Source organism: Triturus cristatus, chromosome 1_1 (assembly GCF_964204655.1).
Source record: "Triturus cristatus chromosome 1_1, aTriCri1.1, whole genome shotgun sequence".
Lineage (NCBI taxonomy): Eukaryota > Metazoa > Chordata > Amphibia > Caudata > Salamandridae > Triturus > Triturus cristatus.
Window position 1 is genome coordinate 124023790 of NC_140579.1, and position 144179 is coordinate 124167968.

General features: G+C 49.3%; 1 protein-coding gene across 4 annotated transcripts; it reads right to left on the bottom strand.

The window, feature by feature from the left end:
- Positions 1 to 5183: 5183 nt before the first annotated feature.
- PTGES3L (prostaglandin E synthase 3 like) lies at positions 5184 to 105155 on the bottom strand. 4 transcript variants are annotated; one of them, XM_085614034.1, is made up of 9 exons: positions 104909 to 105123; positions 57361 to 57474; positions 40121 to 40187; positions 38888 to 38989; positions 36092 to 36190; positions 26327 to 26416; positions 16541 to 16603; positions 10104 to 10129; positions 5806 to 6779 (listed from the first exon to the last, which is right to left on the bottom strand). In XM_085614034.1, exons 1-8 carry the CDS (start codon positions 104911 to 104913, stop codon positions 10118 to 10120), a joined length of 552 nt encoding a protein of 183 aa, XP_085470160.1. In that variant the 5' UTR covers positions 104914 to 105123; the 3' UTR covers positions 5806 to 6779; positions 10104 to 10117. The 4 variants fall into 4 exon arrangements, with proteins under 4 accessions (XP_085470178.1, XP_085470160.1, XP_085470169.1 ...); XM_085614043.1 differs by having other exon boundaries at positions 5840 to 6779; positions 16537 to 16603; positions 104909 to 105080; XM_085614052.1 differs by lacking the exon at positions 38888 to 38989 and having other exon boundaries at positions 5184 to 6779; positions 104909 to 105155.
- Between the last annotated feature and the right edge of the window lie 39024 nt (positions 105156 to 144179).

Below are 144179 nucleotides of genomic sequence, written 5' to 3' on the forward strand. Positions count from 1 at the left end.
CTTTTTTGGATCAATTTCACAGGGGAGCAAATAAAGAAAAGGATAGGCAAGAGAGAGTACCTTAAGAGCTGCCTCTTGAAATCAGCACGTAAGCAGGAGCGAGACAGAGACAGAAAGAGATGTTCTCCGTTCTCTGCCCTTCCCAGAACGGCTGAGCCTTCCTGCAGCATAACAAAAGGCAGAGGGCGGGTGGCCTCTGACTCCAGGCAGGTCAAGTGCAGGGCCATTAGGTAGCGCTTACGCGTGCTAATGGCCCTGCGATAACAGAAGGGAGAGGGGAAATTCCTTTGTCCCCTCGTCCCCCCCACCCTTGTCCCCCGTGTCCCCCCCACTCCAAAATCTGGGGGGGATATATCCCCCGCGTCCCCCACACTTCCTACGCCCATGGGGACTGGGACAGATGGGCAGAGTAGCCATGAAGGCTCGAGGGAGGTGTGGCACATATCAGTGTGTGTGGCAACGGGCCCAAGTCATTATGCACAGACATGCGAGCTAACCAAGCAGCTGGCAGGCACTGTTCTTCAGCCTTGACCTCTGTGCCCAGTTTCTGCATGTGGTTGCAGATGGTGGTCACCACCAATCATTTTTGGGGACCCGGGCTTAGTTTCCATCTTATTTTGGGCCACCGACTGAAAATGGGAAAGGAGGAGGAAGTGAGCATGACAAAGAGGGAAAGCGGGGATGAAAAAGGGCCAGAAAGATGAGGCAAATATACAGGAAGTGCAGGGCAGAGGAAGATAGACATGAGGTGGAATCAAAACTAGTCAGTTTTCGAATTCTTGTGTGCCAGCAGCTTCTTTCTAAGAAACATTTTGGAGCCTACACTTACGTTTCTTACAAATCAAGCACTGGCTGCACCAAGCAGCTGTCAGTGACTGGTGGGGATGCAATTTGGTCCTGGACTCTCACTTTGCACTGCTCGCCTTCTCCTTCTCTGGCAGCCGCACACTGTTTCCAAATCGAATGGGCAGGCAGCGCAATGTACATGATGCAGACGGCTCAACCGACCAAGGAAAGAAAAGCCCCGCCTCTCCTCTACATGCAGAAGGCCTGACCAGGGGGCATAACGACACTTGAACGCCCCCCCACCCCCACCCCTCTGCAAACTACATAGAGGGCCCCCCCCACGCTCCGGACCCAGTCAGGAGCGCTCAGCCGCCGCACGAGCCCAGTGTTGGAGGGAGATTGCCCCCCTGCACTGTAGGGGGTGGTCGGTACCTCCTTTCTTCCCTGTGACAGCAGAACACATGTGGCCTTCTCCCAGTCCTGAAAGCTGTAAAGGTGCATTCTAGGAATCCACAGTGGCTAATACATGGTTGGGATTATTAGGGCAGGGCTGTGGGGTCATAGAGTATGGTTGCTGATAGGCTGCCTTATTATTTTAAGACTAAAGATTATGGGGTATTGCTGATGTTCAGCATTTGCCAACATTATTCCCTTCTTGGTGCTGAGGAGTGTTCAAAACACATTGTTTTTTAGTTGTGACCACACGCGTGCTTGTTGTTGAGTCCATGCTCTGAGTGTTTATAGTCTCTCGCTCTGGGTCCCTTACCTAGTCTTTCTGTTCATGCATTAGTGTTTCTGTGTCCTCTTTTTCCAGTGCCAGTGGATTTATGTAAGTTTCACTGTACATGTCTGTGACCTGTGTCTCTGTATCCCCATGTCCCAGTATCGGTGTCGCAGTGGCTGCCTACCAATGCAGGTGTCGGTCACAATGTACATCTGTCAGTGTTCACATGTCAGTGTCCAAATGCAATGTTCTAGTATCAGTGCCCTTTGTCAGTTTATTTATTTAGTTATGCGTTTTTATATATCGCGTACTTTATCCGAAGGTGTCGGAGTGCTTTACAATAGACCAGTTACATTACATAGGGACTTCAGAGTACATGAATTACATATAAGATATGAAACAGATACATGTCTAAACACAAAAAGAAAATGTTACAATAGTGTGTACGAAAGATGGGCAATTCAAGCTAACAGCGTAAATATAATCTGCCAATATTGGCGGGAAGTGGGCAGCTGCCTTCCCCTGACTGCGAACCCGGCTGCCAGAGGCCTGCTGGCAGTGTCAGGGGTCTAACATAAGCTGATCCGCCCAACTCGTAAGATGACAGTCAGACCACTTAGCTCGCCACGCTAGGACCACCACCACCAATATGAAGGTCTACGGGACTGCCAAACTCGTAATAAGGCCTTAAGACTCATTGATAAAAAAGAGTGCACAAGGGCTCGTTCAGGCATCGATTCGTCAGTCTCTTTGAGTGAGGTTGCTTGACGTGGGATTTGGTGTGGTTGGAGATATTTAGCTATGCTCCAGGGTTAGGCTGCAGGACCCTCACAATCATGTTAGGGATTCACAATGAATCCCTTGGATCTAGACAGCAGGGGTGACAGTCTCTGAGTTCAGGCCTCAACAAACCATATGCGTGGGCCACAGAGGTTCGCTGCCACATTGAAAGCCTGGTGCATTTCCAGATGAACGTTCTTCCATATCTCACATTAGCAATGTCTTCCGCCAAGGTAAAGGTTATTCTGGCTCCCAAAAGGAGGGTAGACCTCCAGCATGTGCTCAAGTGTCACTGTGATGGTCAGCAGGGAGCAATCGGATGATCTGCCCCCCAGCTGGGTTCATTGCGCTCTTCCTGTGCAGATTCTTTAAGTTTTAAATGTATGCTTTTCACTTTCCTAGTCTTTCTTCCTGTGATCTCATGCTTTGTTAAATAGGTTTGGTCCTGATGCCCCTGCTCTGGCAATAACTCCATATTGGTGGTCGTCAGTCCAGCCCCTCAAAGGACACGTAAGTGGGCAATGCCCGATGGCTCTGAAATTGCTGTTAATGCACCCGAGCTAGGCTGTGGCAAGGTGAGTGTGGCTGATTTCAGCTCCTTTGAGTCATCCTCTTTGTTGGGTTCTTGCACCTGGTGGTCAACGGCCACATGTAGGTGGTCTGGGACCATGAACTGTCAGTCCCACATTGGGCACGTCAACCGTCCGGCAATCATCAGGTGCATGTGGTGACATAACGCACACAGAGGCAGCACACCCCGTCTTGATATGGTTCCCATGTATAAGATCCCTTGTAGTATACGGCAATGATTCAACAAATTCTATACGTCCACTTTGTAAATTCCCCTCCTTAATGATGGCCAAATGTTAGTACAACAGAAAATATGTTGGTAAGCAAGACTAACAACACCAAGGACAAAGCATAAGAGCAACTAACAGCACGTGACCATGGAACTTCCCTACAGCTTCAACTCCATACATTCAAAATGACATATAAGCATTCCATACCATGCTGCATTGCTTACCTACTGTTTTGAAGGATTTACATATTGCCCCTTTTGAACTTTGCTCATCTTTTCCATTGTCTTGGCTTACAGCTCAAGATTCATTTCTGTAGCCATAGCAACTGCACCAAGACTGGGAGAGATGGAGCACTGATACTTACTTTTCCCTATCTCCACTTTTGCTCCTGCTAGGGTAGGGTGGAAAATGAGTTCCACCCAGTTAATCCCCCTGGGGCTGGTTACTCATGAATATGTGCGCACACACATGTCGGACCACTATCTAACCAAGCCCAGTATCGACATACAGACAGTCTGTCGCAGAGCGGAACCGTCATAGATTGGTTCTGACCTGTGTTGGTCCTACAATGTGAGTAGCCATTCCTAGTGGAAGTCTGATGTGCTTAGCTGGAAAGAATGTGTGCATACTGTATTCTACATTATCGACAAAATCTGCACCAACCTACAGTATTGCTTAGGCCTAGAGACTCGGCTGACGCACCAATATTACGGTAAATCAGAATGCAGATTTTACATTCGTTTTCATCTCTCTGCCCTCCTTGTGGCCCTTGAAGATTTATAATTTTTCTCTGAATCAGCTTCTAATTAGATTCTGGTGTTTAATCACTCTGCTGGACTAAAGTGATTACTCTGCTAGCCAACGGGGGGCTCAAAGGCCTCCGCTCATAATAAGGCCATTTGCCACAAATAATGCCTCCTCCTGGGATAGGAGAGGGTGGAAACAGAATCTGTATGTACTAATTCATTTTCACACTGCACCTGGCTTGGAAAAGCTCAGTCCCAGAGGAAGCAAAGGAGTGTAGCCAGATCTTGGGTGCAGGTCTCAGCGGGGGCGACCCACTATAGTTTTGGAAGGCAGCAGGATGAGGCTTTGGCTCTTACAGGTCTTTCAAGGGACTACTTGATGACGCCATCTTGGAAATTCCCAAAATGCTGTGAAGGAGGTTGAGACAGGAGTGAAATGATAACACATCACATTAGGATTGGGCAGAGGTGTCTGTCTTCTGGAACTTTCCACCCCGCTTAAAAAGCCCTTAACAAAAGAGAGTCATTGGAGAACAGTCTGGAGCTGGGAAGCAATGCTGGAGGAATGCATAACTGGAGGAAAGAAGACACATGACCCCACTGTAAAGATGAACGCAACGACTTCTGATTTCAGTTTGCACCCGGGGCTAGGACTTATCTCTACAGTGCTAGTGGCACTGCCCCCACACATCCAGGGGCCACCATTGAGATGGACCTGCTGGGGAGATCCTGGAAGTGCGAAATTGAAACAACCACTGCAGCTGTGAGTAGATAGGCAAGTCTCTCTATTTCCCAAGCACATAAATCTATTGGTCTTTTTGTTCCTGGATGAATTCGTTGTAGATCCACCAAGGAAATAATTACCTCATAAGCAGAATTGTGCGGTGTGCCTTTTACTGAGATCTGTAGAGCGACCGAGAGGACACATTCACAGACTTTTGTTGAACACTAGTGTTTTAATATTTTAGAACCTAATAGGGTTCCTATTTTTTGAGAGTGTCAAAATCAATTTCTGTTTGAAATCTGTTTTTCTCATATAATGATTTGTTTGTTCTGTATCATTTCATGGGTCCTGAGTATGTGTGGGATGTTTTGTAATATCATCACATAAGACAGACACAGAGGTGGTATTTAGATAACTTGTTTTCATGTAAGCCAAAGCTAAACAAGCACTGGCAAAGCCACTACTTCTGGCCTTGGCAAGCTGCTGGTTGGTTAATTGCATATCTTATTTGTATTGCAAGCACGTGCCACAAAGATAAAAAAGAAAACCAAAAAGAAAACATGCCATTGCCTACTTTGCAGTCCTATGATTGCAATAAAATCTTACAATTTTCTAAAAAAAATAACCATCACATTTGGTTTTTATAGACCAGTATCGATGCTTCCCAGCTGGTAGGTGTACTTAGAACACATGTTGAAGCCAGTTTTACTGCACGTCATAGGAAAACATTATTCTTATTAGCACAAAGAAACATTACTATTAGCTTTCAATTACTCTCACTTCAAAACATTGATTATATACATTAAATACACAAATATAACCAAAAATAAAAAATGATAAAGAACATATAGTAAAAAAAAAGCCATGGCACTGCTCTGGCCGAGAAGTGCACTTCTTTTTAGGTGGGTGTGCACATGTGATGGGGAAAATTTCACTCACACAAGAGAACCAATCGCTGAAGGGGGCTGACCCAAAGCGCCATGTCGTATTCTGTGGTGGTAGAAGCAAAATGTGAACCACTGGTGAACAGACCACTGGATGAAGAGGTCTGACCCAAAGGCCCTCTGTGTATTCATACTTGTATGTATTTGTAGTTTTTTATTTATGTTTTTTTCATCACGTGAGGTCAGTGAGATAGCTAAAACTGTATCTAGGGCAGACCTAAAAAGGAGACATCAAAAATTCAAGGCTGCTGTTGAAATGTGCACATGGGGCCATGTAAAGGAGAAATAAAAAGAAAATGTGTTTATTCTTTGTAATTCGATTTTTTATTTTATTTAAAAGTTTTATAAAAGCACGTGTGAATAAGGAAAATCAATAAAAGAACTCATGTAGCATAGACAGAATCAAAACTAAATTGTAAAACAGATTACAGGCAGGAGGCAATCACTGAAAGCACAGACAACAAACAATATATATGCAGGCGCTTACTAAAGAAGATGAAAGACCTCTCGATTGAAGGGTACAAGTAAGATCATTCCTAAACTGCTCAGCCCCGCCGGTACATTATTGGTTTCGTTTTTTAACTTTTTTTTTTTTTTTTTTAAATAATGGAGTCTGAATCTTCAATCTAAGGCAAGCGTCACTTCTAGTCAATCCCCGTCCGTCTTACTATTCACATATTTTCTTTTTTAAATGCACACTTTAGCTGAAAAGAGACCATTATTGTGAAACCAGCAAATTAAACCCTTGCTCTTTAAAACTTGTACCATTGGAATTCTTTTCACTTCTTTTGTAACGTTGATGCATTGGCGTAGCAGCACCCCCCTTAGCGCCTTGAGACCCTCACGGGTATGCAGTGCGCTTTACAAATGCTATGATTGATTAATTGATTGATTGGAGTTACCCTCCCCAGACATCCATCAGTTTTCAGACCGTGTACACGTGTGAGACTGATGGTGATTCGCTGCAAAATGTGGAATTTACAGACTAAGGTCTCCTTGTTAGCATGTACCACCTGATTGAATATCACAATGAGGTAGCATAAGGGAGTGTGGGAGCTTGTGTTAAGTAGGTACTTAAAGGGGCATTAGAGAGTGAGTGTGATAGGAAGCTTATTCACCCAAATATCACCAAAAAACATAAAAGTATTTCTTGTCTTCCATCCTCTGGTGTTCCTTTAGAAAGGTTGTTGAGAGGGGTACGTTCTACTGGACACCGGTGCCTTCTATCTCCAGGGTGGTTTCCATACTTTAGGTTTCACATAGATATAGGAAGTCCTGCCAACAGAGAAAAGGGTAAAGTAACATCAGAGAAAAGTCAAAGTAACATTTGTCCTCCCATCCTTATGACCCACAAGCAAGTCCACACACCCACCAGCAAGGCCATACGCCCACAAGCAAGGCCATACACCCACAAGCAAGGCTACATACCCACAAGCAAGACCACAAGCACGACCACACGCCCACAAGCAAGGCCACAAGCAAGGCCACACGCCCACAAGCAAGGCCACACGCCCATAAGCAAGGTCACATGCCCACAAGCAAGACCACAAGCACGACCACACGCCCACAAGCAAGGGCACACGCCACCAGCAAGGCCATACGCCCACAAGCAAGGCTACATACCCACAAGCAAGACCACAAGCACGACCACACGCCCACAAGCAAGGGCACACGTCACAAGCAAGGCCACACACCAACAAGCAAGGCCACACGCCCACAACAAGGCCAAACACCCACAAGCAAGGACACCCACCCACAAGCAAGGCCACACGCCCACACGCAAGACCACACGCCCATAAGCAAGGTCACATGCCCACAAGCAAGGGCACATGCCCACGTGCAAGGACACACACTCACAAGCAGGTACACCCACCCACAAGCAAGGCCACACGCCCATAAGCAAGGCCACACACCCAGAAGCAAAGTCACACACCCACAATCAAGGTCACATGCCCATAAGCAAGACCACACACCCACAAGTAACGCCACCCACCCACAATCAAGGACGGCCATACACAAGCAAGGCCACGCACCACTACACTCATCCCTGCATTTCCCAATAGTGATCCTCTCTCTATGCAGCTGTCCACACGCCTTGTGCACCCTCCTGTGACCAACACCTGGAGTCCCTGGTGATTGCTGATTCAGGGCTGATTCGATCATCGCGGTCTGAGGCTCAAGAACGCTGGGTAAGGAGGAGGAGGAGGGAATGTCTGCCCAGAATGAGACATGATTTGTATTGAGATCATCTTGTGAGGGCGGAATAACACATTTGAGGGCCATTCAGGCATATATGGGACCAGGAACAAGGCACCCCCTGTCTGCACCAACAGTGTCCTTCATCCACATTAGAAGGAGAAGAGGGTTTTAGAAGGTAAGGTGGACTTACTGTCCAGGAAGTGGCAGAAGGGCAGGCCAGAGATGGGACCTGCGGGAAACACTCAGAAGGTGAGAGGGACTTACCATCCAGGAAGTGGCAGAAGGGCAGGCCAGAGATGGGACCTGCGGGAAACACTGAGAAGGTGAGAGGGACCTACTGTCCAGGAAGTGGCAGAAGGGCAGGCCAGAGATGGGACCTGCGGGAAACACTCAGAAGGTGAGAGGGACTTACCATCCAGGAAGTGGCAGAAGGGCAGGCCAGAGATGGGACCTGCGGGAAACACTGAGAAGGTGAGAGGGACCTACTGTCCAGGAAGTGGCAGAAGGGCAGGCCAGAGATGGGACCTGCGGGAAACACTCAGAAGGTGAGAGGGACTTACCATCCAGGAAGTGGCAGAAGGGCAGGCCAGAGATGGGACCTGCGGGAAACACTGAGAAGGTGAGAGGGACCTACTGTCCAGGAAGTGGCAGAAGGGCAGGCCAGAGATGGGACCTGCGGGAAACACTCAGAAGGTGAGAGGGACTTACCGTCCAGGAAGTGGCAGAAGGGCAGGCCAGAGATGGGACCTGCGGGAAACACTCAGAAGGTGAGAGGGACTTACTGTCCAGGAAGTGGCAGAAGGGCAGGCCAGAGATGGGACCTGCGGGAAACACTCAGAAGGTGAGAGGGACTTACTGTCCAGGAAGTGGCAGAAGGGCAGGCCAGAGATGGGACCTGCGGGAAACACTCAGAAGGTGAGAGGGACTTACCGTCCAGGAAGTGGCAGAAGGGCAGGCCAGAGATGGGACCTGCGGGAAACACTCAGAAGGTGAGAGGGACTTACTGTCCAGGAAGTGGCAGAAGGGCAGGCCAGAGATGGGACCTGCGGGAAACACTCAGAAGGTGAGAGGGACTTACTGTCCAGGAAGTGGCAGAAGGGCAGGCCAGAGATGGGACCTGCGGGAAACACTCAGAAGGTGAGAGGGACTTACTGTCCAGGAAGTGGCAGAAGGGCAGGCCAGAGATGGGACCTGCGGGAAACACTCAGAAGGTGAGAGGGACTTACCATCCAGGAAGTGGCAGAAGGGCAGGCCAGAGAAGGGACCTGCGGGAAACACTGAGACAGTGAGTAGGACCTAATGTCCAGGAAGTGGCAGAGGGCAGGCCAGAGATGGGACCTGCGGGAAACACTCAGAAGGTGAGAGGGACTTGCTGGGTGGAAAGTCGCGAGAATGCTTTCGCGAGCCCGGGACCTCCGTGGCGCGCTCTTGAGCCGCAGAGACTGCTCAGATCTCAGATCCCTTTTGCTTAGCTAGTAACATCGTCCCATAACAGGCCACCTTCTGAGGAGTATTTCTATTATTGTGAGAGTAGAATTTGTGCTGAACATCTAGTGTTGTTGATGTGGGAGCTCAAAGCACCCCAAATCCAGCGATGAGGGCTCTTACAGGGGTTTCTTGAGGGGACGCCTAAGCATGACCCTAGCTGGTAATCTGCTGCTCCTGGTGACCCCTCTGGACTGAACTGAAATCAATATGATTTTTGCAATGTGACGCCTCTTCTTTAAAAAGTAAAGCATGGTTTTAGATTTGAGCGTTTTAGTAGTGGGGGGTTTATGTCTGTTGCACGTTACAGTTTATTGACATGCTGAAAAGCAATTTTGTTTATTCTTTGAAAAATAAATAAATAAATAAACGTCCATCATGTATACGCTAAGAAGGATTTTCCTGCCGTCCACCCAAGATCTAGAAACCCATCCTGGGACAGATCCAACTTGCTCCAGCTTCTCCTCCCTAGTGAACTAGAACTGATTTCTCCGATGTTCATTCTGGCTAGAAGTATACAAGTCAGCTAGGCCTCGATCGTACACAAAGAGGCCCTCCTCCTCCAGGAAGATGCACTTGCTTCCCCTGCCCTTCTCTGTGAATCTTCGATTTACAGCAAAGTTGACACTTTTGAAGAAACCCATACATAAATACGAGTCAAAGGTTGTGTGATGCCTGCGCCTTGTCAGACCAGTGCTCGTACTGTGTGTATCATTTACTAATGTACCTCTAAAAAGGTATTTTACATACATACATGCAAACAGATGCAAAATCCAAATGGTAGCTGCAAAGGCCTAGAGCTCCGGCTTACTTTATATCAAACACAGAGGTTCTTTAATGTTCCTCATTCATACAATTGTAGGAATGTAGCCTATGTTAGATTAAGGATTTTTTTTAATTCTCTTTAGTACTTACCTGTGTGCCTGTGTTTAAATGTCATCCTGCAAAAAGAACCAGAAAAAAGAAAAAAGTCAGACCATACATCAGCTATAGAACACAATGGGTTTCTAATATTTGAAACATTTCTTGCACGGTCCTCCGTTTGGTGGAATGTTTTGAAAAAGAGATGCATCCGAAAATCTTCTAAAAGAATCAGAAGCATGCTATTTTTATTTCTTCAATATCTTAGGGCCCGATTCACAGAACTAACTTAAGACAAAATCCTAAACTTACTACCATTTTGGTCTTCACAGAAGACACTTGCTCATTTTGGTATTCACAGAAGGCACTTACTCATTTTGGTATTCACAGAAGGCACTTACTCATTTTGGTATTCACAGAAGTTAGGAGTCCCAACTTTAGGGCTCCTAAATGCCTTCTGTGAATACCGAAAGTCTTAAAATTAGGATTTTTTTCAGTTTAGTAGTAGTAAAGTTAGGACTCCTAACTTTAGGACTCCTAAATGCCTTCTGTGACTACCTAAAGTCGTAACATTAGGATTTCTCTCAGTTTAGGAGTAGTAAAGTTAGGAGTTTTAACTTTACTACTCCTAAACTGAGAAAAATCCTAATTTTAAGACTTTCGGTATTCACAGAAGGCATTTAGGAGTCCTAAAGTTAGGACTCCTAACTTCTGTGAATACCGAAATGAGTAAGTGCCTTCTGTGAATACCAAAATGAGTAAGTGACTTCTGTGAATACCAAAATGGTAGTAAGTTTAGGATTTTGTCTTAAGTTAGTTCTGTGAATCAGGCCCATAATGTTTTTGGGATACAGCCTGCATCCCACTGTTCTCTTTCTGAAAGCATCTTCTTCCTTGCAATTTCACCATATACTGTTGCATGCCAACTATACCAGCTGCTGCATTGGAACATTCCCAAAAGGGTATGAACAAGTACCCCAGCACAGGTTATCACTTTTACTAAGCATTACTAAGCTTCCAAAAGCATACCGTTCTGGTCTCATGTTAAAAAGGAAACAAAAATCTAAAAACAGATGCTTGTGTTGTGTTTTGTTACTTGGATTCTGTCTTGAGTAGCATGCCAACAACATCATTTCTTAATGCAGAGGTCTTCGAACTGTTTTGCTCTGAGCCCCCTACCCAATTTTTTGTGGAAGACGGGCCCCCCCTCCAAAATGTTATGGAAAGACTTGGGGGAGTGGAAGGTGTTGTGGCTTATGAGATAATTTCAGGGGCACGTTTCCAGTATCTCATAATTAAGGATCACAGTTTACGTTTTTACTGATTTTTACAGCTAGATACACACAGAAAAGATGTGTTTTCAGCCTGTATGTATTGTTAAAAGTGGAAAAATACAGGAAATGTTGCTTCTTGTGAGTGCCTCTCCATGCTCTCCTTCATGAATTCCAGGCCATCAGCTAAGCAGATAGACAGCATGGGGAGCTAAAGAACAGGATGAGATTTCCTTAAATACAGGCATATGTTAACATATATTTGTACATAATGTTAATATTTACATGCGGTGTAGTGTTTCGTTATATTTGACTTCTTAATTTGCTAAAAAGAGACAGGCATCAAAGTACGAGTACATGTTTTTTCAGTTAAATATATGTGAGAATATACCATTTTATGACTCCATTTATTACCAAAACACAACATAAATTTGAATAAATACCAATGAGATGACCAAAAAAGAAACATAGAAAAAAACAGACAGAAAGGTTTATAAAATAAACACCATAAAACCAGGAGACCGACACATAATTAGGGCTCCCAGTTTTATGGTATCTATTTTTTTGACATTTCTGTCTGTATTTATCCATATTCATTTTTTTGATTATTTTATCTGTATTTATCCATATTTATTTTGTACTTAGTGACAAGAAATGTAGCTCTAATGGGTACATTTCCACATTTATTTAACCCACAAAAGTTTACTTATGTTTGAATGTGCAGTGGATTTTAGCCGTTTGCTGTACAATACAGTAATTTGAAACCACAGCTAGAACACCTGTACTGTTGCAGTTATTTAAGCTTTATTAGGATTTTTAAAAACGTTTGCATATCAATCTACACAGCTATTGACCTAGCGCTCATAATTGATATTAGTATCTTCCAAAAAAAACGTATTTTCCGTATTCATACAAATTTACAAAATAAATACAGACATGAAAATAGATACTTTTCTATCCGTATTTATCTGTAAAAATCTGTAAAAATGGAAAACTAGAAGCCTTACTCATAATCCACATTAAGGCCCTCATTATGATGTCGGGCGGACTGCCACCGACAGGCCGTTGTTGGCGGTCCGCCCAACATTCAGGGTAACGGTCCAACAGATGGACTAAGATAGCAGCGGTCGGAGAACAACAGGTGTGGGGAAAGACTGCCGCCTTCGACAGGCTTAAGGAGCCAGTCAGGGCAGCGGTTGGACAGTAATCCCTACTATGAAGGCAGTGCCTGCGCAGGCATGGCAATCGGGATTACGATGTCCATTTCCCACAGTCTTTTCATGGTGGTCCCACCACCATAGAAAGGCTGTTGGAAAAGGATTTTGAGGGCCCCTAGCAGGGCCCCCATCCCTTATGGGCCACCGCTATGTGGCCATTGGGGCACATGTGACGTCCCCCCAAACATCCAGGCACCCCATGGTGCCTGCCACACAATGCATGGATGTTTGCAAACATGCCTTTCTCTACTGCAGCTAAGCCGCAATAGAAAACTGCATGTTTCCGATCACCTACACGGCGGTTGTATCATAATATGGTGGGTGGAACTGCGGACTACATGTTGGGTGGTCTCCATCCAGCAGCGATTGCGGTCAGACGCTCGTTCAACCACCATCGCAATGAGGCCCTAAATGCGAGACATATAAAAGAGCAAACACATAGAAAACTGAGATAGACAAAAAACACTACTCCCATGAATTGCGGTCCTGTGAGCCCCTAACACTCTTGAGACCCGATGAAACTACACCTTCTGCACTAATGATAGCTGAGGTCCTGAATGGCAGGTCATCCTCTCTCCCTCTTTCACTCCCTCCCTACCCCTCCTGGCCATCACTCAATCTTGAAACAGACAGTCTGTCCCTTTCAGACAAAATGAGCTCCCACATGTCGCCCACCTCTTTGCAGCAAGGATGCCCTTATCCCAAATGCTTCCCCCATGTCTCTATTGTAAAGTAAGACAGTCATAATTGTAATGCAGTGGACCCTTCACAATCCTGGGCCACGGTGCCACTGCGCCTGCTTTGCTAATGAGAGCTGTTGCCTTGCAAAGCGGGAAGTCTTCTCTGCTCCTTGTTAAAACCCTCCCAGCATCCTTCTTCCTGCCATCTTTCTGAAGCCTAAAGCTGAGGTGTCTCCTCTTCTCCAATGTTTCCCTCTGTTGGTCCAGTGGTCCGATGCCGAAAACTACAGTGTCAACACAAGGGTGCACTGAGCCCTAATGCAAGAAAGGATTGAGTAAAATAGCCTTCATAGGGGTTCAGTTGGGCCCTAGCACACCGGGGCCCCTGTGGCAATGCTTCAGCAGCACCCATGATACTTCCTCCTCTGCCCATTCCACTGGGCCAGTATTTCTAGGCCTGGGGCCCAAAGCAGGCTGTCTGTCCCTTTTTTTAAGAAAAAGGGGAAAATATCCACCTCCTCCCTCTACCCCTTTGTGCTAGTAACAAATCCACTATAGGGATGCAGTGACCCCTTACACCATTGCCCCAGTGCCAATGCGCCGACTGCACTAATAGTAGTGAAGGCTTCTTAAAAAAACATGAGCCCTCATTTTTCAACACCTTTTTCAGGGCATCTCTCTGAGGAAGGGGGGAGCTGTTTCACTTGTTGGCGAAAAATGTAATCCTACATAACATCACCTTCTTTGGGCCATCTCTTTGACACTATCCATGGATTTTGCTTCTTTTCTTTTTCTACTGGGCCATTACCCAGAGGCCACAGGAGTTCAGATGACCAGGGCTCTGAACGTGGCCCTTTTGACCTCCTCCCTTGCATGTTCTCAATTCACCTGAAAGGACATCTGCTTGTAAACAGAGGCCACAATGTGCAGGGTGTATGAAGACTACGGTGCCCATGTGTTTTCAAGTTTATAAAAACAGTTTCCATATTTTTTTGTTTTTAAAAACAACCATCCCTGAATTGCTAATTGGGGACCTAGGGGACAGGATGAGATTTATGGAGTCACTTGAAGCCCCATGGTGGCAAAGGTATTTATGGAAGGTAATGTAAGAACGCTGAGTTTTGGAAAGTGTCCTTTCAATGTATTTATAAAAATGCCTGCGCTAGGCACACACTGGCTAACTATTACTATCACACTATGCCCCTGGAGTTATGCAATTCTGGAGCCACAGCTCCATAATTTAGATTAATTATGGATTTGAAGCATGTGCCACATTATCTACCACCTGCTGCATAATCTGCAGATTTTAACAAACATAATTTTGTTTCTAGATCAAAAGTTACTAAAAACATGGTGACGTGTTTGCGCAAGGTAGAAGCCCCTTTGCAAAGGTCAACTGGTCACCCTTCAGTCGCTTATTCCTGCATTTGGTTGTTAAATTTGCACTAATGAGGTGAAATATTTGCCCAGACACTACTACAATGTGAAAACAGCATAAAGCAATGAAGTAATACTACCAAAAAATGTAAGTCATTATACATATTTTGTCTTTTCTTGCCGCATAATTGAATAAATCCTGCTGCATAATTTGGTGCTCCTCTGCCGCATAATTCCAGTGGCCCTTTAACATATATACAATAAATCAGTGTGTGGCAGCCTATCTTATAATGTGTGTGTAATACAATTTAAAATAATGCTTTACATAGCGCCAGTACTCTCTGTTACAGGCTGGCACCTGATAGCACTATACCTACTGAGGTCACCATTCTGCACTGCACCAACCAGGATTCACTTCTGTGACTCTCTGGTCCCACATACAGACATCTGCAGTGATTAGATTAACCAATAGATGTTCCATAATCTTCATTTACTGAGGCATTTGCGCTCCCCGGGAATGCTGCCATGGACCCCCGGGGGGCACAGCCAACATACTGAAGACCTCTGCCCTTTGTAGATGAATGGGTTGATGTGTACCTGGAGTTTGCCTCTATGAGCCTTTGTTCGATATACTCATTCCACCAAGCCATTTGTATGCGCCTCTCCTTCCATGCCTATCTCTTTTTCAATTTTATTTAAATGCAGTGGGTATCCTTATTATAATAAACCCCAAATAAACCCTTATATAACCTAACTGGAATTAAATGAAAAGCATCATTTGTAACTCACCTTAATACTAAGACTAACCCCACACCTTAAGTAAATTAATTGCAATCTTAATTAAGTTAAATAAGTAACCCTTGCTTGTCTTTATTTTATGAAACAGTTTTAAATTAATTATTTCCCTTAAACCCAGTGATACCGTCTACTGATATTATTGTACTCACCTAAATTGATGTAGTAGTAACCTCAGAATAGACAAACGCTATTGTTGCTACATCAGTGTTGTGTCATCGACGTAGTGAGGTTATATCTTCTCTCTGGTCCCTTCCTATCCACTATTTCTCTCTTTCTCGTATGTCTGCTGAAGATTTCCCAGTGCTACTTACTCAGTGTTGTTTCTGAATTTTGTGCCCTAGAGCTCAGTCCACCTTTGCTCCCTCTCAACTCCAGCCGTGTGACCTGCCCCATTGATCTGCTATTGCTGTTTTTGCATTTGTCACCCCGAGTGGGACGGGTATGCCCAGACGTGGGTCCAGTGCTCTCCATGCCACTGGAGTCAAGCTATCTTGGCTGATGAAGGCTGATGCCCCGAAACCGGTCCTAGGATGCTTGTTTCCAGTCCAGGGAGGACCTGGCTTGTCAGTTGGGCTGGACTGTTCCCATGAGGCACAGGGTCAAGACTGATTTGCATATGGCTGAGTTCAAACTGAAACGGCATGGTGAGCAAAAAAATGATGGCTTTAGGCCCAGATCTCTTTACTGGGGTGAATGTATGACATTGTTCTGCATTCTGTCCATCAACTGTTGTTGTTGCATTTGTCACCCCGAGTGGGTAGGGTATGCCCAGACATGGGTCCCGTGCTCTCCATGCCACCTGCCCCATTGATCTTGGCACAGTGTAGGACATGGGCAGTGCAAACCTAAGCGGAATGCTACTCATCTGTCTACAATAGCATGTTCTTCTTTCTTGTGATCTTCAACATCTACATGCCACAAGGAGGATTCGGAAGTGTAACTAGGGTTTTTGTACAACTAGCATGAGAAGTGTGACATCTATGGTAAGTATGCACTTTATTTCCACACTGGAAAACACACACTCCAATATCCTAAAAAGATAATTTATTAAAGCCATTTTGTAGAAAAGTATTATTTTTGTATTTCCCCCAGTTTAAAATAAAGCCATGTGTGAATCCAGGACTCCAGTTTAGTTGATTTGTACCTACATCCAGGTCATCCAAGTCTTCCATCGTCGGAGGGGGGCCCTTTTCACCGGCTTTGTTGATAAGCTGTAAGCAAGGTGGAAACAATAGAGAATTCAGAAATGAAGCAACCAACATCAAATAAAAGATCTCAAGTAAGCAAGGTTCAGGTGAAGTGTATTGGCCAATGCAAAAAAAGACCAGGCAACCATGGTAACCATGTGCATGCTGGGAAAGTAAAACTTGCTGCATACAAAGTGGACTCACGTCATCCAATGTTGCGTAACTGTGCGCTAGAGAGCCCAAAGATTCACTTTGGCAGTGAATGTCTAAAGACACCGTGGAAAGGGGTGGAGGGAAATAATATGCTCTCGGCTATTCAGCCCCAGGATAGGGCTATACACAGTGCAATCTTTTTAGGTCTAGGTTTTGACAGCAGACCTCTCAAACAAACTTACTGCTTACAAAACACATACGGACAGATTTACAATAACTGGCGCATCCCTGCATATCAGCAGGGATGCGCCAGTTATTGTGCGTCACTGCTCCGCCACCATGGATGTGCCGCATTTACAATGCGGCGCACTATGGGGCAAAAACGGACAGATGCGTGACGCATCTGTCCCGTAAAGGCAGCGCATTGCTGGAGTTGTGTCGCAAGCACGACGCAACTCCAGCAAGGCTCGGGGGTGCCCTATCTTTGAAATGCTGTGTCAATCTTTACGCCTGCTTCAAGCAGGCGCAGGGTTTTGACACAGCATGGGCTCAAAAGTGACTTGAGTGAAATCTTGTAGATTGACGCAATGTTGGCTGTAAAGAGGCGCACAGAGGCTTTGTTACATCTGCCCCATAGAGTGGGATTTGGGTCGGCTCCTTTCTGCTATTGGCTTGCTCCAATGAGTCTCTTTCAGCCATTGGCTTGAGACTTTGTCAATCACTTCAATGCTCAGCCGTATTATGAACATTTTATCTCGCCCCTAATACTATTTACTCTTTTGATGTCTTCTGCCTCCACTCACGTGCTTGCATTGAACTGAACACGAGACTACACGGGACTACTTTACAACTGTAACCCTCTGTATAACTCTGAACTATTGCTTCTTCTGGTTTGCCAATGCTTGTTCAAATAGGAGCTCCTTTGTGAGCAGTTCTTCCAACATCAAAATCTATAGTATTTCAGTGCATTGTATTGTATTGCTTTTTCGGATTTAAAGGGTAGCGCTCCGGCATGTGTCTTGAAAGTTGTTTAAATGCATGCTGGACTGTGTGCCTGAATAATGCTGAAACGCAAATGTGCCATCCAGGAATTGGTGACCCTTAACCAAATAGTGTGTTTTTTAAATGATGATGGAGCGAGAACACCAGTGGTGGCTCGCCAAGGGAGCGCTGGGGGGCGGTGAGGCGGGGAGGGGTAGGGTGAGGGGGTAGTAGAGTCCGACATACGACGGACAGAAGCAAGGTAAGTAATTAAATAAGTAAAACAATTTACTGTGTACATGCTGCATCGCCAACTCGGAGATGCAGCGCGTGCAAGGTACTTAGTATTTTTGTCTAGGATCACGACATGGCACTCTTTCCCATTTGAGGGTGCTCCAGATTCCAGATATTGCATTATATCTTTATACCAAATTAATGTGCCTGTCTTTGCCCACTTTCCAGCTACTGTTCTTTGCCATGATCTGCATTTTTACGAGCTAGAATTGTAGTGTTCCTGATTCTTATGGATATTGTCTTGGTGATGTGTACAAGCATTTCTGTTTTGGTTTATTGTCACTGCTCAAGGCTGTAAATCCGAACAGTACAATGACATATGACGCTGACAGAAATGACGAGCATCATCGCCTGGTCTCTCTTTAGTCACAGATCGTACATGGTCTCCAGCTTTCCCCATCCTGCTCAGAGTCAGAAATTAATAGGGGACTGATTTAGGCTTTAGCAGATGGGATACTCTGTCACAAACATGACAAGTGCCATAGGATATAATGTACTTCTAATACGTCAAACGTGATATCCGTCCCTCTTTGCTCACAGAGCTTATATGGGCTCCAGCTTTCCCCTTCCTGCTCAGAGTCAGAAATTAACAGGGGACTGATTTAGACTTTAGCAGATGGGATACTCTGTCGCAAACATGACAAGTGCCATAGGATATAATGTACTTGTAATACGGCAAACGGGATATCCGTCCCTCTTTGCTCACGGAGCTTATATGGGTTCCAGATTTACACTTCCTGCTCAGAGTCAGAAATAAATAGGGGACTGATTTAGACTTTAGCAGATGGGATACTATGTCGCAAACTTGACAAGTGCCATAGGATATAATGTACTTGTAATACGGCAAACGGGATATCCGTCCCTCTTTGCTCACGGAGCTTATATGGGTTCCAGATTTACACTTCCTGCTCAGAGTCAGAAATAAATAGGGGACTGATTTAGACTTTAGCAGATGGGATACTATGTCGCAAACTTGACAAGTGCCATAGGATATAATGTACTTGAAATACGGCAAACGGGATATCCGTTCCTCTTTGCTCACGGAGCTTATATGGCTCCTGATTTACACTTCCTGCTCGGTACTCTTGCTCTCCACCGTCTGTCCCATGCCATTTTGAATTAATTTACGATTCTTGTGTCCACCGGGTGTGCGCTCAATGAATAAAATATACTTGCGAAAAAACAATATTTTCCAAATTTTATTCCTGATCCTGCATCTTCGAATATCAGATCATCTCTGAATCTGGTAGGGCTCACCTGCGGCTGTGCTTACCTATTGTGCGGTGGTTATTCAGTGTGGCAATTTTAATGTCTTGTGTCCAAAACAAAAACAAACACATTTTCAGTAGCTCAGATTGCCAGGCACTGGCCTTAGGCAGTGTATTGTTGAGATTATGTTTTTGACGAATAATTTTCAGTGGAGTAGTTCATTGAGTTTCCCCATTGTTGCCAAATGGCTTGTGCTATGTCTGGCAGTGCTTTTTGGACCTTGTAGTTTGGGTTTTACATTTGTAAGTTTGGTAAGTAAACTCACATCAGGCAAAGTATTATTGGATGAAGAGCCAGCTTGTACTAAACATGTCACTCGGGACAGGGACACCCTCCTCCCTCCTCCTCAGTATCTAAGGGGCATATCTACAAGACGGCGCTATTAAATTATCGCCGATTTTGCTCTAATGAGATGCAAAGTGGGCGTTCCTCCCCAAGATAACGGGAGAAATGTCGCTAAGCGACATTTCTCCTATTATCAAGCCTCACGCAAAGCAGCATAGCGACAAGAAAAGTAACGATAACCTCTGTTATTGCTACTTTCCTTACGCCTGCTTTGAAACTGACTTAGCCATGATATCCTATGGAAGGTGGATATCATGGCTAAGTATGTGAGTCCCTATCAGCAAGCTATCGCCAAACTTCGTGGGATTATCGCTGGGTTTCCAGCTGATATGTTTTTTAAAAGTAATTCATGGAGGTTATTGATTTACTTTCAACCTGGAGTCATCTGATGTAATGAAACACATTTCAGGTACATATATGGAAAATAGCATGCAAAATCTAATTACGGCTGTATACCCTAAACTCCAAGGCAGAATGGAGAAACGAATATAATACCTGCTTTTCCCAGGTAAACAATTAGTGTGCGCATTTCCGTTATATACCATCGGGTGGCGCTAGCGAACTGCGCAGCAAAAGACTCACAGTCAGGCCTAACGAATGATTAGTCTCTTTCTCTAAAGGTCATTTTTAATCAATTTAAGTAAATGGATTAGAGTTACCATGCCTACCTTAGATGAAGAATGCTTTTAGCGCTTCGGCCATTCATTCACAAGAAACGCATGGCAGGACACGCCTCAGAAATCGCTTTTTGCAAAAGACTGCTAAGGAAGTTATTTGAGGCAATTGTTCACATGCAGGAATGCGCTTTATTTCGATTCTTGGTTACTGTTCATCACCTTTTCTAAACATCCTGCTACCTGCATTCATCCGAAAGCCCTGTCTGACAGTGCACATCATATGCTCACTTCTTATGCGTTACAACAAACAAATGATGGACGGAATGCTGACAATGCAGACATTCTCCCCCAGTCAAGAGATCTGGGATAAATCCATCGTTCTTTTGCCCACTACGCCACCCCAGTTTAGACATGGCCATTTGCAAATCAGTCTTGACCCTGTACCTCATGGGAACAGTCCAGCCCGAACTGCCAAGCCATGTCTTCCCTGGACCGGAATCAAGCATCCTAGGACCGGTTTCTGGCTATCAGCCGTCATCAGCCAGGATAGCTTGACTCCAGTGGCGTAGTGAGCACGGGTCCCACGTCTGGGAATACCCATCCCACTTAGGGCGAAAAGCGTTACAACAAAAAAATGATGGACGGAATGCTGACAATGCACTTCTTATGCCCCAGTGGAAAGGAAAAGAAACGCCTCCATGATAGTTCACAAACCATCCACACCAGAACCCCCAGGTACAGAGAAAAGACAGAGCTGCAGCCCCAGCAGAGTCTGTGGCCTTGAGGAGGGAGAGAAATGGCAGGCCTGGCAGAGGCCACCTGTCTGTGCCCCTCCATTTGGCTTATACATGAGAAAGAATATGGCTCCATTCACGGGGCGGGGCTTGGGGGGGTATTTGGGGTGTTACACCACCCTAATAAATGTATTAAATAGGGTACAGGTGCTTCAGTCGGGTATTGTGAGATGTCAGTCGGGTTTCAGCAGGATTTTTTACATACACACAGACAAAAAAGCACACACACTCTCACTCTGTTTTGAAAGTCCTCTAAAATATTGGTTATTTAAATAAAATGTTGTGTTTTCTCTCTTGTACTCCTACCAATCTGCATTCCACCCCTTTCCACTCTCCCTTAGGCCCCTCTCATGCGCCCTGATTGTCATTATGGGACAAATTTGCAAGCCCCTTGCGCCACTTTTGCGTCACTTTTAACATGGGAAAAGTGATGGAAAAGTGGCGCAAGGGGCTTGTAAATCTGCCCCTATATGGTCGCCTGATTGTCCAAAAATCTGAAGCCCCGCCCACCCCGCTCAATTTTACTGACCAAACTACGCCCCTGGCTCCATTGTCAGAAGAATGCGGCGCTCAATTTGTGGGCGTGTTTTCAAGAACGTGGCGCAATCTGCTGCAATGTGAATGGGCCAAGGATATCAAAAGAAGGAGTAAAGTCCGGAACAATGGAAAGAGGGCATCTTACCTGCCCTCCAATTCCTGGACTGGACTTTCAGATGTACATGCTGCTGCTGTGTGCTTTGCTTTGAAGCAGTCACTTATGTGGGGTCCCTGGCAAGAAGCACATGAGTGTTGGCGCCCTAAACACCAAGACAGGATTGCAGAGCAAACAATTAAAAGGCCATGGATGTCAGTAGTCGACTCGGTGCCACGATAGGAGTGCTTCTGTGCATTCTGGAGTACCACAAAGGGGTCTGCCAGGTTTAAGATGAGGTGCGGGGCCCACTGTGCATTTTGGGATGTGGGCCCCTTGGAAGGGAGTATTAACTCTGTGGCACCTGTACTTTATAGATCAAACAATTGAGATTCCAACCCTGCCTCAGTGCTCTGCCTTCCAACAGAGCCCCAGTCATGCACATATCTTGCTATATGTGCAAATCACCCGCCGTTTAAAACAGGGGCATGCAGCAGTACTGGGCAGAGCTACCAAATACACATAATAGTAAGGACTAGTTGTCCTTTGAAGTTGGCGACTGTGTATCCACGAGACAAATCATTTTCACTATTCAAAATGGCGCCCAGCAGGCTCTTGCTTCAGAGCGTTTATAACCAGTCCACCTGGTGGATGATGTGTCTGAACAGAAGTATTTTGCCCAGTCCAAGACGCACCTAGGAAGAAATCCTATTTAGGAGAGCTTGTTCTCATATCACTTCCTGTATAGTTGTAAGAAGCATTACAGATGCAGTAGTTTGCCACCACAATGCCTCTTAAGGCCCTAATTACACGTTGGCCGAATTGAACGTGAGAAAAGTAACAGAAATACAGCTCTGACAAGTGCCATGCATCGTGGGCTAGTCTAACGCATTTTAATATCTTTCGCTACATCGCCGCGCTCCTACGTAATATTACGCATACATAATAGCGCCTCTCTGCTTGCTTAAGGCGCTCTCCTATCAACACAGCAGTAGAGCCAGCCCAGGCCTGTGGCAGCTTCCGGGTGTAGTCAGAGAGCCGCCTCTGGTCGAGGAGATATGAGCGCGGCTGTCATGATTACAACAGTCATCTCAGCCTGGGCGAGCTGGTTTTTAAAACTTCCTCACTTCACAAAACACAACAGGAAATATCCCGAAAAGCCAAGTGACAGGCTTCTCTCCCACACCCTTCCTCTACCTACTACAGATGAAAATGCCTCAAATGACACTGCCAGTGTCGAATTCCCCTTACCACTGATTCTGCCTGGGTGGAGAACATGCCCAGCCTCCCAGTCCCTCTCTGAGCACCGAACCACGGCGCTCAGACCAATCACAACGAAGCTGTAATGCAGCGTCGTGATTGGCTGGAAGATACTGGGCGCCTGGGTACTTCCGTTCCAGAGAAGAGGGCAGAGGAGAGGCAGCGGCGGCATCGGCGTTCGCAGGTAAGTTTTTTTCCACCTACCCTCCTACCCCGCCACCGTCCCCTACCAGCCAGCACTGAATTTACAAAGATAATAAAAAAGTTGAAAACATCAAGCTCTGCTAAATAAGGATGTTAATTAAAATACTAGCGGAAAAGTGCAAAGAGCAGCCAAACACAATACCTTAGTTTGGCAGGAACAAGTGTAGTTGCCTCTTACCAAATTAAATGCCGCGGTTATCATCATAATATCTTTCGGCACTTTAAGATCGTCCATCATTACAGTGAATCTATTGATCAAGGACATGGTAAGGGAGGTGTGTGTTGTCAAAACAGGACTGACTGCTGCCACACATAACATGAAGTCACTTTGGCACTGTGCTTTCCCACTAGGCCTACCAATAAAAGATTTATTTTGCGTTATTTGTAACCAGGGCACCTTGTAATACTTTTTTTCAGTGAGAGCATCATAATGTGTTCTGGGAATTTGCAAAATGTGATACTGGATGTAAGGAGAATCGCCCTTAGTTTATAATGTAATGCGATGACCCTTCCCTTTGAATGTGCATGGGACCAGGAAGCGGGTCAACGACGAGCTGTCAAGTGTTTGTCAGACGCGTTGTCGATCCAGTGTCCTCACCACCTGCCTGGTCTGATGCTTCTGGGCTTGCAGTAGCCTAGAGAGCTTTTGCACCAATCACAGGGCGGCTTGAGTGAAACAGCAGGACTTCGAAACCTAGCACACCTCACAGGATATCGATCATGGGCGGCTTCTTCATCGCTGAACGAAACGAATGCCGTGAGTTCCTGGACTGTGGCGAGAGCTAACCTTTCAAACCACACTTCCCAAGACAGTGGGAAGTCCATTAGAGGACTTCTGAGGTTCCCAAGCCAATATATAGTAGAGTCTTTTCTTTTGATATCAGTTCCTGTTTTGAGTACATATAAAGGAAGTATGATGAATGATAGATATATCTCAGTGCCTCTCGGTCTCGGATTTCTTGGCTCAGTCTTCATCGATTTATAGTATTTTTGTCCCTGATTTTCGCTTCCATCCGTTTGGATTGTTTTCTTCTAGATTCTACTCCTGGTCTTTCTTGGTTCTTCTCTCCTTCCTGATGTCTGGAGTAGTTTGGTGTCTTGCTGATTACTCCAGTGTTACCTTTATCTTCAATCAAAAACTACAAGATTGCCCAGAATTCTTTTAATCCTTTCTGCTTTTTTCCTCCAATGCAAGACCCTCATAAGCAGGCACGTGACAACTTTCATGTGTATTATTCTGCAGAGTGGCACTGTGCCATCCTGGAGAACTCTCCCATTCCTCAGACAATCAAAAGGATACTCAACAGACCTTCTCTGCATCCAGTCCTAGACATAAAAGGCTATTTAAAGTGGGCCAGATATTGTTATGTTATGTTATTTAAATTTATAGCTCGGTGCAACAGCTACCCAAAAAGGGTTTACCGGCGCCCGGCGGAAACAACAACAGAGTAGGAGAATGGAGCTTACTGATTAAAAAGCCAGGTTTTAAGGGATTTACGAAAGAGTGTGACGGAGAAACATCACACATAAGTACACGGACAACATAGACATGTTACACATACATAATCTGAGAACCTGGTGCCCCTGACATGGCCAATTCAATTGGTTTCTCCCCGCCTAACTCTAGCTCCCCAAGTCCCCAGAATGAGGAATAACCTGTGAGTCCCAGAAACTAACAAGTCTTTCCCACAGGGTTTGACCAATTCCAGAACTCTTCTGTCCAGGTTCACCACCTGCTCTGAACATGCCGAAAATGCGATTAGAGGACTACTGCAGGCTACTGAGTGGGTGGTGTGAGGTGGGAAGGACTGCAATAAAACAACAACAACATGTACTAGTATGAGCCTTGGAAGCAAGTCACGCTTTTCAAGGGGGGGGCAAGGGTGGGAGCACTTGATAGAAAATTCCAGCAATTATGTTTAGGGTTGCATTTTTCACACAGTAAATTCAGTATGTAAACCTCAGAGGATTATGAGAGAACCAGCCTGCCAACATATTTTGGGCATTTGTTGCTGGGCTTGATGTCAGGAGAGTGGCGAAAGATTATCTTTAAAGAAATACTGCTGTTCATTTACACCTTCTATATTTTTTGCAATAGAATGTGTAAAATTTCGAACATTGCAATGATGTTGAGTTTTCACTATGGAAGTAGAAGTTGGTCAGACACTGCCAAGCTAGCGACATCGAAAGTGCATCTTCAAAATGACTCCACACAGGAAGAAATATTCAGAAAATCTGGTAACTCCAGAAAGTATGGAGTACTGGAGCGAAGGAGCCTTTCTAACTCTGGCATAAACACTCAAGGGCTCATTATGGTGGCGGGCGGACCTGACTCCGCCCGCCCTCGTTGCGGTGTGTGGTACCACCCGCCAGACATGTGGCGGTCCCACCACCAATTAGGATGCGCCCACCATAATGGCGGGCGCATCCAGGGCATTTAACATTGAGGACGGTGCTGCTGGTGCAGCACCGTACGCAATGTCAAAATGACATGCTGTGCATTTCCCTGCACTACATGGCAGGCACCACGCAGTACCTGCCACGCAGTGCAGGGAAATGCAGGGGGTACCACGGGTACCCACACCCAGTGCAGCAACACCTCCCCCAACACAGAGGGGGCCCATGCACCATTTTTGGCACCCTGCACCGTCCGCCAAGCAATCGGAAAGATTGCCTTTGGCGGTGAAGTGGAGGACGGACTTTGCGTCCGCCGCAGTGCCCACCGCCATCCTAATTGAGCGGTGGGTAAATCGTTATGTGATGGCGGAAGGACCGCCACCGCCGGCCCTGCGGTGGTGGTCCTTCCGTCATCCTAATCGGCCCCCTAGAGTTATAAAGTGACAAAGTTTTAAAATCAGTATAATACTCTCTGTAATTCACTGTTATTTACACTAAAAAGAAACTTTTACACAGTTGGTAGATCATGTCCCCAAACCCCTTGTGATATGCCTAAAAATGCACACCTGCTGGCTGTAGATGCCACAGTCGGCTTATTTGCACCCCTTTCCGGCATCCAGATTCATTTTCATCGAGCTACTTAAGCCAACAAACCTTCGCCCCATCCTGTTATCCAACGGTTTTACTAATTTGTGTCTAATGCCCCCTCTCTTTTTTCAGCCCTTATGGTGGTTAAAATCATTGGTGTAACAAAAGGATGGAAACAATATGAATTAGAAAATTAAATGTACAAGGTACCCACATCTAAATATTGTTCCGCTTGGGCCATCTCTCCTTCCTCTTCACCAGCCCAGTCCCGCCAGTTATCAAAGTCCACTGACAGCCAAGCGGGCTGCAAAAAAAAGCAGAGAAATCAATCAACATGGCGCCCAGTACACAAATAAGGCGAGAAAAGAATATATAGGGATGTAAAAAAGTCTTAATACAGGAGATCATCAAAGGAATATCGGGTGGTTCTATTATGGTCCATGTCTACGGCAAATGAACAACACACTGAAGCCCTTTTTAGGTCTCAGCTAGCGAAGGCTGCACTTGCGCAGTCTCGCTCGCGAGATTTAATGACTTGGAGAAGAGGGGCTTGAACCCGCCTCTCTTCTCTCCTCTTCTCCAGTGGCTGGCCTCTTAAATGCTGGTCAGCCATTGGAGAAGAGGTTTGTCTCTCCAAACAAGCCCCGTCCTTTTCGGATTCGGGGGCGTGTTTTTTTGATTCTTTCCGTCCTCTGGAATGTAAACATTCCAGCCAATGGCAAGAGGAGAGAAAAAGAAAAACACACCCCCGAATCCGAAAACGCCACTGCGTTTCTCCGAGGCATTTCTGCTTCACCTCGGAGAAAGGCGGTGGTGTTCAGGGCGATTCCCTCTGAGAGTCCCAGGGAAGGGGTCACTGGGCCAGGACCTGCACCTGTGGACGGCTCGCCCACCCCAGGACCCTGGAGAGCGCACTCTGGCGGAACCAAGAGACGGCGCGGGGGGCAGGGCCTCCCGGAAACTTCTCGCATTCTGTAAGTGTGACTCTCTCCAGTTCTTTTGAGTCTCTCTGTGCTCGTTTTATTCATGCGCTTGGCTGCGCTTCTGTGGTCTGTGGGTTGGGGAGGGGTGGTGACCATCCACACACTTTCAGCACTCTGTATGATGTACCCCCCTTCTCACATGCTCCGCGGCTCATCTGAACTTGGCTCTGCGCGAGAGAGTGCCCAGGTGGTATTCGGAGGAACCGGGAGCCCCTCTCTCCTGCTGCTCCTGTTATGGGGTCACCCGGGGTCTCAGCCCAGAGAGAGGGTCCTTGTCTGAATGACAGATGTATAGGGGCTGCGTGAGGGAGGGAAGGGGTTCTGCCCATCCTTCCCGTTTGAGCGATGCACCCCCCCCCTCCCATTTGCACAGTTCACCCTGGCCCTCTTCCCTGCCTCTCAGTGTGTATGTGATTATATGTGGGCGTGCCTTGTGGATGCACGTGGGTGTGCGTGCTCGGGTCTGTCTGATCGTGTGTCTGGATCTGTATTTGTGTATGTGCGCGTGTGTGGGTCTATGTGTGTTTGTCTGACGGCGTGTGTCTGTGCGTCTGTCTGATGGTGTGTCTGGCTCTGTGAGTCTGTGTGTGTGATTGTATGTGTGTGCCATGTGGGTCAGTGTTGGATGGTGTGTCTGGATCTGAGTCTATGTGCCTGTGAGTCTATGTATGTTAGCCCGTGGTCGATTTTGAGTACGTGTCTGTATGTGTTCTTTTGTGTTTGTATGTTTGGGTATTTGCATAAGTGCTTCTTTATCTGTATATTTCTTGGTGTATGTATGTGCACGCATAAGTACACATGGAGTTGGTTATATATAGGATGTGTTTATAAATTGGCAGGTGTATGTTTGCGAGTGCGTGTATGTGTGTGTGTCAGTGTGCTAATGTAGACCTGTGTCTTTATGCCTGTGTCGTGTGGTTGTATGTCTCTATATTTGTTTATACTTGCGTATGTACCCATGTCTTTTTGTGTGGTACAACTTCGTTCGAATTGTGTAAATTTATGTCTATGCGTGTGTGCCTGTAAACCTGGTTTCACAACAGTAATTTGTATATGTGTGTGTATGTGTGCTTGTTATCATTCACTGTATTTGTTGGCTTCCATTCCATGTGTACTTTTGTGCCTGGATCTGTTGTGCCTCGAGGTGCTTGTCTGTTTTTGTGTCTAAAACCTGTGTCTGTTTGTGTCTATCTACGTATGAAGTTTGTCTGCATACTCTTGTGTAGGTGGCAGTGCCTATGCATGTGTGTGTACATCCGTGTGTGTTTCTATGTGTGTTTGTGTGTGTATGTGGTCACATGCCTGTGTGTGTGTAATCATGTGCTGATGCATGTGTATCTTTGTGAGCCCATGAACATGTGTCTGAATGCCTCTGTACATGTTTGTGAGTGCATTTGACCTTGTAGTGGTGTGTATAAGCCAGTTAATGTGTGTGTATGTTTGCGTCTCTGCGTGCTTCTTTGTGTGCTGAGTATGTATCTCGGAATGTGTCCATGTGTGTCTGTTGCAGTTTGCCCATGAGTGCATGGCTGTGTCTATGTGCATCTGCGGTACTGACGGTGTTGTATGTGCGTGTGATATCTGTTGTGCGTGACTGGTGATTGGAACAGACAGGGGCTGCGGGGGACGCCTATCCCTCCTTTATCGATAGGGGCTGTCCCTCCTCCATTGATCAGACCCTTCTATCGCCCCCCACCCCCGCCTCTTCAGTCAAGTCCTTGAGACTACCTTGAAATCCTTTTAGGGATCATACCCCCATAACGCCAGAGATGGACTGGGGAGTAGATATGGATGGCAGGGAAACAAGGCCTGCCTGACAGCATCCTTAGCACCAAGAAGCAGGCCAGGAGGGGACAGGGGGGCTCTGGAGGCATTAAAACAATCTCCAAATTACGAATAACAGGAGACATTGGCCTATGCTTGGAAAATGTCACGCAGGAGCACGCGTCCCTTCAACAGCCCATGTGCTATGCGAGCAGAGTGCCATAAACAGCTTGAGCCATGCCAGTCACTGGAATAACGGGGAAGGCAGGTGGTTTGACGGCGGCTGCTGCTGGGCCCATAGGAATCTGAAGCAGCAGCCAGGCAGGAGGGCAAGATTAGGGCATGTAGGAAAGGGTACAAACAAGCGATGCAGCCGGAAGAAGGAAGATCAAAGCACCGGCCTGGGAGGAGTGCCTTCCGCCTAGAGTTACAGCCAATCGTGCCACATTCTGGGCGATGGGAAACAGACCTTTCCTCACAGGATCCCTTAATTGCAGAGTGGACTGTACGAATGTGTCTGAGAAATGCCCCCCCCCCCCATTTTGAGGGTATGTATAGAGGGAGGGGTGTGGAGGACTCTGATACCTCATTGGTTCCAGAGAGTGAAATCCCACTGTTGATCTTTACTTAGGAAGAAGTGTCTAAAGTATGGGTACTCTCAAACATTTGACCAGGGGCCACACATTTGGGCTGTGAATGTGATGTGACCGAGGGCCACATTGATACCAGCAAGGTGGCAGTCAGTGTTCGAGGAGGAGTTTGTGGTAAGGTGAGTGAAAAGGTAGTTAGACGTATACATCTAGTGTCTGAAATGCACAATGTAAACCAAAAACTTGGGATTAATCCCGGCTTCTCTGCTTAACCAAACACTGTGATCCTAGGTAGTTGTTCTATTTCACTTTCCCCCCTTTTTAGGTCTCGGCTACGAAGGCTGCACTTGCGCAGTCTCGCTCCGAGATTTAACGTTTTCAGAAGAGGGGCTTGAACCCGCCCCTCTTCTCCCCTCTTCTCCATTGGCTGGCCTCTTAAATTCTGGTCAGCCATTGAAGAAGAGCTTTGTCTCTCCAAACAAGCCCCGTCTTTTTCGGATTCGGGGGCGTGTTTTTTACTTTCTTTCTCTCCTCTGGAATGTAAACATTCAAGCCAATGGCAAGAGGAGAGAAAGAAAACACGCCCCCGAATCCGAAAACGCCGCTGCGTTTCTCCGAGGCATTTCTGCTTGACCTCGGAGAAAGGCGGTGGTGTTTATGGCGTTAAGAGGTTGAATGATGTACAAAGCTACACATTTCCTTAAGGTGAAACTCAAGAGATCAGAAAAAGCTGCTTTACATCTAGCCAAGCACCATGGACAGGAAAGTTTACCCAGATCACAAAGACCTTCTAGCTTTATCTCTTGAAATGGATAGTGTAGAAAATGGAAATGCATCTCAGATATGAACATTTTTGGGAAGGCATACTATACTGGCTTTAGAATACTTCTACATTCGTCACGGTAATAAAGCATTGTTGTAACGTACTGTGTGTAGCGCGAGCCCTGCTCCTGCCCAGGCATTTCAGTTCAGTGTGGCCAGTTTCCACCAAACGGCGCCCGACCAGCCTCGGCTTCTGTCCGCGCATGCGCTCTGGCTGGTTCCAGTCTGCTCCGTTTCTGTTCCCAGGATTGTAAACCGATGCCGCCGTGGGTCTTTTTCCACCGTACAAGAAGCAGAGTCTCCTGGTGAGAGGAGGCCACAGCGGAGGCACGGCAGACTGAAGCAGGGATCCCAGGCATGGCCGTCCCTACGACGTTCCTATCGATGCTGCTGAGTGAGGTGACTGCCGGTGAGTTAAACCATACAGTGCCGATCGCACCCTACCCGCCTGCTCTCTGTTCTGTGCCTGTTCCTCACTTGTCTTCTGTGTTATCTACGTTGAATCCCGCCGGCCCTCCTTGTCTCCTTTATTTTCCCGTACCTTACTTGCTAGAAGCCCTCCCTGCCTGTTCTGTGTCTGCTCCGTCTTACTCTTTTAAGTGTGCTTCTGGCCATATCACTCGGTTTGCTTAGATCTTGTTCATTTTATGTAATTATGCCCTTTCCTGCTTGCTCCTCGGTCTAAACAAGGTCCCTCCAGGGGCCCTTCGGATGCCCTTGTTTTAACCAACTTCCAAGACGCGTGAAAGGTAAAACGTCAGACAAAAATCCTAATGCAATGTGTTCTGTTGGTAGGGATTCTGCCAGCTTTCGTGAGAGTGCCTCGGCGACCAGTGTCTCTGCTTCTCTGCTCTTGCGCAAGGAGCGTTTGGTTAGTTACCTCGTTTACCGGGCATGTGCAGTTGAACCGTCTGCTGCCCCTTTTAGGTTGTCTATTTACCAGTTCTGTTTACTGCGGAGGCTGTGTGTTTGTTGTAGGATCTGATGAACAGCAGTCATCTATTATTTAGTAGTATTTGTGTGTGGGGCTCCGTGTGTGGGTGCAAATGCAATAGGTCTAGCATTTGAGGGAGATTAAGCTATTGACATTGTAAATAACAATGCCGTTTCTTTAAATGTTTTAAAAACAAAAACAATGTCAGGAGCAATGCCAATAGCTCTAACTTTAACAATGCCGAGACCATTGCATTGTAAATGCTTGTTGGACCTTGTTAGCATCATTGCATTGTTGTGTCTTCTGGACTGGGTGCTTATCTGGACCCTGGTAGCAGGAGCACCCATCACTCAAGATGCAGTTAGCCAAGATGATGCCATGATGAAGCATCACCAGCTAATCTTTTGGTGTTAAAGTTTAATTAAAGAGTAGGAAGTCTACAACACTCGCTAAATATGAATGAAACCCTCCATATATGGTATGCCTGTGATAGGGAGTCACCTGGCCACCGTGTACCTACATTTAACTCTTTCTGCCAATCAAACCCTAGTTTTCTCTCTACAGACATCTGACCAAGTGAGCATGTATGTTCAATAAAAACTAACAAAAATTGCGGCTTATAAGTCGGTCAGATCCAACGTGAGCTCATTTCAGTATGCTATAATAATAATATAATATAATCCACATTTGTAAAGCGCAAACAATCACCCGTAAGGGTCTCTAGGCGCTGGGGGCCGTCGGGAAGATTAAGCAAGCTATTGCCCAGAGTCACATGGTGCTAGGCTAATCTACCGCCGGCGTCGGGGATCAAACCGTGATCCCCAGATTCCGGAGTCAGTCGCCCTGGCCGGGGTGCCACACCTCTTTGCCTATGCTATCTGTACCTGGGACAGAACCCATTTGGTCCTGAGCTTTTATTTCCCATCTGGTGCAATCGGATTGATACCATGTTGCCCTTACAAAGTGGATCCTGCTTGTCCATCTTTATGAGAGAAGAGCCTCTGTTCATGAGCCAGACCCAACAGCTAAACCCTCTTCCACCGCTTCCATGGTCCCCACCTGGACTCAGGCAATCCAACGTTCACCACCCCAACATTCTGGGAAGACAGGCAGGTGCCCCGAAGAAAGCTTCATTCTGCTCTGACATGGGGAAGGGCCAAGATACGGGACATGGTCAGCGTATGCACCTGGAGAGAGGTCGCCTGAGTACCAAGGTGGGCATAGAACTCCTTGCACTCGGCAGTCTGGAAGTCCCGGGGGTCTGACTTCCACCACTACCACTCACACTAGAGAGAGGATGGTGTATGAAGCACCCAGTCCAGTAGCTTTTGCTCTGTTTCTGAGGATCAAGAGAGATGTGAATTTGCACTGCTGAGTTACTCCCCCGGAGACCTACATCAAGCTCCAGATCCAGAAGTGTGAAGTACGTGCCCTCCCGGCGACTGCGATTCAAATGCTGCATTGCGCTGCTTTACCTGAGCACCTCAGAGTTCACTGTTTTTCCCCATCCAGTGTCTGTCACTCTTATGTGCTTACCTGCAGGGCTTTGCGGCACCCATGAAGACCCTCAGACTCTAAAAAAGGTCCACTTTAGTTGTGCTCGTCATAGAGTCCAGATAGAGCCCCTCGCCCACGTGGCCAACAAGGCAAGATCATTGATCCATATTCCCAACCACTAGAGACTTCCGTATCATTGTGTGCATCTCCAATGCTATTTGGATTGCCACCATAGGCCTCCATCTTTTCGAAATGTGTGCTGCACTTCCTTTCAACTTTGGATTCCCACCTACTGTAGGAACTCACCGACAGCCCTTTCTCATGTTGATGTGATTTCCAGCTTGCAGCTTGTTTCAGTCACTCCTGGTTGCCTCACATCAGTGTGCTGGAACCTAGGCTGCCTCGCGATGACCAGAAACTACCTTAATACCTTTGTATCCCTTCCTCCCAAAATCTTGTTCACTCCAGGACTCTACAGCACAACAGCATCCCTCAGTTCCACGAGCGCAATCGTTTACAGAATCGATTCCATGGGCTCACTATTTGCACCCAGGGCTCCAGCTGTGCTGTTGGCCCTTGCATAAGAGTATTCTCTGGGTAGGACTCAAAGTATCAGCAATCTCCTGTCTAAAACGACTTAAAAACAAGTTTCATTATTGCAAAATTCACTGGCACGTGTCTTATCAACCTAATAAGAATAAAGGCTGAACCAGTCCTGATGGCATATTATCTACTGACCTCCAAGTCTACAAGTGATCACTCAGATGCTGAACTATCTTTCCTGCTTTCCACAACACTTCTTTACCAACACTTCCAATGATGTAGGGTATAATACACGTTTTTGTACTTCATCTAGCATTGAAAGTATGTGTGTTTGTATGTATTAGGACTTAGCTAGAGAACAACGAAGCACTGACTATTTGGTATCAATCATGCTGAGGATGAATTCACGGGGCGTTTGTCAACTGCGTCACACGATGAAACAAAATCGCTCAGTGGTCGTGGAACACCATTGAGAGATCTCCCTCCTCTGACTAAGTTTTAAGAAAGGTTTTAAGTGACGCGCCATTCAATTTGATGTTATGGAACTTTATATGGAATATATGGGAAACACTGTGTGTTCCTCATTGAAAATTTACATTTGTGCATGTTGCTTTGTTGCGTGGTAAAGCCTCAGCCTCAGAAAAGGGGCTTCTTAATGGGGCCGGGTCAGTGACCCTCTTAACACTTCTTGGACTGGCAAACTGGTCCCTACCAAGCATCGTGCTGGTGCATGACATAAAATGTTCCAAATATAGTACTGGGTTGAAATTAGAGTGATGAGATGCAGAGTTCGTTCCCAGAACTGCACCGTGTGGCCCAGATGATGACACTGAACGGCGTCAATGTTTGGGATCGGGCTCCCGGCTTCACTTGGAGGTCCAGGAGATGCTTTCTAAACTGTAGATGGTCTGCCAGAAGTATCTTCCTTGCTTGGGTGCAATACATTGGGTGAGGCTTTCAGACTAGTCACATTGTAGGGACTCCTGAACTGACACAAATACTCAAGAAGAGGCCGCCAGAAAGGGACACATTAGCCAATGTAAGGCCTTCGGAACTCCAAACGATAGTTCGGTGGCAGCTCCCAGAAATGTATAATAATCCAGATGTAACTTTCAGACATGGACACAATACTCCACATGAGGCATCCAAAACTGAAAACAGTGCTCTGAATGTGGGCTGCTGACCTGCAGAATATACTTGAGATGTGGGTCCTAGATATGGGTAGGATTGTCCAGAGAAACACCCTAAAACGGGTCTCAATATTCCAGAAAAAAAATCGACAGAATTGACACAGTGTTCCAGATGTCGTCTATAGGACTGGCAACAATATTCCAAATGTACTTGCCATAGCTCCAGATGTGCGCCAAGAGCTTTTCCCCACACCCCAGCGGTGACCTCTAGTCATGCTGCAGAAATGCATGCAGTTCTGCAAATGAGGCTTCATGTAAAATGCAAACATGTGGTTCTTTTTCCAACTGACTGCACCACTCGTCTACTCCCAACTTTCTGGAAGTTCCTTACGATGCCTTAGTATACTCTTTAGTTATGGTTTGACAATAGGTTGGCATGAGTTCTTCGTCTTCTCGGAGGCATGAACAGAAATGCTGCATGCGGCGTCTGCGGCAAAATGAATGGATCAACACATATTCTCCAATAACTATCTAGTGAGGCAGTTATGTAGAGTGGGTACATTTGCAAAAACAAGTGGAAAAATATTGAGAATTTAAATTATTTAAATCAGCATACAGGAACTGTTTGGTATAGATTCGGAAATTGTACCTGGGAATAAAAACATTGGAATTTATAAGAATACATTTATGTTGATGTTACTTATAATTTCAATTTAAATTAGAGAAATTGAAATTGATGTATGTAATTTGAGTGGGAAAAAGTACTTCCGATTTAACATGAACTCTGCGTCGCACACTTCATTGGCAATCTACGCTAATGCTCATTGAGTCTAGGGTTCAACGAGGCCTCTCTAGAAGGGACTTTACAGGCACATTGGTAAAGCAATGTGTAGAAGGATGTGAGTGCGTTTCTGTGCATGTCCAGGCATGTCCAGGCATGTATACGAGTGTGTGTGTGTGTGTCCACAGTGAAAAACAAGCATTGGCATAGCCAATATGTCTTTCCTGTGGGACCCATCGCCTTTGCCTATGTCTTTTGGCATTGCTCTATAGCCGTCTAGCATGATCATAAAATAAATACAAAATAAATAAATAAATGGGTGACTTTGGTGCGTGAATGTACATATGAATGTATGTGTATTTGTGAGACAGTATTGTGAATAGGTGTGTGTGCAAAAAGGGTGATTGCATGGGTGTGAGTCAGTGTATATGTATGTGTGTGTGGCCCCTGATCCCATACCCGCTAAAATTACTGGCGGCCACTGCCAAATATTTGACCAGAGAAAAGTAAACAGTTTCTTTTTTTAAGAGAAAGTCATTAAGCATACAAACATGATTTAGACTTGAACTAATGTTCCTCTCACTTCCCCATGTTGTGCTTTTCAGAGTTGACAAACCCTACAAATAATTGTATTAGAACAATACAGGAAAATAAATCATTAAACGATATATTGTGACTATCGATGAATTACTAGGTTCAAATGTATCCTGTGTTGGTTTTTGTGGCCAGATCAATGCCAGATGGTCTAGCTATCCACATGGCAAAAATGTAGACACAGTGCAACTACACTGGAATCATTCACATATTCAGTGACGATGCTGAATATCTGACAGGACTCTAGTCCTTACAGGCCAACAATAAACACCCCTAGGACATAAACCAATGCACTCCGCTTATCACGCACTCATCGAAGCATAGTGGCAGACGCAGTGTACCTTAGTCGTATTTTTTGTAAGTCGTGGCCATGGCACCTTCTCTTTTCGTTTCCTTAAAAAACAAGTGATGGATCTATCAGAGCGCCGTTCCCGGGAATCCTGTCAAAAAATAAGACAGTGATCATTTCAAACAGAAGAGTTGGACATATGAATTGATGTCAGCTTTCCATGTGAGTGGTAAAGTGTGTCTGGTGGGAGTTTATATCACGTAACTAGGATATTAGGTATTCTAATGTCCACTGTCACTTATACCGACCCCTATGGTACTCCCATTATGGACCCCCCCAATGTCACATGCTGAATCGGACTGCACAGCATCACATCTGTGGCCTTTACTGAAGCAGAATCATTGACTCCAAGTGCTATTCTATCATATGATGGCGACGTGAACTCTGGAAAGATGCAGGGTCTTGTGTAGAGTTTGGTGGGCAGGATACTCCATCACAACGTAGCTCCCAACTGCGTATTACAAGTGCCACAGGCTACAACACATCTGTAATAGGGCGGACGGGAGATCCACCACGTGAGAGTACCTCATCTGCTAAACTCTAGATAAAGGCCCTTCATCAGTGTCTCAGAGACCAAAGCTCAGTGCCTCTGATATGTGCACATCACAATCAAGTTGGGAAAAGGGTCCAGACCTTTCGAAGGACTATATCCAGGTCTCCATCCATTGCAGCTCCATCAGTTTTAGCATTCTGATCACACCTGCGCACATTCTCATGTTGCCTGATGTGCATTTTCTCGCCATTCACACTTAATAGGATCTTGCCTCTCTTACCCAAAACACCAAGCAGCTCTCAAAGTGGGGGTCCCCCATTAACCAGCAAATGTGCGCTATCCATTTCACCCAGCAACATTTTTATTTTTTTTAAAACACCAAGAGGCATCCTCAATTGCCATTCAATGGACGCGCTTAAAGCCGTCATCCAAGGGCGATGCATAGCGATAGCAGCAGGAGTCAACAGGGACAGACAAGAGAAAAGGGAGCACCTGGAATCCCAAGTTAAAGAGTCAGAGAGGGTTCATCGTAGGACCGGTACCGTCCAGGTCAGGAGACAGCTTAATGCTGCTAGAAAGTAGCTGAAAGCCCTTGATTACGACCAGGTGGAGTATTCGCTCCTATGGACCAAATAGCGGTACTATGCTGGTGGTAATACAGCTGGGAAACTACTGGCGACTCTGCTGCGAGCACAGGTGACTGCTCCTAGGATCAGGCAAATCAGAGGCACCCAGGTGGAGGTTTTAAGTTCTGATGAAGACATAGCGGGAATATTTGAGTCTTTTCATACCGACCTCTACAGTGCAGACAACTTGGGTCCAGAGGCAGCCAGACAATATGTGACGGATATCCCGGTGGCTTCCCTATCACACTCGGAGGCGACCAACCTGGATGCGGACATTCGCATAGATGAAGTTCTGAAGGCCATAACAGGCCTCACTTCAGGGAAGGCCCCAGGGGAAGATGGGTTCCCGACCGATTTTTATAAATCCTTTGCCCAGGATCTGGCCCCTGTATTGGACCGATTATTTAATTCCTTTAGTGATACAGGCAGAGTGACCCCGACTATGACCATGGCCAAAGTCATTGTGATCCCGAAACCGGGTAAAGACCCCATAGACTGCGCCTTGTATTGTCCCATTTCATTGCTAAATGTCGACCTCAAGATTTTCACGAGCATCCTAGCGGCCAGGCTGGCGCGCCACTGGTCGGGGTTTATCCCGGAGCTCAACTGCTGTGATGGGACCCATCGGATGTGCCATCTACTAGACAAGACCCAACGCACGCACACGCCCACGGTCCTTCGCGTTATATATGGAGCCATTTGCGGAGAGGGTCCGCCAACACCCGGGGATATCAGGAATTAAAATGGGGGATAGGGTGCACAAGATCTCTTTATATGCAGGCAATGTGGTCCTTTTTTTAACCCAGCCAGAGCTCTCGCTGGCCTCCCTGATGGAAGAACTGGAGTTTTTCAATCTAGCATCTGGATTTAAAGTTAATCTCCATAAAACTCAGGCTTTGAGCCTGACCGTTCCTCAGGCAGAACAGCAGGCTCTATCGTCACAGTTCCCATTCAGGTGGGCTACGGAGGGAGTCCAGTACTTGGGCTTGCAGATGTTCCCCGCCATGGCCAAACAGCACAGGTGAACTATTTCAGCCTACTGGCCGGGATTAGGCGCGGGCTCACGAGCTGGAAGAGGCATTCCCTGTCCTGGCTAGGCAGATTAGCTGCCGTCAAAATGACCACTCTCCCATGGATACTGTATGTAATGCAGACGCTACCGCTTAGTCCCCCTCCCAACATGCTAGCACAAATGCAACACCTCATTTGTACCTTTGTCTGGGGGGGGTAAGAAACCGAGAATGGCCCGACACTTGACGTATCTTAAACAGGACGACAGGGGGTTGGGGCTACCATGTTTGGAATGGTACTCCTGGGGGCACATCTTAGATTCAAGCTCGAATGGTATAAACTGGAATCAGAGAAACATTGGTGTTTCAAAGACCGCTCAATAGCAGGCATGCACATCTGGAAGATCCAGTGGCTCCCCCGAAAGCATCGCCCCTGCGGAGTATATGTGTCGCCGGTTCTGAGGGCTACCTTGGCGGTGTGGGACAGAGTGCAGGTGCCATACAGCTTATCGACTCCGATGTCTCCTCTGACCCCCTTCATAGGCAATCCCGACTTCCCGCCGGCTTACATGGGGAATAGCTTTCTCCATTGGCAAGAGGCCAACTGTAAACGTATTGGTGATCTGTTTGATGAACATGGGGTTATGGCATTCACTAACCTTACTGAAGGTTACGGGGTCCCTCGAAAGGCGTCCTAGCAGTATCTGGCCCTTCGTCATTGGGTTACCCAGCCACAGGTGCACCCCCATGCCAGTCGCACACTAACAAAATTTGAGAAATGGTTCATCATTAGAACATCAGACAAACGGTTGTTGTCGGACATTTACACCCTTTTAAACACTCCCAGACAGTTTGGTAAATACCCCGCGCAGAGTCGGTGGGAATCGGAATTGGAGTATGAGTTCTCACCCAAGGAATGGAGAGATATTGTGAACAGGGCCAGAGCCTCTTCATGCAGCACAGCGGGCAAAGATATGTTTTTAAAGATTGCACATTATTGGTACTACACGCCGGCAAGGCTACTTAAAAGGAAACCGGGGGGGACTGGACAATGTTGGTGTGACTGTGGTCAGTTGGGCACGCTCACTCATATTCTTTGGTCATGTCCGAAAATACAGGAATTTTGGGAGGTAACTCTTCGAGACATAGACACTATTTACCACACGGTTTTACCAAAACTCCCCTCATTTATACTTCTGTGGCTGCCCAATGCCTTGATGTAGCCCCTCAAATCCGGTCATGACAGAACGATAGCTCTAGCGCTAGGTGCGGCTAAGCAGGTACTACTGGTTAGATGGGGCATGGCGGAGATACCGTCCCGCTTGGACTGGCTATATAAGCTATGGGAACTACTGGGTATGGAAATGATTACAGCAGGCCTTACACACCCCCTCCCTAAATTTGACAAAACATTGGGGACCACCATAGAATTTCTGTCCAACGAATTCAAGGAAGTCACTTGCCCAAAGTATCTCAGAGTGCTCCGCCTCACTAGTGCCCCTCACCCACAGGAATAAGACATCACCGACTCCTCCCACCCAGTATCATATAGGACGCACACCTGGCCCGCCTCACGCACATACATCTCCGTACCCCTCCTCTTCTTTCCCACTTTCATCTTTCTATACCCTTATCTTTAGCTAAACTGAACGATCCTCACCGGCCGGTGGATGTAGGTGGCGTCTATTGTATTGCTTGACCTTTTCAAATTTAATAAAAAGTTTTAAACCATAAAAAAACACCATTCCTTCATTCTATTAATGAATTTGTTTAGGAGTAGATATAAAGCGTGAACTTAGGCAAATAGAAGACCTATTGTATTTATACACATACAGAAGCAACAAGCTGTATCTCTGTTACACACAACCAGCCGCACAGAAGGTTGCCAATACCTTCGGTTGCACCAGGTCATAGAGAATGATTTCGTTATACATCTCAATGCCATCTTCATTTTTGCAACTGTGGGAGAGAATAAAAAACATCAATGTAAGTGATTCATTCATTATCCGTGTTACCTATCCATTAATACCACATGCTGCCCATAGGGTCCTTTGGACAACTGATTTTCTAAATAACAAGAATTTGCAGATAATCTCCTATCAGTAGTTTCTAGGACCATGTTTATGTTTGTTGAAGAGGAACCCCATACTCTTTTTTTCTGTCTTTACAATCTCGCTATCTTCTTCCTGCTCTCCCCCTCCCTCAGCTGTAGAACTGATAATTTACTATTCTTGTGATCTCCGCTTGCAGGACTTTTTATACCGATCTGTGCCTGATCTTTATTTTTGGGCAAAGTCCTTCTGTTTCTCCACTGCCAACCCGTTCTTCCGGAAGGCCCTGCATGGCAGCAAACATGGCAGAAAAAGGAGACTTTTGTCACCCGGCTGCCTAATTATTTAAAGCGGGGGTGTCTGAAAAGACGACACCGCTACACAAGGTGCAGGTAGGTTTAATCCATCTCACAACACTGAGGGTATAGTAGCCACTGCCAACCTCGGAACGGTCAAAGCATTCTGTTCCAATTACAACAGGAACCCTCAATATTCTTTACACGACCAATAATGCAAGCTCAACCCAACATATCCCCCTCCCTTCCAGCATCGCAATGAAAAACACTGTTGTAACATATAACCAACAAGCATTTGCAATGCAATAGGTCTCGCATTTACGCGAGTTTGAGCTATTGGTATTGTAAATGACAATCTTTTTATTTAATTTTTGGTTTTTAAAACATACATAAAAGGCATTGTCATTTACAATGCCAATAGCTTAAACTCGCATAAATGCGAGACCTATTGCATTGCAAATGCTTGTTTTGTTAGGCACGGGGAGATCAAGTGTTTTGCCCAGAGTAACAGAATGTTCAGCGTCATTGCAGAGACTCAAACCCAGTTCCCCAGATTCGAGGTCGACCGCCCTAGCCTTTAGGCCAACTCCTCTCCCCAATAGTAATAGTAATAACCATATTAATTTAAAAATCAAAACACACTACTTGGATTGCTTTTTGCACCAATTCTGTAAGACTCCGTGCCTTCAAGCATGCGCTTTCCTGTCTGCACAAAGCATGCCTCAGAAACACCATAATATGACCTATGACCACACACCTCGAACTACTGCCCAAATTGCACATCCAATGAAGAACCAGAGGTTTCAGAAACTTCAAGACTTCCAGATTATGTTTGGCAGCCAATCATGCATGCACTGCTAGTGACTCCTCTCCTAAGGCTCTTGCTATTGGCTAGAATGAGTAATACCAGGAGACCTGCTTCCTGAACACCAATGCGCTTCCTTCCAGGCCTCACCCAAGACTTTTTCTAAAGCACAGCAGCCTAGTTGGAGGGTGACCTGGCTGATACAAACCTTGACTTCACATTCTAAAGGAGGGGTCACTGGAAGTTCTTGAGCTCACAGAATAATATAAAACACCACTTCTCTCTGCTTTAAGTGAACCGAGTAGTTGGTAGTTCCAGGACAGTCCAACCAGGGAAGCACGCAGCCATGCAGACAGCAGCATGGTTGGGTGAAAAATGTCACCTGAAAGCCAACTGGGCAAGGCAAGCTTTTCTTAGTCCATTTGAATTGCAAGATTGTGCTAAAAACCCACTCAAATTTGCTCTATGGGCAAAATAGAGGAAAAGGTGGATTTCCAGTGCGCACAGCGTAACTGTCACAAACTGGTAATTTGCAGTGGTTCATGGATCGCTGAGAAATTACCGTTTGAGGTTGACTTCTTTTGTGTTAGGAATGACCATAGCTTTTTGGAAATATCTGTAACGGATATTTGTGCGGCCATGAAGGGCATTGTTCCTGATTAAGAGCCAGGATTGGATAAAATTCCCGGGGACTTGTTTCGGGGTGAGGCTGACATTTGGGGAGTCTACTTTTCACCGTTGTTTACAGCTTTTTTGCAAGGTACACCACTACCCCCGGCGTGGGCCAGGGCTGAAATTGTCCCCATTTATAAAAAGGCCCTCGTGGACTCCCTATTAACTACAAACCTCTTAGTTTGCTTAATAGTTCTCGAAAGCTATTTACCAACATTTTACGTGGCAGACTACTGGATTGGATGACAGATAACACCATCCTGTCTCCACTGTGGGCTGGATTTAGGGAGGCGGATGAGGACAATTGACCAGGTGTTCCGACTCCTGATGCTAATCTGGAAAACTGTCACTCCAGGGGTAGGTCGCCTGTTCATCATATTCATGGACTTCCCCTCTGCCTTTGACTTAGTTCCTAGGCCAACCCTATGTATGGCGAGTGTTGCAGGAGGTAGCGATGCCCAACTACTTCCAAGATATTATAGTGAGGCACAACAATAACTATGCACAGCTTGGGTGTGGAAAGGCAGGTGAGCTTACAGAGCCATTTCCTGTCAGTAGACGGGTGAGGCAGCGGTGTGTACTTGCCCCCACACTATTCTCACTCTACCTCAATGGCCTCATAAAGCACTTAGATCAGGGTGACAATGATGCTCTGAAACTAGCAGACATGTGAATCCCTGCCCTCATTTCACCGATGACATCCTCCTCTTCAAGTCACCCATGGGACTTCAAATATTACTAGACCACTTTGAAAATTTTTGCATCACGTGGGGCCTCGAAATAAATGTTGCCAAAAATAAATGTATGGTAATAAACCCGAGTAAAGTATATAGGGCAAATCAGACATTGGCAGGGACACCCCTGGAGAGAGTGCAGACATTCACTTATCTGGGTATCATATTAACGGAGCAGGTGGAGTAGCAGGCACATATTATGAGGCACAGATCAAAACTACAGCAAGTAGCAGGAAGTATCATAAAGCAGGCCCATAATTATGTGTTCTGATCAGCACAGCAGGCACCACAGGTTTACTACCCCCCGACTAGTTTACGGCCACGTATGGTGCGGAACTGTGGGACCATCTAGATGTTTCTTCGCTAGAATTGGTGGAAAACTCATTCATGCGAACATTAGTGGGTGTCCCTATAAGTTTGCCTTTGCTGCCTCTTAAAGCAAACACAAGGAGATGATGGATTGATGGATAGAGCGCTGAAACTTTTGAGACACTCACCCCCTGTCACAGATCTGGGTTGAATCCATCATCGTTCTTTAGCTCAATTCACCACCTCAGTTCGGACCTGGCTATATGCAAATCAGTTTTGACCATGTGCTTCATGGGAACCAAAACTACAGCAAGTAGCAGGAAGTATCATAAAGCAGGCCCATAATTCTGTGTTCTGATCAGCACAGCAGGCACCACAGGTTTACTACCCCCAAGACTTGTTTACGGCCACGTATGGTGCGGAACTGTGGGACCATCTAGATGTTTCTTCGCTAGAATTGGTGGAAAACTCATTCATGCGAACATTAGTGGGTGTCCCTATAAGTTTGCCTTTGCTGCCTCTTAAAGCAAACACAAGGAGATGATGGATTGATGGATAGAGCGATGAAAGTTTTGAGACACTCACCCCCAGTCACAGATCTGGGTTGAATCCATCATCGTTCTTAAGCTCAATTCGCCACCTCAGTTCAGACCTGGCTATATGCAAATCAGTTTTGACCATGTGCTTCATGGGAACAGTCCAGCCCAAACAGCCAAGCCAGGTCTTCACTGAACTGAAAACAAGCATCTTGGGACCGGTTTCGGGCTATCAGCCCTCATCAGCCAGGCTATCTGGAATCCAGTGACAAAGTGAGCAAGGTACCCACGTCTGGGCATACCCTGCCAACATAGGGCGAACAAAGCAAACATAAAGAGATGATGGACGGAGCAATGAAAAGTTTCAGACTCTCACCCCCAGTCACAGATCTGGCTTAAATCCATCATCGTTCTTTACCTAACTTCACCACCTCAGCTTAGACCCGGCATTATGCAAATCAGTTTGCCTTTGCAACCTCTTAAAGCAAACACAAGGAGATGATGGATAGAGCGCTGAAACTTTTGAGACACTCACCCCCAGTCACAGATCTGGGTTGAATCCATCATCGTTCTTTAGCTCAATTCGCCACCTCAGTTCAGACCTGGCTATATGCAAATCAGTTTTGACCCTGTGCCTCATGGGAACAGTCCAGCCCGAACTGCCAAACCAGGTCTTCCCTGAACCAGAAACTAGCATCCTGAGACCGGTCTCGGGGTAACACCCCTCATCAGCCAGGCTAGCTTGAATCCAGTGGCAAAGTGAGCAAGGGACCCACGTCTGGGCCTTCCCTGCCAGCTTAGGGCGAACAAAGCAAACATAATGGACAGAGTGCTCAAATGTTTCAGACACTCACCCCCAGTCACAGCTCTGGGTTGAATCCATCATCGTTCTTTAGCTCACTTCGCCACCTCAGTTCATATCCGGCTATATGCTAATCAGTCTTGACCCTTTGCCACATCGGAACAGTCCAGCCTGAGCTGCCAAACCAGGTCTTCCCTGAACTGGAAACATGCATCATGTTACCGCTCTCAGGGTAACACCCCTCATCGGCCAGGCTAGCTTGAATCCAGTGGCAAAGTGAGCAAGGGACCAGCGTCTGGGCATACCGTGCCAACTTAGGGCAAACAAAGCAAACACAAGGAGATGATGGGCAGAGCGCTGAAACTTTTTGGACACTCACCCCCAGTCACAGATCTGGCTTGAATTCATCATCGTTTTTTACCTAACTTCACCACCTCAGTTCATACCCAGCCATATGCAAATCAGTCTTGACCCTGTGCCTCATGGGAACAGTCTAGCACGAACTGCCAAGCCAAGTCTTCCCTGAACAGGAAATAGGCATCCTGGGATCAATTTCAGGGAAACACCCCTCATCAGCCAGGCTAGCTTCAATCCACTGACAAAGTAAGCAAGGGACCCACGTCTGGGCATACCCTGCCAAGTTAGGGTGAACAAAGCAAGCACAAGGAGATGATGAAAGGAGCGATGAAACTTTTCAGACACTCACCCCCAGTCACAGATCTGTGTTGAATCCATCATCGTTCTTTAGCTCACTTCACCACCTCAGTTCAGACCCGGCTATATGCAAATCAGTCTTGACCCTGTGCCTCATGGGAACAGTCCAGCCCAAACTGCCAAGCCAGGTCTTCCCTGAACTGGAAACGAGCCTCCTGGGACCAGTTTCGGGTTAACACCCCTCATCAGACAGGCTACCTTGCATCCAGCGACAAAGTGAGCAAGGGACCCACGTCTGGCCATACTCTGCCAACGCAGGGCGAATGAAGCAAACACAAAGAGATGATGGACGGAGCGATGAAACTTTTCAGACACTCACCCCTAGTCACAATTCTGGGTTGAATCCATCACCGTTCTTTAGCTCACTTCACCACCTCAGCTCAGACCCGGCTATATGCAAATCAGTCTTGACCCTGCGCCTCATGGGAACAGTCCAGCCCGAACTGCCAAACTAGGTCTTCCCTGAACCGCAAACAAGCATCCTGAGACCGCTCTTGGGGTAACACCCCTCATCAGCCAGGCTAGCTTGAATCCAGTAGCAAAGTGAGCAAGGGACCCACGTCTGGGAATACCCTGCCAACAGAGAGCGAACAAAGCAAACAGAAGGAGATGATGGATGGAGTGCTGAAACTTTTCAGACACTCACCCCCAGTCACAGATCTGTGTTGAATCCATCATCGTTCTTTAGCTCACTTCACCACCTCAGTTCAGACCCGGCTATATGCAAATCAGTCTTGACCCTGTGCCTCATGGGACCAGTCCAGCCCGAACTGCCAAGCCAGGTCTTCCCTGAACTGGAAACGAGCTTCCTGGGACCGGTTTCGGGGTAACACCCCTCATCAGACAGGCTACCTTGCATCCAGCGACAAAGTGAGCAAGGGACCCACGTCTGGCCATACTCTGCCAACGTAGGGCGAATGAAGCAAACACAAAGAGATGATGGACGGAGCGATGAAACTTTTCAGACACTCACCCCTAGTCACAGTTCTGGGTTGAATCCATCACCGTTCTTTAGCTCACTCCACCACCTCAGCTCAGACCCGGCTATATGCAAATCAGTCTTGACCCTGTGCCTCATGGGAACAGTCCAGCCCAAACTGCCAAACCAGGTCTTCCCTGAACCACAAACAAGCATCCTGAGACCGCTCTTGGGGTAACACCCCTCATCAGCCAGGCTAGCTTGAATCCAGTAGCAAAGTGAGCAAGGGACCCACGTCTGGGAATACCCTGCCAACAGAGAGCGAACAAAGCAAACAGAAGGAGATGATGGATGGAGTGCTGAAACTTTTCAGATACTCACCCCCAGTCACAGATCTGTGTTGAATCCATCATCGTTCTTTAGCTCACTTCACCACCTCAGCTCAGACCCGGCTATATGCAAATCAGTCTTGACCCTGTGCCTCATGGGAACAGTTCACCCCGAACTGCGAAGCCAGGTCTTCCCTGAACTGGAAACAAGCCTCCTGGGACCAGTTTCGGGGTAACACCCCTCATCAGACAGGCTGCATTGCATCCAGTGACAAAGTGAGCAAGGGACCCACGTCTGGCCATACCCTGCCAACGTAGGGCGAACAAAGCAAGCACAAGGAGATGATGGAAGGAGGGCTGAAACTTTTCAGACACTCACACACAGTCATGGATTGGGGTTCAATCCATCATCGTTCTTTAGCTCACTTCACCACCTCAGCTCAGACCCGGCTATAAGCAAATCAGTCTTGACCCTGTGCCTCATGGGAACAGTCCAGCCCGAACTGCCAAACCAGGTCTCCCCTGAACCGGCAACAAGCCTCCTGAGACCACTCTCGGGGTAACACCCCTCATCGGCCAGGCTACCTTGAATCCAGTGACAAAGTGAGCAGGGAACCCATGTCTGGGCATAGCCTGCCAACTTAGGGCGAACAAAGCAAACACAAGGAGATGATGGACAGAGCGCTAAAACTTTTCAGACACTCACCCCCAGTCACAGATCTGGGTGCAGGGTCAAGACTGATTTGCATGGGGGCGTGGTTGCGTGAGGCAGCGTGATGGCCACGTTTTGAGTTAGCTCCGGACCCTCCGGCCTGAAACCCATCAATCCGCTAAACCTACCCGAGTCTCGAAGTGGGGGACTGCCTTCTAGGGTGACTGAGACCCTGCCGATCCGCGTTCCAGCCTGGCCGCACTTGAAGGGACGGCGTGCTGCCTGCCGCAATCTGCGGCCTTCCCACATCCTGCAGCTGCATCCACGAGTGCTCTCGGAGGCTGCTGTGACTGCGCCGACATGGGGGCACGCCGCTGGTCTACACAGCGGCTTGCGGCCTGGTCCGCGAGAAGTGGGCCGATTTGAAGCGGCTGCAGAGGCGATCTATCTTCCTCCCTTGGGCCCGCATTGTCCTGCTCCTGTGACGGTGAGTCTGCCTGCCCTTGGGGGTGACACTGGTGTTACCCGTGCCGCCTTGGGGCTCTGTGGTCCGCCCCCACCCAGCTGGTGCCTGCGGTGGGCAGCAACAGATCCTGACGGGGCAGGAGCCTGAGACGGCTTGGCGGTGGTGCAACCGGACTCTTTGTGGCTTCGTGGAGGAGTTCTTGCCCCCGTCTCCTTTGTGGTGACAATCCTGCTGCTGACGTGTGGCCCACTCCCCGTTTACACCTGGCGCATCATCCAGCGAAGTGGCTGGTGGAGACCTTGACGAGTAGAGTGACATTGACCGGTCTGGGTTCCACTGTTGTGGCCAAAATGTCGGGGGGCAAGGGCCCCAGGGTGACGCAGCAAAACAAACTGGATTAGTATGCCTACTCAAAGGGCACCGTCCCAAAGTCCGCCTTCCGGGGGGGGAGACCTACCAGTGGGTTGGAGAGTGACACCCCTGAACTCACCTTATGGAGGGCATCGCAGGGGTGCACGCTTCCTTTGAACAACGCACAGACGCCATTACAGTGAAAATGACCCTGATCAGGGCGGACCTCACCAAAACGCACGAAAAGGTCAAACAGCTGGAGGTAACAGTGAAGAGTCTAGTAGATGATGTTTCACAACTCCAAAACGAGGTCCAGATCCTTCACAACTTTAAGAAATTCACTGAAGATAAGCTGGATGATCACGAGGGGCGCTCTCGGCGCAACAACATCCGCATCCTTGGGGTACCGGAGAAATCAGAGGGGAAGACTGCAGACCTGTTTGTCAAGGACCTCGTGCTTCACCACCTCAATCCGAAGGGCCTCTCGAAGCTCTTTGTGGTGGAAAGGGCCCATAGAGACCCGGGAGGGTGCCCAAAACCCGGGGAGCCACCTTGTCCAATACTAGCAAGACTTCTGAACTTCAGGGATCGGGATGTGATATTGCAGAGTGCGAGAAGTTCACCGCCTCTCAAATATGAGAACTCTACTGTTACCTTTTTCCCGGATTTTATGCAAGCCGTGCAGAAGCAGTGACGATCGTTCCTGGCCATCAAGAACGCACTCAGGGACAGGGGGCTGAAGTACACTATGCTCTTCCCCGCCCGGCTGCGGGTCGAAGCAAACGGTAAGGCCTGGTTTTTTGACCACCCGGAAGCGGTGGCTGACTGGCTGGAGGTCTAGAGAGATGCCAGCGAACACAACTCACGCTGATTATTGGCCCATCGGTGCCACTCGCCGGACCAGACCCTGTTTGGGCTGACCCCATATTGGGGCCCCTGTGCACACTGACTGCTCAAGCCCCGAGAACCGCCGGCTGCGCGTCTGTGTGAATCTGTACATGCAGGGTCCAATGACTCCTTATTCTTGACGGTTGACCTCTGGCGGTCACTCCTTTGTGGACTGGTGTTCCATTTTTCTGTATTCTTTTCCCTGGGTTCAGGGGGTGGGTGGAGGGTCCGGGGGATGGAGCGTGCTTCCCCACACTTAGCTACTGTTGGTATTTTGGGGCGACAGGCACTCTGCACATTTCGTTCATTGGGCTGGTTTATGCCCGTGGTGCATGGGGGCTGGAGGGGGGCGTTGGATTGGGGGTTGGGGGTTTTGGGGTGTTCATTGTTGTTTCTTCGGCATCACCTATTAATATGGCTTTGGGAAACAGGTCCACATTTAGCACTCCATTATGGGAACGCACTGGGACAAAAGCTTCACCTTAATTAGTTGGAACATGAATGGGCTTGGGGATAAGGTAAAACGTACAATTGTCCTGCAGTTTATAAAACGGCATTCCCCAGATGTGGTCCTCCTTCAGGAATCACATCTTGTCGGTAATATGTGTAAAACCCTAAATAGATGGGGATACAGGCTCCTTGCCCACTCGGGCTTCACCACTGGGTCTAGGGGAGTGGGCATCATGGCTAAAAATTCCTTCTCCTTTTCGGTTCAGTCTTCACACACTGATGAACGCGGGAGGTATATCGCACTCACTGGACAATGGGAGGGTAGAGCATTAACCCTGGTGTCGGTGTATGTCCTGCCAGGACTGCAATGTCAAACGTTTACGGATCTGGGCACGCTGCTCCTCTCCCTCCCGGAGGGCCTACGGCTAGTGGGGGGCGACTTTAATGCTGTGGCATCTGGTACATTGGACCGCCAACCCCCTCGTGCGATGGGGCGGTCTAATAGTTGGCTCCCCGACTTCCTTGAGGCGTTCGGCCTATCAGATGCTTGGACGACGTTTTACCCCGGGAACTCGCAATACACCTTTTTCTCTGGCGCTCACCATAGCTCCTCCCGGATTGACTATTTACTCTTGCCTACCTCTCAACTTCTACACGTGCACGAGGTCCGTCATCTCGCACGCAGCATATCCGGCCACTCCCCTTTGTGGACTAGGTTGGTGCTGGGGGACCAACGGATTGACATGGTGGCGCCCACTGGCCCCTAGTACTTGCGAAACGCCAAGGTTCATACAGACCTGCAAAAGGCGATTGACTGCTATTTTAAGGACAACCTTGGCTCAGTGGACTCCACTCAGACGCTCTGGGAAGCATTCAAGTCAGTTAATCGAGGGGCAGCTCTCTCTTTCATAGCGGGTGTTAGAAAGGAAAACTCCAAAGAGCTTGACGAGGTCGAAAAAGGGAAGTCCTACGACTGGAGGCAGACGTTGGGAGGGGTGGTGCCCTGGAGGTGGCGCATCTCTTGCGATTGGAGACGGATGAGTATAAAGCCATTGCCACCGATCGGGCCAGGTCCTGGGGGAGGGAGAGAGACGGTAGGGTGTATGAATGGGGAAACAAAGCAGGGAAGCCTATTGCCTGGCTGGACAAGAAGGAAAGGGCCAACCGCCTTGTGCGTGAGCTGACGACCGATTCGGGTGCAAAGATCATAGACCCAGTTCACATTGCCAACGAGTTCGCCACACACTACAACATTGTATATCGGACACAGTCGTCCCTCCTTGGGGCGGACTCTGCGGACCTCCTCAGAGACATCAAACTCCCAGTCCTCTCCGAGGACGACGGGAGTTTTTTGGACAGCGACATAACTAATGGCGAGATCGCACAGGCGATCAGGGCTCTCAAACCGGGTAAAGCGATGGGGCCTAATGGCTTGCCCATTGAGCTCTATAAACTGAGTCCAGACAAGCTTGCCCCGCATTTGTGGGCTATGTTTGAGGAGAGTAGGGGAGTGGGGGAGCTGCCACCTGACCAGCGGCTGGCATCGATAGTGGTCATTCCCAAGGAGGGAAAACCTAGAGATAGATGTGCCTCTTATCGACCCATCTCCCTGATCAACGCAGAACCAAAAATCCTCGCCAAACTTCTGGCCACCCGCCTATCGTGAGTGATTAGTTCCCTGGTACACCCCGGATCAAGTAGGCTTTATGCCCCACCGCAACACTGCTCTAAATCCGAGACAAGTGCATGGGGTAATAGAACGGGCTGACACCGTCCAAGAGGATGCTGTAATCTTGTCCTTGGATGCCTCCATGGCATTTGATACTATTGAATGGTCCTACCTTTTTGCGGAACTTTTCAAATTGGGGTTTGGGCCGCAGTTTATATCATGGGTCAGACTCCTCTATTCCGCTCCTCTTGCGCAGGATGTGGTCAACAATAAACGGTCCGCATCCTTTGCTCTCAGTCGAGGTACTAGGCAGGGGTGCCCGTTGTCACCCCTGCTCTTCGCCCTGTCCTTGGAGCCTCTGGCTGCCTGGATCCGGTGCGATCTGGCCAAACGTGGACTGTGGTGGTCAGCAGAGTGGGAGGACCGCATCTCGCTCTATGCAGATGACGTTCTCCTTTACTTAGCCTCCCCTAAGAAGTCCCTCCGGTGTGTTTTAGACATCTTCACATCCTTCGGTAGGTTTTCGGGATACTCTATTAATTGGAAGAAATCACTCCTTTACATCCTGTCTGGTGAGACTCCATCTCTCCCCAGGGATTGTCCGATACAGGTGGTGTCCGATGGTTTCCGATACTTGGTGATTTTTGTCACCCCCGACACCGGGCTCCACTATGAGAGAAATCTGCTTCCGCCCCTACAGCGCCTGCGACGTGATTTTGCCGCCTGGAGGACGCTCCCTCTCTCGCTGCTCGGTCGAGCCGCTCTCTTTAAAATGATGTCCCTGCCCCGCTTCCTCTATGCCCTACAAAACTATCCCGTCCCAGTTCCAGTTCCAGCGCGATATTTTAAAGAGATCGAAGACCTACAGAGGCAGTTGCTATGGGATGGGAGACCAAGAATAGCGCTTCACAAACTAACCCTCAATAGGTATGACGGCGGCATCAGCCTCTCCGACATAAAGAAATATTACTGGGCAGCTCACCTCGCTGCCATCAACCAGGGTACATACCGGGTTCCGGGAGATCCGGGCTATGACATGGATAGATGGCTGCTGCCGGGTGGGACGTACAATAGAGCCCTCTATGCTAATCTCAAGAAACTCCCCTTGACTGGGCTCACCTCCCACTCGGTCCAAGTATGGCACGCAGTCAACAAAAGTTTAGGATGGGACCGTAAACTGACGCTTGCGACCCCCTTGTGGGATTCGGATCAACTGGGTAGTCTATACTCCTCCAAAGGTTTCGATAAGTGGGACCTCATTGGTATCTCTCGGGGGGCGACCTCTGGGTGAAGGGTGGCATGCTCAGCTTTGACCAGTTGCAACAGCAGTACGAGCTCGCAGACTCGGAATTCATTTGCTATTTGCAGATCCGACATGCACTGACCACGGCCATAAAAGGGGACTCCGCCCTCCCCGAATCCTCCCTCCTAGAGGATAGGTTGTTGGACCGGCTACTTCCGCAGAAAGCTATCTCCTTAACCTATAAAAAGCTTGTCAACAACACACCAGATCCTCTGGTTATATTACACGAGTCGTGGGAGTGGGATGGCCTCTTACTTGACGAGGAGGAGTGGGGGAGGGAGGTGGCGATCTCTGCACGTCTCCGTCTGGTACAATTGAAAATTCTTCACAGGACTTACACCACTGGACCACAGATGGTCCGCATGGGGCGTGGGGAGAGCATGGACTGCAGACGACAGTGTGGACAAGTCGCCACCTTTATGCACATTCTTTGGGAATTTGAGCAAATTCAGAGATATTGGAGGGGGATACATATGGTCATGAGTGAGGTCCTTCACAAGAATATCCGCCCAGAGGCTAAGAGATGTTTACTCAATGTGTGGGAGCCCACTGACTTGGTGTGGGCGGAAAGGTTGTGGGTCACACTGGATGCCGCCGTTGCTGCAAGAGCCATTGCTCAACTATGGGGAGGGCTCACACCCCCTACTATTGCCACATGGAAACGAAATCTTGATTGGTGCATGTTTAGGGAGAAAACTGTTTATGTAGCAAGAGGCTGCACCCAAAAATGATCCAGAGTGTGGACCAAGTGGAACACATACAGGGGAGATATTTGTGTCGCACCTACGGCACCCCCTGACAGCGAATCTTTGTCTCCTTGAGGACTCTTCCCGATTCACGTGCTGTTTTCCGCAATTGCTATGTATCCCAAAGGAAATGTCATATTTATTATGCCTTATTTTCCACTACATGTGATTTGCTGACTGTTTGTGTTTTTTGTTTATGAAATCAATAAAAAGATATATAAAAAAAAGACTGATTTGCATATGGCTGGGTTCAAACCGGAGTGTCATGGGGAGCGAAAGAAATATGTATTTAGGCCCAGATCTCTGTACAGGGGTGAATGTCTGACATTGTTCTGCGTTCTGTCCATCAATTGTTCTTTTTGCTTTGCTGCCTCCTAGGCTTGAACTTGGGTTGAGACCCTTTTCAGACAGGCTGGCCTTCATCCCATCCTCTTTGGGAGGAGGATCTGGGCCACTCCAGAGCTCCGTCCACACCAAGATGGATTAGAAGAAATCCTCAGGCTGGTGGGCGCGAGTAACATACTTTGGATTAAGTCTATTAAAGCCACCTTGAGATTGGGTAACCATCATTGTGGAGTACCCGGAGAAAGGCTCGGTCAATTTCCAAGAGTAACATTAAATTAGCAAACTGGCAGCACAAATAGTCCTTAATTCACTGCAATGCCAGGCATGGCTCTCTGACCGATGCCTTTCTCTTGATTAAAGGCTCATTCACCAGAGAAGATTTAATGGATGAGATTGAACCCTCCTCATGCACGGCGCTTGTTCCTGGTATTCCGCTATTGGACCTTGCCCCTCCGTTCGTTCACTGCCAAATGGGCCAATCTCCTACGGTGGTTGAACAGCTGTGCCTAACGTGCAGGGCCTTTAAGGAGATTTCAGAACATGTATTGTTTTTCTGCCCAGCCTACTCAGCAAGTAGGTTGTCTTGGATTTTACCACTTTGTTGGGATTTGGGGATTAAAGAGCATAAGTCTGGCCTAAGGATTTTAAAAACCGATCTTAACAAACCAATGGTTTTTGCACTCTTCATTTACCTGTTGGCTATGTGAAAAACAAGGGCCAAATTTAGGGGCCGATTCCGATCCGTGTAAAATATTCCCCGTACGAATCGTATCCGGATATTTTTAACGTACGAATCGTACAAGTCCCGTACAAACTGGCAAGTACGATTCGTATGTAAAAAACTCCATACGAATCGCATTGGGAAAATTCCCCGACACGTCCCAGGGTCGGAAAAAGTGTCCGACACGTCCCCGGAAAGTTTTACCTACGAATTGGGAAACCGAAGTCTGAACGCGCAAGTACGATCAGTCCCGTCCGTCCGAATGCACAACCGTATGGTAAAAACACCGTACGGAGCGAACCTCTATAGCAATCATGTAGACGTCCAAACATGTGCCCGCATACGCGCCGAACACCCCCCAGCCCCCCGCGGATGTACGCGCCGGACCCCCAGCCCCCCCGCGGACAGACGTGCTGGACCCCCAGCCCCCCGTGGATGTACGCGCCGGACCCCCAGCCCCCCCGCAGACGGACGCGCCGGACCCCCAGCCCCCCTGCAGACGGACGCGCCGGACCCCCAGCCCCCCGCGGATGTACGCGCCGGACCCCCAGCCCCCCGCGGATGTACGCGCTGGACCCCCAGCCCCCCCGTGGACGGACGCGCTGGACCCCCAGCCCCCCGTGGATGTACGCGCCGGACCCCCACCCCCGTATGTACGGTGCGGACCCCCACCTCCGTATGTATGGCGTGGACCCCCACCCCCATATGTACGGTGCGGACCCCCACCCCCGAATGTACGGTTGCAGACCCCCAACCCCGTATGTACGGCGCGGACCCCCACCCCCGTATTTACGGTGCGGACCCCCACCCCCGAATGTATGGTGCGGACCCCCACCCCCGTATGTACGGCGCGGACCCCCACCCGCGTATGTACGGTGCGGACCCCCACCCGCGTATGTACGGTGTGGACCCCCACCCCCGTATGTACGGCACGGACCGCCACCCCCGAATGTACGGTGTGGACCCCCACCCCCGTATGTACGGCGCAGACCCCCACCCGCATATGTACGGTGCGGACCCCCACCCGCATATGTACGGTGCGGACCCCCACCCCCTTATGTATGGCGTGGACCCCCACCCCCGAATGTACGGTGCAGACCCCCACCCCTGTATGTACAGTGTGGACCCCCACCCCCCTATGTACGGCGCGGACCCCCACCCCCGTAAGTACGGTGCAGACCCCCACCCCCGAATGTACGGTGCGGACCCCCACCCCCGAATGTACGGTGCGGACCCCCACCCCCGTATGTACGGCGCGGACCCCCACCCGCGTATGTATGGCGCGGACCCCCACCTGCGTATGTACGGTGCGGAGCCCCCACCCCTGTATGTACGGCGCGGACCCCCACCCCCGAATGTATGGTGCGGACCCCCACCCCCGTATGTATGGTGCAGACCCCCACCCCCGTATGTACAGTGCGGACCCCCACCCCTGAATGTACAGTGCGGACCCCCACCCCCGTATGTACGGCGCGGACCCCCACCCCCGAATGTATGGTGCGGACCCCCACCCCCGTATGTACGGTGCGGACCCCCACCCGCGTATGTACGGTGCGGACCCCCACCCCCTTACGGGGGTGGGGGTCCTTGCCGTACATACGGGGGTGGGGGTCCGCACCGTACATACGGGGGTGGGGGTCCGGCACGTACATCCGCGGGGGGGCTGGGGGTCCGGCACGTCCGTCCGCGGGGGGGCTGGGGGTCCGGCGCGTACATACAGAGGCCTGGGGGGGGTGTTCGGCACGTACCGGGCCCCCTTTTCCTCACGCTTCGCGGCGTACTTGGCTTTTCCGGCACTTTTTGGGTGCCGTAAAAATATTGCCGTCCAGAGTGCTGTCGGTACGAATCGTACTTGCTGGTACGTAAAAGGCTGCCTAACTCCGTCCGCATGTCGCGTATGCGCTGTCCCGGATCACATTCGGATGTATTTTTGTGTCGGTCGGTGTTTTGTACGATTCGTACGAAAATGGTGTTTCCGTACGAATCGTACTTGCATGTTTGTATGGTGTTTTTACCGGGTACGAGTCGGACGGAGAAAACGCTCCGTCCGACGATTCGTACCCGGTTTCTCCAGGATCGGAATCGGCCCCTAAGTGTCTCAAATGGCTAAATATACGGTGCTATTCTCTTAATGTGCGTAAATGCAATCCATCCTTAACAATATATTATTTTATTCTGAGCCCTATTTCTTTGCACATCGACAGTTTGAATATTGTATTTTAGCTGCATTCCTTTTCATAATATGTATTCATTGAATCATGATTATTAATGCTTTATTACTGCCTATTTGTGTGCTTTTATGGCCACGACCCGAAATAAAGGTTTTGAACGAACAATATGTTACTGCAGTTAGTATGCAGTTTTATTCATTTGGCAAGTAAAATAAGCATGTATTTACTTTTGTGCTGTCTAGCCTTGTCTAGAGTTAAGAAAAGCTGCCTATTTAATAAAAAATATAAAAAAGGAGAATAACTCTAGCAGGAAGGAAAAACTGAATCAAACAAACAACCCACTTTGTGGTCTCGGGCAGAATAATTTGCCTACTGTGATTATTTCATGTTCACAAAAAACTGCATATGAAATAAATCAGCGAGAATTGTAAAGGTATTGCTGTGCAAAATCAAGGAAAATGGCAAGATGGAATTATTCTTTCAAAATGTGTACTTGATGAAGTCATATTTCTAATGGTCAAATAGTGAGTCACAATCCATACATTCATGTTACAAACAATCAATTCAAAGCATCAACCAATGGTAACAAAGAATAAAGGCAAAAGGGGAGGAAAAAGTAGGTGTCATAGGTACCCACAAATGACAGATAATGAGCGCTTCTTTGGGACAAACTTAATAGAGCTTCTGTAGGAACCAACAGCAGTTCACATTAGACCAATTAGTGCATTTCACAAATTAATTGGATACAATATTAGTTCTATGGTCTAAACCAAATGATTTTTTTTCTTTTTTGTATGATGAACAATGTTGGTCCAAGGTAGTGAAAGTCGGCATGTATTGGCCTCTCCATATGTAAATCCCATGACTTTTCATATAACATATTTACGAAATTGTACTCTAAACCATTTTGCATCACTTAAAAAACATTTTGGAGCGGCATTTTCTCATAACCCACATGGAGAAATGTGGGGGCATATTATCAAGACAGGCGATAAAATCATTGCCGCTTTTGCGGCAGAAAACTGCACCAAAAACGGCGATAATGGGCTTGATAATATGCTCTATGGAATTCCAATTGAAGCTCAGGTGAGACACGTCCTTCTAAAGAGGCGATAATTTTATCGCCTGTCTTGATAATATGCCCCGTGGTCTCCTTTATTATGCATAATAAGGAAGCAATATGAAAATGTGTGCTGACCTCACCTGAAAACCAAACGGTCGTCTTCAATGTCAACCTTCACATCTTTGCTTTCTTCAACGCAGAACTCGAGATGCACGTACTTCGTGCGATCAAACCACACTGTTTTGGCGTGTTGCCTAAGATGGAAAAAAACTAATTCAAACCACATCAGAAGGCAAGTAAAATGGGTGTTTAGCAGGTTGTTGCATTTCCATGCTCATTCTGCTCATTTATTTTTGAATCTTTTGAACTGGTTAGCTTCATATCTTTCATTTTAATTAATTACATTTTCCATTTATTTGGTGCTTTTGATATGTATTTAGATGTTTTGGTATCTTAATTTTGTTTTCTTTTTAGGGTTGAACTTTTCCTTTGGGGACTGCAGACTATGGGGCCCATTAGTATGTTGGGCGGATCGCCATCGCCCGCATGGCGGTGGCGATCCGCCTGACATTTCGTCCCGCCCGCATGTAAATTCCCCTGCCATGTTACTATGGCGGGGGGGACCCTGGCGGACGGAAAGACCCTCTGCCGCTTTTCCGCCCGGTCGATGAGTTGACCGGGCAGAAAAGCTGTAAATTAGGTGGCGGTGTCTGGTGGACACCGCCATCCATATTAAGATACTTGTGGGGTTATACCTTTCCGTGGCATGCAAGCTTCTACATTGTGGGCCCGTAGCGGACCCCCAGGGATTCTGGGGGGTGAGGGGGTGCACATGGGGGGGTACCCCCTGCATTTCAATGTACAACGTGGCAGGCACCGCGAGGTGCCTGTCACGTTGTGCATTGAAATGCACAACTGGCATTTTTGGCATTGCAGCGGGCGGTGCTTTCAACACTGCCCGCCGCATTGTTAGGAATGCGGGATGCGCCCGCCAGTGTGGCGGGTGCATCCTAATGGTATGTGCGGGACCGCCACATGCATTGTGGGCGGTCCCATTTCCCGGGGGTATGTCCGCCCGCCATGCTAATGACCCCCTAAGTTGTCAATAGGTGGATTGTAGGAGGAAGTCGGCATCATGACTCTCGTTGATTTTTTTGCAGAGGGCACATTGATGTCCCTTCAGGAGTTCCAGGACCTTCATGGACTGGACGAGGAAGCCTTCCTGAACTACGAGGCCCTCCAGGCGACGCTGCAGCGGCACTGGGGAGTCGAGGACCAGGAGGCGGCCCTTCTGTCCAAGCGGGCAGTGACAATGAAGTGGCAGTCTGCTGCCACCTTCAATCTCACACTGGCACGATGGGGTCATTAAATGTGCACAGGCGGAAAGCACAGAACTCAGCCGAGAGGAAAAGCGAGGGTTACGCAAATTCCCCCGCGTAACATGCTGGTGCACGATCCTACACAACTTCTCATCCCAGACCAGAAATTACACCTGGCCTCCCTAGCCACTCTGGCATGAGCCAATACTTGAATCTAATCTCCCTTACACCCCACCCCCACTAAACAGCCTTACCCCACCTGTTTCGGTGCCTCCCCCCTGCTCACACTTCCTCTGTGGTATACCCTGTGAGCTTTCTCTCCTCCCCTGACATTGCACACCTGAAATTAAATAATATCGCCCTAGGTTGCCTTGTTTGACAATACAGCTTTGGTGAGTCTCTGGGAGGAGGGGGTGTAGGTGAGGGGATCGCTCTAGGTTTCCGCAACATGTACTACCTCATTCGCTTCTCATTCATTCCTTTAAAAAAATGTGCTGAAATGTATGCACGCTGATATCCTGGCTGCTGGCACTGAGCCTCCATGAACCTGACCCCGCCTTCACTCCTGCCTTAAATTTCGCATTATCATTATAAGCCAACTCTCAGCCTATTCAGCCGACAAACTTGTTATATTGTGCCTTGCATTCTATAAGTCAATAAAACTCAACAACAACCGACCAATCTTCCTACTCGCGTTCCCGGCCAAAGTATTAGAAAAAGTATTCAACCAACAACTCTCCTCACATCTTGAGTGGAACCTCCTACTCGACTCCTCCCAATCTGGATTTCACAGCAACGGCAGCACTGAGACAGCCCTCATTGTGGCTACTAAAGACATCTGAGCCATACTCGACTGAAGAGAGACAGCGGTTCTGATCCTCCGAAACCTCTCGACAGTCTTCGATACGGTCTCCCACCACACACACTCATCAAGGCTGCACAACATAGGCATCCGAGGAGCCGCCATCAGATGGATATCCTCTTTCCCCACCATAAGAATGGAAAAAGTCTGCCTTCCCCCTTCACCTTAAAACCCAAGGAAATAATCTGTGGAGTACCCAAGAATCCTCGCTCAGCCCCACCGTCTTCACACTTATATCACACATCTGGCCAGCATTGTCAGAACCCATGGACTCAACATCATATCCTACGCCGACGACACACAACTCATCCTCTCCCTCTCCAAAGACACCACAAACAATAACTTCCACAACTGCAGGACAGACATTGCAAACTGAATGAAAGACAACTGCCTGAAGCTCAACACGGACAAGACAGAGACACTGATTTTCAGGAACAAGAGCACCTCATGGGATGCATCCTAAATCTCAGACCTACTCCTACCCCGCCTGACCATGCTAGGAACCTAGGCATCATTCTGGACATCAAGGCAACCATGACAACTCAGATCAACTCAATCTCCTCCTCCTGCTTCTTCATCCTCTGCATGCCTCGTAAGATAATCAAATAACTACCCCAAATCTCAAGACGCACCATCACCCAGGCCCTCATCTCCAGTCGACTTAAGTACTGCAACGCTTTCTACGAAGAGATCGTAGCTCACCTCCTCCTCCGACTACCGACCATACAGAACGCCATAGTCAGACTCGTTCTGTATATCCCAAGACATACCCACATCACCCCTTACCTCAGGAAACCCCAGTGGCTCCCTGTACAGAAAAGATTCCAGCTCAAACTCCTGACCCATTAATACAAGGCCCTACACAACAGCGGACCTTCCCACTTGAACTACCGCCTGAACTTTCATCAGCCCACCAGGCACCTCCACTCCGCATTCCTTTCTTTAATCCTCACAACACCACCACCTGCAACCGACAAAGCAGATGCAGATGTCACACCTTCTCCGACATAGCAGTGAATACATGGAACGAGCTACCCTTTCATCCACGGACCTCCCAATCCCTTTCACAATTCCAAAAGCCCCTGAAGACCTGACAATTCAGTTAATCAACTGGACCCTGCGGGTGCCTGGATACTCTCAAGGGTGACAAGAACCACTCTACAAATCTACTAATTAATTTATTGATTGATACGTGAGAAACCTTCACTCACTCTACTCTTTGTTTAGCCAGAATAGCACAGTATATGTCTGGAGTTGAAGTACATTTTTAAATTAGTAAATGTGGGCTCAAAAGTCTCCGGATGCAGAGTGCAGATGGCTGAAAAACCAGCTTAGGCAGAACTTGCCACACTTGACATAGGACTACGTGGTAGCTAGGCCTTGACAGACTGTGTTTCTCACAAATGCGCTCATTCATCAGATACATCCAGAAAAATATAAAGGATCTATGGAGCTGTGTGTCCACCGGCGGCTCTCCCAATGCGGCACCTGCCTCCTTTTGCTCTCCTCTGGGGGAACTGAAGGGTTTAAGGACAAAGGGGCGGTGCTTGGATGCAGCACCACCTCTTAATGTGTCAAGTTACTGCCTGTAGAAGGCGGTTGGACTGGAGGCTGCCTTCTTCAACCATCGAGACACAGCCCCACTTACGGAGCACAGTTCTAAATTTCCAGATATTTGATGATTTGGCCCTGGTGAACACAGATGGACAAGGCACATCAAACACATAAGAGGTGAGGAAAATGCTTGCAGTACGTCTAACCATTGGCAATCGCTTGGGGTATAATTCCAATCCATCAATCTTTTGCCAACCATGCCACCTCAGATTAGACCCACCTACATGCCAAGCAGTCTTGACCCTGCTCCAATAGGAACAGTCCAGCCCAAACTGTCAATCCTAGTCCTCTCTGAACCATAACACTAGCACCCCAAGACCGGTTTTGCACTGATTGTCGGTCACTGTGCCACTGGAACCAAACTGCACCCTACAGAAGAGCCCCAATCAGAGCGACACTGGTCTTGTGTTGAGGGGGGCATGGTGGGGGCACTCTGCTACAGAGGGAGAGTTTACAGCAATGAGTGACCAAACCAAAGCTCCCTGTTGGAAATGACAGGAGTGCCCCACTGAAACTAAGCTGACCTGAATTGCCACAGACAAGACCTGGCACCTATATACCACAGACAGTGATATATTAGAGTCCTTTTTTTGGACTTCTATCTGAACCTTTATAAAAAAGGAGCAGGTGAATGAGGAGTTTCTAAAGGCTTCCACTGGCCCAAGAATACCTCCGGCTTGGGCAGAGGAACTGGAGAACCAAAAAAGGCACAGCAAGTGTTCGTTTAAAGTCGGGCAATGGCCCAGGCCCCAAATGCTTCACTACTATGTTGTACAAAATGGTCTGCGAGCCCTTATCTAAATAACTAACCTATCTATAGTATCATTTCGGTGAATCAGGACACAGAGCTGAAACTTTGGCTGATGCAGTAATTGTTGTGATTCCTGAACCAGGCAACACTCTCTCCTAATAAGGTCCATATAGGCAGATCTCTCTCCTGAAACTTGATGCCAAAATATTCACAGAGATCATACCCGCGAGGTTGGAGCCGCTAATGCGGGACCTAATTGACTCCGCCCAGTCAGGATTCGTTCAAGGACTACAGTGTGACAACAATAGCAAAACAAGGTTACAAATCATAGTGAATGCACAGACGAAAAGCAAACATTTCTAAGTGCTCTCGCTCAATGCTGAGAAAAGTTTCAAATAGAGCTAATTGAACATGTCGGCGGGTGCGGCCCTTGGGCCTCAGGTTCATGAAACAGATCATTTAACAAGTTTTAGGGAGCTGTCAAAAACCAAATGCATTTATCAGAGAGAATGGGATAGAGCCACCCAAATTAGCAATTGGCAGGGGCACATGCCCGGGTAGCCTGCTATCCCAAATCCTATTTGCCCTCACCTTGGCACCATTGGATAACTTCATTCTAGCCGAGGATCATATCAACAAAGTACAAACAGGGATGGATACCTTAAAATCGACTAACCACTCACCTCCACAATTACTTTGTGGGAATTTCTAAGGCAAAATCAGATATCGTATTATAAAATAAACCTTGCCAAATCCACAGTGATGGTTAACTCATCGACTAAAACAATAGACCAACCTACAAGCATTCATCCAAGCAACGTTCTTTATCTCTGATGTCACTACGTATCTGGGCATGAGAATATAACATCCTGTTGACGGTACGTCTCAGCTCCCCCTCACAAATCACTCCCCAACTAAGATTAAGAACTGCATGCAGAACTGGTCCTTTCTCAAAATCTCCTGGTTGGCAAGAGTAGAAGTGGTAAAGATGTCTATACTGCCCAAACGTCTCTTCATGCACAAAGCGATTCTTATGTCGCGCACCCCACCCTCCCACCAAAATATTGAAACAATTTTAAATAAATCCTAATACATTTATCCAGGGAAGTAAAAAAATAACACAGCGTGGCTAACAAGCACCAATGCCAACCAGTGGACAGAGGCGATCTAGCACTGCCAAATATGACCTGTTACTTCCTAACGCAGTCACACTTTTCAATCAAGGGAGAGGGTATTGAAAAGTAAAAGCAGTTGTAATTTATTGACCACTTAATTGCAAAGTCTTCTCTATGGGCCACACTGTGGTTGGGTAAAGCTCAAAGATGCCGGGGACTCAACATTTTCACTCATAACTAGGAGGACGCTGGTTATATGGTATAAACTGAACACCAATACTGGGTCTCACACTGAATCCCTCTCTCTTTACTCCCATTAATGAGAACCCTGAAACTAAGGTAGGGCTCAAAAGACATGCTGTTAGGGGGTGGCATGAGGCAAGATTTCTGATGGTAGACTCCCTGTTTAGAGAGTAGGGAATTAATATAATTTTGGGGAAAAAAAAGGGATTCAACCTCTCGGCAGTGGAAACATCAAAATCTTCCGATGCACTGCTGTGGCCCTTCAGCCAGGCCTGGGGTATTCGGGATCTTACTAGTTTCAACGTTTGATAAAGAGCATCGATCACGAGAAACATGTCATATCAACACTCTACAAAATTATACTGAAAGCTTCACCCCTAGGAAAGACCCCAGGCCAGATAAGCTGGGAAAGAGAAATGGGTAACACATCAAGGAGAAAGAATGGCAAGTAACTTGAAAAAAGGCTAGTATTTCTGTCCGATATGTTAAGGGCAAGGAATTCCAACACAAACTTCTAATGTACTGGTAACACACTCCTGAAAAGCTACTTTCCTGGAATCAAGCCATATGAGAGATGAAGGCTAGGGGCTCACTATCTCATCTTCAGTGCCATTGTTCTAAATTTTACAGATTATGGGCCGAGGTGATCCCAGTGGCTAATGCCATGTTTAAGCTCCAAATCTCTGATGGCCAGGAGGGAAGCCAAGCAAATACTCTCCTGATCCCCCAGTGTATTCAAACAATTTCAAATCAATATTTACATAATACATTTATCTAGGGAGGAAAAAACCCAGCATGCCAACAAGTAACTATATCAGCCAGTGCACAGAGGCAGCCAAGCATTGTCAAATATAACTTGCTACTTCTCATGGCGCAAATTTAGAATTAATTAATTTAATGTGTTTAGTTAACATGGATGAGTCGCAAATTGAGTAAATGTATTGTACTTTTCATATTGAAGTTTTAAAGATCACATAACAAGGCCTCAAATCAATTTTTACGTGCTCTACAATGCACATTTTAAATGTGCTCTTTCTCATGTCTGTTTGTGCTGCTAGTGTTAAAAAACAATGTCTTTCTGAGTTTTGCAAAAGCACTCATAATTCAGCAGTTTTAGTCTTGTCTTGTGACAATGTTTATTTTAGCTGTAACAATGTATAAGTTTACTGCCTGCTGCCAGGGGAACATTCATAAAGGTGCCGATTACGATCCGGTAAAAAAATTCCCCGTACGACTCGTATCCGGTCTTTTTACCGTACGAATCGTACAAGTGCCGTACAAACTGCCAATTACGATTCGCATGGGAAAAAGTCCATACGAATCGCATTGGGAATTATTCCCCACACGTCCTCGGGTCGGAAAATGTGTCCGACACGTCCACGGACGATTTACCGTACAAATGTGAAAAGTGAAGTCCGACCGCGGAATTACGATCCATCCCGTGCGTCCGATGTTACAACCGTATGGAAAAAACACCGTCCGGACCGAACTCCCATAGCAACCATGGAGACAGGTGCCCGCATACGCGCCCAACACTCCCCCCAGCCCTCCTCTGTACGAGTCGAATCCCCCCTCCCGGCCCCCGTAGGTACGCGCCCACCCCCCCAGCCCCCGTACGTACGCGCCGACCCCCCCCCAGCCCCCGTACGTTCGAGTCGTACTCCCCGTGTATGTACACCCGTGTACGTGTCGAACCCCCCGTGTATGTACACCCGTATACGTTCGAGTCGTACCCCCACCCGTGTATGTATGGTGCGTACCCCCAGCTACGCGCTGGGGGTACGCACGTCCGATGTTACAACCGAATGGAAAAAACACCGTCCGCACCGAACTCCCATAGCAACCATGGGGACATGTGCCCACATACGCGCCCAACACCCCCCCAGCCCTCCTATGTACGAGTCGAATCCCCACCCGTGTATGTACCCCCATGTATGTACGAGACGTACCCCCACCCGTGAATGCATGGAGCGTACCCCCACCCCAACCGTGTATGTACGACCTGTACCCTCACCCGCGTACGTATGGAGCGTACCCCCACCCCAACCGTGTATGTACGACCCGTACCCTCACCCGCGTACGTATGGAGCGTACCCCCACCCCAACCGTCTATGTACGATCCATACCCTCACCCCCGTACGTATGGAGCGTACCCCCACCCCAACCGTGTATGTACGGACCGTACCCCCACCCGCGTATGCATGGAGCGTACCCCCACCCCAACCGTGTATGTACGACACGTACCCCCCACCCCAACCGTGTATGTACAATCCGTACCCTCACCCACGTACGTATGGAGCGTACCCCCACCCCAACCGTGTATGTATGACCCGTACCCTCACCTGCGTACGTATGGAGCGTACCCCCACCCCAACCGTGTATGTACGACCGGTCCCCCCACCCCAACCGTGTATGTACGACCGTTCCCCCCACCCCAACCGTGTATGTACGACCCGTACCCTCACCCGCGTACGTATGGAGCGTACCCCCACCCCAACCGTGTATGTACGACCCGTACCCCCACCCCAACCGTGTATGAACGACCCGTACCCTCACCAGCGTACGTATGGAGCGTACCCCCTCCCCAACTGTGTATGTACGACCCGTACCCCCACCCCAACCGTGTATGTACGACCCGTACCCTCACCCGCATACATATGGAGCGTACCCCAACCGTGTATGTACGACCGGTCCCCCCACCCCAACCGTGTATGTACGACCCGTACCCTCACCCGCGTACGTATGGAGCGTACCCCCACCCCAACCGTGTATGTACGATCCGTACCCTCACCCGCGTACGTATGAAGCGCACCCCCACCCCAACCGTGTATGTACGGACCGTACCCCCACCCGCGTATGCATGGAGCGTACCCCCACCCCAACTGTGTATGTACGACCCGTACCCCCACCCCAACCGTGTATGTACGACCCGTACCCTCACCTGCGTACGTATGGAGCGTAACCCCACCCCAACCGTGTATGTACGACCCGTACCCCCACCCCAACCGTGCATGTACGACCCGTACCCTCACCCACGTACGTATGGAGCGTACCCCCACCCCAACCGTGTATGTACGACCGGTCCCCCCACCCCAACCGTGTATGTACGACCCGTACCCCCACCCCAACCGTGTATGTACGACCCGTACCCTCACCCGCGTACGTATGGAGCGTACCCCCACCCCAACCGTGTATGTACGACCGGTCCCCCCACCCCAACCGTGTATGTACAACCCGTACCCTCACCCGCGTACGTATGGAGCGTACCCCCACCCCAACCGTGTATGTACGACCCGTACCCTCACCCGCGTACGTATGGAGCGTACCCCCAACCCCAACAGTGTAAGTACGACCGGTACCCTCACCCGCGTACGTATGGAGCGTACCCCCACCCCAACATTCTAAGTACAGAGCGCACCCCAGGCCCCAACACCAGCACCTTCACACAACATCGCGCATGTACGGGTCGTACCAAGCCAGACACAAGGACAGCACTGTACAACAAAATGCCCGAAGTACACACCGTACACACGTTAAAAACGCACGTACACACCCAGGACAAAGCAAAACAACTCAAGAATACACCATTCGAATGGCACAAAGCCACAAAACATGTCCAACAAGCACAAAAAAAAAACATTCACTGACCTGCAACTGCCAAAATCCCAAACAGAGGCCCAAAACACAACCACTCCTTATAACACACCCACCCAAACTTCAAACACAGCCACACCCACCAATGGACCAATAAAAAGGGCCCACACACACAAACCATGAGCCTTTGCAACAGACTCACTGCTGCCAGACCCCACAGACAACCTACAGCACCATACTAGAACCTTTACTACACCTTACTCTTGCACACCTTCACACACACACACCTTCACAAACACCCCCTCATCACATTCACACACACACCTGCACAACCACACCCACACACCCACAACGATCCACACACACCCCCCCACCATCCACACCCACACCCCTCACCATGCCCACTAACAAGAATCCAAAGTTCACTAGCCGAGAGTTGGAGGTCCTTGTCGATGAAATCCTCAGAGTCGAGCCACACCTCTTTGGAACATTGGTCAGACAGACCAGCATTTCTGAAAAAACAGCCATGTGGCAGACGATTGTCGATGCTGTGAATGCTGTTGCGGACACCAGAAGGACCAGGCATGAATGCCAAGCCAGGTGGTACGATCTGCGGAGTAGGGTCCGAGCCAAAATGACCGACGAACACAACCAGGCCAACGTCACTGGAGGAGGGCCGTCCCGCAGACGCGTAGAATACCATCCATGGGAGGAGAGGGTGATGGCCATACTGCCGGTGGTGGCAGTGGACGGATTAGAAGGACTCCGAGACCCGGGTGAGTACACAAACAACTCACCTCACATGGGGGGAACGTCATCCACAACCAAACTCACAAACAGGCACGCAACCACCCCAAGCTATCGCATGACTCAACCACACTCCATGAACACGCACATGCCACTGGCACCACCATGCCCCATGCACCCAGCTGGACAATGCCAAGTCACAGGCCACAGAAAACACCAACACAAGACACGGTACGCCGGATGGCGGGAGTGTGGGCCCCAAAAATCACATAGTGCAACTCAGAAGCAGACAACAATGCCCCCTGCCCATATGGCCTAGGTCACAGCCAGACAAACAGTGTGTCCCCACACAGGAAAGACTTGCCAGCAAATGGCGGACGCCTTGCATTAACACATGGGGGTGACGGCACGTTCTTGCACATGACAGCAGCTAATGAACAGCCAACACTGTGAAAGAGTGGCAGCACACACCACCACAGCAGCAGCGCAGACACAGACACTACACCCAATGGGTGCCTGGAGATCAGAAACAAACTCACATCAACAATCCAAGGGCCATTCAAAGATCTGCTAACAGTGTGTGCCCAGGAAGATGGGCTGAGGTGACAGAGGGTGACACACAGAGGGAGGGAGAGGGGGACAGAGAGGGAGGGAGACACAGGGAGACGGACAGAGGGAGGAGGCTGACACACAGAGGGAGGGAGAGGGGGACAGAGAGGGTGCGAGAAAGGGACACACAGGGAGAGCAAATCAGCCTTGTGGGGTGTGGGAATGTCTGCTCGTCAGCAGGTGGACTGCGTGCATGTAGACAAGGGTGGCCAGAGCCAGAACCCCCCCTCTTCTCCATGGCAAAACACAGGGCCATGTCACAACCTGTGCACGAGCACAACGCCAGCTACCTGCATTATCTAAGTGTGTGGAACCACTCCATGTGCCCACGTACAGTGCAACACGGAAGGCGCCAATGCATGGCTTGCCACACCTGCCCACTCCACTGCTGACTGCAGTCACAATTGACGCAGCAAGTAAGACTGTGCCACACATAGGTAAATTCGCAAAAGCTGTGTCCAAGGGACATACCCATGCACAAGTGCACTGTGAGTGGAATGCAAGACATATCCAAATTCCCAGAGGAAATGTGCCAACTTAGAAACCAATGAAACATGGATGTTGCATGGAACAAAATTAACATTGTCTCTCTCACACACAGGTCAACGTCGTGGATCACCCCCCAACACTGGGGGGGAAGACTCACAGGACCCGGCTCGGCGGGATGACGGAGCCACCGGCAGCGACGACTCTCACCACTCTGTGGACGAACCCGACCCCGACCAACCTGGCCCCTCTGGTGTCCAACGACCTGCAACACCTGCGTCAGGTACAACTGGGCCAACCACCACCCCCACTCCTGCCACATCCCAGGAGACAGCCAGGATCCCTGCCCCACCACCACAATGCAGCCAGGCTGGCCAGGAGGGACACGATGTACCGGGCACCCAGGAGGAGGCAGGCGACAACGCCAATGCCACCCCTCAGGGGTCCCGGAGACCCGATGTGCCCACAAGGGCAGGCCAGGTGCAAGTGGGCAGGGGTGGTGGGAGTGGAGGACGGCGGAGGCGCGAGCCTGACCAGTTGGCTGGGGAACCGGTATATTCCCATGTCAGAAACATCCTGGAGACATACCGGCAGGACACCACGGGCATGGCCCAGGTTGTGTCCATCCTGGAGGAGATCAAGACCCAGCAGGCCCAGCAACATGAGGAGCAACATGCCTGTCTACTGCGACACCAAGGGCGGATGGAGGACAGACAGGCTGAGCTCGTGACGGTGTTCACGGGAATTCACAGTACACTCCGTCGGATGGCCGACAACATGGGCAACCCTCCCTGTGCCATCAGGCGTAGAACATCACCACCCACAGGGAGGGATCAGGAGGAGGAGGAAGAGACATCCGACGGAGCATCCCAAACATCGTCACGGCCTGCTTCTGAGGGTTCCCGCAGGAGGGCGGGTCGTCCACGGAAAAGACCGTGAGGGTCGGCGCAACAGCACCATCTCCCAGGACACCTGGCCTGGCACCTGGCCCACTGGAGCAACAGCAGCAAAAGACATTCTCTGCCACATGGACTTGCTGGTCACTGTCTGACCAATGTTGACAAAGACTGTGGCATGGACTCTGAGGATTTCAAATGGCAAGGACACCAACTCCCCTAGTGAACTTTGGATTCCACACACCCGGAAAGCCCCTCATGTCATACCCCCCCCCCCCCCCCCCCGGTACCCCAACTAAAATAAAAAGTTACACCATAAAGAGAAGATGCCTACCTTTTGCATTATTACCTTACATGTGTCTTGTAAAGTCTAACCATGCCTGAGTTCTGATTTGACTTCAACCATCCACACCCTGGGGCCTGAGTCTGGCACAGGACACACATGGGTCACATTGTATTAGGCAAGACAGACATGGAGCACCATACACACCCGTGATGGGCCCAACCAGCTGAGGGGGTGGCCGCACAACCGTGCCGACAGACATTTTGAGTACAGCGACAGCCATGCGCAGAGGTCAGGGATCATGTGGAGTGTCCTGGGGGGCACCCAGGTATGTGTGGACAGGTGGCAGAACCATGTCCTGCAAGCTTGAGTCAGGTGGATGCAGAGAATGGTGGCCTGGCCAACGTTGGACGCATGGGGATGGCACATGTCACAATACCCACACAGTCATGGACATCATGCACAATACACAGTCTAATCCCACACAAACAGCTTGCATCTTGCCACTCTACACATAGACACATAGCCACTATCACGGAAAACCATGCCAGACATGCCGGATGCACTGTGGCAACACACCAGCATTGACTGAGAAGAGGCACCTTGGAGGCATAGGGACACCTTTATTAGTCATGTATTCGGGATTGCAGAGGCAACTCGGAGTACACATGAACGGGTCATGTGGACTAACATGTGGGTCCAACACTAGAACCCCCCTTCTGCAGCACAAATGCGTGATAGCCATGGAACTGGCACACAAGTGTCGGCTAACATGTAAACACCCCCTGGTGCTCACGGAGAGACTGCCATACTCCATTGATCCGCTGATGTGGAAGTCCCACACCATGTCAAGCCAATGCAAACCGTATGTGTCCGAGGGTAGTGTAACACACATTGATGCCATCATCACATTCCACAATCCCATCACTGATGACTGTCAACAAGTCTGACCATCTATTCAGGTGTACCCAGCTGCATGTCATGTGTACCATGGTGATGCGACATGTCTGCAGAGGAACCAAACATCGACAGGGGCAGTGTGCATACATCGTAAACAACTGCCACACCCAATACACCCCTGATGCATCCCTTACCCTAAGGAGACTTCCAAACTTGTCCGTGCGTGTAACGCTGAGTCAGCACACGATGACGTGTCCATGAGGAATAGCAGTGCCACAATAATGCAACCAGAAGACGGCATGCGCAAGTACCTGGGGAAGAGAGACACACAAGAAGTCAGCCACAAAAAGCACAGCCACTTGCATGTGCATGTACTCAACACATGTAAGGATGACAACATGCTAGGTCACAATTATGACTGGGGAAATACACATCACTGGCACCATCACTCCAGTGACACATCCACACACACCTCTGACTCACGTGCCATACATGCAGATGGACACACACATCGCAACACATGCCACACGGGGGCCAATGCGTGCACACACAGACACTGGTACTCACCACTAAGCAAAGAAGTCGCGTATGAGCCGAGTCCGGATGTCCTCTTGCGGAACCACATCCTCCACATCACTAGCCCCATTGCCAAGACCTTGGTCCTCCACGGGTGGATGGTCCTGATCATCTTGATCCAGGATGAGTGGCACAGCTTTCTCAACTGCCATGTTGTGCAGCATGCAGCAGACCATGAAGATTTTGCAGACCTTCGCCGGGGCATATGGGAGGGCGCCGCCGGTCTTGTGGAGGCATCGGAATCGGCTCTTCAGGAGGCCAAATGTCCTCTCTATCACTCGCCTTGTCCGGCCATGGGCGGTGTTGTAGCGGAGCTGGGCCGGCGTGATGGGGTTGTGGAGAGGTGTGATCAGCCATGGCATGTTGGGATAGCCAGCGTCCCCTACATGGAAACCACATGGACATATATAGGACAGGAGAAGCGGTCGTGCTGGAAGTCTACGCAAAATACAGGACAGACAGAGTGTACCCACCAACAACACATGCTCGTTCGTTGCGCAGCTGCGTCATCATTTCAGGCACCCTGCTACGCCTCATGATGTAGGCATCGTGTGCTGATCCTGGAAAACGAGCACAGACATGTGAAATCACCATGTTGGACAGACACACCACAAGGGCATTGATGGAATGGTAGTGCTTGCGATTCCTGTACGCTACCTCCTGTGCCTGTGGTGGGACCAAAGCCACATGTGTCCCATCTATGGACCCAATGACATGGGGCATCCCTCCCAGGGCATAGAATCCACGCTTGACACCAGTCAACATTTCAGGGGTTGGGAAATGGATGAACTCATCCAGGTGAAGCAACATGGCCTCTAAGAAATCATGCAGCACACGGCAGAACATGCTCTGGGACATGCCACCAACATGAGCTATGGTATTTTGAAAGGTACCCGTGGCAAGAAAATGTAGGGCTGCCATTACCTTCAGCTTGGGTGTCAGTGCCGTAGAATACCTGTGCAGCGGTTGCAGGTGTGGTGCCAGCCTCGCCGTCAACTCCACAATCAACGGTTGGGGGAAGCGGTAGCACCGGATACAGTCATTCTCCCGCATGTCAGCCAAGTCCGGAATTGGTCGGGGAAGAGGCGGCGCTCTGCAGTAATTTGGAAGTGACAAGGAAGAGTGAGTGCACTACAACAACAATTTATATGTACTGAGCACATGTTAATCTGTCAATACACATATGCGACATACGGAGTCAGGTATGTGCCACATGCCCTGGACACGTATGGCTGCCAGGTGACACTCCTACCAAGACCCAGCTACACACGGAGATTGTGAACCTCCACATGCCATGGCATGGGATTAGCTGTGTCCCAGTGTAAGTGAACAGCCAGACGCAACACAGGAGTGACATACACCCACACATCAGCAGAAGTAGGATGTCGATTGCAGAGACTGGTAGCGGGACACTAGAGCCACAGGTCACATGACATTACACTAGGACAGCCCACACACCTTGCCATGAAGGTGTACATGTAATGACTCACCACATATTCATAGAGAGGATGCAGACATGTCCTTGTTACGCTACTCCATGTCCCATGCATACATACGCACCTCACATCCGATACCACATGTGGCCTGGTGTGCGGAACAGTCTGCCATGTCCATCTACACACAGACACATGTTGGTTGCTGCAACAGCTGATGCTTTTGAGGGAGCTCCAACATCAAGCTAATGGGAACCCCCCACACATACATGACATTGTCACATCGTGCACCGTGGGTAGTGACATGTCTGGTGTGGTAACCCCTGTAGCTGGCATCAGGGGACACTTGCGTGTGTTGTTGACCATGCCATGCCAGTGACGCTCATCCCAAGTGTGCAGTACGACATGCACACATGTCAAAGGAGTTAAGGGCATGCCTGGCACACATTGCACCGTCACACATAACATCTGTACACATCTCATCATACATCTGGTGCCTTCTCGACTCAGGAGTAATGTGCCACATCACAGCCTTTCACACCTGTGCCCCACACATGTAGTACTGCCCAGACAATGCCTTGATGTCCATCCATGGACAAGTATGTCAGCCCTATTCCTTCCTGTGTGCTGCCTGTCACCACTGTGATGTGTGAAAGGCACCGTACTTTCGCTCAGAGGGCCTGTGTACGTTCCCTATCACTATGGGAGTGCTGCCGTATGTGTACCCATAGTGATAGTGAGCGTACAGGCGTGTGTACAGTCCGTATCACTATGGGAACGCATACGCGAGAACACCCATAGTGAAAGTGAGCGTACAGGCGTGTGTACGGTCCGTACCACTATGAGTACGCATACGCGAGAACACCCATAGTGAAAGTGAGCGTACAGGCGTGTGTACGGTCCGTACCACTATGAGTATGCATACGCGAGAACACCCATAGTGAAAGTGAGCGTACAGGCGTGTGTACGGTCCGTACCACTATGAGTACGCATACGCGAGAACACCCATAGTGAAAGTGAGCGTACAGGCGTGTGTACGGTCCGTACCACTATGAGTACGCATACGCGAGCACACCCATAGTGATACGGACCGTACACGCGTGCGTACGCTCACTTTCACTATGGGTGTTCTTGCGTATGCGTACTCATAGTGGTACGGACCGTACACACGCCTGTACGCTCACTTTCACTATGGGTGTTCTCGCGTATGTGTACCCATAGTGATACGGACCGTACACGCGTGCGTACGCTCACTTTCACTATGGGTACGCATACGCAAGCACACCCATAGTGATACGGACCGTACACACGCCTGTACGGGCCGTTGCTATGCAATTGTGGTGCCCTAGGGCCCCGGGACGCACTGTACCTGTGGTGAAACTCCAAATTACATAGGGGACACATGAGGGACAAGTAGAAAGGCCTACATGCATGCTGGTTGTCATGGAGACCAAGTTTAAAGTTTGAATTTTTTTAAGCAGGTGCACAGCAGTAGTCAGTTTGAATGAATCTACTTTGTTGCAATGTGGTTCTGGAGTTGACATCATGCTTAAGAAAAAAACACAATAAGAACCCACTGACTGTGCTAGGTTTGAAGGGATTGGAGGAAACATAGGATGCAAATGTGAGTGACCAATCACTCTGTACTCCTGTGCATGAAACAGGCCAGCAAGGCAGATATAAGGCAGCCAGGTCCCATGAGGGAGCACTTGCCTGCACATCTTTGTATTCGACGACCCAGCTGCTGCTACTGATTCCCTGGAACCATGTCAAGGTCTGTGGAGAGGTCACAGCCTTTCACCCTGGAGGAGAACCTGGCTTTGCTGGATGTGATCCTCCCACAGTACCCACTGCTGTATGGCCGACCAGGGTATCAGGTGAGTGCAGAGTCTACTAGCACAGACTGTGTCCCTTGTTTGTGACTGTGACTTCTGGCATTGTGTCCAGGTGTGGCACACATGCTATGTACTGTAGGGGGGGTCCCAGGGGGGGGCAATGCCTGATGTCTCCCAGCCAGTGCATGCTGTGGTGCATGTCTGCCGTCCTCACTTGCATTGTGTTTACTGTGACAATCACTGCATGGTGCATGCCACATTCTGCCTGTCTTGTCCTCCTGGGAATGTGGCCTCTAGAGTCCTCATGTGATTATGTGGTCATCCCAGTGTGACAGGTGACTGTACCCACAGATGTGTGTTAGTTCTGTGTACCTGTGCTGAGAGTGTCCACATGATGTGTTCGTACCCTGGACATCGGTGTGTGTGTAAGTCCCCTGTCATGTGGGTGGGTGCATATGTGGAGTGTGGCACCCGGGCTGCATGAGGGATGGATATACCCTGCCCATGTGATGTGAGCAGGGAGCAGTGCTGTGTGCCTGATGTGCAGGGCCAGCCCCACACCTGTGAGCCCCCCCAGTCTAGTGGCACATGTGCAGAGTGAGGTTTGTCGCTGCATTTGGCAATGGCAGGTGAATGTCCTGTGCCTGTGTGTGTCTGTGTACTCTGCTGCGGTAGCGTCAGAGGCCTGTGGCATGTGACTGCTTAGAGGTGCTGCACATTATCCTGGTGTAGCTTGTGATGCACAGTGTGAGTCTGGATCATTGCTTGTGTAGTTGCCCTCATTCCACCTGTGTACTTTCAATGGCACGTACTGCTTTTGCCCTTCCCCAGAGGATCATGTCCCTATGACAATGGTGCAATGCGTTGGATGCATACTATGCCTTGTTGTAAACAGCAAGTTTGTTCTAATATGTCTCTCTGTGACATGTGCCTGGTGTATTGATGTAGTGTCACTTGTTCATCCTCACAGGTAGGCGCCTCTGCCAAGAAGCAGATATGGCTGACCGCCGTCAGTGCTGTGAGGAGTGCGGATGGTCGCAAGCAGCGCCTGGCCCAGGTGAGGAAACGCTGGCAGGATATCCGGTGCTGGAAGCGGAGGATCGCACGGGTCCTGCTGGGGGACTCACCTGAGACCCATAAGAACCGCGGGCGCCGCCGTCTGACCCACATCCAAAAGCGTGTGCTGGCGGTGGTATTTCCAGACTTGGAGAGGCGCTTACAGGAGAAGTAGCAGCAGGAAGGGGGTAGGTACATGTGTGTTTGTTGTGTGTCTTCAGCATTTGTAAGTGCAGAGTTGCATGGATACACTGCCAGGGTTTAAAGGTGCTGTGCAGATCCTGTTACCCACAGTATAGCGGTGCTCTCCTGCCTCCCTTCCCCTCCTTGCAATGTGTTCCCTGGTCTGTGTGTAGTCACTCCTTCACAAGGTAATGTAGGCTGGCGCTTTCTCCACGTGAACTATGCCTGTAGCATCATGTGTGGGGGTGTTGTGTAACAGGTTTTGGGACCTTGCCTGTGCCCTGTCCAGTTCAGTACATGTGGGTTCCATGTCAGTTGGCACTGATGCTGAGTCCAGACATGGGAGTTATTCTCTCAAGTGTCATGCCTTACAGCACGCATGTCCTATGTTGTGGCCTGTGACATGATGTGCATGAGTGTGCGATACGCATAGTGCAGGGATGGTGGCGTGTGTTGCAGTCATTCCCATTCAGGACCATGGAGTTGTGTGGCCACTACTGTCCCCTGGGGCATATTTTCCAAGGTGTCATGTGTGTCATCACAAAACGTGGACACTCTCAGTGTCTACAGCATAGGTTGTGCTCTGTGCCATTGTCCCCTGGCACCATGTATATTGACGTAAAATGTAGTACAAGTGTCCACTGTACAGCCTGACCTGATTTTCCTTGTTCATACTCACGGTGGCCAGTGCCTGTGTGTCTTGTTACAATCATCTGATGATGGCCATTTGTACATGATTATTTGGACAGGCGCACCTTGGGTATTTGGCGTCCAATCTTGCATTTATGCAGCCCCTGTGTATTTCACCCAGACTAAGAGATGTAAGTGCCACCTGTGTCTCAACAAATTGTCTCATGTAGGGGGTAGTTGGTGCGGGCCAAGCCTACATGTCTGAACCAGAATTCTCCTTGCTAGGTCTGGCCAGTGTGTGATGTTTGTCTGGACATACACTCAAGGTGCAGTGAGCCAGTCATGGTGGGCATGTTTTCAGTATTACCTATGCAGCATGTGCCTCAAGTTCATGGATATGGTCCCTGCTCATCCCTATTTTCGGCAACGTTGTGTGGTGCAGATGCAGTGCTGGATTGTCCCCAGGGCCTGGCTCCTATCTCAAACTCCATTTCATGTCATTTGCTATTGTGTCATGCTCTCCATGGATTTTCAGTGGCATGGTGGGTCAACCAACTGTGTGTTGCATGCCCTACATCTGTACCTTGTTTTGTAGATGTTACTGATCTTTCTTTTCAGGCTATGCACTGTAACCTATGTAGATTGGACTCATGTGACATATGTATACAGGTGTGTGATTAATTGCTGTCTCTTCACCTTGCCCACAGCATCGTCGGGGGACACGGAGGGAGACATGAGCACAGACGGAACGGAGGGACCGAGCACCAGTGCCAGCGTTGACATCGTGGCTGGCACATTGAGTGGTACTGAGGCGTAGGAGAGTGAGGCCGAGGACCTGTCCACTGGCACGACAGAATATGAGGCTGACGGGTCCGAGGATGATCTCTCCGAGTGGGCGGAGGCTGCACCAGCAGCTGACAGCGGCACAACATCTCACCCCGCCCCCTCCATTGCCATCAGCCGCCTCCCACTTGCTCGTGTCCCTTCCCAGCGTGCCCGGTCACCACATGTCTCCTTCCTGCCAGGCACCGCACCCCCTGCCCCTGTCTCCACTGCTGCCGCCAATGCCGAGTCTGTGGACATCCAGCGGCAGTTGCAGGTTGGTCAGGCTGCGATGCTTAATGTCCTCCATGGCCACAGCAAAGTGCTGAACAACATGGAGGCATACTTGGAGGGCATTTTTTCATCGCAGGCTGACCAACGCAAATTGCTGAGGTCCATTGAGTCGACACTGACTGCAGCAGTGGGTCTCCTGCAGCGCTACGTCCAACCCCCTACCCCTGACCCATCCACACTTCCCACTCCCATGCCTGTCCCACGTACACCCAGACGTCAGCATGCACCCACCACAACAGACACAGGCACCACACTAGCAGGGAAGGTCATACGCACACCTCCTGGCACGCACACACAGGGTGAAGTAGGCACACCCACTGGGTCGGGGGGCAAACGTAAGTCACGCAGCCAGAGTGGGAGTCCGCATTCCACCAAATCCACTCCCTCCAAATCCCCTCCCCTCAGCTCTCCTGGCCACATATCCGGCAAGGACTCCTTCATGGCCGCTCTGTCCCTGAGCCCCACTGTGACACCACCCCGCAAGCGGTCAAGGGAGTCCCTGGTCAGGGTGGTTGAGTCCCCCCCCTGTCCACACCCTCCCCCAGTGGCGCTACAACCCATCCCTCCGCCCCCCCCCTCCTTGGGGCCTGTGGTTCCTTCGGGTGCAGGGGAGTCTCTGGAGGACCTTACTAAGGTGTGCAGCGACATCCTGGCCTCCGCCTTTGGCCCTGCCCCACCCCCTGTGGTGGAGTCCTCCATCCCTGCACCCACGACGCCTACCCTTCGCCCTCATGTCCCTGCGGTGCCTAGTCCTTCCCCCCCACATGATGCCCTCCCCGCTGTGGAAGACGAAGGAGTCTGACTGTGCAGGCAAGCTAGGGGACACGCGTCCCACTGTGTCCCCCATCCAGCTGTGACTCATGGACTGCCCTATGGGCTTTGTAAATATTGAACTTTATCCACACACACTTTATTTGGAAATGCTGAATAAAGCCATTTTTTTCCTTAGAACACTACTGCTTTTGTGGTATTGCTGTTGGTGGGGCTGCTACATGATTTTGGGTGGTGATCATGTGTTGGGTGTGTGGGAAATGTAGTAGTGTGCTGGTCATAGGGGGTACCCTGGTATCTGTGTGCCATCACAAGGTGTTAGCTAGGTTTCTCTGTTCATGTAAGCAGTTACTGCATGGTGAAATTGTCCCAAGGTGTGTTCCTTCCTCTGTGTACCCTGACATCTTCACTGCAGGGTTTTCCCGATATTTAGCGCTGAGCTGTGTCTACATTAGCTGGGTGTGTGACGGACCCCTTCAACTTTGGCCATGCATGCAGAGCGATGTCTCCACCTGCATCATTCGTGGCATCCTTGGTGATCACTGTACTTGTGTATGTAGTCTGTTGACATGACTTCATGTGGATATGTTCCCTTTTAGGCTGTATGCATGTGTGTACTCCCAGCCTCGCACACATGTGTTACATGTACTGCAGGGTCTTTGTGCACCTGACTGACAATCGTGGCAATTGGAACTGTGGGTACTCCACCCTTTTTTTTCCATGGGCACTGCTGGGAGGACTCTGCACCCACCCCTCCTGTGTCTGGGCACTGCTGGGAGGACTCTGCACACACCCCTCCTGTGTCTGGGCACTGTTGGGAGTGATAGGCACACACCCCTCCTGTGTCTGGGCACTGCTGGGAGGACTCTGCACCCACCCCTCCTGTGTCTGGGCACTGCTGGGAGTGATAGGCACACACCCCTCCTGTGTCTGGGCACTGCTGGGAGGACTCTGCACACACCCCTCCTGTGTCTGGGCACTGCTGGGAGGACTCTGCACACACCCCTCCTGTGTCTGGGCACTGCTGGGAGTGATAGGCACACACCCCTCCTGTGTCTGGGCACTGCTGGGAGGACTCTGCACACACCCCTCCTGTGTCTGGGCACTGCTGGGAGGACTCTGCACACACCCCTCCTGTCTCTGGGCACTGCTGGGAGTGATAGGCACCCACCCCTCCTGTGTCTGGGCACTGCTGGGAGGACTCTGCACACACCCCTTCTGTCCCTGGGCACTGCTGGGAGTGATAGGCACACACCCCTCCTGTCCCTGGGCACTGCTGGGAGTGATAGGCACACACCCCTCCTGTGTCTGGGCACTGCTGGGAGTGATAGGCACACACCCCTCCTGTGTCTGGGCACTGCTGGGAGGACTCTGCACACACCCCTCCTGTGTCTGGGCACTGCTGGGAGGACTCTGCACACACCCCTCCTGTCTCTGGGCACTGCTGGGAGTGATAGGCACACACCCCTCCTGTGTCTGGGCACTGCTGGGAGGACTCTGCACACACCCCTCCTGTCTCTGGATATGTACGCTTAGAAGATACACGGGTTCGCTCCATGCATACGAGGTGGGGGTAGGGTCCGTACATACACTGTTGGGGTGGGGGTACGCTCCATACGTACGCGGGTGAGAGTACGGGTCGTACATACACGGTGGGGGTACGCTCCATACGTCCGCGGGTGAGGGTACGGGTCGTACATACACGGTGGGGGTACGCTCCATGCATACGCGGGTGAGGGTACGGGTCGTACTTACACTGTTGGGGTGGGGGTACGCTCCATGCATACGCGGGTGAGGGTACGGGTCGTACTTACACTGTTGGGGTGGGGGTACGCTCCATGCATACGCGGGTGAGGGTACGGGTCGTACATACACGGTGGGGGTACGCTCCATACGTCTGCGGGTGAGGGTACGGGTCGTACATACACGGTTGGGGTGGGGGTATGCCCCCACCCCCTCGTACTGACCAGGGCCTGGGGGTCAGGTATGTCCAGGGCATGTGTGCTGTGTGACTTTGGTGGGGGTTTTGTGGCATGCCCCTGGTCCTGCCCCCCCCCTTTCCCCCCTCCCTTTGTTGTTCTGACCTTCTGCGGCGTCTGTGTCGTAACCTGTAGAGGAGGTCGACTGCTATGAGGGCCGGGATGACACGTAGGTTCGGGTCCATGTCTGTCCGTCGCGTGCAGGTACTCCTTGTTCGCGTCGTTCTGATTTCCCAGCAGTTTTTGGAAAATATTGTCCGTGCGGGATGACGTCGGTGCGAATCGTAATTCCTGGTTCGTGAATGGCAGGCTGCGTGCGTCCCGACGTCGGCGCTTTCCCGGATCACATTTGTATGTTTATTTTTGTCGGTCGGGGTTTTGTACAATTCGTACGGAAATGGTGTTTCCGTGCGAATCGTAATTCCATGTTTGTATATTTTTGAGCCCGGGTACGCGTCGGACGGAGAATATGCTCCGTCCGACGGTTCGTACCCGGTTTTTACCGGATCGTGATCGGCACCGGAATGATTTCAGATTTTCCCGAGACAACAGAGGAAACTAACCTCTGAGAAACTTGTCATTACTGCGTCTCGCTTATCTAGCTCATTAAAAGAAGCAGCCGCAGCAGGCCTTTCTTTCAGAGCCTAAAACATAAATATGGAAACAATACTCATGAAATAACAGAGCTCAGCAGGAACGGAAAGGTGACTGCTTCCTGAAAACAAATACAAAACACAAGGGATATAAAGGGATGAGCAGAGGTTGCCTACTCGAGATACAAACAGCAAAACCCTAAATAGAAGGACTTACATACAACATGAGTGAATGTCATTAGACATACAAACTTGCACATGTAATACCAAGAAATGGGCAAGAAAGGCTGCAGGAACTGTAGGTTTGAGTTTGAGAGCAGGGCCTAGCAAAGAGCTGAAGGAGAGATTCAGCACTGCAAGAACTGAAGAAAAGGAAATACAAGCAAAGAGGGGCTGCAGCAGAGGAAGCGAGACACTGACCGGGAAGATAGCAAACAAAGGAAAATAAATCGCAAAAGATTTTTTATTACATTTTATTACACTTATGCAAGAACCTTTAATGAACTGCTCTTGCCTGAAAAGTGATTGCAGGAGCATACCTTAGGGTCAAAGTTCACACGACAATCAGCAAGACACTGGTTCAAGGAGAAACTGTGTCAAAGCTGAGGCTTTATTGTTTCCGCAAGATGTATTTTGCTCAAAGCATCCACCCGTGAGTGAGATTTCGTCCACATATTTTTTTTTTTCTTTGGCCTAGCAACCGGCACTGAGGAGCAGGACAAAAAAGCACAAGAAATTCAAATCCAGGGGGTACTCAGTACTGGGTCATTAAAGTGTCATAGTGTTAGTTGGTTCTGTGCCTTGAACAGATGTAGGCCTGGTCCATAGTGGACTATCATGCTCCTTGTATGTTTGCGATGTAATGTGTTTGCATGTTTGCAATGCAATGTTTGTTGTGTTTGTCATGTTTGTTACGCTAGACGCTGACTTGTTCTGTGCCCTCTCTGTGTGGTTGGTTGCATTGTATCCTAGCCTCTTCATGCATTGGAATGTGTGACATGCGTGTGTCTAACATGAAGGATCTACCCGCAGAATCTGGTGACCAACGGGCTGAGCGAAGAAGGACCCCTTGGCTACAGTGGGGGCGTGAATGTATGCATGCAGAAACTAAGGCTTAACTGGAAGGAACTTCCTCTCAAGCTGCGGCCGGTCCCCAGTCCTCACCTATGGTCTATCGACACTGAAAGTCCCAGTGGCGAAGAGAAAAACCCATGGACAAGGAGGCAAGGCAAGAAGCGAGCAAGATATTCAGATGACAAATGTCCCACCAGGACCTACTGGGTCCTGTAGACGGCAGAGGGAGAAAGAGAGTGGTTGCTGCAGACTAGAGGGCATGCCTGCAATAAGGAAAGGAAGGTAAATCAGCTGCAACCAGAAGCTGCGAGGGTGCTGTGATCCCAAAATCCACCCTCATGCCTGTGCTGGGAGCTGCCGGCAGGAGCTCGCGGAGTGCGCACAGGACGGTAGTATTGAGGTTCCAACTCAAGGGTGGGTTAACCTTTGGTGCTTCTGCTGGTTATTCTGGAGCCTCTGGGGGTGCATGCTTCTGACCAAAGGTGCAATTTGCTCTTAGCGTGCTTTGAGGGAGCAGCACTGAAGAGAGGGATCTACTGTGTAGTGCCCCCCTTTGGCCCATTTCTGAGCAGGCACAGTGAGGTTGTTGCTGCAGGGGACCAATTGGAATTGTACAGTTTCCAGTTGGGGTGATCAGTGTGTTCCACTTGTGGCATTTGGTCGTCCAGGCAACCTGTCACAAGGATGATCCTCAAGTGAGCGTTGAGTTGTGGCAAATGCTCTCACCTTTTCTGCTACGTGTAGTGCAGGTGGCCTCTCAGGGAGGGATTGTTCAAGCCTTTAGTTCTCGGTGGACACATAGTAAGAGTGACTGGGCTGCATGAGTGACAGATGTCGACTCTAGTCCCTGGCCACCTTTGATGCTTGTGTTGATGAAAGATGGATTGTCGAGCCTACGGTTCAAGCCTCATTTTGGCGTAGGTGAAAGGTCGAAGGACGAGCAGAGCCTTTCGCTCAATTACTTGAAGCATGTGAACCTGTATGCGCTACAGTGGTGGTGAACACTGGGTACATGGAAAATGAACTGAGCCCCCTCCCCGCCACCATAACTGCAAGAATTCACCATGTAGCTGCCATGACTGTTAAACCATATTCCAGGTAAATGAGCCATGAGGCATAAAGTGATGGGCGATAAAAAGATGCAGATGGGCCGGGAGTTGGGCCGGGGGGTTAAGAGAATGAAAATAATTAAAAATGCAATTTTAAAACCTTCAAGAAGTAAATTACCTCCGCTACTCAAAGTCTCACACTACAAACCCTGATACAAAATTCATGCACGAAACACAAGGTTGTCAAAAATGCTGCAGAAACAGACAAACAAATACAATCATGGAAAAGATATCAAAGTACAGCGTTTAGTTTTAGATTGCACGTTGTGCTTTAAGGGAATTTAAAGTACTGCATATTACCGAATATGTCATATTATGGATAGTACAAGTGTTGTCTCATAATGAAAGAAAGTCATCGCGAAGTTGCTGGTACATCTATGCACGTCGGGTACAACAGTGTCTGTTGAGAATTAGGGTGCCTGGTGCATGTGCAGTGTGGGTGCCAGTGAGTGTGCGTGTGCTTGGGTTTACTTGTCGTGGGAAAGCTCTGCCATACATGGGGGCAACACTGGCCCTGGATACTGCCAAAGTGTTGGTGAGTGAGATGGGTGAATATGTTACTGCTCAGGAAGGCCTTTGACCCCTGAGTACCTGCACTGGATCTCTCCCCCAAACACCCTTTTCAGAATGACCTCCTCCCTGTCCTTGAGCAAGATGATGCCCCCTTCCCCATCCACCGCGCTTCGAAGAGGCCTTGGCGAGATGTTGGCACATTTTTAAAAAATGCGTTTCATAGCGGACTCCGGTTGAAGGTTTCCTGAGGGGAAAGTGAGCATCGCTAGGAGCACGGAGCAGCAGCACGGCTGAACGGGGGTTAGAGAGCAGGGGCAGGACCTTTCAACCCACGGAGAAGGGGCACGGGCGACCAGGGGCAGGAGGAGGAACAACGAGGTAAAAGAATACGAGCAAACTGCAGAAAGAAAACCAAGCAGGCAGCAGGCAGGTCCTGGCAATTATACATCGATTCGGAAGGAAACATGCCCGGTGAAAGAACAGGAAGCTCTGGACTGAGTCCTGCTGCTGAAATACTTTTGTCCAAAAGAAACCCCTGTGGAAGAAAGCAACGCTGGAGGGCACACCTGGTCGACTGCCACATAGGAATATGACCCCCTCTTCCCTCTCGGAGTCTTGAAAAGTGAAAGGGAGGCCAGGTTCTCAGACGTCTGATGATTGTGTCTCATAATGGTATATAACAACACGCTTCCCTTTCAGGAGGAAACAGAGCATCTCAGATTACAACCTCGGAGAGGTGGCAACGCCAGAGTTATCGTTCCCGCTCCTTTTTCTTAGTGACACGTCATTATTAAACACCCCCCTTGTCCCACCCGCGAGACAAGCAAGTCCGCAAGAAAAATAAACCAGCGCGACCCAGGCGGCCCGCGCTCACAATGCGCGATGTTTATAACAGCTTCATCGATGTGCACGCGGGGACTGGATGCTTTACTGGCGGTGAAAAAAAAAGTCCCCAGGGTGTCACGCCGTGAGTAAAGCATCCAGTCCCCGCGTGCACATCTTCTGTCTCTTCTGTCTCCCGCGTGCACTCTTTGGAATCCGTATTGATTCCAAAAGGCCCTCATCATGGCGAGGGCAGCGCATGCGTGCTGCTAACGCTAGGCGAGACCTACAAATCAGGCAGAAGGAGCTGTATTCAACCCATAGGAGGCAAACCATGAGCTTTTGCAGAAAATGTGCACACTGGATGCACCAGGTTTAGCAAACGTTCTGCCTCTATAAGCCTTGTGAGTCTCTTCTCGGCCGTTGCCCCCACCTTCACCAGAAATCAGTAACTGCATACCAACAACAGCAGATCAATAGATTAGAAGTAAGTGGCACAGAAATAGCGGGATGCAGTATCAAACAAATATTTGCAGCAGATGCCGTAAACCAATAAGCTTGCATCATATCTTTTTTACTGTACTGTGCCTTAACATTACCTTGTCGCATTGAAGTTCATTTCTTAGGCACTATGTTTACACTAACAGTGACTGACAGCGTCCGCTGGCACAATGATGGGAATATTTGCTATTATTGGCATTTTGGGTGACTGGAAGAATGTTGTGCAGATGGCAAGACAATTTATCAAGTATTCTGGTACAAATCTTACGAATGTACTCTGTGGGTGATACCATTTTAAATAGAAAATTGTGGACTGAACTGCCTCATGGTATTGGCATTTATGCTTAAAACACGATTAAGCTCCTCAAATTTAGAACTGCTAATGTCCATTGGAAAGGGAGCCGTATATGCTGTTAAATAGGTACCATGCTGCTTTGCTGCTTGCAGTTATACTGTATTTAAAATGAGTGAAATTTGTATTTTGAATTTTTAACACTAGATTCTGTTCTACCTCTTTTGGAACGCTTCCCTCACATATGGTGCTACGCAGCATCCAAGAACCTGCTTCCTTTAAAAACAGGCATTTTTCCAAAGGCGAGACAATAGGTCTCGCCTTTGGGACCTTAGAAGTGTTTAGCCATGCAACAGTTGCCTAACTAAATACTTATAAGGTCCCAAAAGCGAGACCTATTGGCTATGCCAAGCGGCCGTGCGGCCGCGAAAGTGATTGCGATCGCAATCACGATCAAACATCAAAGCGATGTGAAAGTAATAGCGGTAAAGAGCGGCGCGCGCGACCGCGCACATGCACTGTAGCTCTAGGCTGGCCTGGTAGCACTTTTTGGAGCCCTCTCAATAAGTCTCTATAAGTCTCGCCAGACCAGCGCATGCGCTGGGTCAGGCGAGACCTAAAATGCTAAAGGCCTTTCTCTTCTAGCACTCCTGGTTTTGTCTCCCTCCTTCAAGTATGCGCCGGGACACTCTTTGAGTATCTGCGCGCGATATAAATTCATTTAACATAACATAACATAACATATGTAACATATGCCACGCCTCCTTAGTGAGACCTATTAGGCCACAACCCAGGTTGCATAGGCCGCATATCCTTATTTACACTTCTTAGGTCACACTCCAAATAAATACCCTTTTGCAAACTTTTAACACCAACTATTTATGCCAAGCACTGAAGGGTGTAGATTTTATTATTATGATTCTGGTGGGAGCTGCCATCACAACAGATCCATTTAATTACAACCACTGGTGTTTGGCAGGCCACAGGGTTCAGCAATGTTTTACGCACGCAAAGCTAGTTACTTCAGCTTTATGTCTGGGATACCTTGAATTGAACAGTGCATTGCCAAGGCACACAGGTTCACAGTTTTCTGTATCACACACAGTTCTTTGCTGACAGTAAGGGAATAAATGATGAGGGAAAACTCTTCCGGCTGTACCAGGGCATGGGTATGAGGCCAGAAAGGCAAGCGTTCATCATAAAACCAAGCGGCTGAGTTTAGGAATACAAGGTTAGAAGAGTGACACAAATGGCTTACAGGGAGTGAGTTTTACAAGGGACCTTGCTCTCCTGGTGGCCTGGAGAGCTAGGAGGCACCCTCAGAGAAACAATGCGTGTTAGCCAGAAGGCTTCGAATAACGTCATGCACTTGCAAGAACTCAAGGACCAGACAACTCTTACAAATAAAGATTACATTTAACAAGAGAAAACGTGTAGTAAAAAGGGATGCACTGAAAAGGGACGTCAGAACTAACTAAAAGCAATACAAGTCTATAAAACCAATTATCCAAGTGAGCCGAGAGGGAGTGAGCAGCAACAAACCCTTCAACTTTGGGAAATGGTATTTTTCTCAAACTGGGTTCAACTGGGTACCTAAGAATCTGGCCAGATCAAAGCATCAACTGAGTTTGAAACTGGGTAGTGTGATCGAGAACGCCACTAGTAACTAATTAGAAGAACCCAATGTCTCAGTAACGTTGAGGCTTCCTGTATGTTCCTGCTCCTCAGTCGAGAGGGTTTGATTGGACCACCACAGTGTTGGGCAAAAGAAGAGGACAAGTCCATTGGGGTGCAGAGGAGATAGTAGGGAACAACACCCGCAGCAAAACACAGAACCAACAAGCGGGAACCAGCAACACACGAGTTTAGTAACTAACCTCTCTAGTGTTACCCTGTCATCGAGTGAACTCTCGGTATTGGAAAAAGGGCTGGGTTTCGTGCCTATGGCACGTTTAGACAAATTTCGTCTCCATTGTGAGTTGGCAGATTTTTTTAGAAAACTGATATTAAAAGCTTTCTTTGAAAACATGGATTCAGCTGAGACTACAGGAAATAGAAGTGACACCGACCTTAGAATAAAATCGGCTTTTAACCCTCCCCCACACACAGTGTCAGCGGAGATAATTGCATTTGAACATGCAGTATTTCTGGATGTGGAAGCATTGGAGGATAGAGAGGTCTTCAAGAATATGAGTACAATAGAATTCCAAGCACTCCAGACACTCCAAACTAATACTGCAATTGTAAAAAAAAACAGCAGATAAAGGCGGAGGGGTAGTGATCCAGGATGTTGGTGACTATGACAATGAATGCAGACATCTCCTTAATGATCCTGTGAGTTACACCCCTTTGGCTAAGGACCCCTCAATGGATCTAAGAGAAGTGATATATACCTTGGTTCATACAGCTGAATCAAATGAACATATTTCAAAACAAGAGGCACAATTTTTGACCACCAGTGCAGGAATTATACCCTATTTCTACACTTTGCCAAAAACTCACAAAAATAGGACCCCACCTCCTGGACGTCCTATAGTTTCTGGGATTGGCTCCCTTTAGGAGCCTCTTTCCCGGTATTGTGATAAATTTTTGAAACCTTTGGTTCAATCGACTTCTACTTACCTGAAGGATACGAAAAACCTTTTGGCCCTCATACAGACGTTGAATGTGGATAATGATACTACTTTTTTGGTCTCAATGGACATTGAGAGCCTCTATACGAGTATACCTCAGGATGAAACCATCAGGGTCCTTAAAGAGGTACTCGATGCAGCAGATTGGGATTACATCACTCCCAGATCTTTCGTTGTTGAATGTGCCACATTGGCATTAAAAAAGAACTTTTTTGAATACCAAGGCGATCTGTTTTTGCAAACCACAGGTACATCTATGGGCAGCGTTTTTGCCCCAAGTGTAGCGGGTTTATATGTTTTTGATTTTGAAAGCAAATACATTCTTAACGCTAATAACCCCTAAGGACAACATCTGTCCCTGTGGCGCAGATACATTGATGATGTGTTTATCATTTGGCAGGGTCCAGAAAGTCGTTTATTAGACTTCTTTACCTGGATCAATACCTGTGATAGACATCTCAAGTTCACATACACTTATCATCATACAGAGATGATTTTTCTTGACTTGGTCATTACAAAAACCAATGGGACTTTGACAACACGTACCCATTGTAAACCCACAGCAAAGAACAACTTACTGTCCTTTTCGAGTTTTCACCCTCGAACGTTACGTGAAAACCTACCATATGGACAGTATCTACGCCTGAGACGTAATTGTAGTGAGGTTGCAGACTTTCGTAAACAATCAGAGGATCTGACCGAGAAATTAAAGAATCGAGGTTATCCCAAAAGAATCCTAGCAAAAAGTTGTAAGAGAGCCCGAAACCAACCCAGGGAAGCTCTCTTAGAAGAAACAGTAAAAACCGATACGAGTATTCCCCTGACATGTGTAACCACCTACAGTACGGCCTCTAATGCAGTCACCAACTCTATACGTAAGAATTGGCGCATCTTAGAGAGCAACAATAGGAAATGGGAAACACCTTTGTTCTTCTTCAAAAAAGCTAGAAGCATAAAAGATGCCCTAGTACATACACGCCCAAAGAAGACGAATATGCAAGGCGAACAAACACTTTGTAATGCTTGGGGTCTCCCCAAAATAACGGGACATTACCCATGCGGTTCATGTAGTGTTTGTCATTTAACAAAAGCGAGTAAGACCTTGACTTTAAAGACAGAAAAAGTTTGGACACAAAGACAACATACGAATTGCAATACCAACAACGTGATCTACCTCATTACCTGTCCATGTGGATTACGGTATATAGGAATGACCACTAGAAAAATTAAGCAACAAGTATGTGAACACCGGAATAATATAAGGTGTAAGCGCAGTACCACCAAGCTTACCGAACATTTTCTCCGTTCCAATCATTCGATTGAAGATCTGATGTGGACAATTATTGAACACCTGCAGGGAGGTAATAATATATCCCAAAGACTCTTTGAGAAAGAACAACGATGGGTTTATCGTCTAGCCACCCATACATCTGGTCTAAACGATAACATACCCTGGAATAGTGTAATGCAGCACTGAAATAATATCTTCCTGCAGGTTAGATAATTTTGCACATGAACCCTTAGCTGGGACACCCTTTGAGAGTGAAAATAGCTTTATTCATTCATTTTTGTCTGAGTTCGACTTGTATGTTCACAAGCGTTACTAAATAAAGTTTTTAACGAAAAAGGAAGGTAGTGTTCCAGTACTCCTTTTCTGACTACTACCTTTTTTCTCCTCTAAAACACAGTGAACTTTATCGCTAAATGGGTGCTATATTAAGTTTCTCCCTGACCATCAATCCGGTTTTGTTTTGTTTTTTAAGGAATCCTGATATCATCCTGTTTTTGTTTCCCCTCTCTGTATGGCTCGTAGTGATGGTTATATTGAAAGTGGGATTAGCGTTCTAGTTTTCCAAAGCCAGTCCACTTCTTTCTCTATGATTGGTTACGATGAAGCCACGTGACGCAACACGTCATTTGGTGCTTCCGCATCTTACAACTAACCACTTTCGCCCGTGCGGACATTCATTGGGTGTTTCAGGTATTTAAACCCCCATTTTGACCAATACCGGCACCTACGGGATCCAAGTTGGAGGGAACTTTAGGTGTTCCGGCGGATGCAGCGCTTTGATGAAGTAAGTGGCTCTGTGCGCTTTCTCAGCCTGTGTTTTATTCTTTTTCTTGGTAAACCGGCAGGCAACGAACAAATTATCTCTGTTTACAGAGTGTGACTACAAGTGCGCACCCCCTCCTGGGTCCATGATGTGAGGCTGATCGTAGCTTCAAGTAAGTTCTTTAAACACTCCCCACTATTTTCTATCGATAACGAGCACTTTGGCATTTCTGCCTTCCCCCATTGACATCGTTGGGGACTTCTGAAGTTACGTGATTTTTTAAAGTCGAGTTCTCTCTTATTTTGGGCTTTTTGCCGTAAAGTGCAACCAGAAATGAAGGTTGTGAGACAGTTGCGACGTTGTTAAATTTAAACGAATAAAACGCATGCTGTCTAAGATTTAGGATTGCTTATGTGCCAAGAATTGAGGGCATCAATAAAGCATTGGCAGCGACTACTTGAGGCCAAATATCTGACAAATGGGTTTTCCAAGTATTATGGTTTTGCAAGATTCGAATAAATTCTAAAGTTGGAATTTGAATACTTTGCATTAAATACCAATTCGTGGTATTGTTGGGTGAAGGGAGATATTTGCCATTTATAACTACATGCAGCTATGTGTTACCTTTCTTAACAAATACTCGTTTGTGTTTCTGTTTATTTTTGCAGACACTTTTTCTTCAAAAATCCTGAAGCCTTCCGGTAACATGAACCGTGAGTTTTTTAAGCATTGCTGCCAACGGCTGAGTGCACCTTAGTGTGTGCATTCCACCGGGGCAGTAGGGTCCTGATGAATGCCTGGTGAACACCCCCAAAAAGGCAGAAACATGTTGACCAATTTTTATTATTCTTTTCACTATTAAGGGTTAACTAACCAGATCTGGTATTTAGTTATTACAACCCCCTTTTTTAACTAATGCCGGGTTTACCATAATAAAGAATTTGGTTAAAACCTCGAAATTTTTTTACTTCACTTTGCACACCACCTTGCACCTCACACATTGTACTCAATCGCCAGCTCTGCTGTAAACAGGCGTTGTAGCACACTGGGGAGGTATTAGACCCCCCTGGTGGGAGTCCAATGATGAAGCATGTCACCAACTAGGTTGGTGAGTGAGGGATCTTTTTTACAAATTGGATTGATTTTGTAGCTTTGGCTTTTTTTCCCTTCTTTTTGTAGTATTTTTCTCAACTCCTTCTGCTTCGACTGGGCCACCTCAATGATGAAGGGGTCATGTGCGCAATAATTCCTAAAGGTGCAACAGTTCAGTGTTGCCTTGCACTGTGCAACATTACAGCAGCTCCCGAGGTCTAGGTATCTTCTCCAACCCTCCCTTGAATTCAAACTCACCACTGAGCCATCTCTGAGCAGCATCGAGGCCTTAGATGTGACTCGCACAGTGTTAGCATCTCTGGAAAGGAAGTACACATGAGAACAAAAATTATTCCAGGAGTGCTTCTTCCAGAGCTTCAGGAATTCTTGTTTCAGTGCTCCACAGAAACAAGTCCTTCTTCTTAACTGTCTCCAGGTTCTCTACCGACAGAAGATCAGGCGGTGCTCTTTGATGTCAGTGGTGCTGGAACAATTTCCAGAGAGGAGGTGCTGCCATTAATGATACGTCTCTAAAGCCACAGGGGTAATGGGCCACCTGTCCACTAGCATCTTTGTGAGGATGCCAGACGCAACCCCTGGACCGGGCGCAGCTGAAATGGATAAAGAAATGGAATACGGACCACTCGCGACCACTCGAGTACTGGTAGTGTGCGTGGCAGTTACTTGTGGTGCCATTGTCTCCTGTTGTAGGCCCGCGCTTCTACAACAGGGTTTGTGAAAAATCACAGTGCTGCATAATGGACACTTATACCAAGCGTATACCCAACGAGCCGCATCCGTTCAGCAAGAGAATGGTATTGCTGCAGTATATGTCCAGTGGTGCATTGGGGCAGGCATTCTCCCAAATAAAGAATTGCCATGCACATGGAGCACATTTTCCATAGAAATATCCTCTTGAAATGGCAATTAAATGTGCATCAGACATGTAGTTTTACTGCTGAACCTATATTTTGCACAAACAATAGCTTGTAGAAATGTGGTTTCTGTGCATGTTTATCCCACAATTAAACTGTTTTGGTTTGTTTTTATTCTATGAAATCTTTTTTTCCATGACACTTCAGAAGCAGAAAAAAACAAGGGGGCTTATTTACAAGCCCTTTGCACCGCCGGTGCATCACTTTTAATAGACACCTAGGGGCTTATTTACAAGCCCCTTGCGCCGCCGGTGCATTTTAATAGACACTGAGGGGCTTATTTACAAGCCCTTTGCACCGCCGGTGCATCACTTTTAATAGACACTGAGCAGCTTATTTACAAGCTCCTTGCGCCACTGGTGCGTCTTTTTTAACATGGGAAAAATGGCGCCAGGGGCTTGTTTGGTCTTATTTGTTCTTTTATTGCTGCTGAAGTGTATTGAAATATTTATGAAGCCCATTTATGAGTATTACAACCTTGTTAGAAAATATTTGACATATTGCAGCCTCTTGGTCCTCTGTACCCCAGGAGGATTGTTACTTGGTTGCAAACTTCGCTTGCTTTTAGAGTAAGCCAAGGGGAAAGTAAACACCAATCCCCATGTTGAATAATAAGCAGAAATATGTCACTGACATTCCCTGAATTTGACCTCTATGTTTGAAAGCACAGCAAAAGATACAAGATTTAAAAAAATCGACAGGCCCCTTTATCGATCATCCTCCTTCTGAACATCTACAAGGTTATCTAGGGGGGCTGCAGCATCTCCCGCCCCCCTAAGATGCCACTGGGGGTGACACTGGCTTGTCACAAGAAGGTGTCCACTCTACGTCTTTCCCACTTTATTACAAACATGATGCTGCTTCTCTGTTAAGATGTGTGCTTTAGGCTACGGATTAGGAACTAAATGTATGACATGCATGGAAAGCAGAACTCTCTCTGAGATGCAATGGCTGGGATTAAACATGTGAGTACAAAAGAGAACACTGTGATCACGCACGCTCCAAACTGCAATCATGTCTCATGAAGTCATGTGTGCGCTCAATGGTGCTGAGATGCTCTATCATGCCCCCACATCCCAACTGACTTTACGGGTGCCACCCTAGAGAAAGCAGCCATCTTACCTGCTGCATGGAAAAAGATGAAAGGCAGAGTTAGTTGTACATGGAAACATCCGTGTCACATGCCTCTTTAGCAGGTTTGTGGTCCAGGAGACATCTAAGCACTGAGGCCCAGATTTACTTTGACGCAAGGCAATGCTCCACCAAAGTTGCCGCGCTGTCTTGCGTCGAGATAAAATGTGCCAGATCTACTAAGACATGGTACATTTGTTCTCACTACCAGCACTGGGGTGGTTATGGCAGCCATGGACCACGGCACACACCTTTGCGCCATAGTATGACAGTGTGTTAATGTTTGATGTCAGAGGTCATTCTTGGAGAGAGAGATTGGTATGTGTGAGAGAAACATCAACATTTTATTTTTGGGGTTTTACAAAACTCCGAATTGGGTTTCTGGATGTAGGAATCGGGAGGCGCGAGATTAGCCTCGAAATCGGTGGTCTCCCGCCTGAATCGGGTGGGATGGAAGGCGTGCGCACGCACTTACCCTATACAGGGGTGTGTGATGCCTAGCATAGGTTTTGTACTGGAAGTGTACCCATGAAGTTTATAATGCTATGCTCGGACATAGTTTAATATGTTTCCAAGTTTGCATGTGTGCTGTAGCACACATGCAAAGTTGGAAATGTTAGCAAAAAAGAAAGGTTTCCGTTGAGGCCTGCCTCGAGGTGGCCTCATTTTTAGACACAAGTGCCGTCCAACAAAGTTAGTAGATAGAGATTTGCATAAAAACCCATGGGTGGTTTCATGCCAAAGTCCATGTGCCACCCCTGGAACTCCTCCTTGAAGCAAACTTTTAGGCAGGGTCAGATTGAGACTGAAACTATGCCTGGGCACCACAAGAAAGGGGGCCTCCATTACTAAATAATATTTAACATTTGCACATCAGGGCAGTTTTGAACTTGTTAAGACAAGCTGTATAAGTGTTACGTAAGGTAAGGAAGCCTGCATGGACCTGAGCTGGCTGCAGCCAGTGTGTGTTTTGTTATCAAGGAAACCAACATTAAAAAATACAAGTTCAGCAGAACATAAAAGAGGATCACAAACAGCCAAGAAAACTGGCCCACACACTGGCCAGTCAAACAAGCCCTTCGGGCGTTGCCAGAATGCCCTATTGGTCCAACTGAGCCTGCATATAGGGCTACTTTCAGAGCTGTTTGTATCACTTTCGTGATGATGAGGCAAACCTGGCAGCCCTGCCAAGTACCACGCATCAGGAGTTAAACTGATGCATTTTACTGTAGGTGTCTGTATCTCCGCACTAAAATGCAATTAAGTGCTCCTGACTACCCGATTAGGAGCTCAGATGAACAACATTAAGTGATCGCTGGCAGTAGTGCACTGTGCATGGAGGGTATGCTGTCTTGCTTTGTTTTAATGTCATTCAGTAGCCGTACTCACCCTACTTGATTAAAGGAACTCCCTACTTGATTAAAGGAACTCTGGTGCCCAATGGGTGAATCCATTAAGAATACAATTCTGAGCCATTCTGGAGCCTGTAGGCAGTGCCGGCCCCCACCGATGAAGAACCGACCCCCACTCTTCTAGCCCCCCGAGGAAAGGCCCGGTGCCCAGGACGGCCAGTCCGGTCCTGGAGGTGAGTACGGCAATGCCTCGCGTGTTTGCTCGCTCCGGGTCTCTCTTTACAAGCTGCCCTTTACATATATATCTGATCTGTGTGCCATGGCTGCAGCTGTGGGGAGCTCTGGGGGATTCTAGTGTTGTAGCCCAGGGATGGTTCTAGGGCTTTCCTGTGCCCAGCCCAGGAGTGTGCGAGGGTTCCTACATGGCAGGGGTGCTGCTCCAGGGTCGGGGGGCCTACACCCTGCAGTAATCTGAGTGCAGTCAGTGATCCCGCCATACCCAACAATGAAGCCTTCCAAACTACTTGAGTAGCTATGTTGGGGTCATTGGTTGCTTTGATGACTAGGCATGTTCTGGGACCTTTGGCCAGGTGAGTTGCAGAGAGCAGGCAGGATGGAGGCCTCATAGGTGTGATTTGTTTCCTATCTTTCTTTTCTTTTCTTTCTTTTAAATCTTTATTTCGATTATGTAAATCATAAAAGAACATACAAATACATTGAAGTCACAAAGGTTATCTTTCAAAAAAGAAAGTCATTCATAAGTAAAAGATACACAAAACCTAGGGAAAATACAATTGCAAATAGATAATAATAAATGGATTGGAACATAAGCCTAGTGTATGATAAACAATTACATTTCATTCCGTAAGATGGATTCTTCTAATATGCCATATTGCTGCCAAATACTTGCTGATAGCAAAGACAGTGCGAGAAGATAGATCACTTTTTAGCAGCCTATAGGCATCTAAATATCGTCTGAATCCCCAGCTCCTACAGATGGGAACAATCCATTTATTCCTTGATTTCGTGTACATAGGGCAAAAAAACATTAAATGAATATCGTCCTCCAGCTCACTAGAGCATGTAGGACAATTTTTTACAGTAGGGGGATGCCATCTACTGGTAAGTGCTCTAACTGGGAGTGCATTATATCGCCATTGTAAGAATAATTTTCTCAGGGCGACAGGATTAATGTCATTCAGGACAGTTTCTAGTAAATAGTGGTCCTTGATAGTTAAAAATGTAGTTGTCATAGATCCCAAATTCTCATTAGCAATAGTAACCGAGAGATTAAAATTGTGGTAGAGAGCCACTAGTTCTTTGCGGGGTATGGTCGCACATGATTCTAGGGGTTTTGTCCAATGGGTCTGTAACCCAAGCTTAGCAAATTCATTTTTAACATAATTCAGCCATGGGATTTTACCCAGGGCTGGATGAAGATAGAGTTCCAAAAGTTCAGAGCGATAACTCAAGAGTTCAGGGGTTGTCCAAAGACGCCTCCAAAACGTTAGAGGCTTCACGCCGAGTTCCTCCCTTATCGATCTTAGTCCCATATCGAGCCTAAGGGGAAGTAAGGGTGTGCTGGGTGGAAGGGCGGACAGGCTCCTTAAGAACTTATTTTCCGTAACGACAATCTCAGGGGCACAATCAATGCCCCAGAGTTCACCGCCATAGATTAAAGCCCCGCGAGCCTGCAATTTATAAATTTCCATAGGCGGGCCAATCGGGTGCGTCATGGATTGATTCCATAATTTCAGGATTCCCCCTACCCTTTGATTTAACTTTAGATTTAATTTGGTCTGATGGTGAGACCAGGTCATTTTCTCATTAAGTGTTAGACCCAAATACTCGAAAGTGTGGACTCTTTCTTAGCTGGTTCCATTTATAGTAGGATTAGGTCGTAAAGACCTCGGGGGGTTGAAGATCATAAATTTAGTCTTAGCCGTGTTGATCTCCAACCCCCGATCGTTACAAAAGGATACAAAACCGTCCAGGACGCGTTGTAGCCCCATAGGGGTCTTAGCTAGAAGCAACGTGTCGTCGGCAAACATAATGGCCGAAATGGCAGTACCCGCAAGGCGTGGGGCATCTCTATTGGGTACCTTGTTTAAATGAGAGATGAGACCGTTTACATAAAGGCAAAAGAGGGTGGGCGCCAGGACACACCCCTGCCTTACCCCCCTTTCGACAGGGAAACTAGCTGAGAGGCTGCCACCCCTCCCACATCTTACCCTCGCATAGTTGTTGGTGTGGAGACGCACAAGTGTATGCAAGAGATGCCCTGGAAGTCCTAAATCCTGTAGCACGGCCCATAATTTTATGCGGGGAACAAGGTCGAAAGCCGCGCGGAGATCCACAAAAACTGTGTATAAGGACCCCCCCTTTATCTTTACTGTTTTCCAGTATAGCATACACAACCTAAAGATCTGATCGGTTGTGGAAACGCTCTTTCGAAAGCCAGCTTGGTAGTTGCTCAAGATCTCAGACGACTCAACCCAATCCATAATACGGTTCAGGATCAGCCTCGAGAAAAGTTTTTGTGCAACATCTATCAAGCTAATAGGCCTGTAATTCCCTGGCAACAGTGGAGAACCTTTTTTGAAAATAGGCACAACTTCGGCGCCTAACCAAGTAGAGGGGATTGGCAAGCCGTTCAAAATGGCATTGAACAATAATGTAAGATAAGGTGCCCATATACTAGGTTCATGCTTATACAAATCACCCGGTACCCCATCCAATCCGGGTGCTTTCCCCGCAGGAAGTTGGGAAATTGCAAGCTGGATTTCAGTTAGCGAAAATATTTGATGATCTCGACTGGGTACTATGTGTAGTGGGCTTACAGGGGCAGACAACGGGGCCCTGTAGAGAGTGCTAAAGTGGATTTCCCAGGCTTCTGGAGCAATGTTGTTATTTACAATTGGAGGGGGTTCAATTGTCCCAGTGGATACAATCGACCAAAATCTCCTCGAATCTCTTGATTTTAGGGCAGAGGTTAGATTCTCCCAATTTTCAGTAGCCCATTCCAGTTTAGCAGAACGTATCAGGGATCTATAGGTCTGTCTCTTGTGTTGGATGTCAGCCTTGGGAGCCTTGTTCTTTATAGCCCCTATCAGGTCGCTCTTTGCCAATCTACAAGTCTTATTGTACCAATTGGGCTGTTTGACAAATCCCGTTTTACAGGGTATAATAGGGTTAAATAGCCCAGACAGCATAGAAAACAGATCCTGGTGGGCAGTTGCCAATTCCTCACAGTAGTTTGGGGGGGAATGCTGATCAAGAATCCCCACTATAATGTTTAAAACCGAGGCGACGGCAACATAGACTTTGGATATTTCTTTATCATTACGAACCATTTTACTCCATTTAATTCTCCGCTTATTATTAGAGAGAATAGCTGAATCCGAAGGCTCCGAGTTAGATGGAAGTGCCGGAACCTGAGGGGATAAACCAGATAATGAGACATCCAGTACGAGAGGATTATGGTCACTCTCCCCCCTTGGGATGACTTGAAAATCTAGAACTCTATTCCAATCCTTGGCTTGAACAAAAATGTAATCAAGCCTAGCCTCTCTACCAGGTTTATTAAATGTGGGCTTAGGAGGGTTATCTAAGGTAGTTCGACCATTACAAGCCCTAATAGAGTGGACCATTGTCAGGGAGGTAATCTGGATAGCCAAAGGTGTCCAGGCCCTAGCCATTGGGCCGGAAACCTGAGGGATATTCCAGATTTCATCCTCTTCCTGGTTGATTTGATCCACCAAGCCCTGGAGTGGTTCAAAATGAGAATTAAAATCACCAACTATAAGAAGCATTATATGATCGGGTATTCTAGTTAAAACATTCGAAAGGGCCTCAATCACCCGGGATTCCGCACAAAAATTCACGGGTCTGGCGTATACATTAATCACCGCCAGTTTATTGTCTAGGGCCCAATCCAATATTATACATAGAATATCGTCCGACCCAGTTTCAAATTTAGTAACAGTACAACCTAAATAAATAGCAACCCAAATAGTCAGGCCGCCAGAAGGGCGGCCACGCCCTGACCACACTGCAGGAATTGAATAGGTAGCATAGCCCAGTCGATGGTAATCTTGTCTTGCCCAGGTTTCTTGGAAACAACAAATTTGGTGAAGATCTATGAAGGAACCCCAAATTGGGCAATCAAGCTTGCTGGGTAGGCCAGCTAAATTCCAGGAAAGCACCTTATGTTTTGTTATACAATTGGAAGAGGGTGGTAGATTTTTATAAGGAGGTGGCACAGGCAGAGTCGGAGAAATAGGGGTGGTGATAGGAAGAGAAATAGAAACAGGGGAAAAAGGATTATGATTAGAAGGTGGAAGCAATGGGGGCAATGAAACAGAAATGGAGCCTTCCTGTGGAAGTCAATCGACATCCTCAAGACAGGCAAACCTGTTGAAAGTTGGATAGCCAGCAGACATAGGCTCGTCGAAATGTACGTGCCTGGGCCTGCCTCTGGCCGCGTTGCCCCTAGGTTTTGACCAATTATCATCTATGTCATCCGGAATAGAAATGTGAAGAGGGGGATAGAAGAAAGACAGGGGAAGGGAGTTAATGAGAGAAGTGCTGTTACCACCAGTCCAATTAAGAATGTAGGGAGGTGTTAAGCGGTTGCTAAAATTAACCAGAATACAATCACCCTTGATATTCTTTGTAGTGCTACCAAGCCAAGGAACCCTTCTTACCATTAAAACCTGTGACCTCACATTAGGAGGGAGAGGCCTATGCTTATTGAGCCAGTTAATGACTTTATTTTTTAGGGAAGCATAGGATTCAGTTGATGAGTTAGCAAGCTCCGGGACACCTGTTAGAACAACAACATAAGGTGAAACCTCTGGTGGAAGATTAATTACGTTCCTCCTATTTATTGGGGCTATACTTGGGTTGGTATTAGTTCTTGGACCTTTATTATTTAGGTCCGAATCTGGGTATTGTAGGTTGGGTACTGTAGCTATGTTCTTAGTTTGGAATTGTAATTGACATTGAGGAGGCACAGGGGGCGTATGTTGTGAGGCAGGGAGTAGCAGCAGAGAGGTAGTTGGATTAGATTCTGGTAGATTTGGCGTAGGATTGCGGGGCCCGGGAGGAAGGGAACCCATAGGGGTAGGGAGGGATAAAGAATGTGAATCCGCTTTTCTTGCTTCGCATACAGCACATGGTTTGGCTCTGTTCACTGATACATTTGCCGGGGGTGTAACAACCCTTTCTATTTCCTTAAGCCTAATATCAATTGCATCAAACCTAGCAGTCAATGAAATGAGGAGACCATTAATAGCAGATTGTACAATATCATTGTATCGACAGGAGGTCTCATCAGGTTCTGCAACACAATCAGAGACATGTATAGGAGTATTGGATGGCAATACAATGTGCTCTAATGGTGATTTGGGGGTGCAATTGTTAACTTGCGCTGGCCTAGGACATGTTGAAGTGCGAGCTTTATCAATGCTAGAATGGGATCTATCTAATCTAGGTTTTTTCCCTCTCTTGTTGGGCCCCACGCGTTTCCTTTTTGGAACGGCTCCCTGCTCAATATACTGTGCTCCAGTTAACGACTGGTCCAATAATCGGGGGTGTCTAATGTGGTCCGCTCCCTCTGGTATTGGTTGAAGGGTATCTCTACGTGAGGGGGAACTGGATCTTAAATCACATAGAACCGATTCAATTGTACGGTCAATACTATCCATCAATGCTACTTGAGAGTCATCAAGGTTTGTGGGGGAGCCTGCAGAGGCAATTAAACCAAGGGATGACCTACGCGTACTGGCAATTCCGTCAGATAGACGCCTTTCTAGTATGTTCAATTCACCTTGGATTACAGAGTTCGCCCTAATGATAAAGTTATCCAGTGTTCCAGATATTATCGGTTGAGCTTTCAATAATTTACCTCGCGTATCCATAGTTACTTGCTGCCTTGTGCGGGGCGGAAAAATAGATAAAAGGGACAGGGCCCGGTCCGGTCTTGTCCGTGCTTGAACGGGCTTAAACGGGCCCGCCCTTGGCCCGGGCTTCGCCCCGGACTACGCCCCGCAACGCGTCCCGCTACGCGATAGTAGGGGCGGGAGCTAAGTAGGAAGAGGAGGAGCCGGGAAGAGTGCCCAGGTGCGCTCAATCCAGTTGTACAGCAGCGCACCCTGGTCCTCGCAGTCCCAGCAGGTGACGGGCTCCAAGTGCAGGAAACAAGATATCTCCGTTAAAAGTCCTCGGTAACAAAGGCTAAAAGAGGAGCAGAGTTCTCCCGTGAACACGCCAGCGTGCGGCACCCGCGAAGCGGGGGCCGCGAGGCGTTATATTAGCAGGAGAGTTGTGGAGGAGGAGCCGGGAAGAGTGCCCAGGTGCGCTCAATCCAGTTGTACAGCAGCGCACCCTGGTCCTCGCAGTCCCAGCAGGTGACGGGCTCCAAGTGCAGGAAACAAGATATCTCTGTTAAAAGTCCTCGGTAACAAAGGCTAAAAGAGGAGCAGAGTTCTCCCGTGAACACGCCAGCGAGCGGCCCCCGCGAAGCGGGGGCCGCGAGGCGTTATATTAGCAGGAGAGTGGTGGAGGAGGAGCCGGGAAGAGTGCCCAGGTGCGCTCAATCCAGTTGTACAGCAGCGCACCCTGGTCCTCGCAGTCCCAGCAGGTGACGGGCTCCAAGTGCAGGAAACAAGATATCTCCGTTAAAAGTCCTCGGTAACAAAGGCTAAAAGAGGAGCAGAGTTCTCCCGTGAACACGCCAGCGAGCGGGACCCGCGAAGCGGGGGCCGCGAGGCGTTATATTAGCAGGAGAGTGGTGGAGGAGGAGCCGGGAAGAGTGCCCAGGTGCGCTCAATCCAGTTGTACAGCAGCGCACCCTGGTCCTCGCAGTCCCAGCAGGTGACGGGCTCCAAGTGCAGGAAACAAGATATCTCCGTTAAAAGTCCTCGGTAACAAAGGCTAAAAGAGGAGCAGAGTTCTCCCGTGAACACGCCAGCGAGCGGCACCCGCGAAGCGGGGGCCGCGAGGCGTTATATTAGCAGGAGAGTGGTGGAGGAGGAGCCGGGAAGAGTGCCCAGGTGCGCTCAATCCAGTTGTACAGCAGCGCACCCTGGTCCTCGCAGTCCCAGCAGGTGACGGGCTCCAAGTGCAGAAAACAAGATATCTCCGTTAAAAGTCCTCGGTAACAAAGGCTAAAAGAGGAGCAGAGTTCTCCCGTGAACACGCCAGCGAGCGGCTCCCGCGAAGCGGGGGCCGCGAGGCGTTATATTAGCAGGAGAGTGGTGGAGGAGGAGCCGGGAAGAGTGCCCAGGTGCGCTCAATCCAGTTGTACAGCAGCGCACCCTGGTCCTCGCAGTCCCAGCAGGTGACGGGCTCCAAGTGCAGGAAACAAGATATCTCTGTTAAAAGTCCTCGGTAACAAAGGCTAAAAGAGGAGCAGAGTTCTCCCGTGAACACGCCAGCGAGCGGCCCCCGCGAAGCGGGGGCCGCGAGGCGTTATATTAGCAGGAGAGTGGTGGAGGAGGAGCCGGGAAGAGTGCCCAGGTGCGCTCAATCCAGTTGTACAGCAGCGCACCCTGGTCCTCGCAGTCCCAGCAGGTGACGGGCTCCAAGTGCAGGAAACAAGATATCTCCGTTAAAAGTCCTCGGTAACAAAGGCTAAAAGAGGAGCAGAGTTCTCCCGTGAACACGCCAGCGAGCGGGACCCGCGAAGCGGGGGCCGCGAGGCGTTATATTAGCAGGAGAGTGGTGGAGGAGGAGCCGGGAAGAGTGCCCAGGTGCGCTCAATCCAGTTGTACAGCAGCGCACCCTGGTCCTCGCAGTCCCAGCAGGTGACGGGCTCCAAGTGCAGGAAACAAGATATCTCCGTTAAAATTCCTCGGTAACAAAGGCTAAAAGAGGAGCAGAGTTCTCCCGTGAACACGCCAGCGAGCGGCTCCCGCGAAGCGGGGGCCGCGAGGCGTTATATTAGCAGGAGAGTGGTGGAGGAGGAGCCGGGAAGAGTGCCCAGGTGCGCTCAATCCAGTTGTACAGCAGCGCACCCTGGTCCTCGCAGTCCCAGCAGGTGACGGGCTCCAAGTGCAGGAAACAAGATATCTCCGTTAAAAGTCCTCGGTAACAAAGGCTAAAAGAGGAGCAGAGTTCACCCGTGAACACGCCAGCGAGCGGCACCCCTATCAGCAATGGGCTTTTGCAATGACAACTTGTCCCTGTTGCTTTATTCCGCATTTGCTTGTTGGGACCCGGATTTTCTACTCGGCCCGCAACCTAGGTCTGCAGTGCTGAGCTGGACAGAGGGAGTTAAGAGTTCTTGGGAGCTGGGCAGGAGGCGCACGTGCACGCATTTGTGTTTACTGATCCTCATTGTTGTGCCAATATGCAAGAACACCAGCTCAATACAGGCAAGTTGGCAAGTGGCCTACTGTGTTCTGATATTGTATCATTTACAGACACATAGTTCCTTGAGCGGTCTGTCATAAACGTATACATTTTCAATAATGTTGTAGCGCACATAGCTTTACATGGCCCACCCAGTGATGAAGGCGCTTTTTAGTTTAGAGCAGAGCTTTTGACCTGTACGCACCAGCGCTTGTGTGTGTGCTACTCACCTTTGGACCCATAAACAGATGTACCAGCTAACATAGGAAATTCAAAGAGTCGTTTTTTTCTAATATCATATCCTGTAGAGCAGAGTTCTTCAAACTGTGGGGCGCACCCCTTGGGGGGGCGCGACACCATCCTAGGGGGGGCGCGCACTCCACTCTAATTTACCTTTGTCATTCATTTATTATTAGTTCTATTTTTTTTTAAACATAAGCCCGACGTGTCCTTAACCCCAACTGCTTCAGGCAAGCAACTTATCATACTACTTAGGAATTCTCAATTAGGTGTTCGTTCAACGCCCTCTCTGTGGACTTTCAACTTTGTCTTCGGGTCCATAACAGGTTGGTGGGCAATGATCCCATTATAATACTGCCTAAAACGTTTGTTAATGATTTCTAGAGAAGATTTGTTTCTCATGTACCAGCTCTGAGCTAGGGAGTGCTCGAAAAATCTGACAACACTGTCTCCCTTACAGTCCGTGTCTTGGCTGAAAATGTCTGCAGAATATTCAGCTTTGAGAGAAACTGCTATCAAAACTCTCTTGCCTTTCAGCTCGTCCTATTTATGTGAGATTGGGTTCTCAGCACTTGCGGTATTAAAGACTAGGGGGCAGATTTACACGCGCCCTGCACCACCAGTACGTCACTTTTCGTGACGTACTGGTGGTGCAGGGGACTCCTCCATATTTACAAGGACGGGAAAAGCCACCCTGCGTGACTTTTCCTCTCCTTGTAAATATGGTCCCTTCATACACAGTGGGGCCAGCTAGGTTTGGATCTGCCTAGTTCCAGCCCCTGCTTGCTCCCAGCTTAACCAATGGGGCCAGCTCTTCTGTGGAGGTGGAGAGGGTGAACGCAATAAGCCCATCACACAGCTGCCAGAGAGAGACTATGTGGCAAATTGTAGACCATTGCGTTTGTCAAACAGAGCTTCTTTTTAATCTAAGTACATGGGCATGACTGCTCTGTTCTACACGCAAAGTGTCACTCAAAGTGTCACACATGGGATTGGAATGTCACACTTATAAGCACACCGAAAACATGAAAATTTCACACATGGTCAAACTCAAAACCTGACAGCTATGACCAGGCACAAAAGAGTTGTAAATCCGGGACTTCATATATTCCTTAGCTCTGCAGAGAGGAGGAAATGAGCAAACTCTTCAGTCGTCGTCCCCCTCACTTTTACCTCAATGTACTGATTCACTTAAAAAAATCTATAGCCAGGAGACACAACACAACCATAGTTCTACGAGGCCTAAAGACGTAAATATGTGTACACTAAAGACGTCAATCTGTGCGTGCCACAGCACATTACCTCATGTCCACTGCACATTGCGTCATGTTCGCTGTTCATTACCTCATGTCTACTGCACATTGCCTCATGTCCGCTGCACATTGCCTCATGTTCGCTGTTCATTACCTCATGTCTACTGCACATTGCCTCATGTCCGCTGCACATGGCCTCATGTTCGCTGCTCTTTGCCTCACGTCCGCTGCACATTGCCTCATGTTCGCTGCACATTGTCTCATGTTCGCTGCACATTGCCTCATGTTCACTGCTCATTGCCTCATGCCCGCTGAACATTGCCTCATGTTCGCTGCACATTGCCTCATATTCGCTGCACATTGCCTCATGTTCGCTGCTCATTGCCTCATGCCCGCTGCACATTGCCTCATGTTTGCTGCTCATTGCCTCATGTTCGCCGCACATTGCCTCATGTTCGCCGCACATTGCCTCTTGTTTGCTGCACATTGCCTCATGTCCGCTGCATTGTGTGTTCGCTGCACATTGCCTCATGTTCGCTGAACATTGCCTCATGTTCGCTGGCTGCTCATTACCTCATGTTCGCTGCACATTGCCTCATGTTCGCTGCACATTGCCTCATGTTCGCTGCACATTACCTCATGTCCCCTGCACATTGCCTCATGTTTGCTGCTCATTACCTCGTGTTCGTTGCACATTGCCTCATGTTCGCTACTCATTGCCTCATGTTCGCTGCACATTACCTCATGTCCGCGGACGTTTGCTCCCCGCTCGGCTGCAGACTCACAGAGGCGCTCCGGGGCCGGTTTCCACCTCTCCCTCAGACCGCAGTGCAGGCTCGGGTGGGGGGCAGGCTCTCGCTCCCGGGAAGCCTCCGCTTCAGTCGGTTCTAAGTTTCCGCAGCGGCCGCGCCACGAGGTCCCAACAGCCCGGCTGCTATATTAAGACTAGTATCTGTGTGTGTTCCCAGCTGTTGCTATCTTTAACCTCGGGCCGGGCTCTTTCTGGAGGATTCGCGAAGCAGCGCGCTCCCCGGGGGGCTGGCCTATCAGCGTGCAGTCTGTGTAACCCGAGGGCCCCCGTCTGTGCTCGGCAGGGGTGCACTCCAAATGCTGGGTTTGCGGGAATTCCTTTCATTCCTTAAAGATAGCTCCGCTGGCAAATGCACCCGGCGCTGGCGAGGACGGAGATCCTGTCCTCGGCGGCCTTATCCAGGAGGGGCTGCCTTCCAGAGTAATTGACTGGAATATGATGGCTTAGTCAGTCTAAGGAGCCATATGCAAATGTGCCAATAGGTTTTTTTTAGAAGAAGTTTTGAAGGCAAGTGCATTATTTAAGATGGAAGTAATTGTCATAAGTAAGTAGTTGAAAAGTTAGTGAAAAGAGTTTAACTTGTTTATTTTCTTGGCTATGACTTTGTTGGTCATATTCCAATTCTATTCCGATTTAAATAGAAGATTATTTTAAATGTTACAAATATGTTTAGGCGGTGCTAGGCACATACAGGATCACATGTGTGACCTTTGGTTCTTTTAACCTTCTTGGAATGCTGTGCCAGTAGTGCCATTGAGTGACTGGCACCAGTGACATCTGATGTCAGAGCCACGCTGGTGTGAATAACGGCGCTGCTCTTAAAATAAGAGAAAATGAGTATACGCTTGAGAGTTGAGAGCTCCCGCAGCCAACCTTTCCTGAAACTATGAGCTTTGCACTGTGTTATATCAACCCGGTCACCTCAAGTTGTAACATTTCGCCTCATGAACTGTCCGGGCCGGCGCCTGGCATGGACAGTGTGGCAGCTGCCCAGGGCCCCCCGCCCAGCCGACAAACATGGGGCCCGCACCTCTAAGGTCCCTGCCTTGGGCCCCACAACTGGGAGGTAGAGCTGCGAGGCCCAGGGCACCTCTGGAAATAACAAGTGAAGGGACGCGATTCCCTTGTGCCATGACCGCCAGGTACAGGGGAAGGCGCCTCATCCCCTGGGCCTCGCAGCGCTACACCATTCGTGCCATGCTCGGAGAACGAAGGGCCTCTCCCAGGCTAATCAGGGCCTGTGAGTGAGAATCCAGTCTGGTGCTGCCCACACTAGGGCACCGCAGGACACCCCATGTCCGCACTAACACTTCAAGTGACAAGCACCTCTCTTGCCGCTTTTGATGAGCTGCGACAGAGATGCCTGCGGACGGCAGCCAGGGCGGCTTTAGCGGTGCTGGCGCCCATGCCACACTGTTTGTTGGCACCCCCGCCACACAACCTTTTATTCCCACCGTAAACTCAAGCAGTAAAACAGCGCTGAGTTCATGCTTATCTGTAGGCTCAGGTGTGAGCTGTTCTGAGCGGATTACATTTAAAATGTAGTATTTACTGCATTCCTTAAAATAGGACAAGCCTTTAATCTAGAGGCGCACAGTACAGGGGGGAAAGAGTAGAACATAGAGTAGCAGAGTCAATAAGCCCTCGCTGCTGCAAGGCATTGTTTGCGACACACTGACAGGTGCAAGACTGTGGAATACAGCCCAGTGCAGCTGCTTGGAACAGTGAGACTTTGAAAACGAAATGCAAAAAATGCACATTTTAGGCATAGAAGACCCAAAGGGAAAGTGTTAGAAGCCTGGGCCTTGTGCAGCAGAACTCTACAAAGAAAATGAGCACAGACCCCAAAAGGAGCAATGAGCACAGACCCCAAAAGGAGCACAGACCCCAATAGGAGCAATGAGCACCGACCCCAAAAGGAGCACAGACCCCAAAAGGAGCAATGAGCATAGACCCCAAAAGGAGCACAGACTCCAAAAGGAGCAATGAGCACAGACTCCAAAAGGAGCAATGAGCACAGACCACAAAAGGAGCAATGAGCACCGACCTCAAAAGGAGCACAGACCCCAAAAGGAGCAATGAGCATAGACCCCAAAAGGAGCACAGACCCCAAAAGGAGCAATGAGCACAGACTCCAAAAGGAGCAATGAGCACAGACCACAAAAGGAGCAATGAGCACCGACCTCAAAAGGAGCAATGAGCACCGACCTCAAAAGGAGCAATGAGCACCGACCTCAAAAGGAGCACAGACCCCAAAAGGAGCACAGACCCCAAAAGGAGCAATGAGCACAGACTCCAAAAGGAGCACAGACCCCAAAAGGAGCACAGACCCCAAAAGGAGCAATGAGCACAGACCACAAAAGGAGCAATGAGCACCGACCCCAAAAGGAGCACAGACCACAAAAGGAGCAATGAGCACATACCCCAAAAGGAGCACAGACCCCAAAAGGAGCAATGAGCACCGACCCCAAAAGGAGCACAGACCCCAAAAGGAGCAATGAGCATAGACCCCAAAAGGAGCACAGACTCCAAAAGGAGCAATGAGCACCGACCCCAAAAGGAGCAATGAGCACCGACCTCAAAAGGAGCAATGAGCACCGACCTCAAAAGGAGCAATGAGCACCGACCTCAAAAGGAGCACAGACCCCAAAAGGAGCACAGACCCCAAAAGGAGCACAGACCCCAAAAGGAGCAATGAGCATAGACCCCAAAAGGAGCACAGACTCCAAAAGGAGCAATGAGCACAGACTCCAAAAGGAGCAATGAGCACAGACCACAAAAGGAGCAATGAGCACCGACCTCAAAAGGAGCACAGACCCCAAAAGGAGCAATGAGCATAGACCCCAAAAGGAGCACAGACCCCAAAAGGAGCAATGAGCACAGACTCCAAAAGGAGCAATGAGCACAGACCACAAAAGGAGCAATGAGCACCGACCTCAAAAGGAGCAATGAGCACCGACCTCAAAAGGAGCACAGACCCCAAAAGGAGCACAGACCCCAAAAGGAGCAATGAGCACAGACTCCAAAAGGAGCACAGACCCCAAAAGGAGCAATGAGCACAGACTCCAAAAGGAGCACAGACCCCAAAAGGAGCACAGACCCCAAAAGGAACAATGAGCACAGACCCCCAAAAGGAGCAATGAGCACCGACCCCAAAAGGAACAATGAGCACAGACCCCAAAAGGAACAATGAGCACTGACCCCAAAAGGAGCACAGACCCCAAAAGGAGCAATGAGCACAGACCCCAAAAGGAGCAGAGACCCCAAAAGGAACAATGAGCACAGACCCCAAAAGGAGCAATGAGCACCGACCCCAAAAGGAACAATGAGCACAGACCCCAAAAGGAGCAATGAGCATAGACCCCAAAAGGAGCACAGGCCCCAAAAGGAGCAATGAGCACAGACTCCAAAAGGAGCAATGAGCACAGACTCCAAAAGGAGCAATGAGCACCGACCACAAAAGGAGCAATGAGCACCGACCTCAAAAGGAGCACAGACCCCAAAAGGAGCAATGAGCATAGACCCCAAAAGGAGCACAGACCCCAAAAGGAGCAATGAGCACAGACTCCAAAAGGAGCAATGAGCACAGACTCCAAAAGGAGCAATGAGCACAGACCACAAAAGGAGCAATGAGCACCGACCTCAAAAGGAGCACAGACCCCAAAAGGAGCAATGAGCATAGACCCCAAAAGGAGCACAGACCCCAAAAGGAGCAATGAGCATAGACCCCAAAAGGAGCACAGACCCCAAAAGGAGCAATGAGCACAGACTCCAAAAGGAGCAATGAGCACAGACCACAAAAGGAGCAATGAGCACCGACCTCAAAAGGAGCAATGAGCACCGACCTCAAAAGGAGCACAGACCCCAAAAGGAGCAATGAGCATAGACCCCAAAAGGAGCAATGAGCATAGACCCCAAAAGGAGCAATGAGCACAGACTCCAAAAGGAGCACAGACCCCAAAAGGAGCACAGACCCCAAAAGGAACAATGAGCACAGACCCCAAAAGGAGCAATGAGCACCGACCCCAAAAGGAACAATGAGCACAGACCCCAAAAGGAACAATGAGCACTGACCCCAAAAGGAGCACAGACCCCAAATGGAGCAATGAGCACAGACCCCAAAAGGAGCAATGAGCACAGACCACAAAAAGAGCAATGAGCACCGACCCCAAAAGGAGCACAGACCCCAAAAGGAGCAATGAGCACATACCCCAAAAGGAGCACAGACCCCAAAAGGAGCAATGAGCACAGACTCCAAAAGGAGCAATGAGCACAGACCACAAAAAGAGCAATGAGCACCGACCCCAAAAGGAGCACAGACCACAAAAGGAGCAATGAGCACAGACCCCAAAAGGAGCACAGACCCCAAAAGGAGCAATGAGCACAGATCCCAAAAGTAGCAATGAGCACCGACCCCAAAAGGAGCACAGACCCCAAAAGGAGCAATGAGCACAGACCCCAAAAGGAGCAATGAGCACAGACCACAAAAGGAGCACAGACCCCAAAAGGAGCAATGAGCACAGACCCCAAAAGGAGCACAGACCCCAAAAGGAGCAATGAGCACCGACCCCAAAAGGAGCAATGAGCACAGACCACAAAAGGAGCACAGACCCCAAAAGGAGCAATGAGCACAGACCCCAAAAGGAGCATAGAGATGTGAGTTAAGAAGAGAACTAGAACGAGCTGGAGACTCAAACTTGGTTCCTCAGTTCCTAAAGTTGGCAGCTCTGTTGTTAGGCCACATCTTCCATGCTGGCCACTCAGATTTGTCAAATGGCGAGACTGTATCATGTCGACAGCTGTGTCAAAGATGCCAGAATAAACTGTACACACAAGGGAAGTAGTACACATGGGTCAGACTGTGCACATGAGAGCAGCCATCGAAAGAGAGACCAGTTGACTGTACACACTAACACCGCAGTGTAGAAAGCAGACTGCATATATGGGGATAGCAGTGTAAAGACACACACGCAGTCTGTACACCAGGAGAGGAGTACAAAGAGAGACGGGCATTATGTACAGATCTGGTCAACGGTGTACAGACAGGGGCAGACTGCACACAGCAGGCATGGTGCAGCAGACACATTAGCATGAGTTTCCAAAGGCCCAGTGAATTCTGATACATGCCAACATATCGACACTACAACGAAGGGAATTTGGAAAAATAAATTGGGGGACTTTTTCCCCCATTAAAGTATATTGAAGCACAGATAATTTTAGGTGGGAGACTGCTAAAATGAAGCCATTTTTGGCTTAAAAAATCTGGAGCGATACCAAAGGGGATGATGGACGGAGCGTTTGAGCAAATCAAACACTCATCCCATGTCAACTGATCTGGGTTTAATCCATCATCATTCTTTAGCTCACTCCACCACCCCAGTTCAGACATGGCCATATGCAAATCAGTCTGACCCTGTGCCTCATGGGAACAGTCCAGCCCGAACTGCCAAGCCATGTCTTCCCTGGACCAGAAACAAGCATCCTGGGACCGGTTTCTGGATAACACCCTTCATCAGCCAGGCTATCTTGCATCCAGTGGCAAAGTGAGCAAGGGACCCACGTCTGGGCATACCCTGCCAACTTAGGGCGAACAAAGCAATACCAAATCTGGAGTCTCAGGAGCTCAATCGGCTCTGTTGGCATGTTAGTTATAGTTTACAGTTCAAATAGCGACTGGTAGGCCCATTTCCTTCCTTGGATTAGGGCCCTGGATACCTTGACTACACTACTGACAGCAGGAAAGAGGAGGCACTGGCAGGCTGTGCTCTTCGGGGCACCACTGTAAATTAAGACACAGTAGATCTGTACAACAGTGAAAAAGGGGAACGCTGTACATTGAAAAGTGAGCCATGCAGACTGTGGTCATGAAAACATACAGGTACAAGAAGGTTGCTCACAAGAGGAAACTATTGCAGGGCGACACGGAAAGCTTGTACGTATACGTGAAACGGAAGCACTGTTGTCCTTCTTGGTGCTGTTCCTCCGTTTTCTTTGATGGTCGCTCAAGTAAAGACCTGTGCTGTCTCTCCTATTTTGTAAACTGCTCTGGCGAGAGTCGTCCGACATCTTCTGAGTCAGAGATGCCTTTGAGGGCCTGTCCTGTTCCAGAAAGGATGCACTCGGGATGTCATACCTTTCCAACTGCAACCCCATGAGCTCCAATGTCCGTCTTTTAATTCCACCTTTTGGTCAGAGCGCAAATAGCGCCCCGACCCCCAGGTTTTGGAGCTTGGTGAAGCCGCACCACCCTAAAGCCGGCCCTGTTAGCAGCAGACCAGGGATCCTGCACAAAGCAAAACCAAAGGAAATGATGGACGGAGTGTTGAACATTGCAAGCACAAACCCCCAGTCAACTGATCAGGGTTTAATCCATCACCGTTCTTTAGCCCACTCTGCCACCCCAGTTCAGACACGGCCATATGCAAATCAGTCTGCTCACTTTGCAACTGGATTCAAGCAAGCCTGGCTGAAGACGGCTGAAATGCCATTAACCGGTCCTAGGAAGCTTGTTTCCGGTCCAGGGAAGGCATGGCTTGGCAGTTCGGGCTGGACTGTTCCCATGAGGCACAGGGTCAGACTGATTTGCATATGGCCATGTCTGAACTGGGGTGGCAGAGTGGGCTAAAGAACGGTGATGGATTAAACCCAGATCAGTTGACTGGGGGTGAGTGCTTGCAATGTTCAACACTCCGTCCATCATTTCCTTTGGTTTTCCTGCACAAAGCAGCTTCAGTAGAGCCATCAGCTAGCGGGATGCAAACATCCGTAAATGAGTGCATGAAGCCTATTCTCAGGTCATGTACTGAGAGTATGCCCTGTAAGGTTATTTCAAAGTGCTGTCACAATGTTAAATCACTGAGTTTATTTTTTTGCCCAGGAACAAACAGTTGATTACATTAGTAGAGCCGGGACTGTGACACACTTCTACTTGGTGCAAAGGCTATGCACACAGCCACTGTAATTTTATGGCACGACACGGAGGCCATATTATGCAAATCTCCTTTATTGCCACAGCTCAGCAGCCACAATTGAAGAACACAGAACTTCAATGAGCATGCCAATGTGTTATGAAGTCCCCCCATGACCAAGCATCTTCCTTCTTTGTTGCTGCTGCTCACAAAGATAAGTGCTCTCCTTAGAAGCTTAACCATTTTATATTCTTTTTCTGCAGGGTATGCTGTTTAACTAGCATGGCTCGAATACCTGATATATTATAGTTGGAATATATGTTGTGTTATTAACCTTATACGTATGTATTCCTTACGGCTTTAATACTTTTGCACTTTTGAGCTTGTGCTTGCATGCTTTTCTGTTCTCGATCGCTTAATTCTCCTATTCACACCCCGGTGTATGGCCAACAGCTTCCGTGTCCTTAATAAAATCCAGATTTTCTACCCAGCAGGCTGTGAAAAATCTAAATTATGCAGCAGAGGACGGCCAAATTGTGTGGCTGGGTTCACTAATTTATGTGGTAAAAAAATATATGCAGTGTAATGCAGTACATTTTGTCATAGTATTGCTTCATTATTCTCTCATTTGACACTTGTCAACACTGTCGGTGGATAGGCGGCCACTCATTAGTATCAATTTAACACCCAAACATAGTAATAAGCAACCAAGAGGCGACCAGCAAACCTTTCAAATGGGACTTTCATTCGATGGCAACATGTGTTGCTGGGGGATCTCTGACAAAATTTCGAAGGTCAGAAAATCGACCTACAAAAATATCGCAACAAAAATATCGATGTCAAGAATATCGACATCCTATCTCCAACATGGTAAGTACAAAAATATCGAAAATAAAATATCGATGTCAAAAATATCGTTTTTAAAAATATCGGGTTTTTTTTGGTTACAAAAAATATGTAAAATAAACATAATAATACTTATAAATAAAATAAACATAATTAAATATATTTCATAATGTTAAAAATTAATAATTAATCAATATAATTTACTAAAAAAATAATTAAACATATACATATAATATATAATATATATACTTGCTTAATAATGTTTTTATAATTATTTTAATACATAATAAATTATTTAAAAATATTAAAAATTGCAAAAACATTACACACATAAAACAATAACATAAACAAAAAATAAATAATTATATATAACAAATTAAAAAAATTACATTTAATTTAAATATTGTTAAAATTAATTATATACTACATTAGCTGAAATAATAAAAAAATATTAAATAGCAGAGACAATAAAACTACTACTCCAGCTCCAAAAAACAAAAACAGAAAGGAAAATTTTGGATAGCGGAGGGCTAAAAATTACTATATCCACTCCAGATAGTGTAACAGTAGGGAAAGTGTTGGATAATGTAGAGGTATAAATTACTATTCCGACTCCAGGGAGTGCAACAGTAAGGAAAGTGTTGGATAGCGTAGGGGTAAAAATAACTATTCCAACTCCAAAGAGTACAACAGTAGGGAAAGTGTTGGATGGCGTAGGGGTAAAAATTAGTATTCCCACTCCAGACAGTGCAACCGTAGGGAAAATGTTGGATGGCGTAGGGGTAAAAATTACAATTCCCACTCCATATAGTGCAACAGTAGGGAAAGTGTTGGATAACGTAAGGGTAAAAATTACTATTCCAACTCCAGGGAGTGCAACAGTAGAGAAAGTGTTGGATTGCGTAGGGATATAAATTATTATTCCCACTCCAGACCGTGCAACAGTAGGGAAAGTGTTGGATAGCGTAGGGGTAAAAATTACTATTCCAACTCCAGAGAGTGCAACAGTAGGGAAAGTGTTGGATAGCGTAGGGGTAAAAATTACTATTCCAACTCCAGAGAGTGCAACAGTAGGGAAAGTGTTGGATAGCGTAGGGGTAAAAATTGCTATTCAAACTCCAGAGAGTGCAACAGTAGGGAAAGTGTTGGATAGCGTAGGGGTAAAAATTACTATTCCAACTCCAGAGAGTGCAACAGTAGGGAAAGTGTTGGATAGCGTAGGGGTAAAAATTACTACTCCAACTCCAGAGAGTGCAACAGTAGGGAAAGTGTTGGATTGCGTAGGGGTAAAAATTACTATTCTAACTCCAGAGAGTGCAACAGTAGGGAAAGTGTTGGATAGCTTAGAAGTTAAAAATAACATACTTACAAATACAATAACTCTTTAAAATAATTAATAATGTAATTATTAAATAACTCAAATTCAAATTTATTTATTATGTTTTGGCTCTCAAGAGGGCCACATAAACGTATACAATACACAACAACAAATACACAGAAAATACAAGAATTTAAAAACAAAATTCAACCCGTCATAGCTATACATCAGAAAATCAATCTAACAGAGCCGGACAGACAAAATATCACCAGGGATATTAATAAATAGCTAAAAATCCTTTAAAAAAGTTAAAAATATAAGAACAGAACATTTCGTTCGGAGGACAATAAAGTGCATGAAGGAAATCCTTTAAAGTGACAATGCTAAGGCGGATACAAATTACTTTTAGCCATCGATTGCGCAAATTACGTAACATAGGACAAATCAATAATACATGCATACAGTCCTGGGTGTTCAGTTTACATAAATTGCACAAAGCAGAAGTGCCATGCCATTTGGATAACAGTAGATTAAGTGGAATTAAATCATAGCGTAACAAAAACCAAAACCTACGTATCCCATGCGGTAGATTCCATAGGGCATAGGGTTGTGGCTGTTTCAACCTATAGGAGGAGATGATAGGTTCCACATTCCTTTTATCACCAACTGATTTTTTATCGGAGAGGAAACAAAACTCCCACGAAGCCTCCTTGAGGACATGTTTTAACTGCGTGGAGGAGTAGGAGAATAGAACACCTTCATCAAGTTTCAGTATCTTTACAGCCCTTCTAAAGTTGCTTACGAGTTTAGAGAACTCTTTAAAATTGCCCAAAAGTTCATTTTTGAGGAGAACTCGCAGGGTGCCATCTTGCGCTCTAGCCAAACTGGCCACCCATCTTATTAGGGCGCATAGACCCTGAACCCAGGAACTCCTGAGTCCAAAGTCAAGCCTACAGGCGGCTAGTGGGCAAGCATTGTTTAGAATCGAGAGGGATCTTAAGAGTTTCCCCTCAATCTTATGGCAGAAGTCCCAGTTTTTCACCTCTATTAATTCAATACCATACAAGATAGTTGCGGGGATTTTTACTCTAAAAACTTCTAGAAGACTGGAAAAGTGTCTTTTCCCCGTTGCCTGGTATAAGGACTTTAACCCATTGCCATGGGCAAGAGCTTTGCGGGAGCAGTGCTCTATATGGAGTTTCTCACTCATATTGGCCGAAAATATTTTTCCCAAAAAAGTATAGGAAGTTACGACCTCCAATCTATGCCCTCCAATAGCCCAACCGTAATTTGTCGAGCGGCACTTCTTCTTACCAGCTATACACATCACTTTACTTTTGGTAATATTAATCTTCATGTAATGCTCACCAGCGAAGGCCTGTAGAGCCTGTAGCCGATTTGCAAGACCAATTGGAGTCAAGTCAAGAATCAGAACATCATCGGCATACATCAGGCAGGATATTGGAGTCCCTCCTATCATCGGGGCAATCCCCTCACTGGCAGACACGGCAGCAGGGAGGTCAGCCGTATATAAGGAGAACAAAAGGGGTGCCAATAAGCAGCCTTGTTTAAGGCCATTCCGAGATGGTATTTTGGCCGAAAGCCCCCTTTCGCCCCCCATTAAGACCCTGCACCAGGTCTCAGTGTGCAGAGCCCGCACCAGTTCCAACAGGGGGGTAGGGACACCAAGCGTCGCCAGTTTTCTCCACAGCGTTCCACGATCTACTTTATCGAACGCTGTGGAGAAATCAATGAAGGCGGCATATACCACTCCTCCTCTCACCTGGACATATTTATCTGTGATCACCTGAAGGGCGGTCAGGTTATCTAGCGTACCATGCTCCCTTCGGAAACCAGTCTGTTCAAACGGCAAAATATTGCCGTCCTCGACCCAATCAGAAAGAGATCTAAGGAGACATTTCGCAAAGACCTTTCCGATGGAGTCGAGGAGTGCAATCAGGCGGTAATTACTAGGGCTATCCCTTATACCCTTTTTAAAGATAGGGACCAAAATACTTCCTCTCCAGGACGCAGGAACAAATTTGGAGAGATGGCACGCCTTAAACAAGGGGTACAAAATTTTGCTCCAACTTAAGGGATCTTGTTTGAGGACCGTCATAGGAAGCTCATCCGGTCCCATGGCCCCAGAGGGCCGCATATTTTTTATAGCCGTCTCGATTTCCTTCTCTGAGGGAAGGAAAACCAGGTCTTCAGGGGCAGCATATATGGAATTATCAATACCTGTGGTCCCGTTCCCTGCATAGAGCTCTCGGATATGAGAGGACCATACCTCTTCTGGTATAGGAATGGGGGTGGGGGTATGGCGCGTACCGCATCCCTTCCCAATTATTGCCCAAAAGTCTTTAATATTACCATGTACAGCAGATTCCCTTAGTTTAATCCAGACTTCATCCTCCCTTTCCTTTTTAATTTTTTGCTTGAGTCTGCTTCTCTTTCTTTTTAACCTGGCAATTTCTTTCCCACGTTCCAGAACCCTTTCTAAATACTGTTCGCGAACTAGTTTATTTATTTCCCTATTCAGGGTACGCAATGTATTGGGGACTACCTCTAACTCAAAATTACTTACAAATACCAATAGATATTTATTAAAAACATAACTACCAATAAATAATTAATTAGCAATAAATTATTAATAAATACCAATAAATAATAATTAATGATTAATTACCAATTAAAAAATATTGAACAATTACATTTTTTATAGCAAAAAATAATTATCAACCTTTAATTACCAATTAAAAAATATTAAACAATTGCATATTTTCTATACCAAAATAATAATTATTATACATTAATTACCAATTAATAATTACTTATTAATACATTAATTAGAAATATCAATAAATAATATTTAAACATATCTAATTACCAATTGATTATTAATCAACAATAAATTATTTTTCATAACCGAAATATTATATTTTAAAATATTTACCAATTAATAATTAATCTCCAATTAATTAATTATCAATACCCAGCAACAAATTTAATAATTACTTAATTAGATTTCAATTACTTCCAACACTATTCCCCTATAAACGCACGAAACACTCAAATCAAACTAATTACCAATTAATAAAAATTAATTACCAATTAATACTTAATTAACAAAAATATATTTATCAATACCAATAAATAAATAAAAATATTACTTAATTACAATTAAATTACTTCCCGGGGGGCGTGGCCAAGATGGCGGGGTGAGCGGACGCTTCCTCCCGTAGCTCCTCCGGCCCGGCCAAGCTAAAGCCTTTTTGTTATGCTTTTCTCCCCCCGCTGAGGCTCGGCGCGGGAGAGGAGCGTGGCGGAACATCAGGGGCACACATCGGTGCTGTTGTGGTCCGGATCGCCCCGGGGGAACCCCCCCAAAAGTTCGTCTGAGATCAGGGGACGACGGCGGTGAGCCCGAGGGGCGGTGCGTATTGGAGAGCTGTCCGGGCGCCTCGGTTGGGCCTGGTGCTGAAAGCTGCGGTCTGGAGGGGATCTGGCCCGCCGCTCGACGGTGACTGAAGGAGCCTGGCGGGAAGGGGCCCGACGGTGTGGAGGGCTTGGGACGGGTGCCCCGGCACTCGGACTGGTGACGGCGACACCTGGCACTGCGGAGGCCCTGACCCCTAGCCGAGGTACGGCGGACTCCTTGTTGGGGTCGGATCATCTGGCCCCCTGTGCGTGACTAACGGGGGCCGGTGGTGGAACTTATTTCACGGCGGGGCACCTCGGAGGCCCCGGGGGTGTCGCCGGGCCTAGTCGGTGTGGCTTGCTCCGCCCGGCCGCCATTTTGTCCCCGAAGGAGCAGTGGTGGCGACCTCCGCTGAGCCCTGGATGCTGGCTGCACACGACCTCCCGATATTGCTGTCTTGACTACCGGAGGGATGAGCTGTTGGGACCCCCTCGCTGCGGCCCCCTTGGTTGTCTCACGCTAGCTCTTGCGGCTGACGGTGACCGGGCTCGGCCGCCATTTTGTCACCTGTGACGCAGCGACCTCACTTGTGGGGGATCCCCCGGCCCGAGTGCTTGCCGGCGGCTGAGCATCTCTGGGGCGCCTGGATCGGGGCCCGACTGCGGAGCTGACGATGGCTGGGAAAGGAGGCCCGAAGAAAGGGGACCGTACTCTGCCGGACATGCTTGGCAGGGCCCAGCACTTGCGGGACAGGACACAGCCCTCGCCGGGGCCCTCCCGGGCTCCGGCGGATGTGACTGGAGGGGAGCCACCCGTCACGAGGGCCTTCATGGAGGAACTGTTTAGCTCCCTCAGGGAGGACTTCCAGACACTGAAGCGGGAGGTGGCCAGCGAGGTCCGAGAAGTGCGCAGAGAGGTGGAGGGCCTAGGTGAGCGTGTGGAGGCGGTGGAGACGGAGGGCCAACAGCGAGCGGAGGAGATAGTCCACCTCCAGCAGGACGTTCTTCGCCTCCGGGAACAGTGTGTGGAGCTCCAGGCCCACTCTGAGGACCTCGAGAACAGATCTCGGAGGAACAACATCCGAGTGCGTGGCGTGCCGACTGCGGATGAGGGGTCCGATCTGGGGGGCTATCTGCGGGCCCTGTTCCGAGAAATCCTGGGGGAGGCCGCGGACTTTCCCATCAGCATCGACAGGGCGCATAGGGTTGGCCGCCAGCGCCAGCCATCGGCACCCCCACCGGACATTCTGGCTTTCCTGCCCGACTTTCCACTAAAGGAGCGTATCATGGCTGAAGCCCGCAGGAAACAGCCCCTGACCTTTCGGGATCGGCCGGTGGCGCTGTACCAGGACCTCTCTGCCATCACTCTACAGAAACGCAGGTCCTTTAGGATTGCCACTGACTTTTTGCGCGAGCATGAGACGCCGTACTCTTGGGGTCACCCCTTCCGCTTGATTTTTCGGTGGAACGGGGTATTGCATCAGCTACGCTCCTTGCAAGACATTTGTGGTGTCCTGGGGCTCACGGCAGCGGAGGAAGAGGGAGCTACGCCGTCGTGGAGGTCCTCGGAGGGACGGAATCGGCGGAGGTCATCGAGGCGGCGCTCAGCGACCAGTGCAGGGCGCCCGGACTCCCCTACCATTAGGGCGGACATGGCAGACGCCCTGAGGGCGGCGGCCGGGGACTCGATCGGCTCCTCTAGCGTGGCCTTGACGGCCTAACATACACTCCGGGGGGAGATGTCTTTAGCTTCTTAACATGCTTGGCACGGGGCGGGGGGGTTGGGGGGGAGCGGGCGGAGGTGAGTGGCTGGACGTCCACTTTGCTATTTTCTACGGACTTGCCCGTTTTGGGGCTTGACTGAGACTATGGGGTGTTTGAGTTTGGGGATGGCTAGTTGCCAAGGTTGTGTTTTGGGTGGGGGAGGGGGTTGTTTTGGGGTTGGGAAGGTCCCGTCCGATGTTGTCTTTGCCCGCTTTGTCTTGGCTTGTCCCGCGCTGCGGCCCCGCGCGCCCCACCCGCTGATTCCCTACCCATTGCATGGCGCTCCCGATCCCTGCGAGGAATGCCGGGCCTAAAGGTAGTGACCCTTAATGTTCAGGGTCTGAATAACCCGGTGAAGCGCAGGGCGATCCTGTCGTTGCTGGAGGGGACGCAGGCGGACATTTGCCTTTTGCAGGAGACACACTTATTGCCCCGAGACTGCCACAGGATGCGCTCTGCTAAGTTCCCCACCCAGTTCTTTTCCTCGGCAGCGAACAAGACGGCAGGGGTAGCCATTCTCCTAGCGAGCTCCTTTCGGGGGGAGGTGTTGCATAAGTGTGCTGAACAGAAGGGGAGGCTCCTTGCGTATCGCATGAGCCTGGGAGGCATAGCATTTACGGTTGGCTCCGTTTATAGCCCAAACGAGCACCAGGAGCGCTTCCTAGACTCCGCGCTGGTGGATGTCACTGCTTCCCCGGACCGACACGTTATCTTGGGCGGAGACCTCAACATTGTCTTTGACTCTGGGATGGACAGATCGGCGCAGCGCTTCCCGCAGACGGGGGAACTGTCCCAGGCTGGGAAGGCCCGAATTGCGGACATGGACTTGCATGATCTCTGGCGCTCCCTGCACCCCACGGATAGGGACTACTCTTTCTTCTCGCACGCACACCGCACTTACTCACGGCTGGACTACCTCCTGGTGAGTGGACCGATGCGTGCCGCTGCCACGGCGGCGGACATCGGGGTCCTGACCCTGTCTGACCACTCTCCAGTTATCGGCGTTTTCCAGTGGCCGGCGGCCTCCCCCTCTCGGGGGGTGTGGCGCCTCCGGGACACACTTCTACACAAAAAATCGGTGGTGCAACGCATCGGGGAGGTCATACAGGACTATCTCACTCACAATAGCAACACTGACACCTCGCAGGCGACACAGTGGGCGGCATTGAAGGCCGTCCTACGGGGGGAATTCATCTCTATCTCTGCAGCCGAGAATAAGGAGCGACAACTGAAGAGGGATGAGTTGACGGCTCAAGTTCGGGAGCTTGAGCAGGTCCACCGCCGTACGGGAGCGCCGAGGGTCTGGAGGCAGTTGAAGGCAGCGAGGAAGCTCCTCTCGGCTCTGGATCTTGATAGGGCGGAGTACGCCGCCTTACGTTTGAAACATGCCTACTACACTGGGGGGGACAGATGTGGCAAGCTCCTAGCACACCGGCTCCGGGTCGCGCAACAGCGCAGCGTCGTGAAAGAATTGGTGGGCGCGGACGGGGGGGTTGTCTCCGGGGACGCGGAGGTAGCGGAGTCTTTCCGCGGCTTCTACGAGGCGTTGTATGCTGAGGAGCCCTCCCCGCCACGGGAGACCGATAGCTATTTGGAGTCGGTGACCCTCCCGGTACTGGACCCGGCTCAGGCTGACCACCTGGAGCGGGACATCCATGTGGAGGAAGTGATTTCAGCTATTGCGCGGCTGAAACATGGCAAGGCCCCGGGCCCGGACGGGTTCACGTCGCTATTCTACAAGACTTTTTGCACGGCCGTGGCCCCTGTCCTTACGCGGCTGTTTAACTCTTTCTCCGCACCGGGAGCCATCCCTCCGGATCTCCTGAGGGCGACGGTCGCGGTAACCCCGAAGCCTGGGAAGGACCGGGCCCTTTGCGGCTCATACCGGCCCATCTCTCTCCTAAATGTCGACCTCAAGTTGTACACGGGGATTCTCGCAGCCAGGCTGGGTCCACACCTCCCCGACCTGGTGGAGGCGGACCAGGCTGGTTTTGTGCCCGGTAGACAGACGGTTGACAACACCAAGAGGGTGACACATGTTCTGGAGAAGGCCTCAAGGATCTCGGGGGAGCGGATGTTGTTGTCCGTTGATGCAGAGAAGGCCTTCGACAGAGTTCACTGGCCGTATCTTGAGCGGGTCCTTAAGAAACTGGGAATCGGCGATAAGTTCCGCACCATGGTATTTAATTGCTATAAGCATCCTTCAGCGTCGGTGCGGGTAAACGGGTGTAGCTCTGGTAGCTTTGCCATCGAGCGCGGCACGCGGCAGGGCTGCCCTCTCTCGCCGCTCCTGTTTGCCCTCTACATGGAGCCGTTTGCTCAGAGGATTCGTGACAATCCGGATGCTGTCGGGGTCCGGATGGGCCAGTACGTCCACACCGTCAGTCTCTATGCGGACGATGTCCTGCTGACTTTGGACGACCCTAGGAGGTCGCTGCCTACTTGCCTCCGAGAGTTGGACGCCTTCGCGGGGGTGGCCGGCTTCAAAATGAATATGAGCAAGTCGATGGCGCTGGACGTGTCCCTGGCTGCGGAAACCAGGAGGGATCTTCAACGGCTCTTCCCCATGCAGTGGTCCTCGTCCACGGTGCCGTATCTGGGGATTCTGCTGGCGCCTACACTGTCGGAGATGGTTACGGCCAATTATGCCTCCCTCAGCAGGAAGATCAAGGACGAGCTTGGCCGCTGGAACAAGGGCCTGCTGTCCTGGCTGGGGCGAATCGCGGCGGTCAAAATGACGGTGCTGCCCCAGATACTATATCTTTTCCGGGCCCTTCCACTCCAACCCCCGGTGGGCTGGATACGACAAATGCAGGCTGACATCTCCCGCTTTGTCTGGCAGGGCCGCAGGCCACGCATGAAGAGGGTCCTCTCCACGCTTGCTCCGGAAGCGGGGGGTCTCGGCATTCCGGACCTCCGTAAGTACTTTCAGGCGGCACAGCTCCGCTATCTGGTGGAGTGGAGCAGGTGGGAGTCCGACAAACATTGGCTCTTCCAAGACCAGGCAGTGGCGGGCCGCACCTTACAAGAGGTTCCATTCCTGCGCCGCGCGCACCGCCCCGCTAATCTTTACGCTTCCTTTGTTACGCGGGTCCCCCTGCGTGTGTGGGACGCGGTCTGTGAGGCCCGGGGCCTTACCACCTTCCCTTCGCCGCTCACGCCCATTGCGGGCAACCCGGACTTCTCCCCTGGGATGGAGCCGGGGGTTTTCTCCCACTGGGTGCAGGCGGGCTGCAGGGCACTCTTCCAGATCTATGGCCCGGAAGGAGTGGTTCCTTTTCAGCAACTCCGCCAGGAGTTCGGCCTGACGGAGCTGGACAGATTGCGCTACATGCAAGTTCGGCATTGGGCCCTCCAGCCTCAGGTGCGTGCCGCCGCTGCCCGTCCAATTACACCGTATGAGCGGTGGTTGGCTACTCGGACCTCCGACGCTAAACTGATCACTGATCTGTACAAACACCTACAACCCCCGCCGTTTCACTACTACAATCCGGGGAGGGAGCGTTGGCACAGGGAATTGGGTAGGACACTCAGCCACAAGGAATGGGACAAAATTGCGTATCGGGCGCGGCACTCTGCATACCACACGGGCCTTACGGAAACCTTCACTAAAGTGTCCACATACTGGTACTACACCCCGGAGAGACTGTATGAAATGCATAGACACACTGACAAGGGGTGCTGGCGGAGCTGCGGGCAGGAAGGTACCCTTACACACATCCTATGGGATTGCCCAGTGCTGACCGCCTACTGGAAGGAAGTTCTGGACGAGGTGGATGAGCACTTTGGCATAGAGCTGCCGCGCCTCCCGGCGTATGTCCTGCTGGGCCTCCCCAATGACCTAATGTACCCACTGAAGTCCCGCAGGGGTAGGCAGATTGCGATAGCGCTGGGGTCTGCGGTTCAGAACATTCTGATCCACTGGCGCACATCCACCGCCCCCTCCATCACCGGTTGGTTGCACAGACTCTGGCATGTGCTGGGGATGGAGAAGCTGTCGCTTACGGTTGCGGGGGAGATAGACCAATTTGAGGAGCTATGGCAACCCTTTCTAGCGCTGCTGTCCACTGAATTCCGGGAGCTCACCTGCCCGAGGTATCTTAGGCTTCTCAGGCTGCGGCCGCCGGTGACCCCGGCGGACTAGCTTACATGTGAGATGGGGACCCCCGGCGGGGGGGGGGGGGGCTGTGCGGGGCTTCCTGGTTAGGGCTACTTTGCTGCGGGACCATAGGACGGGGGGAGGGGGGAGTGTTGTTGTTTTTGTACTGGGAGGATGGGGGATGGGAGGGGGGGGACTGTGTTCTGTTGAGGGGTTGATTGGGGGGGGTTTTATTGCTCTGCTTTTGGGTGTCGGATACGCGCGTGGGATTCCACAGCTTGTAATTCTAGCGTTCATTTACTGTGTTCTTCCCTCTGAGCCAACGCTTCACCTATTGCCAACCCTCTGGAGATGCATCCCTTCTTCTTTGACTGTATTCCACGTATCCTGCCTCCTGTCCCCCTCCCCCATGGTTTGTTTTGTCTCAATAAAAACGTTTTAAACATAAATTACTTCCCACCCTATTCCCCTATAAACCCACAACCCGCTACAGAATTTAAACGCACAAATTATTTAAAATGAATTTATAATTCCTAAATATTTATAATTAATTTCATATAATTAAATTACTTCCCACCCTGTTCCCCTATAAACCCACAATCCGCTACAGAATTTAAACGCAAAAATTATTTAAAATTAATTTATAATTCCCAAAAATGTATAATTAAATTCATATAATTAAATTACTTCCCACCCTATTCCCCTATAAATCCACAACCCGCTACGGTACTAAAACACAAAATGAACTTTAAAAAAACATTATTAACATATAAAAATTGTATACATATATTTTAAAACCAGTAGAACACTTAACATAAAATAATTAACATATACATATTAAATACAAAATAAAATACATAGAAATATTATACATATCGATATTAGTGACATCGATATTAGTAACATCGATATATTTCATATCGATATTACTAACTTCGATATTACTAACATCGATATAAAAAAAATCGATATTACTTACCTTAGGGTCGATATTCTGTCCATCGATATTCTTGACATCGATATTCTGTCCCTTCGATATTCTAGACTCGATATTATTGTAGGTCGAAATTAAAGTTTCGATATTTAGACTGCTCACCGTTGCTGGGTGTTTAGTAACTTTTAAACCATTGAGCAACAAACATTTTTTGGGTCAAAATCTGTTGATTATGTATCAGATGATAAATTATGTGGCAAATCCATAATTATGGTAATAACACCATGGCCGCATAATTGCATCGTTTGAGTGGCCCTGGACATACATTTACCACTGTATTGCATTTTGGTGAATATGGCATGTGACTGGGCACTTCTCCTCTCTCAGGTAATTTTTATGGCCTGATTGCTACTTTCAAAGTATGATTTTAGGGTGGTTTTTTTTTCTCCACCTTTTCGATCATATTTTGTTAAATTCTGCAAACATTTGTGCTAATTTTTCTTTTGAATAGAGGGTTCTGCCATATTTTTCTTCCATTTCAACTTCCAACAGCTGCACTTTTGCTTCAGATACTTTAGGTCTTGAGAACACAAGGTGCTTCATGCGATTGATGATCAGAGAGTCTACATGAAGATGTTTCGGGCCATATACAATGTCATTGATGAAGTAAAAGAACTAGTAAAGGTTGTAGCTGCTCAGTACTGACAACACACAAGCTTCTTTTGGGATAGAAGGAGGTTGGTTTTGGTAGGGAATGAAGCTTTGGTTGGAGAGAAAAGTATAAAGAAATGATCAGAGCAGATGCAGGGACTGACTGATCCTGATGAGATGTTGGCATTCCTGTGGAATGCTAGAATATGGTGTCTAGTGTGGGGTCGTTTCAATGGAGGCAGCAATCGAGACCCCAGAAAGCTAAACCTTGTGGGCCCGATTCACAGAACTAACTTAAGACAAAATCCTAAACTTACTACCATTTTGGTATTCACAGAAGGCACTTACTCATTTCGGTATTCACAGAAGTTAGGACTCCTAACTTTAGGACTCCTAAATGCCTTCTGTGAATACAGAAAGTCTTAAAGTTAGGATTTTCCTCAATTTAGGAGTAGTAAAGGTAGGACTCCTAACTTTAGGACTCCTAAACTGAGAAAAATCCCAACTTTAAGACTTTCGGTATTCAAAGAAGGCATTTAGGAGTCCTAAAGTTAGGAGTCCTAACTTTACTACTCCTAAACTGAGACTAATCCTAACTTTAAGACTTTCGGTAATCACAGAAGGCATTTAGGAGTCCTAAAGTTAGGAGTCCTAACTTTACTACTCCTAACCTGAGAAAAATCCTAACTTCAAGACTTTCGGTATTCACAGAAGGCATTTAGGAGTCCTAAAGTTAGGACTCCTAACTTCTGTGAATACCGAAAAGAGTAAGTGCCTTCTGTGAATACCAAAATGAGTAAGTGCCTTCTGAGAATACCAAAATGATAGTAAGTTTAGGATTTTGTCTTAAGTTAGCTCTGTGAATCGGGCCCAGTGTGAGCAGATCGGCTACAGCATCGGTGTCTGAATATAAGCAAGCATTAAAATCAGCCAAGATGGCGGAGAATAGCGGCAGAGGCAACATAAGCGGCGTGTTTAAGAAAGAGTCAATACGGTGCTCATTCTTACCAGAGTTGCAGCATCAAGGTAAAGTATATGGATAGTAACACATTGAAATTCCCACTAGGTGCAACTTGGAGAAAGGACAGAATGGGAGGTCAAGGCAGGGCCATTGGCCTTAGGCGCTAGCAAGAAAGACCCCGCAGGAGGATTCACTTTGCCTCCATATGGGGAAGTAGGATACGGCAGTCATGATGCGAGATCAGGGCTCGCCCTGTAACTTTTCCGGATGTATAGTTTGGGGGTTGGAAGTCTCAGGGGGCACAACAAGCGTGGATTAAGAAGCTAAGAGCCCGACAGGGGAAGAACACATGGTCCAGAGGAGCAACAGGGCTGTTATGGTTGCATCGTCAAAGGGCCAATAGAAAGAAGGGCCTAGATGCACACAAGTCAATACACCACAAAAATAACAAGAGGTTCTGTTCTGCCACACTTCTGGAAATGTCAACTGGCAAAGCAGTCAAAAGAAGCTGGTGGGTAAAGTAAACTAAGAGATTATTATTGAACAGTTTAATACTTGCAGCAGTTTTTGGGGGCAAAGACCTGCCCACCTAAGGGATCAGCGTGAGCATAGAGGGTAATTCTAATCAAGGGCTGTGCCAGGCACATAGACAGGGCCGGGGAGGGGCAGTTAGGGTGCAAGGGAAGGATGATGAATCTACACTGAGATACAAGTCACTGCAGTTAAAGATGTCTCTAACCAGGGAGCGTTGCCCCATGGCTCTTTGAGCAGGAAATATAAAATGATAATTACGTAATTGTTATTTTATTTCTAGCAGGTTTGGGGATTGGTTAGGGCGGGGCTTGTGGCACAGGGGGAGGAGTGGTCTTCACACTCCGAGTGCCCATGACTGCTTGGCCGGCTGGAGCAGACGTGCGCACGTGGCATTTTCAGAAAGCAGGCTGCATTACACAACCTGGTAAGGAACATGCCCAGGCCCCCAGTCCCCATCTGAGCACCGATCTTCAGCACTCAGACCAATCACCATGCTGCATTGCAGCATTGTGATTGGTTATGGGGAGTCAACCACAATGCTGCATTGCAGCGTTGTGATTGGCTATGGGGGGCCTGGGCGCTTCCTGGTTCCACGACTTGCCACCGTCGTCCGAGAAGCAGAGGAATGACGGAATCGCCAGATGCGGTAAGTGGTATTTTTTTAGAGTTCCCCCGACAACCCAAAACCCCTCCACCATTGTTCCCTGCCAGACGCTACTGTCTCTAAAATCCTCGAGGGGCAGGGGTGTGTCTCACAGTCACAGATAATGAGCCCTACAAAGTGGTACAGTTCAACTTGCCAAGGGGCAACATCCTAACTGGTACACCCTTAGCCCTCAGGCCATTCTGGTCTTGAATTGTTCCCAATATTGAGAGCTTAAGTGTGGGTCTGATCATTTGGAACACTTTCTAGGAAGAGCCCCCCATATGGTTCTCTTCACCCTACCTAAAACCTTTTCCATAATTCTGTATTCCAGAAGGTTGTATGACAGAACCATGCAAGCATTTACCACAAGTGCCTTAATGCAGTCTGAACGACGGCATCGTTACCATGCGTTTCTTTAATACACAAGTTGTTACAACGACTTGCCTTAAGGAAAGTGCTGGACTTGTCAAAGTATAATTTACTATTCCAACTCCAGTCTGTGGAACTGTAGGAAAAATGTTCGACATTAAATTCCACACCAGTCTAACAAGGCGTTCCCTATTGCAAGTTGCTGTAAAGATTAGTGTAGTAAAGTAACGCGTAGTGAAGACACAGTCGTTGTTCAGCTTGCGTTGTAAAGGCACTGCGTGGTAATTTACGTTTCCCATTCTAGAAGCACTATTTTTATAGTCTTAGGTGCCGATCACGATCCGGCAAAAAATGTCCCCGTGCGACTCGTATCGGGTCTTTTTACCGTACGAATCGAACAAGTGCCGTACGAACTCGCAATCACGATTCGCATGGTAAAAAGTCCATACGAACCGCACTGGGAATCATTCCCCACACGTCCTCCGGTCGGAAAATGTGTCCGACACGTCCTCGGACGATTTACCTTACAAACGTGAAAAGCCAAGTCCGACCGAGGAATCACGATCCATCCCGTGCGTCCGAGCCTACAACCGTATGGAAAAAAACACCGTCCGCACCGAACATCCATAGCAACCATGGAGACATGTGCCCGCATACGCGCCCAACACCCCCCCCAGCCCCCGTACGTCCGACACGTACCCCCCGTGTATGTATACCCCCACCCGTCTAGGTACACCCCAGTACGTTCCAGTCCAACCCCCACCCCAGTACGTGTCGTACCCCCCGTGTACCCCCACCCCAGTACGTTCCAGTCGTACCCCCACCCCAGTACGTGTCAAATCCCCCGTCTACCGACACCCCAGTACATTCCAGTCGTACCCCCACCCCAGTACGTGTCGTACCACCGTCAATGTACACCCCCCCACCCCAGTACGTGTCGTACCACCGTCAATGTACACCCCCCCACCCCAGTACGTGTCGTACCACCGTCAATGTACACCCCCCCACCCCAGTACGTGTCGTACCCCCCGTCTACCGATACCCCAGTACGTTCGAGTCGTACCCCCACCCCAGTACGTGTCGTACCACCGTCAATGTACACCCCCCCACCCCAGTACGTGTCGTACCACCGTCAATGTACACCCCCCCACCCCAGTACGTGTCGTACCCCCCGTCTACCGATACCCCAGTACGTTCGAGTCGTACCCCCACCCCAGTACGTGTCGTACCACCGTCAATGTACACCCCCCCACCCCAGTACGTGTCGTACCACCGTCAATGTACACCCCCCCACCCCAGTACGTGTCGTACCACCGTCAATGTACACCCCCCCACCCCAGTACGTGTCGTACCACCGTCAATGTACACCCCCCCACCCCAGTACGTGTCGTACCACCGTCAATGTACACCCCCCACCCCAGTACGTGTCGTACCACCGTCAATGTACACCCCCCCACCCCAGTACGTGTCGTACCCCCCGTCTACCGATACCCCAGTACGTTCGAGTCGTACCCCCACCCCAGTACGTGTCGTACCACCGTCAATGTACACCCCCCCACCCCAGTACGTGTCGTACCACCGTCAATGTACACCCCCCACCCCAGTACGTGTCGTACCACCGTCAATGTACACCCCCCCACCCCAGTACGTGTCGTACCACCGTCAATGTACACCCCCCACCCCAGTACGTGTCGTACCACCGTCAATGTACACCCCCCCACCCCAGTACGTGTCGTACCACCGTCAATGTACACCCCCCCACCCCAGTACGTGTCGTACCCCCCGTCTACCGATACCCCAGTACGTTCGAGTCGTACCCCCACCCCAGTACGTGTCGTACCACCGTCAATGTACACCCCCCCACCCCAGTACGTGTCGTACCACCGTCAATGTACACCCCCCCACCCCAGTACGTGTCGTACCACCGTCAATGTACACCCCCCCACCCCAGTACGTGTCGTACCCCCCGTCTACCGATACCCCAGTACGTTCGAGTCGTACCCCCACCCCAGTACGTGTCGTACCACCGTCAATGTACACCCCCCCACCCCAGTACGTGTCGTACCACCGTCAATGTACACCCCCCACCCCAGTACGTGTCGTACCACCGTCAATGTACACCCCCCCACCCCAGTACGTGTCGTACCACCGTCAATGTACACCCCCCACCCCAGTACGTGTCGTACCACCGTCAATGTACACCCCCCCACCCCAGTACGTGTCGTACCACCGTCAATGTACACCCCCCCACCCCAGTACGTGTCGTACCCCCCGTCTACCGATACCCCAGTACGTTCGAGTCGTACCCCCACCCCAGTACGTGTCGTACCACCGTCAATGTACACCCCCCCACCCCAGTACGTGTCGTACCACCGTCAATGTACACCCCCCCACCCCAGTACGTGTCGTACCCCCCGTCTACCGATACCCCAGTACGTTCGAGTCGTACCCCCACCCCAGTACGTGTCGTACCACCATCAATGTACACCCCCCCACCCCAGTACGTGTCGTATCACCGTCTATGTACACCCCAGTAGGTTCCGGTCCTACCCCCAACACAACCTCCTAAGTACGGAGCGCACCCCAGGCCCCAACATCACCACCGCATGTACGACTCGTACCAAGTCACATACAAGGACAGCACCGTACAACCAAATGGCCCATGTACACACCGTACACATGCTCAAAACGCACGTACACAACCAGGACAAAACAAAACTACACAAGAATACACCATTCGAAAGGCACAAAGCCACGAAACATGGCCAACAACCACTAAAATAACACAATCACTGACCTGCAACTGCCAAAAACAAACAGAGGCCCAATACACCACCACTCCTTATAACACACCCACCCAAACTTCAAACACTGCCACACCCACCCATGGACCAATAAAAAGGGCCCACACACACAAACCATGAGCCTTTGCAACAGACTCACTGCTGCCAGACACCACAGAACCACACTACAAGCTACACCACACCTTACACTTGCACACCTTTACACAACCACCCTCACAAACACCCTCTCATCACATTCACACACACACACAACCATCCACACCCCCCCCCAACATCCACACACCACCCGCACCCACACCATCCCCACCCACACCCCTCACCATGCCCACTACCAAGAATCCAAAGTTCAGTCACCGAGAGTTGGAGGTCCTTGTGGATCAAATCCTCAGAGTCGAGCCACAGATCTTTGGAACATTGGTCAGAAACACCAGCCAGGCTGCCAAAACAGCCATGTGGCAGACCATCGTCGATGCTGTGAATGCCGTTGCGGACACCAGGAGGACCAAGCAGGATTGCCAGAACAGGTGGTACGATCTGCGGAGGAGGGTCAGAGCCAAGAGGCAGGAGGAACTCGACCATGCCAACGCCACCGGAGGAGGGCCCTCCCGCAGACCCGTACAGTACCATCCCTGGGAGGAGAGGGTGATGGCCATACTGCCGGTGGAGGCAGTCGAAGGATTAGAAGGACTCCGAGACCCGGGTGAGTACACAAACAACGCACCTCACATGGGGGGAACTGCAACCACAACCAAAACTACTAACAGGCACGCAACTACCACAAGCCATCGCATGACTCAACCACACTCCATGAGCAGGCACATGCCACTGCTGCCACCATGCCCCATGCACCCAGCTGGACAATGTCAAGTCACAGGCCACAGAAGACAACAACACATGACACGGTAACCCGGATGGCGGGAGGCTGGGCACCAACAATCACATAGTGCGACTCCAAAGCAGACAACAATGCCCTCTGCCCATATGGCCTAGGTCACAGCCAGACAAACACTGTGTCCCAACACAGGAATGACTTGCCAGCAAATGGCGGACGCCTTGCATCAACACATGGGGGTGAAGGCACTGGTTTGCACATGACGGCAGCTAATGAACAGCCAACATTGTGAAAGAGTGGCAGCACACACCACCACAGCAGCAGCGCACAGACACACATCACACCAAATGGGTGCCTGGAGAGCAGAAACAAACTCACATCAACAAGCCAAGGGCCACTCAAAGATCTGCTAACAGTCTGTGCCCAGGAAGCTGGGCCGAGGTGACAGAGGGGGACACACAGAGGGAGGGAAAGGGGGACAGAGAAGGAGGGAGAGGGGGACAGAGAGGGAGGGAGACGGACAGAGGGAGGAGGCTGTCACACAGAGGGAGGGAGAGGGGGACAGAGAGGGAGGGAGAGGGGGACAGAGAAGGAGGGAGACACAGGGAGAGCAAATTAGTCCTTTGGTGTGTGGGAATGTCTGCTCGTAAGCAGGTGGACCGCGTGCATGTAGACATGGGTGGCCAGTGCAAGAACCCCCCCTCTTCATCAGGGCCAAACGCAGGGCCATGTCACAACCTGTACACGAGCACAAGGATAGCCACCTGCATCGTATAAGTGTGTGGATCCACTCCATGTGCACATGTACAGTGCTACAAGGAAGGCGCAAATGCATGGCTCGCCACACCTGCACACTCCACTGCTGACTGCAGTCACACTTGACGCAGCAAGTAAGACTGTGCCACACATAGTGAAAGGGGCCAAAGTGGTGCCCAAGGGACACACCCATGCACAAGTGCACTGTGAGTGGAATGCAAGACAGATCCTAATTCCAAGAGGAAAAGTGCCAACTTTGAAACTGATGAAACATGGATGTTTCATGGACCAAAATTAACATTGTCTCTCTCACACACAGGTCAACGTCGTGCTGCACCCCCCAACACTGGGGGGGAACACTCACAGGACCCGGATCTGCAGGAGACCGATCCCACCGGCAGCGACCACTCTCACCACTCTGCGGACGACCTCGACCGACCTGGCCCCTCTGGTGTCCAACCACCTGCAGCACCTGCGTCAGGTACAACCGTGCCAACCACCACCCCCACTCCTGCCACATCCCAGGAGACACCCAGGATTCCTGCCCCAACACCACAATGCAGCCAGGCTCGCCAGGAGGGACACGGTGTCCCGGGCACCCAGGAGGAGGCAGGCGACAACGCAAATGCCACCCCTCAGGGGTCCCGGAGACCCGATGTGCCCACAAGTGCAGGCCAGGCGCAAGTGGGCAGGGGTGGTGGGAGTGGAGGACGGCGGAGGCGCGAGCCTGACCAGTTGGCTGGGGATCCGGTATATTCCCATGTCCGTAACATCCTGGACTCATACCGGCAGGACACCACGGGCATGGCCCAGGTTGTGTCCGTCCTCGAGGGGATCAAGACCCAGCAGGCCCAGCAACATGCGGAGCTAATAGCCTGTCTACTGGTACACCAACGGAGGATGGAGGACAGACAGGCTGAGCAAGTGACGGCGTCCCAGGGGATTCACGCTGAACTCCGTCGGATGGCCGACACCATGGCCGACCCTCCCTGTGCCAGAAGGCGGAGAACATCACCACCCACAGGGAGGGATCAGGAGGAGGAGGAAACATCCGACGGAGCATCCCAGACGTCGTCACGGCCTGCTGGTGATGTTCCCCGCAGGAGGCCGGGTCGTCCACGGAAAGCACCGTGAGGGTGGCTGCTACATCACCATCTCCCAGGACACCTGGCCTGGCACCTGGCCCACTGGAGCAACAGCATCACAGCATCAAGAGACATTCTCTGCCACATGGCCCTGCTGGTCACTGGCTGACCAATGTTGACAAAGACTGTGGCATGGACTCTGAGGATTTCCAATGGCAAGGACACCAACTCCCCTACTGAACTTTGGATTCCATAATCCCGGAAAGCACCTCACTTTGTCCCCCCCCCCCACCCCCATAATAAATCACACTACTAAGAGTAGATGCCTGCTGGTAGCATTATTACCTAACATGTGTCTTGTAAAGTCGAAACATGCCTGAGTTATCTGTTCTCTTCAACCATCCACACCCTGGGGCCTGAGTCTGGCACAGGACACATGGGTCACAGTCTATTAGGCAAGACAGACATGGAGCACCATACACACCCGTGATGGGCACAACCAGCTGAGGGGGTGGCCGAACAACCGTGCTGACACACACACTCAGTACAGCAACAGTCATGCGCAGAGGTCAGGGATCCTGGCCAGTGTCCTGGGGGGCACCCAGGTATGTGTAGACAGGTGGCAGAACCATGTCCTGCAAGCTTGAGTCCGGTGGATGCAGAGAATGGGGGCCTGTCCAACGTTGGATGCATGGGGATGGCACATGTCACAATACCCACGCAGTCATGGACATCATGCCCAATACACAGTGTCAGCCAACACACACAGCTTGCATCTCGCCAGTCGACACATTGGCACATAGCCACAATCAGAGGATACCATGCCAGACATGCTGGATGCACCGTGCCAACACACCAGCATTGACTGAGAAGAGGCACCTTGGAGGCATAGGGACACCTTTATTAGTCATGTATTCGGGATTGCAGAGGCAACTTGAAGTACACATGAACACTTCATGTGGAGTAACATGTGGGTCCAACACTGGCACCCCCCTTCTGCAGCACAAATGCGTGATAGCCATGGTACTGGCACACAAGCGTCGGCCAACAGCTAAATACCCACAGCTGCACACGGAGAGCCTAACATACACCACAGATCCGCTGATGTGGAAGTCCCACGCCATGTCAAGCAATTGTTAACCGTATGTGTCCGAGGGCAGTGTCACACACATTGATGGCATCATCACAATCCACTATCCCATCACTGATGACTGACAACCAGGCAGCACATCTATTCTGGTGTACCCAGCTGCATGTCGTGTCCCATGGGGATGCCCCATGTCTGCAGAGGAACCAAACCCCGACCGGGGCAGTGTGCACACATCGTGAACAACTGCCACACCCAATACACCCCTGATGCATCCCTTACCCCATGGAGACTTCCAAACGTGTCCGTGCCTGTAACGCTGAGTCAGCCCACGATGCCATGTCCATGAGGAATAGCAGTGCCACAACAATGCAACCAGCAGATGGCATGCGCAGGTACCTGGGGAAGAGAGACACACAAGAAGTCAGCCACAAAAAGCACAGCCACTTGCATGTGCATGTACTCGACACATGTTAGGATGACAACATGCTAGGTCACAATTATGAGTGGGGAAATACTGCCATCACTGCCACCATCACTCCAGTGACACACCCACACACACCTCTGACTCACGTGCCATACATGCAGGTGGAGACACACATCACAACGCATGCCACACGGGGACCAAGGCGTGCACACTCAAGACACTGGTACTCACCACTAAGCAAAGAAGTCGCGTATGAGCCGAGTCCGGATGTCCTCTTGCGGCTCCACATCCTCCACATCACTAGCCCCATTGCCAAGCCCTTCGTCCTCCACGGGTGGATGGTCCTCGTCATGTTGATTCAGGATGAGTGGCACAGCTCTTTCAACTGCCATGTTGTGCAGCATGCAGCAGACCATGAAGATCTTGCAAACCTTCGCCGGGGCATATGGGAGTGCGCCGCCGGTCTTGTGGAGGCACCGGAATCGGCTCTTCAGCATGCCAAACGTCCTCTCTATCACACGCCTTGTCCGGCCATGGGCGGTGTTGTAGCGGAGCTGGGCCGGCGTGATGGGGTTGCGGAGAGGTGTCAGCAGCCAAGGCATGTTGGGATAGCCAGCGTCCCCTACATGGAAAGCACATGGATATCGTTAGAACTGGCGAAGCGGTCGTGCTGGTAGGCTATACAGAATACAGGACAGACAGACTGTACCCACCAACAACACATGCCCGTTCGTTGCGCAGCTGCATCATCATATCAGGCATCCCGCTACGCCTCATGATGTAGGCATCGTGTGCTGATCCTGGAAAACGAGCACAGACATGTGAAATCACCATGTTGGACAGACACACCACAAGGGCATTGATGGAGTGGTAGTGCTTCCGATTCCGGTACGCCACCTCCCGTGCGTGTGGTGGTACCAAACCTACATGTGTCCCATCTATGGACCCAATGACATGGGGCATCCCTCCCAGGGCATAGAATCCACGCTTGACCTCTGTCATCTGTTCAGGGGTTGGGAACTTTATGAAGTCATCCAGGTGAATCAACATGGCCTCCAAGAAATCATGCAGCACACCGCTGAACATGCTCTGGGACATGCCACCAACATGAGCTATGGTATTTTGGAAGGTACCCGTGGCTAGAAAATGTAGGGCAGCCATTACCTTCAGCTGGGGTGTCAGTGCCGTAGGATACCTGTGCTGCGGTTGCAGGTGTGGTGCCAGTCTCGCTGTCAGCTCCAGAATCAACGGTTGGGTGAAGCGGTAGAGCCGGATCCTGTCATTCTCCTGCATGGCAGCCAAGTCTGGAATTATTCGGGCAACAGGCGGCGCTCTGCAGTAATTTGGAAGTGACAAGGAAAAGTGAGTGCACTACGACAACAACTCATGTCTACTGAGCACATGTAAATCTGGCAATACACACATGCTACATAGGGAGTCACATATGTGCTACATGCCCAGGACACGTATGGATGCAAGGTGACACTCCTTCCAAGACCCAGCTACACACGGAGATTGAGAACCTCCCCATGCCACGCCATGGGAATAGCTGTGTCCCAGTGCAAGTGAACAGCCCGACGCAAGACAGAAGTGACATACACCCACACATCAGCAGAAGTAGGATGCCGATTGTAGAGACTGGTAGCGGAACACCGGAGCCACAGGTCACATGACATTACACTAGGCCTGCCCACACACCTTGCCATGAAGGTGCACATGTCATGACTCACCACACATTCCTTGTGAGGATGCTGACATGGCCTTGTCACGCTACTCCGTGTCCCATGCATACATGTGCACCTCACATCCGATACCACATGTGGCATGGTGTGCGGAACAGTGTGCAATGACAATCTACACACAGACACATGTTGGTTGCTGCAACGGCTGCAGCTTTTGAGGGTGCTACAACATCAACCTGATGTAAATCCCGGACACATAAATGACATAGTCACATTGTGCACTGTGGGTAGTGACAAGTCAGGTGTCATGACCCCTGTACCGGGCATCATGGGACACTTCCGTGTGTTGGTGTCCGTGCCATGCCAGTGACGCTCACCCCAAGTGCGCAGTACGACATGCACACATGTCAAAGGAGTCAAGGGCATGCCTGGCACACATTGCACCCTCACACAGTACACCTGTACACATCTCATCATACATCTGGTGCCTCCTCCACTCAGGAGGCATGTTCCACATCACAGCCTGTCACACCTGTGCCCCACACATGTAGTAATGCACAGACGATGCCTTGATGTCCATTCCTGGACAAGTATGTCCATCCATGGACAAGTATGTCCGCCCTATTCCTACCTGTGTGTCGACTATCACCACAGTGATGTGTACAAACCGGCGTACTGCTGCTAAGAGGGCCTGTGTATGTTCCCCAATCACTGTGGGAGTGCTGCCGTATGTGTACCCATCGTGATGGCGAGCGTACAGGCATTTGTACGGTCCGTACCACAACGAGTACGCATACGCGTGCAGAACCATAGTGAGAGGGCCGTACACTCGCATGTACGCTCACTATCACTATGGGTCTGCACGCGTATGCGTACACGTAGTGGTACGGACCGTACACTCGCATCTACGCTCACTATCACTATGGGTCTGCACGCGTATGCGTACACGTAGTGGTACGGACCGTACACTCGCATCTACGCTCACTATCACTATGGGTCTGCACGCGTATGCGTACACGTAGTGGTACGGACCGTACACTCGCATGTACGCTCACTATCACTATGGGTCTGCACGCGTATGCGTACACGTAGTGGTACGGACCGTACACTCGCATGTACGCTCACTATCACTACGGGTACACAGACCCATAGTGATAGTGAGCGTACAGGCATTTGTACGGTCCGTACCACAACGAGTACGCATACGCGTGCAGAACCATAGTGATAGTGAGCGTACAGGCATTTGTACGGTCCGTACCACTACGTGTACGCATACGCGTGCAGACCCATGGTGATAGTGAGCGTACATGCGTGTGTACGGTCCGTACCACTACGTGTACGCATACGCGTGCAGACCCATAGTGATTTTGAACGTAGGCATGCATGTACGGGCCGTTGCCATGCATTTGGGGTGCCCTAGGGCCCGGAAACGCACCGTACCTGTGTGTGATTCTCCTAATTACATAGGGGACAAGTATTAAGGCCTACATGCATGCTGGTTGTCATGGCGACCAGGTTCAAATTTCGATTTTGTTCTGGAAGGTGCACAGCAGAAGTCAGTTGGAATTCTTCTACTTTGTTGCAATGTGTTTGTGGGGCTGACATCATGCAGGAGAATGAAACCGATAGAGAACCCACAGACTGCTAGGTTTGAAGGGATTGGTGGAAACATAGGATGCAAATGTGAGTGACCAATCACTCTGTACTCCTGTGCATGAGACTGGGCAGAAGGCCACATATAAGGCAGCCAGGTCCCATGAGGGATTACTTGCCTGCACATCTTTGCATTTGTCGACCAAGCTGCTGCTACTGATTCCCTGGAACCATGTCAAGGGCTGTGGAGAGGACACAGCCATTCACCCTGGAGGAGAACATGGCTCTGCTGGATGTGATCCTCCCACAGTACCCCATGCTGTATGGGCGACCAGGGTATCAGGTGAGTGCATAGGCCACTGCCACAGACTGTCCCTATGTTGTGACTGTGTCTTCAGGCATTGTGTCCCGGTGTGACACACATACCATGTACTGTCGGGGAGGTACCAGGGGGGGGGTGCCTGATGTCTCCCAGCAGTGCCCTGAGACAGGAGGGGTGTGTGCAGAGTCCTCCCAGCAGTGCCCTGAGACAGGAGGGGTGTGTGCAGAGTCCTCCCAGCAGTGCCCTGAGACAGGAGGTGTGTGTGCAGAGTCCTCCCAGCAGTGCCCTGAGACAGGAGGGGTGTGTGCAGAGTCCTCCCAGCAGTGCCCTGAGACAGGAGGTGTGTGTGCAGAGTCCTCCCAGCAGTGCCCTGAGACAGGAGGTGTGGGTGTGATGCACAGTGTGAGCCTTGATCATTGATTGTGACATTGCCATCATTCCACCTGAGTACCCACTATGGCACGTACTGCCTTTTCCCTCACCAGAGGATGATGTCCCTATGACAGAGGTGCAATGCGTTGGCTGCATTACATGCCATGTAGTAACCAGCTATTATGTTCACATATGTCTCTCTGTGACATGTGGCTGGTGTATTGATGTGGTGTCACTTGTACTTCCTCACAGGTAGGCGCCACTGCCAAGGAGCAGATCTGGCTGACCGCCGTCAGTGCCGTGAGGCGTGTGGATGGTCGGAGGCGGAGCCTGTCCCAGGTGAGGAAACGCTGGCAGGATATCCGGTGCTGGACGCGGAGGATTGCACGGCTCCTGCTGGGGGACTCACCTGAGAGCCACAAGAACCGCGGCCGCCGCCGTCTGACCCACCTCCACAGGCGTGTGCTGCCGGTGGTCTTTCCAGACCTGGAGAGGCGCTTACAGGCGATGCAGCAGGCGGAAGGGGGTAGGTACATGTGCGTTTGTTGTGTGTCACCGGCATTTGTAAGGGCACAGTGGCATTAATTCACTGGCAGGGTTTAAAGGTGCTGTGCCCATCCAGTTTGCCCCAGTGTAGCGCTGCGCCCCTGCCACCCTTCCCCTCCTTGCAATGTGTTCCCTGGTCTGTGTGTAGTCACTCCTTCACAAGGTAATGTAGGCTGGCGCTTTGTCCACGAGAACAATGACTGTAGCATCATGGGTGGTGGTGGTGGGTAACAGGTTGTGGGACCTTGCCTGTGAACTGTCAAGTTCACTGCATGTGGGTTCCATGTCAGTTGGCACTGATGCTGGCTCCAGACATGGGAGTTGGTCTCTCATGTGTCATGCCTTACAGTGCGCATGTCCTATGTAGTGGCCTGTGACATGATGTGCATGAGTGTGCGCTACGCATAGTGCAGGGATGGTGACGTGTGTAGCAGTCATTCCCATTCAGTAGCATGTAGTTGCGTGCCCAATACTGTCCCCTGGGGCACCTTATCCTCAGTGTTGTTTGTGTCATCATCAACGTGGACACTCTCACTGTCTACAGCGTAGGTTGTGCTCTGTGCCATTGTCCCCTGTCACCATGTATATAGACGTGCTATTATGTACAGGTGTCCACTGTGCAGCCTGACCTGATTGTCCCTCTTCATACTCACAGTTGCCAGTGCCTGTGTGTCTTGTTATACTCATCTGAGGATGGGCACTGGTACCTCATTATTTGTACAGGCGCACCTTTGCTGTTTTGCGTCCAATCTTGCCTTTTGCCTGCCACTGTGTTTATCACCCAGACTATGAGATGTTGGTGCCACCTGTGTCTCAGCAATTAGCATCGTGTGGGGGTTGCTTGGGGCGGGCAATGCCTATGTGTCAAATCCTGATTCCTAATTGCTGGGTCTGGACAGTGTGTGATGTTACTGGACACACACGCAAGGTGCAGTGACCGAGTTATGTTGGGCATGTTTGCAGCATTACCTATGCAGCATGTGTCTCAAGTTCATGGATATTGTCCCTGGTCATAGGTATTTTCACAAACGCTGTGTGGTGCAGAGGCAGTGCAGGATTGTCCCCAGGGCCTGGGTGCTATGTCAGACTCCGTTTCCTGTCATCAGCTATTGTCTCATGCTCTCCATGGTATTTCAGTGGCATGGTGGCTCAACCAACTGTGTTTCATGCCCTACATCGGTACCTTGTTTTGCAGATGTTAGGGATCTGCCTCTTCAGGCTATGCAATGTTGACTATGTAGATTGGACTCATGTGACAGATGTGTACAGGTGTCTGATTAATTTCTGTCTCTCCACCCTGCCCACAGCATCGTCGGGGGACACAGAGGGAGACATGGACACGGACCAGGCGGAGGGACCGAGCACCAGTGGCAGCCGTGACATCGGGGCTGGCACATCGAGTGGGACAGAGGCGGAGGATAGTGTGGCCGAGGACCTGTCGACTGGCACATCAGACTACGAAGCTGACAGGTCCGAGGAGGATGTCTCAGAGTTGGCGGAGGCTGCACCAGCAGCTGACAGTGGAACAACACCTGCCACCGCCCCCTCAGTTCCCACCAACCGCCTCCCACTTGCTCGTGTCCCTTCCCAGCGTGCCCGGTCACCGCATGTCTCCTTCCTGCCAGGCACCGCACCCCCTGCCCCTGTCTCCACTGCTGCCGCCAATGCTGAGTCTATGGATATCCAGCGGCAAATGCAGGTTGGTCAGGCTGCGATCCTGAATGTCCTCCATTCCCACGGGAAAACCCTCACCAACATCGAGGCATTCTTGGAGGGCATTCATTCTTTGCAGGCTGACCAACGCAACTTGCTGAGGTCCCTAGACTCCACACTGACTGCAGCAGTGGGTCTCCTGCAGCGCGACCTCCCCCCACCTACCCCTGCCCCATCCACACTTCCCACTTCCATGCCTGTCCCACGTACACCCAGACGTCGGCATGCACCCACCACAACAGACACAGGCACCACACCAGCAGGGAATGTCCACCGCACTCCTCCTGACACGCACACACAGGGTGAGATAGGCACACCCACTGGGTCGGGGGGCAAACGTGTGACACGCAGCCAGAGTGGGAGTCCGCATTCCACACAATCCACTCCCTCCAAATCCCCTCCCCTCAGCTCTCCTGGCCACATCTCCCCCAAGGACTCCTTCATGGCCGCTCTGTCCCTGAGCCCCACAGTTACGCCACCACGCAAGCGGTCAAGGAAGTCCTCGGTCAGGGTGGTTGAGTCTCCCCCCCTGTCTCCACCCTCCCCCGGTGGCGCTGCAACCCATCCCTCTGAACCCCCCCCCTCCTTGGGGCCTGAGGTCACTTCGGGTGCAGGGGACTCCCTGGAGGACCTTGCTAAGGTGTGTAGTGCCATCCTGGCCTCCGCCTTTGGCCATGACACACCCCCTGTGGTTGAGTCCTCCATCCCTGCACCCACAACGCCGCCCCTTTGCCCTGATGTCCCTGCGGTGCCTGTTGCTTCCCCCCCCCCTGATGCCCTCACCAGTATGGAAGACGATGGCATTTGACTGTGCAGGCAAGGTAGGGGACACACATCCCACTGTGTCCCCCATGCAGCTGGGAATCATTGACTGCCCTATGGCCTTTGTTGACTTTGAACTGCCTTTGATCCACGGACATTGTGCTCATGCTGAATAAAGCTTATTTTTTTTTTCATTATCACACTCCTGCTATGGTGGTATTGGTGTTGGTGGGGCTGCTACATTGTTTTGGGTGGTGTTTAAGGCTTTGGGTGTGTGGGATTTGTAGTAGTGTTCTGCTCTTTGGGGCCACCCTAGGATCTGTGTGCCATCACAAGGTGTTGGCTAACTTCCTTAGGTCATGTCAGCAGTTACTGCATGGTTCAATTGTCCCAGGGTGTATTCCTTCCTCTGTGTACCCAGTTTCTTCCCTGCAGGGTGTTCCCAATGTTTAGCGCAGAGCTGTGTGTACATGAGCTGTGTGTGTGACGGAGCCCTTCTACTTTGGCCATGCATGCATGGCCATGTCTCCACCTGCAACAATCGTGGCATCCTTGGTGATCACTGTACTTGTGTGTGGAGTCAGTTGACATGAGTTCATGGGGACATGTTCCCTTGTAGGCAGTATGGATGTGGGTAATTGTGGCATCACACACATGTGTTACACCCCTCCTGGGTGTGGACACTGCTGGGAGGACTCTGCACCCACCCCTCCTGTCTCTGGGCACTGCTGGGAGGACTCACCACCCACCCCTCCTGTCTCAGGGCACTGCTGGGAGGTCTCTGCACCCACCCCTCCTGTCTCAGGGCACTGCTGGGAGGTCTCTGCACCCACCCCTCCTGGGTCTGGACACTGCTGGGAGGACTCTGCACACACCCCTCCTGTCTCTGGGCACTGCTGGGAGGACTCTGCACACACACCTCCAATTTCTGGACATGTACGCTTGGGACATACACGGTGTGGGTGCACTCCATGCATTCGAGGTGAGGGTTCGAGTCGTACTCACACTGGTGTGGTGGTGGTACGGTCCGTGAGTCCAGGAGTCGTACTTACACTGGTGGGGGTGGGGGTACGGTCCGTACGTCCGCGGGTGAGGGTTCGAGTCGTACTTACACTGTTGGCATGGGGGGTACGCTCCATGCATATAGGGTGTGGCTACGGGTCGTACTTACACTGTTGGCATGGGGGGTACGCTCCTTGCATACGCGGGTGGGGGTACGGGTCGTACTTACACTGTTGGGGTGGGGGTACGCTCCATGCATATAGGGTGTGGCTACGGGTCGTACTTACACTGTTGGCATGGGGGGTACGCTCCTTGCATACGCGGGTGGGGGTACGGGTCGTACTTACACTGTTGGGGTGGGGGTACGCTCCATGCATATAGGGTGTGGCTACGGGTCGTACTTACACTGTTGGCATGGGGGGTACGCTCCTTGCATACGCGGGTGGGGGTACGGGTCGTACTTACACTGTTGGGGTGGGGGTACGCTCCTTGCATACGCGGGTGAGGGTTCGAGTCGTACTTACACTGTTGGGGTGGGGGTACGCTCCTTGCATACGCGGGTGGGGGTACGGGTCGTACTTACACTGTTGGGGTGGGGGTACGCTCCTTGCATACGCGGGTGAGGGTTCGAGTCGTACTTACACTGTTGGGGTGGGGGTGTCAGGTCCCCAACCAAGAGGTCACATGTCAAGAAAGGAATGATGGTGGCTGTGTTGTCAAGACTGTGCAAACAGCATTTGGTGCGAGGTCGAATGCAACATGGCGGCAGAGCGTTCCATAATCCGAAACGGGTTAGCGCTCTAGTTGATCGGGCAGAATTGCGTGATACCGGTGAGGTGCGCGGAGAGCTGCGCACTTCACCTGAACCGTGAGAGGAGTAGGAGGTACCTTCAACGCGTCGCGTTTAGTCAGGGAAAAGAAGATACGCGTCGCGAGAATTCTGAGGAGAATTAGAGATTGGAAGCAGCCAACAACCCCAAGTAAGACTGTTCCATATTTTCTACCACAGAAAACGTTCCGAACTTCGCAGCAGCGGAAGTTTAACTGAAGCACCGGTTCATGTGAATGAAATTACAGCGTTCAAAAGACAACACAAGTTCTGACGTAGCATAGTTTTTTGGGTTCGAGTTGAGTTAGCTCAAGTCAAAGAATATAACAGGTTTTCAGGTACACTGAGTAGTTCCGAGTGAGTTCCGATTCCTGTCAATAAGAAAACATAGGGAGTGGATACTCTTGAGGGCAGAATACAAATGACACAGAAAAGTAAGAACAAAACTACAGAGAAGCAACAGTAGTTAGAACAACCAATAAGAGGTGAAGAAGAATAAGAAAATAAACCAAGGCTTCCGTTCTCTGTCCAGTAAGTGAGTTTAGAGAAAAAGGGGCTAGAGAGAGATCAGGAAGGGAGAAGGAAATATAATAACACCAGATTTTTATCTTACAGCGAAAAAACATAAGAACAGAAGAACGAGTAGCATAGAAGAGAAGCAAAGGCACACAGCAATCAGGGTGGGTACAATAGAGAATAAGGAAAGACACAGGAAGGAAGAAAAGGGAAGTAGAAAGTGATTTACATGTAATTGTTTATTACAGCTCACGAACAACAGCAAGAGCCTGAGAAAAGATAGACTACATAAGAAGAAGCAGAAAGGAAGACCACCAGTGTGTGCATTCTCTTCTCTGTCCAATTCCCCTTTCCCCCTTGGGGCTCTTCTGGCTACGCATTTAGAAATTGTGGAGGCCGGGGAGTTCAGAGGAGGAATTGGGA

What these genes read in the sequence shown, in the direction of transcription:
- PTGES3L (XM_085614034.1), bottom strand. An exon ending in GACGACCGTTTGGTTTTCAG is followed by an intron (nt 40,188 to 57,360) that starts GTGAGGTCAGCA and finishes TCTCTCCCACAG; the next exon opens with TTGCAAAAATGAAGATGGCA. An exon ending in AAGCGGAACAATATTTAGAT is followed by an intron (nt 16,604 to 26,326) that starts GTGGGTACCTTG and finishes CCTTGCTTACAG; the next exon opens with CTTATCAACAAAGCCGGTGA.